Below are 135,081 nucleotides of genomic sequence, written 5' to 3' on the forward strand. Positions count from 1 at the left end.
TCAAAAACAATACAAAGGCCAAATTATTTCCAGAACTTTGAGGAGAATACAAATCCTGTTATCTAATATACGATACAAGAGGTAGAAATAAGCATGGCATCTAACATGGCTTATAGTAATAATATGCCATACTGCATGAGCTTAAAGTGAGGGTGGCCAATATATAGTGCTGTCCAATTTAATAATGTCAGCTGACTAAATTACGAAATGTTCACATGAGCAAATGTACGATAGTTAAAAATAGTAACACAACGAATAAAGGTCATGAAGCAGAAAACTTCTAATTGGTAAGTAGATCTATACCATTTATATATTTGACCCGTACGAGTTTGTCCACAACCTGGTTGTGGATTAAAGATTAGTCACAAATTCCGTACAACTTTACTATTGCAGGCTGACCACACTTAGAGATTATCCACGTGGCGCATAAACCTAATTATAAAAACATGGACTAAACTTGTATATGCCTGTCTTTTGTCATTTTGTCTACAATATACTCGTCAGTGACATTCGAATCAAACACAATACAAAGGCCAAATTAGATTAAACCAATCATGGTATTTAATACATATGTAGATATAAGCATGGCCTCTTTAATAGCTTACCGCAATAATACGCAGACTGCATGAGCTTAAAGTGACGGTGCCACATATATGTATATATATCGTGTTGTCCATTTGATAATGATTCAAGCTGAATAACTTGAGACACGTGGACAAAAGTACAAAAGGTAAAAATAGGAACGTTCAACGAATGAAGTGCATGAAGCAAAAAACAAACTGTTCCTTTCGAAACACTTCAGTCCATCTTCCGTTTTTTTGGTTGTGTTCGCGTTTTTCTTTATCTTCGATTTCTGTATAGTGTTTTGTAACTACTGTTCCTTATTAATCAACAACAAAACGATGGAGCGCATTCTGAACATGTAGGAATCATAATAGATATAGTAAGATGTGGTGTGAGTGCCAATGAGACAACTCTCCATCCAAATAACAATTTATATAAGTAAACCACTGTAGGTCAATAAACGGCCTTCAACACGGAGCCTTGGCTCACACCGAACAACAATATATAAATGGCCCAAATATTACTAGTGTAAAACCATTCAAACGGGAAAACCAACTGTCTAGTCTATATAAAAAAAACGAGAAACGAGAAACACGTATAAATCACATAAACAAACGACAACTACTGGACATCAGATACCTCACTTAGGAAAGGTGCAAACATTTGCAGCGGGATTAAACGTTTTAATGGTACCAAACCTTGTCTTATTTTCTGAAACAATAGCATAACATCACAACATAGAAAAACACACGATAAAATATCAATTGGAAGCCTTAACTCAATCAAAAAACGTAAATTAACACACAATGAACGAATAAATTTGATCTGCGATACCTAAATGAAATTACATAGTTAAGAAAATATTAGGGACAAACATTCAAGGCCAAAAAGCAAACAAACAATTCAAAAAAATAACCATGGCAAGACACTGCACCTCAGAAAATTATCACTTTTAAAAATACCGGTTTTTATAATATATACAGGTAAATGAAAAATAACTTTGTCGTTTTAGGTATACTACTTCTGTGTATATAGAGTAATACGTGGCAAAATCCGTATCATATGCCGTATCATCCCGAGATACCAATATCAGCCAGAACCAGATACTAAATGTATGATCAATGAAATTATCAAATAATAAGGAATACCAAGAAAATTATGTCATGTAAATACCTAATTTAACACTAGATACATATGGGGTGAATATCAACAATATACAATTAGAGCTAGATAAAACTTCTCTGTACAGATTTAAGGAGAATAATCTTGATGTCCATACAAATGTAGTACAAAGAAGTGAAAATTAGAAAATATTCCAAATAATTAAAGATGGTATATAGACAATATCCATATTAAAATAAAATAACAAAAAAGCTTTACAAATAGTATCAACAGGTCAAATTAACAACAAAGTACGATTTGAGAGTACTCGCAGTTACTGACAGCTAGTTAAATGCCAAAAAACAATCAATTATAAAAAATCATGCATCCGAGACTAAAATAAACTAAAATACATCCCAGGGATTTAGTATTTAACATCATGAGCAGTCAGAGAATACAAGACTTGTGCAATGCCAAAAATAAATGTATCGACAGGTAGTAGGATAGAAAGGAGCGACTTCTATAGAGATAAAAATTAACGTGTGTGTCTCTCTATACATCCCGCCTCAAAAGAAGAAACAATTTATTTATAAGCATGTTCATTCACCAATTACCACCTGTCGTTTTACTTATGACACTTATGGTCTTACATTGCCGATGATTTGTCAAAACAATCGAAGTGTTTTTTGTCAAATGAGTCAAAATATTTGTTTTAGTTTCATTCTTTTTTTTTTAATCAATTCTACTACTTAAGGTTACATCATATATGTTTAAGTGGTTGATTATTATTATTTAGAACCCAATATTGATTTCTAAAGCAGTCATGTTTTGATCGTGTTGTGATCATGTTGATCGCCAATTCATATTTTACATGGTCAGCCTTAAAAACATCTTACTATCTATAGTCAAATTGTAACAATCCCGTGTATTAACCATTTTATTCTTCTAATACAAACTTAATTTGTAACATAAAATTAATTCTATGAGCAAACTTTATTTTTTATGGCACACTTCATACAACAGTTAATTACAAAAAAGGTATTGCATCAAATCATCATATTTTATATCAAAGTTATTACCAGAAGATTGATAAATCAAGTACCTTAACAAGCAAATACACATCTATATTTATGTTAAAATTGGGAATGGAAATGGTAAATATGTCAAAGAGACAACAACCCGAACATAGACAAAACAACAGCAGAAGGTCACCAACAGGTCACCAACAGGTCCTCAATGTAGCGAGAAATTCCCGCACCCGGAGGCGACCCCTAAACAAATTTATACTAGTTCAGTGATAATAAACGCCATACTAATTTCCAAATTGGACACAAGAAACTAAAATTAAAATAATACAAGACTACCAAAGGCCAGAGGCTCCTGACTTGGCACAGGCGCAAAAATGCGGCGGGGTTAAACATGTTCATGAGATCTCAACCCTCCCCCAATAACTCTAGCCAATATAGAAAAGTAAACGCATAACAATACGCACATTTAAAATTCAGATCAATAGAAGTCCGAGTCTGATTTCAGAAGATGTAACCAAAGAAAATAAACAAAATGACAGTGATACATAAATAACAACAGACTACTAGCAGTTTACTGACATGCCAGCTCCAGACTTCAATTAAACTGATTGAAAGATTATGATTTTATCATATGAATATCAGGCACAATCCTTCCCTTTAGGGGTTTAGTATCATACCATCATAACATATATGAGAAGAACATAACCCGTGTCATGCCAACAACTGGACTATAAGTGAATCAATATTAACGCCAAAAAAATGCAATCTTTAATGATCTGACAACAGTATCGTAACTATCTCCCTTCTTGATAAGTCTATTTAAGGTAGATCATAAGTATATATTTTTTGAGACAGAATTTTCTTATAATTTGCTAAAAGGAAGATTTTACTATGCTCTTTTCAAAAATTTAATAAAACGTATGGGTCACAGTGCTATTTTTCAAGCTATGAGTCGTTGAAAATTGCCAAAATTTGGTTAGTTTGTTCATGAAACAACACATTAGTGTGCATAAAGAAAATTCTATGAGATAGAATTTTGAAATAAATTGTGGGAAGATAGGTTTCTTAATATGTTTTAAGAAAATAAAAAGAAAACATGGTGTCACCGAACTTGTTTTCTTGCTACAAGTAAAAATAAAAAATGTCCCTATTAGTCCAGTATAAATTTTGTACTAAAAGAGTTATCTCCCCTTAAATGGCTCATTTGAAAAAAATGTTTCTAAAACCAAAAAAAAAATGATATTTGTTAACACATTTTGTATAATACAATTAATTAACAAGTTTTCTTTATGTAGAAAAAACAGTCTAACCATTTAATTGCAAATCTGTCTCCAAATTTGAAGATTTAGGCAAATAACTAGACCGATTTTGTACTGTGATTGTACAATCCAAGATGGCGATATACCATGTATCTACCTTAAAGGTTTTGTAAGTTTCTGAGGTGAATACTGACATTTTTCTGCTTTATAAAGAATATTTCCATAAAAAAAATGGATGTGAAATACCTTAACGTATAAGAAGTCTGCATGTTGAGCTATATTTATGAATGATGTCCTTATACCGATGATAAAATTTAGTAAATGTTTTGACTAGTTTGTGATATCGAAAACCCTGGTGTAATAATTTTTCAGTAATACATAAATTTCTCTCGTTAAAATCTAAAACATTGTTACATACACGAGCGAATCGTACAAGTTGAGATATATAAACACCGTAAGATGGTGACAAGGGAACGTATGTTAGTCTTGTATGATTTTTAATTTAGTTTCTTGTCTATAATTCAGAGTTTAGTGTGACTTCCATTATCATTGAACTAGAATACATATTTGTTTAGGGGCCAGCTGAGGGACTCCTTCGGGTGCGGGAGTTTATCGCTTCATTGAAGACCCATGGATAGCCTTCGGCTGTTGTCTGGTCTTTGGTCAGGTTGTTGTCTCTTTGGCACATTCCCCATATCCATTCTGAAATTTATATATAACACCTCGTTAATATTTTCACAAAAAAATAAAAAAAAATAATGGCATACATAAAAAGGAATATAACTGACGACAGCGTTTAAATGCCATTAACATATTACTATGTACAACTGGCAAGTGTGAAAGCTTGTTTTGCTTTATGAGCTTAGTTCTTTAACTCAGATTCATGAAATGTCCAACAAAAATACATTTAACATCATTAATATTAAATAATTATAGATTAGATTAGCGGTTAGATGAGAGTCGTAGCCCAGTAAGGCAACTCATCTAGGAGATGGTAAACTTGGATAGAATAGATTCATAAGCTCAGGACAGCAGCCTTTCTAGAGAATGGAAACCTTGACTACAAATTCCCTGGCCCTCCAGGTTGGAGTGTTGGGCATGGGGTTAACTCCCCATCCTGTAAAAACAACTACAGGTACAGAAACCTCAACAAATGAAATAAGATTACCCTCTGTTATAGGTTCAACGGTGGCCTCAAACCACAGCGGAATGACATTTCCTAGTGAAAGCCCTATTGTGGAAACTAGGAAAATGAATATGAGTCTTCTAGGGCCTAAAGCACAAATACATAAAGGAGTCTGGAATGTTCGAACCATGTTTGAAACATCAAAGACTGCACAGATCATCAAGGAAATGCAGCACTACAGGTTGGAGATTTTTGGTTTGAGCGAATGTCGTTGGACTGGCTCAGTAAAGACAAGAACAAATAGTGGAAACATCATCCTACACTCTGGAAACATTGACAGACTTATTAATGGTGTAGCAATAATTATATGCAAAGAAAAGGCAAAATCATTACTAGAATGGGAACCAATCAGTGAAAGATTAGTAACAGCAAGATTTAACTCCAACTACTGTTACACACAAACAAATGATGCTGAAGATGAGACCAAGGATGATTTTTATGAACAGCTGCATACTGCCATTTCTTAAGTACCTCAACACGACATGCTGGTAATAAAGGGAGACCTTAATGCTAAAGTAGGATCCGACAACACTGATGCTGAATATGTGATAGGCAGGCATGGTTGCAGGGTGAAAATGAGAATGGTGAATGTGCTATCGATCTCTGTCTTTGCAATAAACTGGTGATAGAAGGGACCATCTTTCCACATAAAAACATCCATAAACTAACATGGAAATCACCTGATGGAAGAACAGTTAACCAGATTTACCACATATTGGTGAACAACAAGTGGCGTAGATCATTAAGAGATGTACGAATACTCAGGGTGCAGATGTAAACCGTGATCACTATCTACTGAAAGCTACCATCAAACTAAAACTAAGAAAGGCACGTTTTGAAAACCAGTGTTGACTTCAATAATTAATTGGTAATGCATGGATAAATGATTACTCACATTAATTACCACAACTTAAAAGACTGTCAACACGTTTAGAGGACTCAGTTTTGTGTAGTTTTCTGTCTTTGTTAAAGGTTTTTCTTTTACATAAAAAACATGTTTTCATATCCAAACTACAAGGAAGAAACTGATCGCGAGATCGTATAAAAGTGTCAGGTTGTGAGGATACATGTCTATCAGTTTGATCACATATATGGATTTCTGTTGTTTCTAATTTAAAGTTCCCCAAGGGTAACTGGGGAAACGAAATATAGTCACATGGTCTTCTCCCGACCGGCAGTAAAACGAAGTTGGGCGTCCGTTTGGCTGTTTGGGATGTATCAAGTTCGCAGTCACGTCCGGTCAGAATGGGGACATTAAATCCGTTGCCTCGTGTAAAGAGAGTGCCACGTTCTTTGCACGTTAAGAACCCTTGCAACAACTCTTTGAGGGGTCCGTAGGTGGCCTGTTGCAATGGAAAATTTCAGTCTCAATCCAATATACCATCATTTTCCAGCGGCAGTCCAAATTTTCCCGACCATCATCCCGAGTGGCCTCTATTATGACAAGACCTACCTATGGTTTTTATTGCTAACTTGTTCTCGTCCTGAACATGCATGAAATATTTGCCACTGGACATTAAGCAACCAACAATCAATCAATCAATCTAATTTAAAGACGCAACAATTTTGCCTTCTAGGTCAAGTCTCATAACATCACTGATGATTCGCCCAAGGAAAGCATAATATCAGGAGAAGTTGGTTTTAGCATCACCTTGTCACACACCAAATCTCTGCGAAACTTCAATTTTAGTTTTTTTTTCCCGACCCCTTGCATGCATATTAATTGCTCTGAGGTTAAACATTGACATACAATGTATTTTCACACAATATCAACCTTAGTCATTATCCGGAAAAACCTCTTATCCGAAGGATTTGGTTAACTTTTATAAAAAGTCAAAATTTTAACACACGGCTGCAAATTGTTTTAAATGATAGAATAATATCTATATTTTAATTTTCGTCAGGTCGTAAAAAGTTTCTATGGTCACATTTTTGTACTTTATTGTACCCCTCAATTTACGGTTTTGGGTAGTTACCTTAAAATCCAAAAATATATTTTTTGGTTAAATTTCCCGCTGTTTTCGTAAATATTTTCTATGCACATATCATCAAGGATCATCGGAATGATGAAGACATAAATATAATACCATCTCCAAGTAAAACTTTCAAACTTAAAGTTGGCTGTTTTTTTTGGATAGAAATTTAACGCGTTTTTCTTTGAAAACGAGAAAACATATGATTCAACAGTATTTGACATTTGAAAGGACAAAACATACTATTGCGATACTGCATGTACATTTTGTTGGGCAAATTCCAAACAATTTTGTCAAAAACTCAAAAATAAAAAAAATATTTGTACCTTTTTTATTTACGGAAATTTCCTATCCGTCAATCAGCTCCACCACTTATTTTTTCCCTCACAATGAATTTGATAGTTTCGATGTGATTATGTAGATTTTGTAGGAAAAGTTAATTTTTTTTGAGTGATTTTAATATATATAGTAGTTCTTTCGTGTATTTTCTGTAAATAAGTTATATTTTTGTTAATAAAATTTTGACTTTTTATAAAAGTTAACCAAATCCTTCGGATAAGAGGTTTTTCCGGATAATGACTAAAGTTGATATTGTGTGAAAATACATTGTATGTCAATGTTTAACCTCAGAGCAATTAATATGCATGCAAGGGGTCGGGAAAAAAACTAAAATTGAAGTTTCGCAGAGATTTGGTGTGTGACAAGGTGATGCTAAAACCAACTTCTCCTGATATTATGCTTTCCTTGGGCGAATCATCAGTGATGTTATGAGACTTGCACCAGAAGGCAAAATTGTTGCGTCTTTAAATTAGATTGATTGATTGATTGATGGTTGCTTAATGCCCAGTGGCAAATATTTCATGCATGTTCAGGACGAGAACAAGTTAACAATAAAAACCATAGGTAGGTCTTGTCATAATAGAGGCCCCTCGGGATGATGGTCGGGAAAATTTGGACTGCCGCTGGAAAATGATGGTATATTGGATTGAGACTGAAATTTTCCATTGCAACAGGCCACCTACGGACCCCTCAAAGAGTTGTTGCAAGGGTTCTTAACGTGCAAAGAACGTGGCACTCTCTTTACACGAGGCAACGGATTTAATGTCCCCATTCTGACCGGACGTGACTGCGAACTTGATACATCCCGCACAGCCAAACGGACGCCCAACTTCGTTTTACTGCCGGTCGGGAGAAGACCAAGTGACTATATTTCGCTTCCCCAGTTACCCTTGGGGAACTTTAAATTAGAAACAACAGAAATCCATATATGTGATCAAACTGATCGACATGTATCCTCACAACCTGACACTTTTATACGATCTCGCGATCAGTTTCTTCCTTGTAGTTTGGATATGAAAACATGTTTTTTATGTAAAAGAAAAACCTTTAACAAAGACAGAAAACTACACAAAACTGAGTCCTCTAAACGTGTTGACAGTCTTTTAAGTTGTGGTAATTAATGTGAGTAATCATTTATCCATGCATTACCAATTAATTATTGAAGTCAACACTGGTTTTCAAAACGTGCCTTTCTTAGTTTTAGTTTGATGGTAGCTTTCAGTAGATAGTGATCACTGTTTACATCTGCACCCTGAGTATTCGTACATCTCTTAATGATCTACGCCACTTGTTGTTCACCAATATGTGGTAAATCTGGTTAACTGTTCTTCCATCAGGTGATTTCCATGTTAGTTTATGGATGTTTTTATGTGGAAAGATGGTCCCTACTATCACCAGTTTATTGCAAAGACAGAGATCGATAGCACATTCACCATTCTCATTTTCACTCTGCAACCATGCCTGCCTATCACATATTCAGCATCAGTGTTGTCGGATGCAGTTACTGACAGCTAGTTCTAAGCCAATAACAACTCATTAAACATCATGTATCTAAGACTAAATTTGCAATCATTACACATCCAAAATCTAATGAATTTAGTGTAAAATCGTCATTCATAGTCATAGAAAAAAAATAATGCAATGACAAGATACAGGTATCGACAGATTGTAGATCCATAATGTAGCAATTAAACTATAACAAATACACATTAGTTTAGTCTTGCAAGTAAGATTTGTGTATTTCGTACCAGTGGAGTGACTATTGTAAGTATGAGTATGGAGTATGGAGTATTTGCTTTAAAGTCAGACATTGTTTGTTCTCACAACCCTTGTCTAAAATGTACTTTAAAAAAACTACTTCAGAGAGTTATCTACTCACAACAGCTAGTCTTGAAGACAATTGGGCCTTCGAAAAGGAACTACGGATTGCTCGTGGAAGATCTTGAAAAGTTAGGATGATTTTAGATTTATTTGTTATATTTAGGAAATCGAGTCAGCAAAAACGGAACCCTTTATTTTTCGTTTTTCTCTTTTTATTATATTATAAAAGTTCATCTCGGCTGATGTTCATCACGAAATCGGGGCTACATAAGAAAAGCCAAGTATAGAGTAGTTACTCGTGCTAACAAAATAAATTCAGAAATTATTGGACAGATGTACTTAATATTGTTACACAATTTAACATAAAAAATAAATTCTATCTAATGAATCATGACAGCTTTTCGAAAATGCATTTCCAATCAATGTATCCAGATACTAGCTATTAAAATTTCTGTTACGTTCGATGCACAATCGTGTGTTCCTTTCATGCATACATTGCATACATGTACGTTAATACAATCACATTTGTTCAGATCTTATCACCAGACTCAAGCTGGCAGCCACTTTCATCGGCCAATCAAGATAGCAGCCACTTTTTTCCAGCAGCCAATTTTGACGATATGTCTAAAAACCAAAAAACTGCGTGATGCTCAAACGTTCCAAAAATCGCGAAATCTTAGTTAAATGCAATCTAACAGCGGAAATCGACAATTTCACGGTTCCTGCTCTCTTCTAAAGCATTTCATTCCGTTTTAAATATGTATGTAAGCGGTCTGTCCTTTATTTGACATTCGATAATTGATATTCAATATCCAACCGACTGCTAGCCGTCGGTTCAATATTTAAATTTAGTTGAAAATCACTATAAAGCCTGAGGGAAAAGATACCATTCTATGACCCCTTCAAGCTGTCATAAATTTTCGTTGTCCTCGAATATAAATCCTGATACAAGTTGTATATTTGTCTTTATGTTATATAGATTTTTATCAATAAAACATTACAGAGGATTCACCAAAGATGTAATTTAATATATAAAATATGAAACAAAATCCAATTACTCCAGAAACATATAGAAATATACATAGAAATACTTATGGAAAGCCAAAAAAGAAAAGAAATTAATAGTGAACACCTACCAGAGACTGCTTAAATGACGATGACCACCCTAAGACGACTTTGGACCTCTGTGGTGGCCAGACGGGCCCGGATCCCAGAAAAATATTTAAGTGGGGAATAGCTTGGGTCAATACCTTTAAAATGAGCTAGGTCCGGTTCGGAACTTTGCCGTTGGTATATGCCGAAAAGTACCGAATGTATGCATATGGTTAATACGGAAAATTACGTTAAGGGACACATTTGAACCTCTGTGTAGGCCAGACGGGCCCGGATCCCAGAAAAATATTTAAGTGGGGAATAGCCTGGATTAATACCTTTGAAATGAGCTAGGTCCGGTTCGGAACTTTGCCGTAGGGATATGTCGAGGAGTATCGAATGTGTGGTTGATATGGAAAATACGTAAATAGGCAACTTTGAACCTCTGTGGTGGCCAGACGGGCCCGGATCCCATAAAAATATTTAACTGGCTAATAGCTTGGATCAATACCTTTGAAATGAGCTCGGTCCGGTTCGGAACTTTGCCGTAGGGATATGTCAAGGAGTATCGAATGCGTGGTTGATATGGAAAATACGTAAATTGGCAACTTTGAACCTCTGTGGTGGCCAGACGGGCCCGGATCCCAGAAAAATATTTAAGTGGGGAATAGCTTGGGTCAATACCTTTAAAATGAGCTAGGTCCGGTTCGGAACTTTGCCGTTGGTATATGCCGAAAAGTACCGAATGTATGCATATGGTTAATACGGAAAATTACGTTAAGGGGCACCTTTGAACCTCTGTGTAGGCCAGACGGGCCCGGATCCTAGAAAAATATTTAAGTGGGGAATAGCTTGGATCAATACCTTTGAAATGAGCTAGGTCCGGTTCGGAACTTTGCCGTAGGGATATGTCGAGGAGTATCGAATGTGTGGTTGATATGGAAAATAAGTAAATTGGCAACTTTGAACCTCTGTGGTGGCCAGACGGGCCCGGATCCCAGAAAAAATATTTAAGTGGGGAATAGCTTGGGTCAATACCTTTAAAATGAGCTAGGTCCGGTTCGGAACTTTGCCGTTGGTATATGCCGAAAAGTACCGAATGTATGCATATGGTTAATACGGAAAATTACGTTAAGGGGCACATTTGAACCTCTGTGTAGGCCAGACGGGCCCGGATCCCAGAAAAATATAAAATGAGCTAGGTCCGGTTCGGAACTTTGCCGTAGGGATATGTCGAGGAGTACCGAATGTGTGGTTGATATGGAAAATACGTAAATAGGCAACTTTGAACCTCTGTGGTGGCCAGACGGGCCCGGATCCCATAAAAATATTTAACTGGCTAATAGCTTGGATCAATACCTTTGAAATGAGCTAGGTCCGGTTCGGAACTTTGCCGTAGGGATATGCCAAGGAGTATCGAATGTGTGGTTGATATGGAAAAAACGTAAATTGGCAACTTTGAACCTCTGTGGTGGCCAGACGGGCCCGGATCCCAGAAAAATATTTAAGTGGGGAATAGCTTGGGTCAATACCTTTAAAATGAGCTAGGTCCGGTTCGGAACTTTGCCGTTGGTATATGCCGAAAAGTACCGAATGTATGCATATGGTTAATACGGAAAATTACGTTAAGGGGCACCTTTGAACCTCTGTGTAGGCCAGACGGGCCCGGATCCCAGAAAAATATTTAAGTGGGGAATAGCTTGGATCAATACCTTTGAAATGAGCTAAGTCCGGTTCGGAACTTTGCCGTAGGGATATGTCGAGGAGTATCGAATGTGTGGTTGATATGGAAAATAAGTAAATTGGCAACTTTGAACCTCTGTGGTGGCCAGACGGGCCCGGATCCCAGAAAAAATATTTAGTTGGGGAATAGCTTGGGTCAATACCTTTAAAATGAGCTAGGTCCGGTTCGGAACTTTGCCGTTGGTATATGCCGAAAAGTACCGAATGTATGCATATGGTTAATACGGAAAATTACGTTAAGGGGCACATTTGAACCTCTGTGTAGGCCAGACGGGCCCGGATCCCAGAAAAATATTTAAGTGGGGAATAGCTTGGATCAATACCTTTAAAATGAGCTAGGTCCGGTTTGGAACTTTGCCGTAGGGATATGTCGAGGAGTACCGAATGTGTGGTTGATATGGAAAATACGTAAATGGGCAACTTTGAACCTCTGTGGTGGCCAGACGGGCCCGGATCCCAGAAAAATATTTAAGTGGGGAATAGCTTGGGTCGATACCTTTAAAATGAGCTAGGTCCGGTTCGGAACTTTGCCGTTGGTATATGCCGAAAAGTACCGAATGTATGCATATGGTTAATACGGAAAATTACGTTAAGGGACACATTTGAACCTCTGTGTAGGCCAGACGGGCCCGGATCCCAAAAAATATTTAAGTGGGGAATAGCTTGGATCAATACCTTTGAAATGAGCTAGGTCCGGTTCGGAACTTTGCCGTAGGGATATGTTGAGGAGTATCGAATGTGTGGTTGATATGGAAAATACGTAAATTGGCAACTTTGAACCTCTGTGGTGGCCAGAAGGGCCCGGATCCCAGAAAAATATTTAAGTGGGGAATATCTTGGGTCAATACCTTTAAAATGAGCTAGGTCCGGTTCGGAACTTTGCCGTTGGTATATGCCGAAAAGTACCGAATGTATGCATATGGTTAATACGGAAAATTACGTTAAGGGGCACATTTGAACCTCTGTGTAGGCCAGACGGGTCCGCATCCCAGAAAAATATTTAAGTGGGGAATAGCTTGGATCAATACCTTTAAAATGAGCTAGGTCCGGTTCGGAACTTTGCCGTAGGGATATGTCGAGGAGTACCGAATATGTGGTTGATATGGAAAATACGTAAATGGGCAACTTTGAACCTCTGTGTAGGCCAGACGGGCCCGGATCCCAGAAAAATATTTAAGTGGGGAATAGCTTGGATCAATACCTTTGAAATGAGCTAGGTCCGGTTCGGAACTTTGCCGTAGGGATATGTCGAGGAGTATCGAATGTGTGGTTGATATGGAAAATACGTAAATTGGCAACTTTGAACCTCTGTGGTGGCCAGACGGGCCCGGATCCCAGAAAAAATATTTAAGTGGGGAATAGCTTGGGTCAATACCTTTAAAATGAGCTAGGTCCGGTTCGGAACTTTGCCTTTGGTATATGCCGAGAAGTACCGAATGTATGCATATGGTTAATACGGAAAATTACGTTAAGGGGCACATTTGAACCTCTGTGTAGGCCAGATGGGCCCGGATCCCAGAAAAATATAAAATGAGCTAGGTCCGGTTCGGAACTTTGCCGTAGGGATATGTCGAGGAGTACCGAATGTGTGGTTGATATGGAAAATACGTAAATAGGCAACTTTGAACCTCTGTGGTGGCCAGACGGGCCCGGATCCCATAAAAATATTTAACTGGCTAATAGCTTGGATCAATACCTTTGAAATGAGCTAGGTCCGGTTCGGAACTTTGCCGTAGGGATATGCCAAGGAGTATCGAATGTGTGGTTGATATGGAAAATACGTAAATTGGCAACTTTGAACCTCTGTGGTGGCCAGACGGGCCCGGATCCCAGAAAAATATTTAAGTGGGGAATAGCTTGGGTCAATACCTTTAAAATGAGCTAGGTCCGGTTCGGAACTTTGCCGTTGGTATATGCCGAAAAGTACCGAATGTATGCATATGGTTAATACGGAAAATTACGTTAAGGGGCACCTTTGAACCTCTGTGTAGGCCAGACGGGCCCGGATCCCAGAAAAATATTTAAGTGGGGAATAGCTTGGATCAATACCTTTGAAATGAGCTAGGTCCGGTTCGGAACTTTGCCGTAGGGATATGTCGAGGAGTATCGAATGTGTGGTTGATATGGAAAATAAGTAAATTGGCAACTTTGAACCTCTGTGGTGGCCAGACGGGCCCGGATCCCAGAAAAAATATTTAGTTGGGGAATAGCTTGGGTCAATACCTTTAAAATGAGCTAGGTCCGGTTCGGAACTTTGCCGTTGGTATATGCCGAAAAGTACCGAATGTATGCATATGGTTAATACGGAAAATTACGTTAAGGGGCACATTTGAACCTCTGTGTAGGCCAGACGGGCCCGGATCCCAGAAAAATATTTAAGTGGGGAATAGCTTGGATCAATACCTTTAAAATGAGCTAGGTCCGGTTCGGAACTTTGCCGTAGGGATATGTCGAGGAGTACCGAATGTGTGGTTGATATGGAAAATACGTAAATGGGCAACTTTGAACCTCTGTGGTGGCCAGACGGGCCCGGATCCCAGAAAAATATTTAAGTGGGGAATAGCTTGGGTCAATACCTTTAAAATGAGCTAGGTCCGGTTCGGAACTTTGCCGTTGGTATATGCCGAAAAGTACCGAATGTATGCATATGGTTAATACGGAAAATTACGTTAAGGGACACATTTGAACCTCTGTGTAGGCCAGACGGGCCCGGATCCCAAAAAATATTTAAGTGGGGAATAGCTTGGATCAATACCTTTGAAATGAGCTAGGTCCGGTTCGGAACTTTGCCGTAGGGATATGTTGAGGAGTATCGAATGTGTGGTTGATATGGAAAATACGTAAATTGGCAACTTTGAACCTCTGTTGTGGCCAGAAGGGCCCGGATCCCAGAAAAATATTTAAGTGGGGAATATCTTGGGTCAATACCTTTAAAATGAGCTAGGTCCGGTTCGGAACTTTGCCGTTGGTATATGCCGAAAAGTACCGAATGTATGCATATGGTTAATACGGAAAATTACGTTAAGGGGCACATTTGAACCTCTGTGTAGGCCAGACGGGTCCGGATCCCAGAAAAATATTTAAGTGGGGAATAGCTTGGATCAATACCTTTAAAATGAGCTAGGTCCGGTTCGGAACTTTGACGTAGGGATATGTCGAGGAGTACCGAATATGTGGTTGATATGGAAAATACGTAAATGGGCATCTTTGAACCTCTGTGGTGGCCAGACGGGCCCGGATCCCAGAAAAATATTTAACTGGCTAATAGCTTGGATCAATACCTTTGAAATGAGCTAGGTCCGATTCGGAACTTTTCCGTAGGGATATGTCGAGGAGTATCGAATGTGTGGTTGATAAGGAAAATACGTAAATTGGCAACTTTGAACCTCTGTGGTGGCCAGACGGGCCCGGATCCCAGAAAAATATTTAAGTGGGGAATAGCTTGGGTCAATACCTTTAAAATGAGCTAGGTCCGGTTCGGAACTTTGCCGTTGGTATATGCCGAAAAGTACCGAATGTATGCATATGGTTAATACGGAAAATTACGTTAAGGGGCACCTTTGAACCTCTGTGTAGGCCAGACGGGCCCGGATCCCAGAAAAATATTTAAGTGGGAAATATCTTGGATCAATACCTTTGAAATGAGCTAGGTCCGGTTCGGATCTTTGCCGTAGGGATATGTCGAGGAGTATCGAATGTGTTGTTGATATGGAAAATACGTAAATGGGCAACTTTGAACCTCTGTGGTGGCCAGACGGGCCCGGATCCCAGAAAAATATTTAACTGGCTAATAGCTTGGATCAATACCTTTGAAATGAGCTAGGTCCGATTCGGAACTTTGCCGTAGGGATATGTCGAGGAGTATCGAATGTGTGGTTGATATGGAAAATACGTAAATTGGCAACTTTGAACCTCTGTGGTGGCCAGACGGGCCCGGATCCCAGAAAAATATTTAAGTGGGGAATAGCTTGGGTCAATACCTTTAAAATGAGCTAGGTCCGGTTCGGAACTTTGCCGTTGGTATATGCCGAAAAGTACCGAATGTATGCATATGGTTAATACGGAAAATTACGTTAAGGGGCACCTTTGAACCTCTGTGTAGGCCAGACGGGCCCGGATCCCAGAAAAATATTTAAGTGGGGAATATCTTGGATCAATACCTTTGAAATGAGCTAGGTCCGGTTCGGAACTTTGCCGTAGGGGTATGTCGAGGAGTATCGAATGTGTTGTTGATATGGAAAATACGTAAATGGGCAACTTTGAACCTCTGTGGTGGCCAGACGGGCCCGGATCCCAGAAAAATATTTAACTGGCTAATAGCTTGGATCAATACCTTTGAAATGAGCTAGGTCCGGTTCGGAACTTTGCCGTAGGGATATGTCGAGGAGTATCGAATGTGTGGTTGATATGGAAAATACGTAAATTGGCAACTTTGAACCTCTGTGGTGGCCAGACGGGCCCGGATCCCAGAAAAATATTTAAGTGGGGAATAGCTTGGGTCAATACCTTTAAAATGAGATAGGTCTGTTTGGAACTTTGCCGTAGAGATAAGCTTAGGATTTCCGAAACATGTGTGGTTAATATGAAAAGTACGTTAAGTTACACTTTTGAATCCATATAATGGCCAATATCTTTCATTAGTACAACACCTCCAAATATAGATAAATTAAGATGGCTTCTTATAATGCTAGTAAAAAAGAACACGAATATAAAGTGTATGGAACTTGTTAGGTAACCTTCTTTCATTGAAACAGGTTAAATTTAAAGTAGGGGACGGACACAGTTTTAAACTTTAAAGAAAAGAATGTTCAAAAAAGTGGACCGAGAAAAGTCTTAACTGGTGTTCAGCCCAAAGGTATCGCATCAAGGATTTTACTGACGAAAAAGTACAAAGTTCTTTTTATGAACCTTAACTTAAAAGACGGTTCAGGATTTGACCCGCATCGGAAAGGTCTTGCGAAAACAAAACAGGTGTGGGTGAAAGAGGTCTTTGTTCCATGAAAAGGGTAACCTAAGTCCTTAAACTCTTGATTCAAACCAACCTTTTAGCAAGTATAGCCTTTGACAATTTGCACAAGATTATAAAGGATACTTTCGTTATGCGAGTATTAATGTGGTGAAGGCTTAAACATCTGGACTACGTCTTTACCAAATAATAAACCACTAACGGATTTTAATCTCCCACCAGCATGTTTCGATAGAATACACATCCTCAGACTCTCTAGATTTTCCTTGTTTTGGTCTTAAGCTTCTATTGACAACTAAAGTTTCAAGAGTTCATCAATGTTTTATGTGTCGAGTTTTTAATCTGATTTACCTCGAGTTCTTGGTGCAGAGTGGTCTTAAACTCATCTACCTTTTTCTCGAGTTCTTTAGTGACTGTATCATATCCTTTCTCTAGTCGTTTTATATCTCTCTTTATCTGGTTACACGCGGATTGTAATTTTAATTCTAACGGTTTCGTATAGTGTTTCAATTGACGCATGACTCGTCGTTTTGTTGCAGCATCCGTATTATTATTCTAAGATTTAATGTTAGTGATAGGATTGTTGTTCATGTTCAATTCTTCAAGCAATTGACTCCTATTTATTTCTCAATTTCCATAAAGTCCAAATTCGTCTGTCTTGGAAACGCAAATTCATCAAGGTTTTCCTTCAGACAACAATTGTGACAAATACAAACAAAAGTGTCCACAGACCACTGGTGCTCTTATCTGAAGTTCATCTGTGATGTAGTAGATCTTAAGTTTCAAGTAATTTACCATTACGTAAGGGGGAATTAAAGTCCGTAAATATCAAAATACGCTTTGCTTGTTGTAGTCTTAAACTAACACGTCCAATGGGTTCCAGGTCTCATAATGGAAGGGTTAAAAGGTCATCAAACACGTCTTGCAATCGTTAAATGTAATGTTCTGTGTATTGACTTCTTTCTTCGTTCCTTTAGCTTTCCTGGTGTGTTGACCATCACCCATTCGATATTAACACATCTTGTAAGAATCCATACATAGTTAGCCATCATTTGACCACCACATGCATATTAATCATTTTTTTGTTGTTGACGTTGGTCGGAATTCGAAAACGGGTTGTCCATACAATAGTTTGATGTGTCAATCTTGTTTTGAATGTGAGATATGTCTTTGTAAAAGTCGTCGGTTTAAATTTAATAGGCTTAACTATCAGTGTCGGTAAACAATTGTCGAACTTTGTTCCCGTTGGTTTACGCACAAAGTCCAAATGAAAGTCGTACATTTAAAATCTTTGAAATGTCTAAGATAATTGCTCCTTAGTTCACAGGCTTGTTAAACTTTAGTTTGGTTTTCTTTATGTTTACTACTACCATGGACTCGTTATACACCACGAATTGGTCACAGTTGGGTGTAGCTATTAGTTTCAACGGTTGCTTATCAGTAGTCATTAATATTATATTCACCCGTTAACGTGTGTTTTCCATGGTATTTTCAAACAATGAGTTGTTCATCAGTTTAAAGGAATACTTTTCAGATACGATGCTGGCTATGATTCTAAGGTTAGTGTTCAGGTCAATGAAAATTTTAAGCCAAATTGATTGTTAAAGTTTTGACACACGATGCACTTTGGTTAATACCAACCATTGGAAACAACACTGTTTCAAATTTCTAAAAACAAAATAGTAAACACATGTAGTACATGAACATAGTCAGCCACACTAATGTGTTTATTATTAAGTCGGTCAGCAGATAGTAGTTGTGTTTTCGTCATGTCGTAATGACCCTTCATGAAATCGTAAGATAAACATTTTATTTTTAATTATTTATCATAAATTCACTATTCTACCTAAATCCCGACTTTCATACCTTAAATTGGTTCAACTTTAAATTCTAAGCTAAATATATAAGGTGTCGGACGAATTTAACATAAACTTACACGAATCAATGAAAAGCATTTCTTACCGGTAATTGACAGTCTAAGTTACATTTTTTTATGTGCTGCACCACGATACTTACCTGTCGAACGCTCGTGATCACGCACTTTGTCTTCACCTAATTCATCATCGCACATGTGACAATCTTAACTCGCTGTAAAACATTGGGATCTTCTTCAGTCATCACCAGGTCTTTTATCAATGTACATGTCTGCAATCGCCTTCATTATCTCTTCCATACACGCCACAAATCTCTGAACAATGTCTTCCAGTAAGTACACTTTTGTTTCTTTATATTCTCTATGAGCATACTGGACACAGTAGTAAAACCAGAAGGTGTATTTTGTTAGTTAACATCCGTGTAAGCTTTTAGTTTGTCAGGTTGGCAAGTGTCTATCTGTTCTGAGCTACATTGAATGTCAGCATAAATAACATAAGGAAATCGCATTTTACGTTGGTACTATGTTGTAAAATATTGTAATGGTATCTTCTTCTGGAATTTCGATTTTCACTATATTCATCTTATCAAAATATATTAAATCTCGTCTAAAAAGTCCTCACTTTAACAATGATTGAAACATCTTCGACAAAAACACTTTACCATTGTGGGATGACACTTGGGGACTTAACAAATGTGATAATAGTTATCAAAGTACCAGGATTATAATTTTGTAAAATTTATAAAAATGACCACAATATTGATATTCATGTCAACACCGAAGTGTTGACTACTGGGCTGGTAATACCCTCGGGGACGAAACGTCCACCAGCAGTGGCATCGACCCAGTGGTGTATATAGTTATCAAAGTACCAGGATTATAATTTTGTACGCCAGACGCGCGTTTCGTCTACTTAAGACTCATCAGTGACGCTCATATCAAAATATTTAAAAAGCCAAACAAGTACAGAGTTGAAGAGCATTTAGGATCCAAAATTCCAAAAAGTTGTGCCAAATACGGCTAAGGTAATCTATTCCTGGGATAAGAAAATCCTTAGTTTTTCGAAAAATTCAGTTTTGTAAACGGGAAATTTATAAAAATGACCACAATATTGATATTCATGTCAACATCGAAGTGTTGACTACTGGGCTGGTAATACCCTCGGGGACGAAACGTCCACCAGCAGTGGCATCGACCCAGTGGTGTAAATAGTTATCAAAGTACCAGAATTATAATTTTGTACGCCAGACGCGCGTTTCGTCTACATAAGACTCATCAGTGACGCTCATATCAAAATATTTATAAAGCCAAACAAGTACAAACTTTGTATCCAACAGTAATGATGTTTAGTAGCATTGGTTAAATACAACGTGTTTGTGTGAGTTCTATTCTTTCTGATGTTTTATGAATTTTTAACGGGTACTTTTTTGTATTTTTTGTATTGACTCACTCGTAAAATGTAATTTTCTGATCCACCTATTCATGATGTGATTGTGAGAATACAGCTTAAGTTAATAATGGCCTTCTTCATGTTCTTCTGTGCTAGTTTTACTGAAAGGTGTAGGTAAGACTCAAACTTCAGGGATACAATTTATTCATATGAAGGTGTACTTCTACAATATGACTAACGTTCAGTAACGCAAGTTGCTATGCTTTCTTTTGCCTTTTCTATCATTACTGTTAGTTCAGTGTTTTAGTTGGTTGATTCAGTAATACTAACTTGCCATGCTTGAGTTGACCTTAAAAGTGGAATCACTGTCACCTGTTGCAAGGTTTTTTTTACCAACTGTACTAGAAGCACCTTCGATGCCTACTTTAAGTTTTCTCTGAAATTTTACGAATCAAATGTATGTAAAGCACTTCGACTTGCCTTAAAAATGAAATAACAAATGGTTCAATAAACACTGTAGTTCTTTTCTACCATCTTTCATCTTAATAACAGGTTTCTTAGCTATGTCTTGTTGCAGTCCTTTTTCCTTTATTTTGATCTATATATAAGGTATACCACGTTTCTTTGCTTTTAGTATTAATTCATTTTTAGTGAACACTTCTGTATGGGGTAACACTTGATGCGTTTTGTCTTCAATAAGCTTTACCAACACGTCTTTTGGGTTTATACTATATCCTTTTAACCCCAAATCCTTTGCCATTCGATGTAATTAGTTTACCGTTATTTGTAAATGACCCGTTGGTATTGTCTTTATAAACCTAGCGCAACCTCTTTATTATGTATAGCATGTATATTAACTGACAATCTAGGCGTACCCGGTATGTTTTTGTTTGTTAATGCCATTGTTTATTTAATACTTACACACATATGTCTTTTATGATTATTTTTTTTTCTTTCAATTTTACACCCCTAACCACCACTTGTAATTATTTTAATCTAATAATTACTAGATGTGAAAAGAAAAATAAGGACACGTACTACTACGCGGTTTATGACTCTCTGTTGTTGTTTTTTATTTGGTCGGGTTGTTGTCTCTTTGACACATTCCCCATTTCCATTTTCAATTTTAATAAGGGTATAGGCAGTCGTACTTCTGATGAACGGTCCTTCCAACGTTCTTTGTTTCGTAATACAACCAACTACAAGCCCACACCTTACTTGTTACCCGTTTTATTGACTTCAAGATTAGTAGGTAAGTATCACAAATTATTTCATCCCCACTTGTAGTGTCAATAATTTGGTTCACCTCACTTGTTGGCAAGTCCTTCCATTTTTGTTTTTCTTTTGTCTCAAAGGTATTCAGATCAATGAAATAATATTGATTATAAGATGCCTTCATAATCCTAATACTTATAAAAATATTCCTATATTCTGTTTTTTTTTCAATTTAAACCCTACCCCGTACTCCTATTCAAATTCTAACCCTAACCACCCTTACCCTAACACACCTTACTCTAAAACCTTAAACACCTTAATGAGCAGTTTTAAATCAGACTACTTTAACTTTTACACCATGATGCTTATTTACCTGTGTAATGTTACGTCATAACTTTTACTTACTAATATGATGTCACTTTTTTCACTGTCACCTTCCTTCTGTTAATTACTAAAATTGAAAGTGTTGCAGCATTCTCTATTCTTCAGCACTGGTATGAACCCAGGCTATTCACTACTTTTTCTTACCCTAACACACCTTACTCTAAAACCTTAAACACCTTAATGAGCAGTTTTAAATCAGACTACTTTAACTTTTACACCATGGTGTTTATTTACCTGTGTAATGTTACGTCATAACTTTTACTTACTAATATGATGTCACTTTTTTTCACTGTCACCTTCCTACTTTCGCGTTCACTGTTAATTACTAACATTGAAAGTGTTGCAGCATTCTCTATTCTTCTGCACTGGTATGAACCCAGGCTATTCACTACTTGTTTTTTTATATAATCCAGAGCCATCTGCATTACAGTGGTTACGAAATTCATATAACGTATTTAACTTACAAACCACATATTCGAAACATCTTAGCATATCCTTACGGCAAAGTTCCGATTTAATATTTTTCTGGGATCATGGCAATCCTGACAACAATTGGGGTTAAAGGTTGTGCCTTAACATATTTTCATAATAATCATGTCAGAAAATATACAAATACAAACATTATGCTATGGTAACGTTGTTACCATAACGCTGTAGTGAGTGACGTTATTGTATTATTCATTAGCTATCATGACGATTAAACGTATATAGAACACACAACGCATTTATTGCGATTTTTTAACATTTATGGTGCCGTGACGGACGTTAAAGGCAATACGTGTCGGCAACAGAGCGGCAGTGACGAAGCTATGGATCAAATTCGAGGAGCTGAAAGAGAATCCTGAAAACGTCAAAATGGAGGAATTCAATGCCATAGACGTAACCCAGAAAAAGAAGATTATTCATGATTTAAACGAGAAGATGATAAAATCCAACACGAGGATCACATTGAACAAGAAATTACATACTCGGATGAGAATATGTTTGATTTAGACAGTAAACTAAAGCAAATACGAAAACTTAAGCAAACAATCAAATAATTCTAATTTAAAAGAAAGTAAACAATGAACGCTAACACTAACACTGAATGCTATATACCTACATCAAACACTATTTATACAAACACATCAGCCGTTTACATGCTAAACACTAGAAAACGAATTCCATCGGAGGAAAATCCTACCGGAAATCAATCAAGCAACTTTATTGGTCCGATTTTACAATCATACAATACTCAGGAAGATTGTTCGTATATACAACCACCAGCCCAACTACCAAATGTATTTAGTAATGTAAATCATAGATTATTTTAATTAGATTAGCCACATTTTGACGGGTATGTTTTGCAGTTGAGCTCATTTTGGGACTTTTACGAATGTACCATACACAAAAATAGTAGCCTTACACCAATACAGAAATTTAGTTATCTGAAAGCCCAGCTTATAAGAACCGCCGCCCAAACCATAGCAGGATTTGCGCTTACGCACACCAATTATGAGATAGCCGTTTGTTTGCTAAGAGAGAGATTTGGAAACTCACACAATTTTTTAATGCTTACATGAAATCACTCATGAGCTTACCCGCACCGACAAATGATGCATTTAGCTTGAGATCTTACGGAGACAAACTTGAATCATATGTGCGAGGATTAGAGTCACTTTGTCAAACACCTGAGATGTATGGTTCGCTTTAGTTTTGGACAAGTTACCGATTGACATGAGAAAATCTATTGCAAGAAAACGCGGGAGATATCACTTGATATTGAAAAATCTACGAATAGCAATAACTAAAGAGATTGAAATACATAAAGCTGGCGAAGGAGTCATGAATTCAGACATATTGTACGCCACTGCAATTTTTTATGGGCACGCAATCACATTCATACAAGAGCGAATTCAAAGACACACGTAAGATGGTAAATACACATACATGTATATTTTGTTTAGCTGAGCACTATCCGGCGGAGTGCCCTGAGGTAACAGACGAAAACATAAGAAATCAAATTGTAAGACAGAAACAGTTATGCTTTAACTGTAAAGGGTCACACTAAGTAGCCGCATGCCACTCTACTGAACGATGCAAAAAGTGTAACGGAATACATCATACTAGCATATGTAAAGGAAAAGAGGTAATTCCAGGTAAACACCGCAGTTGAAACACCAAACGAGACTACAGTAATGTATCCATCACATCAGAGTCACGACATTCACAACTGCACCAGTAATAAATAACGACCAAGAACTAGAAAGTAACATCTTATTTGACGAGGGAGCACAGCCTTCTTCAATTTTATAACTCAGAAATTAACTGATAAATTAGAAATAAATCCTACAGAAAAAGTAAGCATTCATCCGTCTGTGATTTGAAATTTATCCCAGAAGGTTCGCAACTTATACACTGCAACAATACAGTAACAGACCGACACAGGAGAAAAAGTCCATATCGACACACTCATTGTTCCAGAGATTGCGGTTCCGATTTAAAACAAGATTTCACAGACTACAAGGAACTTTACACATTTAAACTTAAGTACAGAACGTTTCAAAATTGACTTACTCATAGGCACCGACTACTAATGGTAAATTATCGAGGACAGAGTTATAAGAGGAAAAGGACCAATCGTTGTACAGTCAAAGTTTGGATGTGTGTTATCAGGACTAATCAATAGAAACATCAACCATCCGACAACATCTATAGCTCTGGTAAACGTCATTGAAGACAAGAACACAGCGAAAAAGGAAAGTCCACGGCAAAGTTGCTATGGAAACATGACCGTTCAGATGATATACCTTCAGGCACGACCGTTGCCAAAAGAAGAGCAGAAGACACATCACAATGGGTCGTACAAAGTAGATCGCACATGAATCCATTTAAGGAAAATTTCAAAGAAAGTAACTTGCTACCTAGACGAACGAACACACTCTCAACTGGTAGAGTCAAGAAGCCAAATAGATACAAGAAAGGAACTTACAACGCATAAAGAAAATTACAGCTGAGTGATGCTACAGTAAGCGGCAGAAGAAAAATCCATGAATGGACTATGAGATAAACTTTAGTTGTGATCAGTTACGGTTAAGGAACTAGATTATTTTATTTGAGATGGACATAAATTTAAATTTCTTTTATCTATATTGTGAACTTACATTTTCTTACAATTTTTCGTTACATACTTCGGAAAATACGCAAGGTACAAACATTAAGCTATGGTAACGTTGTAACTATAACGCTATTGTAAGTGATGTTATTGTATTATTTATTACCTATCACTACATGTAAACGTATATAGAAAACACAACGCATTTATTGAGATTCTTCAACAATCTTACATTCGGAATTCCCAAAAATATCTTTACGGTAATTTTCGAACCTTTCCAAGCCCATTTCAAAGGTATTGACCTAGGCTATTCCTTACTTAAATATTTTTCTGGGATCCGGGCCTGTCTGGCCTACACAGAGGTTCAAAGGTGCCCCTTAACGTAATTTTCCGTATTAACCATATGCATACATTCGGTACTTTTCGGCATATACCAACGGCAAAGTTCCGAACCGGACCTAGCTCATTTTAAAGGTATTGACCCAAGCTATTCCCCACTTAAATATTTTTCTGGGATTCGGGCCCGTCTGGCCACCACAGAGGTTCAAAGTTGCCAATTTACGTATTTTCCATATCAACCACACATTCGATACTCCTCGACATATCCCTACGGCAAAGTTCCGAACCGGACCTAGCTCATTTCAAAGGTATTGATCCAAGCTATTCCCCACTTAAATATTTTTCTGGGATCGGGGCCCGTCTGGCCTACACAGAGGTTCAAAAGTGCCCCTTAACGTAATTTTCCGTATTAACCATATGCATACATTCGGTACTTTTCGGCATATACCAACGGCAAAGTTCCGAACCGGACCTAGCTCATTTTAAAGGTATTGACCCAAGCTATTCCCCACTTAAATATTTTTCTGGGATCCGGGCCCGTCTGGCCACCACAGAGGTCCAAAGTCGTCTTAGGGTGGTCATCGTCATTTAAGCAGTCTCTGGTAGGTGTTCACTATTAATTTCTTTTCTTTTTTGGCTTTCCATAAGTATTTCTATGTATATTTCTATATGTTTCTGGAGTAATTGGATTTTGTTTCATATTTTATATATTAAATTACATCTTTGGTGAATCCTCTGTAATGTTTTATTGATAAAAATCTATATAACATAAAGACAAATATACAACTTGTATCAGGGTTTATATTCGAGGACAACGAAAATTTATGACAGCTTGAAGGGGTCATAGAATGGTATCTTTTCCCTCAGGCTTTATAGTGATTTTCAACTAAATTTAAATATTGAACCGACGGCTAGCAGTCGGTTGGATATTGAATATCAATTATCGAATGTCAAATAAAGGACAGACCGCTTACATACATATTTAAAACGGAATGAAATGCTTTAGAAGATAGCAGGAACCGTGAAATTGTCGATTTCCGCTGTTAGATTGCATTTAACTAAGATTTAGCGATTTTTGGAACGTTTGAGCATCACGCAGTTTTTTGGTTTTTAGACATATCGTCAAAATTGGCTGCTGGAAAAAAGTGGCTGCTATCTTGATTGGCCGATAAAAGTGGCTGCCAGCTTGAGTCTGGTGATCTTATCAGCTTTATCAGAACGTAGGACATGGGTTTTTGTGTTAATGTATTCGTCGTTTTCAAAGAAGAAGCACACCAATCATTAGTTTGATAGTTTGATTCAAAATACGTTTTTTTCAATTTTTGAAGTTTAATCAGACATTCAATTTGAATATCATAATTCAAGTTTGTTGATATCATAATGATAAAAGAATGGATATATATTTTCGGCTGTAAGACACCAAGTCACATATTGTATCAGAAAAATAGAAAAAGGTCTCCCTTATTATAAGTTTACATAAAATATAAAAAAGAAGATGTGGTATGATTGCCAATGAGACAGCTCTCCACATGAGACCAAATGACACAGAAATTAACAACTATAGGTCACCGTACGGCCTTTAACAATGAACTAAGCCCATACCACATAGTCAGCTATAAAAGTATCCGGAATGACAATTTAAAACAATTCCAACGAGAAAACTTACGAACTTATTTATGTACCAAAAATGAACGAAAAACAAAAATATAACACATAAACAAACGACAACCACTTAATTACAGGCTCCTGGTTTGGGACAGGCACATACATACAGAATGTGGCGGGGTTAAACATGTTAGCGGGATCTCATCCCTCACCCTTACCTGGGACAGTGGTGTAACAGTTCAACATAAGAACGAACTATAAAAAATCAGTTGAAAAGGCTTAACTCATCAGATGAATTGAAATACAAATACTACAAATACAAATGAACGTGGCCGGGTACTTGTACATCCCAACAACAAGTAGACACTAAGTGCATATCTGAGAATACTCGCAGTTACCGACAGCTAGTTCAAAGCCACTAAAAAATAATTAAAAAAAGCATACATATAAGACTAAATGCTTAATAAGATCCATTTAGCAATCTCGCAAAAGCGTACAACACCTGCAACAACTGAAAGATCATGTGTTTGATTCTTTAGAAGCATACATTTGTACTGTGACATTATGTTTTATGCCATATGTTGTAATATTATATAATTGCCATAATTCAAAGGCAGCGGATGGGTACAAAATATTTCTGTTGTCTGATGTCATTTAAGGCCATTATATATAAGCACAGCAATGTTAAATCTGCAAATATGCAGAAGCAAGTTTGTGTTCCTTCCTCGCAAATTTTCAGATTTAACATTGTTGTGCTGATATTTAGGGAAAGGAGGAATATAATATGTGTGTTCAGCCGCTTATAACCTTCACTGGTGATCAAAAAGATGAATCTGTCGAAAAGTTGTCACTTGTTTATCTAATTGTAGCGGGCAGGGGCTTGAAATGCTTCGACCAAAGAGTTTTTACTCAAATTTTATGAGTAGTTTGTAAATAACAAAGTCAGTATTACAAGATATGAGCTGGTCAGTATAATATAGGCATTTGCTAAAAGTCACGTAAATAAGTTTCTATCTTTTATTCATTTCAAGAATCATATATTTTCATTTATATTCAAGATAAACAACAATTTTAACTAGTAATATACTTAAACTATAGACTTAGATGATATAACAAGAATCTATTCAGTATAATACATGTAGTAATTTATCTCTACACTCAAGAGATATTTATTAACTTATCTCTAAACTCAAGAGATATTTATTAACTTATCTCTACACTCAAGAGATAATATGTTGGTGTGTCAGAAAAATACATAAAAAGGCTGAGTCCTGCCATCTTAATAAAAAAATAAATTACCTTAGAGAAAATCCTAGCTTTAAGTGAATTTAGTCAGAAGACCTCTTTCTGACATTTTTGTATATAGTTGTAACTGATACATCACCAGTTACATAAAAAAATGTTTATTATTATTAGTTATATTCAGAACCTTAAGTTTCCTGAATAACAACTAACAATGGACTACAGTTTAAAACCTTAAATAAACTGTTTTGTTTATTATAATTTCCAGACCTTTAGGAAATTATCCCTTACTTGTCCAATGTTTTCCTATTTAATCCTATTTATTACAAAAAGACAAACGTTAACAGTAAACATGAACTTCAATGAACAATTTCAATAATCCTAACTTTAAAAGATAAACTAGAAATAAAACTCCAAAGAGTCCGCTAAAATGAAATATTCCTTTTAAACTTTGAAAACGCTAACTTTACTATTTTCCTTTACAATTTAACCTTTAAAAAAAATGAAGTTTGTAAGAAAAATTAACCATTTTGACTGAAATAATTTACGAGCAAATAAAATACTAACTGTAATAACCAAAAGTTTTAGCAGAACTGACGAACAGGCGTCGAAATTACGTCAATGTTGGAAAATTGTTGGATTGTTGGATCGCGCGCTTGCCGTCCAACTAAATATTTGAATTCTCAAATAAATTACAAAAAACCACAATAATATACAATTTTAGTAACCTTTATATATAATAAACAAAGTTTGCATGGTACTTAACAAATTTCTATGGTAACTAAAAATGCAACAAACACTGGACACTTTAAATTTGCAAAACACTCATTTGCAAATCCGCCGCCGCCTCAAACAAGAGCTACAATGTCATGAATATAACCATTCTTCTACAATAACTACGCCCATAGACTACCTCTAAGCACATAATACTAATAAAAACCAAACTAAAGTTCAAATTGAATACCCACACGACAGTGCCATGTGCTGATTTTAATTGCACATTATGATACATAATATCACGTCGACAAAATATAGTCAAGTAATTCATAATTACTACTGAAATCAAAACATTTCATATAACATCAAATAAATTCACATAAGCAAGATAAAAAATTTAACTGAGAAACACGTCTAGTCGAGTCGGCCCTGTCGTGCTGAATGGCTATAACCCATGAAGCGCGGGAAACTAACTAACGGTCTATGGGAGACAACTAGAAGAAATTAATTTCAATCTAATTCAGTTCCTTCAAACGGTTGAAATTACATTTCTTCTACAATAACTACGCCCATAGACTACCTCTAAGCACATAATACTAATAAAAACCAAACTAAAGTTCAAATTGAATACCCACACGACAGTGCCATGTGCTGAAAAAACAAAGAACGGGAAATAAATTTTTTATCTTGCTTATAGAACTTAATTCACTTTGAAAATAAAAAGTCAATACCAGGTTATAAACCTAAATTTTCAGAAACAATTAATCTGTCTTTTAAAGAATCTTTAATGTAACCGTCCTTGGCCGTCTCTGAACGCCATCTGCCATGTCTTTTGAACAATCGATCGGAAATACCTAAATTAGCGCAAGTTGTAGCTCCGCCAGAACGTAAACTGTGCAATTCATATTTCTTAATATCTGACACAAATGGTTGAAAAGCTTCAATAAATAATTCTCTCATACGTGTATAAGACAGTGGTTTATTTTCCTTCCGAAGAACATATCTATCCTTGAATTTTGTTAAATTTCTAAAAATAAATTCTTCTGATTCCGGCGAAATATCAACCCACAACAAATATAACTTTAAATTCTTAACTGGACACATATCTGAATCCATACATGCTATAACTACAGAATTGCCATCACGATAAATATCAGTTTTACTTTTCGGAATAAATATAGATATATAACCTAATTCAAAAATGATATCACATCTCCGTATATTTAATAGCTCGGACACTCTTAAAAAACCTGAGTAAGCTAGTAAACACGCACATATAAAACGCTGTGACATAACATTATATTCCTTAAATGACGAACTATACATTTTAGATAGAATCTCAGGAGTAACTGGTTCCTTTTTCTCAATTCGAGTAGCTAATCGGCGTTTTGCACCTTCTTAAACATTTTTCACAACTAAATTTTCGGTAGGAGACGTTTGACCAATCATATGATGTGCCCATTGTATACTATAAAATGCTGAAATAACCGGACTAGCAGTGTGACTGTTCTGAACTAATGAAGATAAATATAGTGCAACGTGCAAAGATTTTGCCGGTAAAATATCACAACGACTTATACCGTTATGAACAGCCCACTTTTTCCAACGGATAAATCCTGCATGATAAGTTTTAACGGTACTGTCAGCTTTAGATTCGCAAAGTAAATCCATAAGAACATCAACATTGGTATGCAGAGCTGGTGGCAAAAAATTAATCTCAGATTCATAGGCCTGCAAAAATACATGTATAAACAATAATTAAACAATAACAGAATCTTAAATGTAAGAAACTATCAACACAAAAATACTTGTTAGTACATCTCACAAGACTATGTACAATAGTCTTAATGCTGATCATAAGCATTTGTATTTGTTAGTATATTAGTTCTCAACAAGGCCATTTAAAGCCTTAATGCCAAAATCTGAAACCAATTCAGATATGCATTGTAACGTTAGTACACAAACAAGGCACTAATACAGCCTTTAACATATCATCTGTAAAATCCAGATAAGCATTAACAGCTTCATAAAAAAAAATAGGTTTACAACCTTCATACATATCAGTGTTATAATCTGAAATCTAGCCTCAAAGCTAACATCTTAAAAGTAAGATCAGTATTACCAAAAATGGCCTTCTTGCTTTTACCAGGAGTATAAAACTCCTTACCGCTTGGTAATTCTACATATGCAATAACTTGATCTGTGAAATCGCCCCCATTTGGGCATAACATAGGCCAATAACTTGCGGATGGCCAGCAAGGAACAATCAATGTACCTACAGCGTTGCATTGTCTCATGTAATTAATAACACGTGGTATAAGAAATACAGGTGGTACAAAAAGACCGTTAACCCCATACCAATCTACTGTAAACGCATCAATACCAGAAGAATTTTCATTCCAAAATCTTGAATAAAATACCAGTAACTTGAAATTGTGATCAGAAGCAAACCAATCTACTTCATGCGGGCCCCATAAAGATTCTATCAATTGAAAAATGTAATATGATATTCCCCAATCATCATGATCAACGATACGACTCAGAAAATCAGCTTTTTCGTTTAGTGTCCTAGGTATCCAAACTATATCAATGTTGACATTGTACTTCAAACATGCGCTAAATATGTCTAATGCTAAATTCTGTAAAATAGTTTTAGTACTTCCTTTGCTTACAATGCTCACAACATTTTGATTATCTGTAAACCATTTAACCTTTTTTCCGGATATAATGTTTATTAAGGACAGCAAAACTTTCTTTACCGCAGAAAGTTCCTTCCAAGTTGAACTATTACTACGTTCTGATTCAACCCACATACCATGTGCAATGTTTTGTGGTGCTTCTACAATATAACCACCAAAACCTGTATCACTAGCGTCACTGTAGATAATACTATGACATGATTCATCAACACTGAAATGTTTTACATTAACTTCACTTATATACAGTTTCCAGAATTGTAACTGTTCAATACTAGATTCTGAAAGTTTAATATAAGAATACCAAGACGCAGATGTGTTCACGTCTATAGTTAAATGTTTAGTCATTAAATAAACTAAATTTCCAATAACTAAGTATGTAGATATTATCTGACCTACAACAGATGCAACTTTTTTCACAAACACGCTTTTACGCCCAGTCAAACAAGATATAATGTCATCAATAGAATGTATCATCTTATTTATTCTGTTATCTGGTATTTTGTAAAAACCATTTTCTGTATCAATATATGTACCTAACCAAACCAAACGTTTAGTAGGTTCCCACAAAGACTTTTCTGCTTTAGGTACAAAGCCACTTCTAACTAAATCTAGCTTAACTTGTTCTGACACAATCTTGCACATTTCTTGATCTTGTTCTATACCCAAACCATCATCAAGATACATTATAACTTGCTTACCTTCAGATCGCCATTTCTTCACAAGTGGCCTAGTCAGTTTAGTAAAAATAAAACAAGCTGTACTCAAACCAAATGGTAAAACAAGAAATTTGAAAAATGTAGGACAGCCATTAATGATCCATGAAAAACCTAAGTACTCTGTGTGTGGTTCAAAAATGTCAATATGGTGATGAGCTGAATGAATGTCGTACTTAAACATGGAATAATTCAATTTAATATGCTGTTGAGCAGTCCTCATGTCCTCAAATTTAACGCTCTGTTTCCATAAATGTTTATTTACCGCTCTCAAATCAAGTATCAATCTTTTCTTTAAATTAGACTGAACTGATACAGTAAGAGGATTAACAACAAAAGGTCGTTGGTCACACTGAACTATTAAACCTCTATGTAATAAATCTTGAATAGCTGTATGTACAAAATCGGAATTTTTCAAAGCTGATAAATTGTTGAATAAATACGTAAACGGAGGAATGGAATAAAATGGTATCTTATAACCATCTCTTATAGTATCAATTATATAGTCATAAGCACCAATATCTATCCAAAATTGTATATTTTCCTTCAGCCTACCTTTAACAATAATATCAGTACCATCTTGCTCATATTCGTAATAATCATGTGTAAAATTTTGAGCAGACTCATTATCTAAAGAACTAATGTCAAAATTATACTCATCTTTTACAAAGCTAGTTTCTTTTGTTTGATGCTGCTGTCTTGTTGTTTTGGAAGGGGCAGTTAACTCTCCAGTGTTTGTACGACCCACAGTTGAAGCATGGTCCCCGTTGAGATTTTCCAGCGTACTGGTCCTGGGCATACGGGAAACCTCCATACCAAGACGGCTGGCCCCCTCGAAAGGGCTGTTGAGAGTTGAAGCTAGAGCTAGCGGTGGCAGGAATCTGCTGCTGTTTAGCTGCTGGTTTGCTCTTACTCTTTTTCTTCCTAATGGCCCTGTTTTCAGCCCTGATAATCTTGGACTCATCTTCAGAATCACTAGCAATAGGGTTTGCCTCGTACTGGCGAGCTGTATCCCACCCTCCATCAGAAGTATCCGCGATCTTTATAAGCTTATTTCTATGTTTAAGCCTATCTGTACAGGATGCAACAATGTCTCTAGCATAATCAACTTTGCCATTGTCAATAGCCCAAATAGCTTGGGTTAAATCTTCAAGGTTTTCTGTATTGTAATTGAACTGAATTTTGTTACCTTCCGAACGCCATTTGTACTGGGAGTCCGACTTCAGCTTCTTAACTTGAGACTTCATGCTCTGGTTTGTGCCATGGATTTCGTCGCGCAAACTATTTATCTTTTCACTTATCTTAGTGTCAACAAGAACTTCGATATCCTGCTTTTGGCGATTAACTGCGTCTAAAACTGTCCGCAAAGATATTTCTTCATGAGGTGTATCGGAATCCATATTTACTATAACTGAGAAACACGTCTAGTCGAGTCGGCCCTGTCGTGCTGAATGGCTATAACCCATGAAGCGCGGGAAACTAACTAACGGTCTATGGGAGACAACTAGAAGAAATTAATATCAATCTAATTCAGTTCCTTCAAACGGTTGAAATTACATAAATGTGCGGAATTACATGGGATTCAATAATTTCATTGGTTTTCTACTGTTACTATTATATTTATTTTGCTATTTGATTTATAAAAACATGGGATTTTCAATATCCCATGGGACAGGGCAAAATCCCATGGGATTGACCATTATCCCATCGGATTTTGGTTAAATCCCATGGGACTGTAATTATCCCATGGGATTTTTAATATCCCATGGGACAAATTAAAATCCTATGGGATTCAAGTTTTAAATATATAGATATAAATATACAGTAATGTGTATGTTACAATGTATTCTATTTGGTAGTAAATTGTTATTAGATGAATCCTTTTAATTGAATATCTTTTTTCTTTGGAAATGTTAATTCAACATATTGTTCTATAACTGTTCAAAACTAGACTTTTAAACAACATAGCAGATAATGTAAGTATCAATATATGTTTATTCATGAATTATAGAATACTTTCTTGAAACACAATTATTTACCATTTGAAATCAATGAAAAGCTCTATTTTTAGGGTTAACATACTAATAGCTATGTAAGTAAATCTATTTTTTTCACAATATCCCTCCACACAAAACATTAATAGTTTCTTATCATCCAGCATTGTTTGATGGTATCTATATAGTCCACTTTTTGGTCATTCAGCACAGAACTTTGACATTATTGTGGTTTCAATATCTTTTGGTATTTAAAAGAACTACAAATCATTGACTGAGTGATGAAAATAATAACTGATCCAACTTTTGTCTTTGAATTTATTCTGGTCTTGTATCTATGTTTTCTCCATTTATTCTAGGTGATGAATTTCAATCCTTCTGAAAAAGAGAAGTTATGTATTATACAAAATTGTTTGCATACATGTAGCAATAATATGATTTTCAGTAAAAATAGCTATGCGGTATGGATTTAACTGAATGTTAAAGGTTATCCAGTGTCATCAGTTGCTAACCTCCTACATCCTTTGGTCTCTGATGGAGAGTTGTCAAATTAGCAATATACCACATCTTCCTTTTCTTATATTATATAACAATCAATTAATTTATTGTTCTTTATAACATTTGGGTATTTTCCCAAGTTATATATATAATATATATATAAAGATCAATTTTAAAACTTTAGGCAACTATAATAACATTCCATTATTCACAAGAATTTGCAATATATTATACAAAATGCAGACAACAGAAACAATATTTCTTTACGCTTTTAAAGTTCTGACAGATTTCAACTTGTGTTTTATTTCAATCAAAAAATACCTTTGGATATATTGGAAATTATAACATTGATACAAAAATTCATATTGTTTTATCCTTATTTTTTGTGTTGTTTGGCTTGCTGTCTCATTTTAATATACATTTAAACATACATCAATAATCTTCTTCTTTATCAAATGTAAAAATGGGATATTTTTGATTTTGATAATCTCAAAACATTATAGTTCTTTGAATAACTTATTACCAAGTTAAAAAAAAAACAATGTGTTTGATATTAATTTTAAGACATGTATAAATGTTCCAGATCATATCAGTTTTTGGACCGTACGTTTACGGTCCAGAACATAAAAGTATACACTTACAGTCCCACCATATGCATACAGTCACACCATTTGAGTATACTTGTAGTATAAAAAAGAAGATGTGGTATGATTGCCAATGAGACAACTATCCACAAAAGACCAAAATGACACAGACATTAACAACTATAGGTCACCGTATGGCCTTCAACAATGAGCAAAGCCCATATCGCATAGTCAGCTATAATAGGCCCCGATAAGACAATGTAAAACAATTCAAACGAGAAAACTAACGGCCTTATTTATGTAAAAAAAGTGTCTAGTACCAGCTCAACCAAACATGTGTTTTTATTTCAACTGCCAACTTTTTGTATTAATCTATTAAAGATTTCAGTTATGTTGATCTGTTCTGTACATTTGTTTCTAATAAACTTGACATTGGGCAGACTGTACGCGTACAGTCCAAATACTCATATGTTCTGGAACATAAACATGATTAACAAGCATTTTCCAGGATGTCATGCTAGAATCTCATTAATATTAGTACTAAATTAATTTTGAGTATAAACATGTAAATCCACAAGTTACTTACTGAAATTCATTGTGAACACTCACCAAAAACTTAAAGAGGATACAATTTAGAGGAAAGACTGGACAGATGAATGCACTAACACTATTAAAACAGGAGCATAAAACTTACCGAAAACAAGATGTTTTACATTTATCCTTCGGGAGCAGGATAATTGAAAAGTTTTTTTTTTCTTTCTCTGCCATCCATCATATAAACTTTAAATTCATTCATGCAAAATATGAAAATCTGCAAAGGTATGACCTTTCAAGAACCTCAGCTTATCCACATTTTGAATTTTGAACTGCAATATTTGTCCTTTTCATCTTGCTGACAACCTAAACATAAAAAAAATGATAAAAAAATAATTCTAGATTAACTTTGTGTTTTTATTTTTGTTGGTACAAACAATTGCGTACAATGGGAGGCAACTCTCATTGTACCTAATTGATAACGCCGTGTACTAGATTTGCCTCCCCTTGTTGCGTCATCCGATGCTTAGTTAGCATGTGGTTTTAGCAAAGAGCATGTTCCAGCCACGTTTTATTATGTATTTGATAATTTTTTGTATTTGATGACAATGCGATGGAAAATAAGAGAACTAGGAAACCTCCAGCTTATCTAAAGGATTTCACTTTACCTTCTTTTGATATGCAGAACGAGTTTGCATCAGTTTACGAAGTTGGAGATTTAACCTCTCAACACGTGGTTCAACATGAGACTTTTGCACCAAAATCAGATAATGCAAGTGTTAGCGTTCATCCAAAAATTCTTACGTCTACAAACACGGTGAATGAACTGGATAAAACAATTGAAGAATTAACAATTCAGAACAAAATATTGGAACGGGATCTGTTGTTGGCTGAACAAAACGCGCACCTTGTGGCTAAGAAAACTTTCGGTGTCGATAAAAGAACTTCATGTGATAAATCAGATAATGATAGGAATAATTGCCAAGCGAAAATTAAAGGTAAAGATTTTCCATATCTATTGTTCAAAGACAAACAAAAACGTAAAGCAGTTTCGGGTGAAGCAAGGGCCGCTAAGGATCGGGTAAAATACGATGTGCCATGGCCACATGAACATGCCCAAACCAAATCATTGAGTTATTCTGATGAAGACTTCGGATTCGTACAGTTAGTTAGAGGTGAACTATTTATTATGCACAACATAGAAGAACAAGCCATTTCAATGCTAAGACAAAAGCATTTAATTAATCTGTTATATCTTGCCGAAAAATATCCTTTTACCGAGATTAAGGATTTTCATGCCGAAGTTTTGCGTTCGTTGGAAAGGGGTCACAAACATTGGTCTCATACGTTTTCAGAAGAACAAGGCCGCACTCTCGTCTCAATTTGGAGACTATTGAGATGACAAATTATTGCATATATCGCTAATATTATAATTTTTTAAATTTTTTATAATACATATTAATGATGATATTGTGAAACCTTCTGCTATGTCAGGTGTGATGCTTCCCCTGTTTTTTTTTTTTTTTCAGGTGTGTACTATATTTATGAGTAACAACTCAAATATTTTGATATTATTTTTAAACCCCCTGCAGTGTCAGGTGTGTTTGCTTCCCCTGTTTTTTTCAGGTGTGTACTATACTTATGAGTAACAACTCAAATATTATGATATTATTTTTAAATCCCCTGCTATGCCAGGTGTGATTGCTTCACCTGTTTTTTTTTTCAGGTGTGTACTATATTTATGAGTAACAACTCGAAATATTATGATATTATTTTTAACCCCCTGCAGTGTCAGGTGTGATTACTTCCCCTGAATATTCAGGTGTGTTCTATATTTTAAGAGAGAGATCATATTCCCCTGCTAATGCGGTCGTGTTTTTGTGTGATAACTCCGAATATCATAATTTTGCAAAACTCTTGCAGTGACAGGTGTGATTGCTTCCCCTGTTTTTCAGGTGTGTACTATATGATATAAAAGAGATAATATTCTCCTGCAGATGCGGGCGTGTTACTGTGTATGATTATCCGCAAGTTCGTTTAGAATATCTTTGAGGCAGATATGTTTAGTAATATTATTATTTTTTATTTTTTTTGTTCCTTGCATTATAAGCGAGTTATAAGTTCACCTAGACTAAGTAGTGTTTAATAGTGTGATCACTAGTGCCATGATTGTGTAGAGTAGAAGTCCCCCCTTTCCCTCCGCTGTATTTACAAGGGTGTCTATTTATGACTGAAATTATCCATATTTTTTTTTTAATGCCTTTATTATGCATGATGTAGCACTGATTTTGACACTGTTGTCAAAGATAATAATTGCATGAATTACACATGAATTACAATGTTGTTGATGAAATTTTAGTTTTACATTTTTGTCATTTGCTTGATTAACGAAATTATTATCATGTACAATGTCAAGCTGTATGAAGGGTATCCTTCTTCTCTTTTTTTTCTTTTTTTTTCTTTCCTGTTTGGCGACTTCGTTTGGGTTAAGGTGCTTCATATTCACACTTGTTCATTGTTGCTTATTGATACCATGTTTGGTATAATTGTATATTATTGCATTATTATAATAAAGCACCTTTCGCCAAACACTATTAGTTGTCAATTATCCCAACTTAAAAACAAAAACATCATCACAAAAAAGGAGGTCATAATAACCTCCGAAATATTTAAACAAACCGAAATTATTGCTTGATTAAGATCTTGTCATAAATTCATAGCATTGATATTCTTATTTTTGAAGACCATATATGTCTTTTGCATACTTATATTCCTTTGTACAAGAGTATGGATATTAAGATTGATTCCAAGGACTTTAATGTTAAATAAGCATGATTAGTTTTACAGTTTCTCAGCTCTATGTGTACATTTTGAGAGAATCTTGCAATACTGTTAATTCTGATATTCAGAACTTATTGTGAGGTTTTTATTAATGCAACTGAGAGCTGTATCTCAGTCTCATTTAGGATACATATTAATGAGCTGAAGACCAGTGCCGAAATTTTCTCATTGCATTGAAGACCCATAGGTGACCTTTGGCCGTTGTCTGCTCTTTGGTTGGGTTGTTTTCTCTTTGTCAAATTCCCAGTCTCGTCTCTATAACATGCATGCAGATTTTTCTTATCATACAATTTTCAATCATGCAATTTTGTCCATTATTAATATAAATATACCTAGACCAGAGAGAATATGTACTTTATGTCATAAATTTATTGGTGATGAATTTCATGTTTTATTTGTATGTCAACATGATTCTATTGTTAATTATAGAAACAAATACTTACCTAAATATTATACTATTAATCCTCAATATATTAAAATGGAAGGATTATTGTCCATATGTAATATGGAGGTCTACAAACGATTGTCATATTTTATTAAGAAAATTGCTTGTTTATTCTAAAATATTTACCATTATTATTGTATTTCTATGTGTTTAGATAGTACTGCATGCTCATTTCGTCATTCAATTGTTTATGTATTATACTTTGACCTCATGTTACACATTTATGTGTCTGAGCGTTATCAATAAATCTTGAAATCTTGAAATCTATTGAAAATAAGCAAAAAATAAATGCACAAAAAATTTAACATTGTTATTAAAGGCTTTTTTAAAATTCAAAACAGTTGCCTGCAGTGTTAATTTCCTTGTTTGATTTATTTCATATTTATAAAGCCTTTATAGCTAGCTAGATGGTATGCCAGGCGGATCCCAACCCAAGACAAAGGGGATGATCCCATATTCATTTGATTTGTTTTGTTGTCTCATACAAGAAATTATATACGGTTTAAGGGTGGAGATCAGGGATCCGGAAATTTTTTCAACTAACCATTGGGGATCTCAACCATTTAAAAGTTTTTCAAACATAGGGGGTGGGGTGACCCCCATGGACTCTCCCTATATTTCATTTGATGTGTTTTTTGTTCCATACAAGAATATATATATATGGTTTCGGGGTGGGGATCTTGACCGTTTACAAGTTTTCAAACTAGAGGGGGTGGGGTGACCCTCTAGGGACTTCCCTTTTATTTCATTTCATTAATTTTATTGTCCCCTACAAGAATATATATGGTTTAGGGGTGGGGATCTTGATCGTTTACAAGATAATAGCACATTCTCAAATTGAACAGGGTGGGGTAACACCAAGGGACCTCCCTTTCATTTCATTTGATTTGTTTTATCGTCCCATTCAAGAATATATATGGTTTAGGGGTGGAGATCTGGACCGTTTACAAGATAATAGCATATTCTCAAATTGAGGGGGTTGGGATTACCTCCCATGGACTCACCTTCCCTTCTTTCTTCCCCCAAAAATACCCTTTAATAGACCCCAATGCAAAGATAATTTACATTAATTTGCCTTGATTTACACTTTAGAATATTACAGGTGTAAAGCTTTTAAGATAATACAACTGAAGACCACGCCCACCGACTGCCTAAGAGGGGCTTGTATATATTTTCCAAAAAGGGGGCCCTGAACTCCTAATCAGTCCCGACACCCCGCCCCCCCCCCTTTTTTCCTCATTTCAATCACCCTGATATAAATTTAGTTTTTTTTCACTTACAATAGGAATGGTTTGAATTCCCCAATAATTTTAATATACCATTAATATCAACATATTTCATTTTTAAATCTGATAAATGAAGGGCAAAAGTTTTCTATGGGTAGAAATGGATAGTTAAAGTACTAATTTGGGAAGCTTTCAAATTCACACCATGCCGGTGGCTGTGTTCAAAGTGCTAGGTTTTATCAGCCTCGTTGTTTGTGGACTAACGATTTAGGCCTGTGGTGGATAATAGTGTGCGTGTATTATTTTTCTATACCTTCTTAATCAATATTTTCATATACTGACGTCAAGTGTTGTACATAATTACCGTATCACCATGGTGATACGGTCTGATTAGTCAGAGGCTAAACGTCAGGTTCGGGTAAATCTGTTAACGGTATTTCTGTTATTTAATTGGTTATAAATACTATCTAATGGCTGCTTCGTGGCTGTTTCCGGAATGATTATGGGGGAAATGAAGGTCATTTTAACGTCTGATTGGCTATTAATAAGTGGCATGCATTATATGTTCAACGCGTCCGTAAGTGGGGTCGGATTGAAATCATGATACTAGGGAAAACGGTAGTATTTAATTTTCCCAGCATTAGGTTGGCCTTTTGTGTACCCAAGGCAGGTGAAGGAAGTCAAATTAGGAGTGCTGTGATTGGATGTAAGGGTACAATATATTTTTTTATTTATCTATGAATAACTGCAGTGTGTATATTTACAATATAAATTTTAAAACCTATTGAAATATTTTCTAGAGAATTATTCGAAAAGACTTGCAAAATTTCATAAATTTGGTGCAAAATGACGGTGGGCATGGATAACATAAAAAAGCTCCGTTGGAAGTTGGTCATGATACTATTTGGCTTTAATTTTTAAAACAGAGTAATAAAGTACTAACACAACATATAACTGTTTTATCCAGGTTTTTATCTTAAAAAGTGGTAAATTTAGAAAATGTTAACATTGTCGCCAATGGCAGAATAAATAGTACCGTTTTCCCACTAGGTTATAGGTACATAGTATGATAAAGTGTTCATTTGCTATAGTGATTAGTTATGATGATAACTCACCACAAACTGTCAATTTGGTACAGATTATATAATCATGTGACAATGTGATGATTTAATCTTGAAATTATGTTGCTATTTTGGTAAGAAACTGTACATTTATGTATTATTGCTATTCTCTAAAAATAGAACAGTAATGTGTATAATTTACACTTTAAACTGCGTATTAAAACGGTTAAATGATTGAGATACTTTTGTACATTAGATTTCTTCGTTTAAAGCTTAGATTTTAAATAGTTAATACACAAAACGTATGCTCTATTTATAAAAATAATAACCATTCATTTTTCATTGCTTGGACATATTGATTAGAAAATATTAAAATCACGGAATTTACCGAAGATGTAATTTCGTTTCCAGCACTTTCATCGCTTCATTGATTTCTGGTGTAAATAAACAAACCCGACGATACTGATTAGAAGAATACAAGAATTACGAGGTGAGCAATATGGTTTCTTATGTGCAAAGTGCACGGTATTGTTATTGGCAAGGGTTTCAGTGCACTATAGGATACTATAGTGTCAGCTGTTGCAAATTATATAATTTAGCTTTTTACAATGCACAGCTCTATATTTGACAATGACCCCAAAGGCAATCATTTTATACGATCCTTCGAACCCAAAAACTTGCAACACAAAGAACTTCCAAAAAGATGTTTGCATGTGGGGTAGACAGTTTGATGATCTTTGATGTACTCGTAGCTTTCGGGTCGATCCGGCCCCACGTCGATCCGGCCCAAGTCGATCCGGCCCAAGTCGATCCGTCCCACGTCGATCCGGCCACACGTCGATCCGGCCCATATGTAAAGTCGATCCGGCCCCAATAAAAAGAAATATTTCTAAGGAATAAAAATAAATATATATTAATTGTAATTCATAAATGTTTATTTTTTTTTTATTATAATGTTAAAGGTGTAACGTTACGGTAAAAAAAAGGAAAAAGGCCTTTGAAAAACATTTTCTTTAGATGAGTATAAAACAACTAGGTTGATTATGTCTTTATTACAAGTTTTCAAGATTATTGGGTATAATTATATTAAAACGTATATAAAAGAATTCAGACATCAACATTAATCAGCAGTAATTAGCATTTTCTTTCAATTGACTGTGATCCTAACAAGTCTTTCATCTTTTGTAACATATAATAACAAATAGTTACATACATGAACGGTACAAGCCGGTATCTGGTCGTTCCGTATTGAGCAACATTTCTCAATTTTAGAAATTTTAAGCTGATACATATAAACTTTGTTTTTCTTTTTAAGTTCTTAAAATTTCTAAAATTGAGAAATGTTGTTTGGTTTGCCGAATCCTTTCTATAAAAGAGTGCTGATATTATATTTTAGAGAGTGAAAACGTGCATTCAATGTCATTGTTTTGTTGTTTTCTTGCAATAAAGAATAATGGATATCATATGACTTTTTTTTTATCTACACACTTGTCAAAATAAGAAAAATATATTGACTATATCCGATGTTACAAAAAAAAAGTGTTATAGAATAGAATATTTTTATATGTTATAGAAGCCTATGAAGTAACCTGAAAAAACATACAAATAATTATTATAATATACACCAACCAGAAGATCAAACTAGAAAGACCTTGTTGAAAAACAAATTACGTATCTTTAATTAATCTGAGTGAGTATTGGATTGAATTAAGTGATTACGAGTGGCATTACCTTAGATCACAATCATCAGACAACTGTTGAATAAACAAACCAATTATAGACTAATGATTTGATTAAATAAGTCATTATTATGCGTTAAATTTTATAGGTCCATTGGACTGTAAATATTCATTTAGCTATTCTGTGTGTGAACTAAATAAAAGAAAAATCGCCATGAAATTCAAAGTAAAAGTTATCATGGAAAATAACTTCATAATTTAAAAATGTAGAAACTGCGATACAAACAGACACAATAACACTAATTTTCGTATGGATTTAAAATAGTTCGTTAACTGGTACTCCAATACTTCACTGACCTGTTGTCATCCATCATCGATCGGACACTTTTTTCAAATTCCATTTATACTGTTAAAGTTTGTGACAAATTCCACCAAAATCTAGTTAATTCATATTTTATTATGGGGCCGGATCGACTTGGGGACGGATCGACGTGGGCCGGATCGACTTGGGCCGGATCGACTTTGGGCCGGATTGACTTGGGGCCGGATCGGTTTGGGGCCGGAACGACCGGATACCGTACTCGTACATGATGATTTATTCTTTGGAGTTGTCAGGAGGCTGATTTAGAAGGGGGCCAGGGGGCTTGCCATCCTTTTCTGTGAAATTTTGTGGGCCTGCACTTATGAAAATTTCTGGATCCGCCACTGGTTGTTGGACCATAATAGTCCCAGTATGGACACAGTGGTGATCAGCAGTCATTATAAAAAAGAAGATGTGGTATGATTGCCAATGAGACTGTCTACAAGAGACCAAAATGACACAGACATTAACAACTATAGGTCACCGTACAGCCTTCAACAATGATCAAAGCCTATACAACACAGACAGCTATAAAAGGCCCTGATATGACATGTATAACAATTCAAACCAGAAAACCAAGGCCTTATTTATATACAAAAATGAAGGAAAAACAAATATGTAACACATAAACAAACGACAACCACTGAATTACAGGCTCCTGACTTGGGACAGAAACATACATAAATAATGTGGCGGGGTAAAACATGTTAGCGGTATTCCGATCCTCCCCCTAACCTTGGACAGTGGTACATGTACATGTATAACAGTACAACATAAGAACAAACTATAAAAATCAGTCAAAAAAGGCTTAACTCATCAGATTGCCCATTGATATATCAAAAGCACAGAAAACTTCATTTGATATGTCTGATTTCAATTTATTCACATCATCAGGTCTTACACTTAGTATATTTTTTCGTGATGAACATTACTATTTGGTTGATTATGTAGGAAATCACTGAAGCATGACTGGAGAAGTCCCCCCTCCCCCAGCCTCCCCCCTTATTGTCCTAGCTGACCTGAGAATCTGTACCATTTTAACCATTAACGTCATACAACAATTACTTTTCCATATGGCATCATATATTTTGTATTAAAATATCAAAATTTTACATGGAATATATGTGATGTACATGCATGTACAGTTTGTAATGGCAGACATATACATATTGTAGCAATAAGGTATATCCAAAGCAAAATAATTAATAATAAATCAACTCAATGGATAGAAGCATACTGGTAAGTCAATTTTTTTTTTCACACAGCATCTGCATAGAGTGATGAGATATAAATCAGGAGATCAATCACTGGTTTTAGAAGTCAAGAATTTTTATATTTTACTTATTTGGGTAGATACATGTACATGTAACACAACATTTATCTTGTCATAATACCTGTACGCTCAGTGTTCTTCATGAAAACTATCACACTGATTTTAAATCATTATAGGAAAGCACAGTGTATAAGCAAACATTTCAGGAGGCAAATAGTCTATTATAGGCTGACTGCAATAGTCTGTATATTATCTGAAAAAGCTTAGTTCTTGTCAACTTTCTTATTATTTCAAACATTTAAATAGATGTCTCCCAAATTTGGTGTATTTTTATTAGCTTTTTTTAAAGTCATTTTCATTTATTTTTCAACCCGTCCCAGAAATATGTTTAATATAGCTGATTTAGAGAAAGGCGACCTGGGTCACCTCTAACAAAGGCTATATTTATTGTCACTGCAAACATTTTACCTGTTCAACACCAAATGCTGTCAAGTTTGGGGCCCATGGCCATGGCTCTTTTTTTTCATAATTCATCCTACATGTACATCTCCTTTGAATTTGTTTGCTTATTTGTTCTATGGTCTATCTATGCATATCTATCTATATACCACATTTTCATGGTCCCACAAAAATGTTTAAAATGTATACATTTTACTTTTTTCTAGCTTCTCTCATGTGATAGCCATACCTTTTTGGTCACTATTTATGTGTTGCATTTAAATATGAATTGTAACACTTTACAGTGACTGAACAGGTAAAACAAATACTTCTCAAGAAACAGAAAAAAGAAGACTACTTGGAACAGCACCAGACTACATGTATGTACATGTATGAATAAAAACTCAGATCGGAATAGCATGGAGGATATGATATGTCCTTGTGAATAAGCAAGGAAAGCTTTTAGGCAGCAACCATTTGATTTTCTGGGGGGGGGGGGGCTATGTTTTTTTTTGGAAAAAAAATTTGTTTCCAGTTTTTGGAGAAAAAAATAATTTGTTTTTGATTCTGAGAAAAAAAAATTGTTCGTTTCACCCTCAGCTGCCACTATAATATGTAATGCTAAAATTGAAAGAAAAAAATTGTTTTCGAAAAAAAAAATTTGTCCAGAAAAAAAAACCATAGCCCCCCCCCCCCCAGAAAATCAAATGGTTGCTGCCTTAATAATAGTGCCTATTTTTTAATTTACTAGATTTTTCATTCATTATCTGTGCAAATTTCAACATAACTTGTCATTAATCCTTATCTAACTTTACTCAAACTTTCAGTGGTGGATCCAGAAATTTTCATAAGCGGGAGCCCACTGACTGCCTAAGAAGGGGCCAACTCCAGTCATGCTTCAGTGATTCCCTATAAAAACAACAAAATTTTTCCTAAAAAAGGGGTGGCCCAGGCCCCCCGAAAAACCCTCTAACTCCACCTCTGACTTTAATTTAATATGACAAGTGTTTCATTCACCAAAATACTGGTGCGTTTCTGTGATAAATATCATGCACAATTTTATAAATGAGAGGGGAAAGAAGATCCACATGTGGTGTACTGCACATGACAATTGTAAACTGCCCCATTTTTCTTATCACAACCAATCAACTGATCATGCTGATACTGACATTACCAGAGAGTACACATCAAATGAAAAATCACAAATAACTGATACATATTATCAGATATTACAGAATTAAATATGTTTTAAATTTATTACCAAAAAATGTGTTCTCAATCTTGTAGATAGATATTACTGGATCTCATATACATGTAAGTACCAAAGACAACTGTCTATCCAAGTCACAATTTATAAAAGTAAACTATTAAATGTTGTAGTTTGGTCTTCAACGCAAAGCTTGGTTCACACCAAACAGCAATTTTATATAGTCCATATCAATCATGACAATGGCGTCTGGGGTTAAACATGTTTTCGTAGGTACATGTAAATAATATTGCCATGGAACTTTTTTCATGAGAGTGTTATAGTCTATAGAGTATTACTTCCTGTTTGGTGGAATAGTGAAATAGAAGTCAATACGTTCTTGCTCAATCCTATGTCGCTTTGAAGGTGTCATGATTGTAATCCTCAGCTAAAGCAATGTGTTACTGTAATTTGAATTTCAAAATGACTGAGCGACGTTTTTCGAAGCACTGGTCAACTCCACCATAGCGAATCACATGACTTTGACAATCAGTAAATTCCAGCGAAAAATATCTCTATATAAAGTAAAGAATTGTCGGATAAAAATTAAATAATAGAGTACACAGGAAATGGCAAAGTTCACATAATACGTATGATTAATCATTTAAAAAAAGAAAACGAGCAAAAGGGGGGGATGGGGCGTACACACTTTACGTCCCCCTCTTGATCTGCCACTGCCTTCTGTTGTTGTCCATTTTGTCAAGTAGTAATCCTCAAAAGTATGTGTAGGTTATATGCTATTTTTATCAAGTTGATTATAGACACAGAATACATTTTATTATAATATCATTCCCCATTTCCATTCTCAATTTTATTAAGTCTCCTTCCATTATAACACGGGTCCACCAATAATACAACAAAAATGACAAATTAGTAGAAAAAAGCCCCATGTATTCATATTGCTTCAAGTGCAACTCCAATAAAAATAAACTACTCACAAACCACTGATCTCAATATAATCAGCTAAAATACGGCAAGCTTTTTAGAAAAGCTATTACTTGTGTATCAATATCTTATTTGAGACCAACGTGCTATTTACATGTGCGATCGAGAAGGGGAAGGAAACTTGTCAATTATGACCATGTTTATCTTTAACCCAAAATAAAATAAGTTGCCGTAAAATTAACCTTGGGTAATCCTCAAATTGATGCAAAAGGGTTACGGGCTGTCTATGTCTCAAACTAAATCGGCAGTGTCAAATAACAGTTGAGGTAAGGATCGTCTCGGGGGAAGGGGGGGGGGGGTCTTTTTTCTGTCTTCTTTTTTTTAGCTATATTTTTAATAACTTACACTTTTTCCCATTATTCTCTTAAAGCTTTTTTTGTCCGTTATTCTATATTCTGTTCAGTGGCGGATCCAGAAATTTTCATAAGTGGGGGCCCACTGACTGCCTAAGAGGGGGCCCGCTCCAGTCACGCTTCAGTGATTCCCAATATAAGCAACCAATTTTTTCAAAAAAAGGGGGCCCGGGCCCCTCCCCCCCCTAAATCCGCCTCTGCTGTTAATTCACATCCATACCCTCTTATGTGGACTTAAGGTGGCTTATTTTTTAGTTCTGGCGCCGCAGAGACAAAAGATACAATATATATGTCTCTGGTTCTGGTATTATGCGATTCAGTAGTAGTCTTTCTCATGCAGTTTCATGAAATAATCGTTTCATGCATATCAGCCAAGATTGTGCGTGAAATTTTAATAATCAATTCAACACTATATATATATATACACGTTTATTAAAATCGATGATGAACATGAATTTGACAGCTAGTGCCCCTTAAACAGGTAAAGTTCAATTAACAAATTCTGATCTACTGGCATTCAACACCAAATTACTTACTTGCTGTATATTGATAAATGTAATTGTGTATTGTCAATACCTTAACATCGTGAATACGTCATATGAGGTGTTGGCTATGTTTAATACGGGGTCACCGGTGGCGGTTTCGAAACAGAAAAAAAACTCCAGGTAAAAAGTGTAGAAATTTGTTGTTGAAAATTTGAGTTGTAAGTTCCTTAAAAAGTACTTAATTCCGTTCAACTATTAACATGTAAGTTCGATACGAAAATAGGATAAAATGCATACGGAAAATTTGTGATCAGTAATTATTATTCGAGCTCTTCATCTATTATGGGTATAAACAAAAACTGAACAAAAAAAGTATTAGTAAACAGACAGAAAGTCGTTGAATTTATTAATTATTTTACAATTGTTTAAATATATAAGAGAATGTTTTAGGCGAATTTTCTTTAATTACAGATAAATGTATTTTATAGTTCAGGAAATGATTTATTCTTCTGGCGACTTCAAATATTTTTTTTATCAATAACTTATACACAAGGAGACATTTTTGACTTTTGACAGTATGAACCCCAGTTAATTAGCAAACACAAATTAAGAAACAAAATCGTTTACAATTAAATTTTAAAACAGACAAAAAGGGGGGGGGGGGGGGGGGGGTAATAAACAAATTTTATTTACGCTCACATACTTCTAAAAAGATTTGCATATGTAAGCTGTCTATAGATAATGTTAAATTATTTCAGGAGTTTTGAAAAAAGAATATATATACAGTTTAATTTCGACGTCTACTGCTACAAAAAAAAATTGTGATTCTTTTTATAGATTTGGTACCTCAGTTTCGACTCAACATTTCTTTTTGAATTGTTAGATGGCAAACTATTTAGGAGAAGATTGTATTTGTTCTTTATGTAATTATGGTGATATTGGCAACGAGATGCATTTATATTATAACAAGGCCTTGTACAAATCCTTGATTATAGAATGTTTAGCAATATAAAAAGACGAAAGTAGACAACCCCTAATTAAGCGGGGTTTCACAAGTTGATCTCCAAGCGGGCCACATTGTACATCGAATAAGATCTATATTTCTCAAAATTTTCAAACTGAAATAACTTTAATTGAAAATTTCCCATTTAGTGAAAATTTTTGTTATTTCTAAACGCCTTCAATTATTACATACGAAAGAAAAAATTATTTAACATATTCATATATTTTTATAATTTTTTCCAAGGAAACTTTTTTTTTGCAAAGTTTACTTCTATGTGTTTATAACCATCACCAGAGACTTATTCTCTGCCATCACCAATCAGTCCTAATCATTAAAGATCAATTGACCAAATTCAAAGGATGATTGGTATATTGAATATGATCAGATCGGTCATCCGTGACGTATCCCAATATACAATATATACAGCGCCACCGGAAGTCACAATACGTAAACAACATTGCGAAAAGTTATGTGTGTCACCGGCGGACCAAAATGTTAAATATCAAGGAAAGTGAGCATTAACATCTGCAAAACATTGAAGACGTTGACTACAAATACTAAAAGGAATTACAAGAAGTATATGAAAACAGTTGCCAACACGTAAAAATAGTGTTTTTATTGAACAATCGTCCCAAGTGACACATGGGTTCTACTGCGCATGTCAATACATTTCATTCATAAATTCAAGCAAGGTGCGTGGAATTTACTACGATCTACTACAGTTGCTACAATTGGAGCATCGACATACAGTTGGATTATTAAGTGGATTATTACTATGAACTGGTAAATTATTACATGAACTTCAACTGGTTTATCAAATATACAAATGACAGTAATTCAATATTTCCAGAAAACTCGTAACATTGTAATTGTTCTTACTATACTTATCAAATGTTAATTAAAACTTAATAATATTTGCTTCAATTATCATCGATCATATGTTCCAGACTACAAGCATTACAAGTAGTATAATACAAGTTATTTCACACAGTTACTGTTTCCTACATAATAACTTTCATAACAAATACAGAATATTAAACAGTATGCTTTATCAATACCAATTTAAAACATACATCAACAATATCTCACATGTCTAGAACACGTCACAATAAAATACATGTACCCTAGTCGTCGTACTCTATATAATGTCTAAATTTTATATAGATATATTCAATATTTTGCTACACAAACTAGCTTGACCAGGCGTGTGCATATATCAAAGTGTAACCGGATGCATGACAAAAACATAAAAACACAACATAGAAATCTAAAGACTGGGCAACACAAATCCAAGCACAAAACAAGGGGTGATATCATGTGCTCCGAAAGGGTAACAGATTTGGTTCCACATGTTGCACCTGTGGTTCAATTCATTCCATTTAAATGCAAAGGGGCATTAGCTGTCAAAATCATATTCACTAATTCGACTCAAAATCTCATTTTAGATTTATAACATACTAAAACACAAATTATGATATGTTTTAAATACAAAGTTAACAATATACATAATGTACTAGATGATATTTATCAGAATTTCATGTGTATTTCAGATTAGACGCAATCTAATTAAAAATATTTACAAACCTGCTCGTGCATTTTGCATTGTTATTCAACGCAAAATAATTATCTAAGAAACCTGGGACGATCTCATTTCACAAAGGATTTCTATTGTCTACTCATTGTACCTCGAACTTATTTACCCGATGTAGGTCTTTAAGTTGAGGTTCAATTTACTTAAATTTAATCGGGCATGACTAATTAGATACGCCCTCTTAAAATCAGGGGGTCCGAAATAGGATCGGGAAAAAACACCCAGCAAAATACCTTAATTTACAATTTAAGAATTTGTTTGATTCAAAGTGCTTTTTGGTTGCTTAAATATCTCAGATCAATAATCAGGCGGTATTTTGCGGATATAAATAACCTGTACCGAACCGGGAGATGTTGGCTTCAATAGAAATTTATTTATAAAAAAAAAGTCCATATCTCATTTACTTATAGTGGCCGTTAGTGATTGTAAATTCATGATGTTTTGTTTATGGCATTTGTCTATCGTGCAGAAAAAAGAGGGAAGGAGGGCTAATAGCTTAACTAACGATTTCGATCATTATGGTTCAAATCTATTCTATTACGGCATGCGTTTTACCTCTAGCGAACGCTCTGCCTTATTGAAAAAAGTGCACTCTAAATTTGTAAGCATTTGCTTCAGATTGATCCACTTTGCATCTAGTCGTGAATATGCATGACATTTTTGCCACTGGACACAAAGGAGCAATACATTAATCATTGTTCTCAGTTGATTATAGTCTCAAACAGTTTTCCAATTTTTATATGTTTCATTATTATTTACATTTGAATTTTTATGCGTAAATCTTAGCATTTCTTCCATCATTTTTTCTTTGCATTTAATCTTTTTTTTAAACATTAAAAGCCGTTGTCGTAGTACACATCAGGGCCTACATTGTATGATTTCCAGCAAAACTAATAGGGGAGGGGACTAGAACAGAAAAAAAAATCTTTATTGAGTGGCAATAACTCATATATTGAAGCGTACAATGACGGCTGTCTCGTCTAGGTGACAACATTTGGTTTTTCAAGTTTATTTATATCTCAGACTGGTATAATAGTTGTCATAAAAGCAAACAAAATGATAAAAAAAGGTTGACAACATTTTATAAAAAGATTCAACTTATTTTGGGCGTTTCATATTTTTTATATTGTCTTGCTGATCGGTTTTGTTATAATTTTTTTTCAACTACTATTGTTCTAGCAAAAGTCACAAAAAATGTTAAAATCAGCCATGCGACTTATTTGAAGAGATTTAGCTAATCTTTCTTGTTGTTTACACATTTCAATCATTCAACTCGTTCGTAGATCGTCTTTCCCTCTAATGTTTTTTAAGATAGAGATAGCGTGAAATTCTCACTGCACCAGGCATCGGATATACATTCCTATATATATATTCCTAATAAATTATATTTTGATCGGACAAAGCTGCGTATATATCCAATAAGCCAAACGAACGCACCCATTTAGCAAGGGTATACTGTGGGACGGGAGAGGTCCAGAGATGTCAATATTTCTACACCCAAGCGAATCATTTGGTTTTGAATTAAAGGAGATAAAGGTATACATTAATGCGACAGCAACCCAAAGACACAGATAAATTAATAAAAATATTTAGAGTCAACATTCGGTCTTTTTTTTTTTATAGAAAGATGCGTATACAGAATAATTAGCTCAAAACCGACCCATGACAAATAATAGTTAAACGGAGTTAATTCAATAATATTTACCGTCAAATATTATATATCCGAAAAGGCACATTTGATTTAATATTATTTACCGTCAAAGATATCCCAACAATCACAAGTGTTTGGTTGAAAAAAATCTCTTGCCCTATTTTAATTTTGATCGGTGAAAATTAAGTTGTAATATAAACCAGCAAAAGAAAAACACTTCACTGTATAATATAACGGTGAAATAATTAATGATAATGGATGACGACCAGCGCGGCAAATAAAATTAATATTCAGGACGATAACAAGTAAATATAATAAGAGTATTAACCCCGTTTTTTACTAGACTGACAATCTGAGTCGGGTTTTTTTTTTATCTTGCAAGTTCACAAGATATTAGTTCGCAGGAGGAAAAGTCACCCGACCCGGACACATTTCCGACTCTGAGCCGGCCAGTCTGTGCTCTTACTCTATGATGACACGTGTTTAGCGTTGAAATAGAATACCAATTTAATTAACGTCTTTGTTTGACCCGTTCGGAATTCGAACAAATGACCTCCCGCTCTCGAGGCAAACATCCCCACACGAGACCAACCAGGAGAGCGATAGTGATCGGTAGTACATAATATCATACCAAAAACTAAAGTACAATACATAATACAGTTTCACAGAATTCTCACAGTTACTAAAGCGAGCTAAAAGTATCTAACCTAAAAATAATGATATTGTAAACTACACGTAAACATGGATGATCGACTTCAGGGTAGATTTCATGGATCAACGCTCTCGGCAAATTAAAAACTCTTGCACCTATTATTTGAGTGGTCCGAATGTTGCCAGCTGTTTCAAGTCTAAATGTCTGTCCTTATTCAATATACCCTCATTTTCCAGTGGTATTTTAAAGTTTCACGTCCAACCTCACTGTCGACCTCCTAATGTCCGACCTACCTATTGTATTTAAAATTCATGTGTTATAGTCATGAACATGCATGAAATATTTGCTACTGGGCGTAAAGCAAACAACAATCAATCAATTTAATTGAATTCTCTTTACTAGTACTTAGCACACAAAGACAAGATCTTGTAAAATGCTATTATTAACAATTTCCATTTAATTTTTTTAATTTTTTTTGGGGGGGAGATTCTCTTCAGTTTATCACATAACTGACTGCTTATTAAAAACTAAAAGGATAAAACTAAGAAAGATAAAAGTTTTTTCCGGTGTTTTTGCTTCATTTAGACATGAAAAGGGAATAACGGACAACTGAATTAAAGAGTTTGTTTTCATATAATGCACTGAACTTACGAATATATCTCACCTCACACGTTTTGATCGGGCCAGTGAAACCTAGTTTAAGGATGTACTTAGGTGAGGGTTTGGAATTAGTGTCAAATGTTAGGACTCCTTGGTGTTTTTCCATACGATACAAGGTAAAATATTTTGCCCCATAACACTTATTCATTTTTCAACATAAATACTTAATAGCTCATAAAAGGTCATTTGAAAAAATTTAAGCAGATTCTTGATTTTCTTTCTTTTGATTTGAGACCCAAATAATACCAATGCAAATATAAGGTAAAGGTCCGAGTCAGTATTTTCCCGCCATATTTTATAAATCAAATATCATGGAAAAGGAGCTCCTTATCAATATTTTAGCTTATTTTGATTCTTAACTAATGCTCTTCCAGCTTATAGTATCAATTTTGATTTATTGATTTATTTAATTTTACCTTAGATCACCTAAGTACATCCTTAATACGGGTTCATTCATTGAAGTTTGCATGCATAGTTTTTACAAATAAAGCAAGATCTATTGATTAAATGGACTGAATAGACAAAAAAATTATTTTGCATTCGCATGTAACGTAATGTAGGAAAATTACCAAATCAGATACAAAAGGAACATTTACCGGATGAATATTGTGAAGGACCTTATGCACCTAGGTCTGTCCGCTTAGAAGTTCTGAAACAAGCTGTTTAAAAAGCTAATTGTTGGAAGAGTTTACTTACTGTTTTCTAAGGTCTGATCTTTACAAATCTATTTCATGATTACTGACAGATCAAAAACATCAAGTATATATAGCAAGAAGTTGTTGGGCATTATACCCATTGGTCAGTTATAAATGAGATCTGTATGGGGTTCTGATTGCCTGATTTATTAAATAAGAAATCGTTATTTTGAAAAGTTGGCTAAAAAATATAAATTTACCCCCTAATTTGTAAAACTATCATTTGGTGTTATTAAGATGCTATTTTCTTCTTATCATACATAAATAATTATATGATGTAATGCCATTAAATCGGTCCGTTTTCATTTCAATTTGGTAACTGTTAATTGTATATATCAGTCTGAATACTGTTTAACTATCATTTAAGCTGAACATATTTAGACTCGTCCAGTGCAGGGGAATAAGGTTTCTGCGAGTGCTTTTTATGTACTTTTCTTATATTTTTGACGGTTTGTAAGTCAGTAAAACTTCAATGATTAAGTTAATATTGTCATTAAAAGATCTCCTCACAAAAAGGGCTGTTCAAATCTGAACACCCCTTTTTGTTAGGAGGTCTTTTAAAATCAATATTAACTTATCATTGAACTTTTACTATTACACAAACGACAGAAATTACATAATAAATCCACAGTGTGCATTTGACTTTATCTTAATATATTTGTTAGTACATGGAGAAAAGGTCCGTTTCAAATGTTATTCAAAGATTAGGAGCGACGATTCAATTTCTATTTGTTTATTGTTTTTGTCGTGGTTGAAACGGCACCAGGAACATATCAGGATAGAGAACATAAGTCTGTAAGTATCTATTTTATGTATTTATATATAACATAGATATTATAAGCCTTTCATGTCTTCTGTTGGCAAATTTTCATAACTATGCACTGTTTAAGTAGACCACAGATGTCCTTTTCGAACTAAAAGAACCTACCTGAAAAGACACACCTCAGTCGAATCTTTCTTCTCAAATGAATGCCTGAATGGTCATCAAATTAATACTTGTTATGGGCAAAAAAGTCTCACTTCCGATAAAATCTAAAATGGTGGACATCATACTTAAATCAGCCCAGTATCAGAGGCTAGTGTGTAAATAGGTGTTTTTATCATGCTGCTATAATAATATTTGGTACAAACCTTTGATATGTACTACTTTTGGATATATTATATCAAGGATTTGTATAGTCTAACTATACAAATTTTTGATTATATAGCTTAGATGTCTTTAAAAACCCTACTTCCGGTAAAATCCAACATGGCGGACATTGTACTAAAATAAGCTTATTTTTTAGGGAGGGTGATTAAATGTGTTTTTTTCCGTATTGCTACTATCATTTAATTGTGCAGGAACCTTTCTTAGATGCTGCTTATGGATATAATGTACTAATGATAGTAGCAATACGTTTAAACACATTTCTATTTTTTAAAGTGAACAGGTATATTCACGAAGATCCTATTAAGTGGACTATTTTGTACAGCATGCATCATTACCAATTTTAAATTGAAATTTTCCATGTCAAATGTGCCAATACAAATAATTCAAATACTACTAAAACTGTGGTGGCTAGACGGGCCCGGATCCCAGAAAAATATTTCTGTGGCGAATAGCCTCGGTCAAAACCATTGAAATGAGCTAGGTCTGGTTCGGAACTTTGCCGTAGAGATACGACGATAACTACCGAATGTGTGGTTAATATGGAAAATACGCTATAAGGGCAACTTTGAACCTCTGTGGTGGATAGACGGGCCCGGATCCCAGAAAAATATTTAAGTGGGGAATAACCTAGGTCAATACCTTTAAAATGAGGTAGGTCCATTTCGGAACTTTGCCGTAGGTATATGCTGAAAAGAACCGAATGTGTGGTTAATATGGAAAATACATAAACGGGCAACTTTGAACCTCTGTGGTGGCTAGACGGGCCCGGATCCCAGAAAAATATTTAAGTGGGGAGTAGCCTGGGTCAATACCTTTAAAATGAGCTAGGTCCAGTTTGGAACTTTGCCGTAGGTATATGCTGAAAAGTACCGAATGTGTGGTTTATATGGAAAATACATAAATGAGCAACTTTGAACCTCTGTGGTGGCTAGACGGGGCAGGATCCCAGAAAAATATTTAAGTGGGGAGTAGCCTGGGTCAATACCTTTGAAATGACAGGGCCGTAGCGTAATGGAGGCAAATGAGGCAAATGCCTCACTTTTGAAACGACGACCAAACTTTTAAAGTGTCATTTTTTTTTAATTATAGATTTTACATTATCAATATGCAAGTTTCGCGTTTCAAATTATCTACCAGCACACTACTACATCCAATATGTTCAATCTGCAGCAGCGATTGCAGCTTTTACCATAGCGAATCGATGACGGTAAAAAAATAAGTGTTCCGAATACAAATCAAAATAAAAAAAATTGAAACAAATCTTAATGTCGTTACAAAACTGGTTGAAGATGGGTATTTTAAAGAGTTCGAACCGCGGTAGGTCAAACCAATGACTTAAAAAATGATAGAATAATGTGTCCAAGTAAAGGTCTTCCATCAGAATAATGTGTTCAGATAGGTCTTCCTGTAGCGGAATGTTACAGATAACTTGTGATCACTTGTGACATTAGAACGTCAAAAATCCGGTTATAAGTAACAATGTTGGTCTATTTTTCTCTGTACCTATTCTTATGGTTAATGATTATGTATAATAAATATATTCTTATTGATGCTCGTCTTATAGAAGCTTATAACTTGATGTTGGACATACATATATATATATATATATATATACATAAGTCAAGAACGTGTGTTGAAGCAGTACAGGTCACAGGAGAAAAGGAAAGTTTTAGTTGACCAACAGAGATTAACTTTAATATTGAAACTTGATTTGTTACTTACTAGGCTAGTTAATACAAAAAACCGCATTTCTGTTATATTTTTTAATTTTTTATTATAGATGGTAATGCTGGAAAAAGCTTCTCCCGTACATGTCAGGCACCCGAACCACCCTAAAAAAAAGCCCAAAAATTTTTCGCCTCGCCCCGCTCGGCGACTGGCCTCACTTTAAACAGACCTGCCCTACGGCCTTGAATGAGCTACGTCCAGTTCGGAACTTTGCCGTAGGTATATGCTGAAAAGAACTGAATGTATGATTAATATGGAAAATACGCTATAAGGGCAACTTTCAACCTCTGTGGTGGCTAGACTTGCCCGGATCCCAGAAAAATATTTAAGTGGGGAATAACCTGGGTCAATACCTTTAAAATGTGGTAGGTCCAGTTCGGAACTTTGCCGTAGGTATATGCTGAAAAGAACCGAATGTGTGGTTAATATGGAAAATACATAAATGGGCAACTTTGAACCTCTGTGGTGGCTAGACGGGCCCGGATCCCAGAAAAATATTTAAGTAGGGAGTAGCCTGGGTTAATACCTTTAAAATGAGCTAGGTCCAGGTTGGAACTTTGCCGTAGGTATATGCTGAAAAGTACCGAATGTGTGGTTAATATGGAAAATACGCTATAAGGGCAACTTTGAACCTCATTGGTGGCTAGACGGGCAAGGATCCCAGAAAAACATTTCAGTGGGGAGTAGCCTGGATCAATACCTTTGAAATGAGCCAAGTCCAGTTCGGAACTTTGCCGTAGGTATATGCTGAAAAGAACCGAATGTCTGGTTAATATGGAAAATACGATATAAGGGCAACTTTGAACCTCATTGGTGGCTAGACGGGCAAGGATCCCAGAAAAATATTTCAGTGGGGAGTAGCCTGGGTCAATACCTTTGAAATGAGCCAAGTCCAGTTCGGAACTTTGCCGTAGGTATATGCTGAAAAGAACTGAATGTGTGGTTTATATGGAAAATACATAAATGAGCAACTTTGAACCTCTGTGGTGGCTAGACGGGGCAGGATCCCAGAAAAATATTTAAGTGGGGAGTAGCCTGGGTCAATACCTTTAAATTGAGCTAGGTCCAGTTCGGAACTTTGCCGTAGGTATATGCTGAAAAGTACCAAATGTGTGGTTAATATGGAAAATACGCTATGAGGGTAACTTTGAACCTCTGTGGTGGCTAGACGGGCCCGGATCCCAGAAAAATATTTAAGTGGGGAGTAGCTTGGGTCAATACCTTTGAAATGAGCTAAGTCCAGTTTGGAACTTTGCCGTAGGTATATGCTGAAAAGAACCGAATGTGTGGTTAATATCTAAAATACGCTATAAGGGCAACTTTCAACCTCTGTGGTGGCTAGACGGGTCAGGATCCCAGAAAAATATTTAAGTGGGAATAACCTGGGTCAATACCTTTAAAATGAGGTAGGTCCATTTCGGAACGTTGCCGTAGGTATATGCTGAAAAGAACCGAATGTGTGGTTAGTATGGAAAATACGTAAATGGGCAACTTTGAACCTCTTTGGTGGCTAGACGGATCCCAGAAAAATATTTAAGTGGGGAGTAGCCTGGGTCAATACCTTTAAAATGAGCTAGGTCCAGTTCGGAACTTTGCTGTAGGTATATATATGCTGAAAAGTACCGAATTTGTGGTTAATATGGAAAATACGCTATAAGGGCAACTTTGAACCTCTGTGGTGGCTAGACGGGCCCGGATCCCAGAAAAATATTTAAGTGGGGAGTAGCCTGGGTCAATACCTTTAAAATGAGCTAGGTCCAGGTCGGAACTTTGCGGTAGGTATATGCTGAAAAGTACCGAATGTGTGGTTACTATGGAAAATACGATATAAGGGCAACTTTGAACCTCTGTTGTGGATAGACGGGCCCGGATCCCAGAAAAATATTTAAGTAGGGATAACCTGGTTCAATACCTTTAAAATGAGCTAGGTCCAGTTCGGAACTTTGCCGTAGGTATATGCTGAAAAGAACCGAATGTGTGGTTAATATGGAAAATACATAAATGGGCAACTTTGAACCTCTGTGGTGGCTAGACGGGCCCGGATCCCAGAAAAATATTTAAGCTGAGAGTAGCTTGGGTCAATACCTTTGAAATGAGATAAAAGGTATAGACAACTTTCGAGTTCGATGCATTTCCGTCAAAAACTCTGGTTTTAGTGAAAGTCATTTGTGCGTTTAGGGGCGTCGTCACTTCCATTCCAATGTTGAGCGACTGGTTGGAAAACTTGAATTCTATGTTGTACGAATTATACGGCAAATTGAATTATAAAAAATTGGCAATCAGCACTGCTGTCATTAGAGAATTGTCATTAAGTACCTTGTTATGATATTGTAATTGTTGTGTTTGTTTATGTTGGCATGATTTGTGTTGTGTGGCCTGATAGTTGTTTACAGAATAATCTTAGAACTGTGCAGTTTAGAAATCACTGGAACAATTACAGAATGATTGGAATTTTCCAGAATGATCCTAATAAAAGATACGTTATATAAACTTCTACATTTTACTAGAAACTTCTGTTGTAACTTTCTAGGATGTTCCATTATAGACTGTTCTAGAATCTTCCATGACAACTATATATATATACAGACACTAAAGTTAAACTCTCACTCTTGGACTTGGACTTAGACATCGATAGACATTAGCATTCACAGCATTTGGATTGACACTTTTATTCTACAAACAACATCATACTGGATTGTGACCTTAGTAGTGAACGTAATATTCAGATTGGATTCCGAAAGATATTCGGATACAGATAAAGATAAAAGATTGGACTCATATTTTGACAGTTAAGTTGACAGTAATATTTGTGTAATACTTCTTGTAAACTTTTGTATAATAAATATTGTTAAATTTTATTATTGATTTTGTGTCTTTTGTTGGCTACAATTTGAAGGCGATTTCTGGCCGTAACAACCTACAGAACAACCATTATTTCTAGTTTATCCTGCACAATGACGATCACTAAGACGCTTGATGAACGTAACTAGTGCAGGGATACAGGCGATCCCCTCTATCTGATAAATGAATTCATAAAGACGTGCATAATTGACGAGTTTTTTTCCGGTGAAACTTATCTAATCAAGAACCCATGAAGGGTATTATCATATTTACATCGCGATGACCGTGAGGGCATTCCGATGTATTGCTGTCGCCTAGATTTCCATTGCGTAACTTTCGTGTTGCCATGGGTTTGTAATCTGTCTATAAACATGATATATACGTGGACATTAAAGAGTGCAAAATAACATTCCTTATCGTTTGTTATAAATACATTTCTTCAAACCATTTTTGTATTAACGCATGCAGAAGAATATCTCAAGAACGTTTTGAGGCAATCTCCAATGCAGAATTACCGGTCCTTGATATCGCTCAGAGCAAGGACTGAGGTAGCAATACACAGTTAGGAAAAAAACTTAAAATTGACACTCATAATTTTTAAACACCCTCTTTCCCCTCCTGTCTAACAAAGAAGGCTTTATATGTGTGTTATGCATGTATATACTTGTAGAAAGAAAATCTTTCATAGATTTGATTTCTAATGGTCATAAGGGTGAAATATAATCCCTTTTGGGTGTAACCATGGCAACATTCTGCATATCTTAGATACAAAATATAGCAAAAAAGGGGGGTGAACATGTCACAAAAGTCTCCAAAATTTGGTCTAAAGGAAAATTTCAATGAATTACAGTGGTACCTTTCCTGAATCCATAGGTTTATATCTATCAAGTGGTCCAAAAAAAATCATATGCTTTCCTGCTCGTTTTTCCATAAAATTGAATTGAAAAGATCGAGCGCAAAATCTTTGTTGATAAACACTACAATAATTTATGGACCTATGAACGGTACGGATAGGAAAATACGGACTGTCAATCATAGAAATGGCCTATAAAACATGTTAAAATCAATCTAAATGTTCATATAAACCCACTAAGAAGGCTATATTATTCTTCAATTATCTAAAAATCAATTTTATTGTACAAAAACTTTCATATTTAAAAAATTCACAGGGGCCATAATGCGAAACCAAACTTCTAACTGTGTATTGCTACCTTAAGGATTAACATTTTTTTCCCCAATTCCACTTTAAATGGATTTCTGTTTTCTACTAGTTAAAACGAGCATTTTCGCCTGCTTGTTTTGAAAATCGGTTCAGAAATAAATATGTTATGAAGGTTAGCAGTTGACACTGAAATGCAACAAAAAAGTGATTTTATGAAACATGCCATGTCAAAGTGCATTTTCTCCTTTTTTAGTCAATTTTCTAAAACTATACCTTCTAACCCTGTCTTTTCTTGTTTAAAAACTTAAATTAACCTTAAGAGTAGACAACTTTTACAAGTTAAAGCTATTTTAAAGCTCTAGAATGTAAATTTTGTTGTGAATTACCATACCAAAGCCTTGGTTAAAATTTAGTAAATACTGAATTTATTTATAACAGCGGGAAAAAGATTAGGCTTAATTCATGCTAAATTGTGACTTTATACTTGCTAAAATAATAAATTTTATTTAGTCGCATGAAAAAATATAAAGCGTTCCCTTCTAAGGTTTCTACATAACGCGCAATCTTCTTTTCCAAGGGGTAGCCAATAAAGTATCAATTTATAACGGAACCAAGTCTTTGTGTCAAAATGTCTATATTGGTTGCTAAGGACAATAAACAACAAAACTAACATATATTGTCATACTAAAGGTTGTTTCTCCCTTAGAATTGTATCTATAACATAAATATCAATAGTTTCGTGGTATGTTTGTCTAAAAAAACAGCAATTATTTGCTTTGTCAAATGCCATAAGGATTAACATTTTTTTCCCCAATTCCACTTTAAATGGATTTCTGTTTTCTACTAGTTAAAACGAGCATTTTCGCCTGCTTGTTTTGAAAATCGGTTCAGAAATAAATATGTTATGAAGGTTAGCAGTTGACACTGAAATGCAACAAAAAAGTGATTTTATGAAACATGCCATGTCAAAGTGCATTTTCTCCTTTTTTAGTCAATTTTCTAAAACTATACCTTCTAACCCTGTCTTTTCTTGTTTAAAAACTTAAATTAACCTTAAGAGTAGACAACTTTTACAAGTTAAAGCTATTTTAAAGCTCTAGAATGTAAATTTTGTTGTGAATTACCATACCAAAGCCTTGGTTAAAATTTAGTAAATACTGAATTTATTTATAACAGCGGGAAAAAGATTAGGCTTAATTCATGCTAAATTGTGACTTTATACTTGCTAAAATAATAAATTTTATTTAGTCGCATGAAAAAATATAAAGCGTTCCCTTCTAAGGTTTCTACATAACGCGCAATCTTCTTTTCCAAGGGGTAGCCAATAAAGTATCAATTTATAACGGAACCAAGTCTTTGTGTCAAAATGTCTATATTGGTTGCTAAGGACAATAAACAACAAAACTAACATATATTGTCATACTAAAGGTTGTTTCTCCCTTAGAATTGTATCTATAACATAAATATCAATAGTTTCGTGGTATGTTTGTCTAAAAAAACAGCAATTATTTGCTTTGTCAAATGCCATAAGGTAGCAATACACAGTTAGGAAAAAAACTTAAAATTGACACTCATAATTTTTAAACACCCTCTTTCCCCTCCTGTCTAACAAAGAAGGCTTTATATGTGTGTTATGCATGTATATACTTGTAGAAAGAAAATCTTTCATAGATTTGATTTCTAATGGTCATAAGGGTGAAATATAATCCCTTTTGGGTGTAACCATGGCAACATTCTGCATATCTTAGATACAAAATATAGCAAAAAAGGGGGGTGAACATGTCACAAAAGTCTCCAAAATTTGGTCTAAAGGAAAATTTCAATGAATTACAGTGGTACCTTTCCTGAATCCATAGGTTTATATCTATCAAGTGGTCCAAAAAAAATCATATGCTTTCCTGCTCGTTTTTCCATAAAATTGAATTGAAAAGATCGAGCGCAAAATCTTTTTTGATAAACACTACAATAATTTATGGACCTATGAACGGTACGGATAGGAAAATACGGACTGTCAATCATAGAAATGGCCTATAAAACATGTTAAAATCAATCTAAATGTTCATATAAACCCACTAAGAAGGCTATATTATTCTTCAATTATCTAAAAATCAATTTTATTGTACAAAAACTTTCATATTTAAAAAATTCACAGGGGCCATAATGCGAAACCAAACTTCTAACTGTGTATTGCTACCTTAAGGATTAACATTTTTTTCCCCAATTCCACTTTAAATGGATTTCTGTTTTCTACTAGTTAAAACGAGCATTTTCGCCTGCTTGTTTTGAAAATCGGTTCAGAAATAAATATGTTATGAAGGTTAGCAGTTGACACTGAAATGCAACAAAAAAGTGATTTTATGAAACATGCCATGTCAAAGTGCATTTTCTCCTTTTTTAGTCAATTTTCTAAAACTATACCTTCTAACCCTGTCTTTTCTTGTTTAAAAACTTAAATTAACCTTAAGAGTAGACAACTTTTACAAGTTAAAGCTATTTTAAAGCTCTAGAATGTAAATTTTGTTGTGAATTACCATACCAAAGCCTTGGTTAAAATTTAGTAAATACTGAATTTATTTATAACAGCGGGAAAAAGATTAGGCTTAATTCATGCTAAATTGTGACTTTATACTTGCTAAAATAATAAATTTTATTTAGTCGCATGAAAAAATATAAAGCGTTCCCTTCTAAGGTTTCTACATAACGCGCAATCTTCTTTTCCAAGGGGTAGCCAATAAAGTATCAATTTATAACGGAACCAAGTCTTTGTGTCAAAATGTCTATATTGGTTGCTAAGGACAATAAACAACAAAACTAACATATATTGTCATACTAAAGGTTGTTTCTCCCTTAGAATTGTATCTATAACATAAATATCAATAGTTTCGTGGTATGTTTGTCTAAAAAAACAGCAATTATTTGCTTTGTCAAATGCCATAAGGATTAACATTTTTTTCCCCAATTCCACTTTAAATGGATTTCTGTTTTCTACTAGTTAAAACGAGCATTTTCGCCTGCTTGTTTTGAAAATCGGTTCAGAAATAAATATTTTATGAAGGTTAGCAGTTGACACTGAAATGCAACAAAAAAGTGATTTTATGAAACATGCCATGTCAAAGTGCATTTTCTCCTTTTTTAGTCAATTTTCTAAAACTATACCTTCTAACCCTGTCTTTTCTTGTTTAAAAACTTAAATTAACCTTAAGAGTAGACAACTTTTACAAGTTAAAGCTATTTTAAAGCTCTAGAATGTAAATTTTGTTGTGAATTACCATACCAAAGCCTTGGTTAAAATTTAGTAAATACTGAATTTATTTATAACAGCGGGAAAAAGATTAGGCTTAATTCATGCTAAATTGTGACTTTATACTTGCTAAAATAATAAATTTTATTTAGTCGCATGAAAAAATATAAAGCGTTCCCTTCTAAGGTTTCTACATAACGCGCAATCTTCTTTTCCAAGGGGTAGCCAATAAAGTATCAATTTATAACGGAACCAAGTCTTTGTGTCAAAATGTCTATATTGGTTGCTAAGGACAATAAACAACAAAACTAACATATATTGTCATACTAAAGGTTGTTTCTCCCTTAGAATTGTATCTATAACATAAATATCAATAGTTTCGTGGTATGTTTGTCTAAAAAAACAGCAATTTTTTGCTTTGTCAAATGCCATAAGGTAGCAATACACAGTTAGGAAAAAAACTTAAAATTGACACTCATAATTTTTAAACACCCTCTTTCCCCTCCTGTCTAACAAAGAAGGCTTTATATGTGTGTTATGCATGTATATACTTGTAGAAAGAAAATCTTTCATAGATTTGATTTCTAATGGTCATAAGGGTGAAATATAATCCCTTTTGGGTGTAACCATGGCAACATTCTGCATATCTTAGATACAAAATATAGCAAAAAAGGGGGGTGAACATGTCACAAAAGTCTACAAAATTTGGTCTAAAGGAAAATTTCAATGAATTACAGTGGTACCTTTCCTGAATCCATAGGTTTATATCTATCAAGTGGTCCAAAAAAAATCATATGCTTTCCTGCTCGTTTTTCCATAAAATTGAATTGAAAAGATCGAGCGCAAAATCTTTGTTGATAAACACTACAATAATTTATGGACCTATGAACGGTACGGATAGGAAAATACGGACTGTCAATCATAGAAATGGCCTATAAAACATGTTAAAATCAATCTAAATGTTCATATAAACCCACTAAGAAGGCTATATTATTCTTCAATTATCTAAAAATCAATTTTATTGTACAAAAACTTTCATATTTAAAAAATTCACAGGGGCCATAATGCGAAACCAAACTTCTAACTGTGTATTGCTACCTTAAGGATTAACATTTTTTTCCCCAATTCCACTTTAAATGGATTTCTGTTTTCTACTAGTTAAAACGAGCATTTTCGCCTGCTTGTTTTGAAAATCGGTTCAGAAATAAATATGTTATGAAGGTTAGCAGTTGACACTGAAATGCAACAAAAAAGTGATTTTATGAAACATGCCATGTCAAAGTGCATTTTCTCCTTTTTTAGTCAATTTTCTAAAACTATACCTTCTAACCCTGTCTTTTCTTGTTTAAAAACTTAAATTAACCTTAAGAGTAGACAACTTTTACAAGTTAAAGCTATTTTAAAGCTCTAGAATGTAAATTTTGTTGTGAATTACCATACCAAAGCCTTGGTTAAAATTTAGTAAATACTGAATTTATTTATAACAGCGGGAAAAAGATTAGGCTTAATTCATGCTAAATTGTGACTTTATACTTGCTAAAATAATAAATTTTATTTAGTCGCATGAAAAAATATAAAGCGTTCCCTTCTAAGGTTTCTACATAACGCGCAATCTTCTTTTCCAAGGGGTAGCCAATAAAGTATCAATTTATAACGGAACCAAGTCTTTGTGTCAAAATGTCTATATTGGTTGCTAAGGACAATAAACAACAAAACTAACATATATTGTCATACTAAAGGTTGTTTCTCCCTTAGAATTGTATCTATAACATAAATATCAATAGTTTCGTGGTATGTTTGTCTAAAAAAACAGCAATTTTTTGCTTTGTCAAATGCCATAAGGTAGCAATACACAGTTAGGAAAAAAACTTAAAATTGACACTCATAATTTTTAAACACCCTCTTTCCCCTCCTGTCTAACAAAGAAGGCTTTATATGTGTGTTATGCATGTATATACTTGTAGAAAGAAAATCTTTCATAGATTTGATTTCTAATGGTCATAAGGGTGAAATATAATCCCTTTTGGGTGTAACCATGGCAACATTCTGCATATCTTAGATACAAAATATAGCAAAAAAGGGGGGTGAACATGTCACAAAAGTCTACAAAATTTGGTCTAAAGGAAAATTTCAATGAATTACAGTGGTACCTTTCCTGAATCCATAGGTTTATATCTATCAAGTGGTCCAAAAAAAATCATATGCTTTCCTGCTCGTTTTTCCATAAAATTGAATTGAAAAGATCGAGCGCAAAATCTTTGTTGATAAACACTACAATAATTTATGGACCTATGAACGGTACGGATAGGAAAATACGGACTGTCAATCATAGAAATGGCCTATAAAACATGTTAAAATCAATCTAAATGTTCATATAAACCCACTAAGAAGGCTATATTATTCTTCAATTATCTAAAAATCAATTTTATTGTACAAAAACTTTCATATTTAAAAAATTCACAGGGGCCATAATGCGAAACCAAACTTCTAACTGTGTATTGCTACCTTAAGGATTAACATTTTTTTCCCCAATTCCACTTTAAATGGATTTCTGTTTTCTACTAGTTAAAACGAGCATTTTCGCCTGCTTGTTTTGAAAATCGGTTCAGAAATAAATATGTTATGAAGGTTAGCAGTTGACACTGAAATGCAACAAAAAAGTGATTTTATGAAACATGCCATGTCAAAGTGCATTTTCTCCTTTTTTAGTCAATTTTCTAAAACTATACCTTCTAACCCTGTCTTTTCTTGTTTAAAAACTTAAATTAACCTTAAGAGTAGACAACTTTTACAAGTTAAAGCTATTTTAAAGCTCTAGAATGTAAATTTTGTTGTGAATTACCATACCAAAGCCTTGGTTAAAATTTAGTAAATACTGAATTTATTTATAACAGCGGGAAAAAGATTAGGCTTAATTCATGCTAAATTGTGACTTTATACTTGCTAAAATAATAAATTTTATTTAGTCGCATGAAAAAATATAAAGCGTTCCCTTCTAAGGTTTCTACATAACGCGCAATCTTCTTTTCCAAGGGGTAGCCAATAAAGTATCAATTTATAACGGAACCAAGTCTTTGTGTCAAAATGTCTATATTGGTTGCTAAGGACAATAAACAACAAAACTAACATATATTGTCATACTAAAGGTTGTTTCTCCCTTAGAATTGTATCTATAACATAAATATCAATAGTTTCGTGGTATGTTTGTCTAAAAAAACAGCAATTATTTGCTTTGTCAAATGCCATAAGGTAGCAATACACAGTTAGGAAAAAAACTTAAAATTGACACTCATAATTTTTAAACACCCTCTTTCCCCTCCTGTCTAACAAAGAAGGCTTTATATGTGTGTTATGCATGTATATACTTGTAGAAAGAAAATCTTTCATAGATTTGATTTCTAATGGTCATAAGGGTGAAATATAATCCCTTTTGGGTGTAACCATGGCAACATTCTGCATATCTTAGATACAAAATATAGCAAAAAAGGGGGGTGAACATGTCACAAAAGTCTACAAAATTTGGTCTAAAGGAAAATTTCAATGAATTACAGTGGTACCTTTCCTGAATCCATAGGTTTATATCTATCAAGTGGTCCAAAAAAAATCATATGCTTTCCTGCTCGTTTTTCCATAAAATTGAATTGAAAAGATCGAGCGCAAAATCTTTGTTGATAAACACTACAATAATTTATGGACCTATGAACGGTACGGATAGGAAAATACGGACTGTCAATCATAGAAATGGCCTATAAAACATGTTAAAATCAATCTAAATGTTCATATAAACCCACTAAGAAGGCTATATTATTCTTCAATTATCTAAAAATCAATTTTATTGTACAAAAACTTTCATATTTAAAAAATTCACAGGGGCCATAATGCGAAACCAAACTTCTAACTGTGTATTGCTACCTTAAGGATTAACATTTTTTTCCCCAATTCCACTTTAAATGGATTTCTGTTTTCTACTAGTTAAAACGAGCATTTTCGCCTGCTTGTTTTGAAAATCGGTTCAGAAATAAATATGTTATGAAGGTTAGCAGTTGACACTGAAATGCAACAAAAAAGTGATTTTATGAAACATGCCATGTCAAAGTGCATTTTCTCCTTTTTTAGTCAATTTTCTAAAACTATACCTTCTAACCCTGTCTTTTCTTGTTTAAAAACTTAAATTAACCTTAAGAGTAGACAACTTTTACAAGTTAAAGCTATTTTAAAGCTCTAGAATGTAAATTTTGTTGTGAATTACCATACCAAAGCCTTGGTTAAAATTTAGTAAATACTGAATTTATTTATAACAGCGGGAAAAAGATTAGGCTTAATTCATGCTAAATTGTGACTTTATACTTGCTAAAATAATAAATTTTATTTAGTCGCATGAAAAAATATAAAGCGTTCCCTTCTAAGGTTTCTACATAACGCGCAATCTTCTTTTCCAAGGGGTAGCCAATAAAGTATCAATTTATAACGGAACCAAGTCTTTGTGTCAAAATGTCTATATTGGTTGCTAAGGACAATAAACAACAAAACTAACATATATTGTCATACTAAAGGTTGTTTCTCCCTTAGAATTGTATCTATAACATAAATATCAATAGTTTCGTGGTATGTTTGTCTAAAAAAACAGCAATTATTTGCTTTGTCAAATGCCATAAGGTAGCAATACACAGTTAGGAAAAAAACTTAAAATTGACACTCATAATTTTTAAACACCCTCTTTCCCCTCCTGTCTAACAAAGAAGGCTTTATATGTGTGTTATGCATGTATATACTTGTAGAAAGAAAATCTTTCATAGATTTGATTTCTAATGGTCATAAGGGTGAAATTTAATCCCTTTTGGGTGTAACCATGGCAACATTCTGCATATCTTAGATACAAAATATAGCAAAAAAGGGGGTGAACATGTCACAAAAGTCTCCAAAATTTGGTCTAAAGGAAAATTTCAATGAATTACAGTGGTACCTTTCCTGAATCCATAGGTTTATATCTATCAAGTGGTCCAAAAAAAATCATATGCTTTCCTGCTCGTTTTTCCATAAAATTGAATTGAAAAGATCGAGCGCAAAATCTTTGTTGATAAACACTACAATAATTTATGGACCTATGAACGGTACGGATAGGAAAATACGGACTGTCAATCATAGAAATGGCCTATAAAACATGTTAAAATCAATCTAAATGTTCATATAAACCCACTAAGAAGGCTATATTATTCTTCAATTATCTAAAAATCAATTTTATTGTACAAAAACTTTCATATTTAAAAAATTCACAGGGGCCATAATGCGAAACCAAACTTCTAACTGTGTATTGCTACCTTAAGGATTAACATTTTTTTCCCCAATTCCACTTTAAATGGATTTCTGTTTTCTACTAGTTAAAACGAGCATTTTCGCCTGCTTGTTTTGAAAATCGGTTCAGAAATAAATATGTTATGAAGGTTAGCAGTTGACACTGAAATGCAACAAAAAAGTGATTTTATGAAACATGCCATGTCAAAGTGCATTTTCTCCTTTGTTAGTCAATTTTCTAAAACTATACCTTCTAACCCTGTCTTTTCTTGTTTAAAAACTTAAATTAACCTTAAGAGTAGACAACTTTTACAAGTTAAAGCTATTTTAAAGCTCTAGAATGTAAATTTTGTTGTGAATTACCATACCAAAGCCTTGGTTAAAATTTAGTAAATACTGAATTTATTTATAACAGCGGGAAAAAGATTAGGCTTAATTCATGCTAAATTGTGACTTTATACTTGCTAAAATAATAAATTTTATTTAGTCGCATGAAAAAATATAAAGCGTTCCCTTCTAAGGTTTCTACATAACGCGCAATCTTCTTTTCCAAGGGGTAGCCAATAAAGTATCAATTTATAACGGAACCAAGTCTTTGTGTCAAAATGTCTATATTGGTTGCTAAGGACAATAAACAACAAAACTAACATATATTGTCATACTAAAGGTTGTTTCTCCCTTAGAATTGTATCTATAACATAAATATCAATAGTTTCGTGGTATGTTTGTCTAAAAAAACAGCAATTATTTGCTTTGTCAAATGCCATAAGGTAGCAATACACAGTTAGGAAAAAAACTTAAAATTGACACTCATAATTTTTAAACACCCTCTTTCCCCTCCTGTCTAACAAAGAAGGCTTTATATGTGTGTTATGCATGTATATACTTGTAGAAAGAAAATCTTTCATAGATTTGATTTCTAATGGTCATAAGGGTGAAATATAATCCCTTTTGGGTGTAACCATGGCAACATTCTGCATATCTTAGATACAAAATATAGCAAAAAAGGGGGGTGAACATGTCACAAAAGTCTCCAAAATTTGGTCTAAAGGAAAATTTCAATGAATTACAGTGGTACCTTTCCTGAATCCATAGGTTTATATCTATCAAGTGGTCCAAAAAAAATCATATGCTTTCCTGCTCGTTTTTCCATAAAATTGAATTGAAAAGATCGAGCGCAAAATCTTTGTTGATAAACACTACAATAATTTATGGACCTATGAACGGTACGGATAGGAAAATACGGACTGTCAATCATAGAAATGGCCTATAAAACATGTTAAAATCAATCTAAATGTTCATATAAACCAACTAAGAAGGCTATATTATTCTTCAATTATCTAAAAATCAATTTTATTGTACAAAAACTTTCATATTTAAAAAATTCACAGGGGCCATAATGCGAAACCAAACTTCTAACTGTGTATTGCTACCTTAAGGATTAACATTTTTTTCCCCAATTCCACTTTAAATGGATTTCTGTTTTCTACTAGTTAAAACGAGCATTTTCGCCTGCTTGTTTTGAAAATCGGTTCAGAAATAAATATGTTATGAAGGTTAGCAGTTGACACTGAAATGCAACAAAAAAGTGATTTTATGAAACATGCCATGTCAAAGTGCATTTTCTCCTTTTTTAGTCAATTTTCTAAAACTATACCTTCTAACCCTGTCTTTTCTTGTTTAAAAACTTAAATTAACCTTAAGAGTAGACAACTTTTACAAGTTAAAGCTATTTTAAAGCTCTAGAATGTAAATTTTGTTGTGAATTACCATACCAAAGCCTTGGTTAAAATTTAGTAAATACTGAATTTATTTATAACAGCGGGAAAAAGATTAGGCTTAATTCATGCTAAATTGTGACTTTATACTTGCTAAAATAATAAATTTTATTTAGTCGCATGAAAAAATATAAAGCGTTCCCTTCTAAGGTTTCTACATAACGCGCAATCTTCTTTTCCAAGGGGTAGCCAATAAAGTATCAATTTATAACGGAACCAAGTCTTTGTGTCAAAATGTCTATATTGGTTGCTAAGGACAATAAACAACAAAACTAACATATATTGTCATACTAAAGGTTGTTTCTCCCTTAGAATTGTATCTATAACATAAATATCAATAGTTTCGTGGTATGTTTGTCTAAAAAAACAGCAATTATTTGCTTTGTCAAATGCCATAAGGTAGCAATACACAGTTAGGAAAAAAACTTAAAATTGACACTCATAATTTTTAAACACCCTCTTTCCCCTCCTGTCTAACAAAGAAGGCTTTATATGTGTGTTATGCATGTATATACTTGTAGAAAGAAAATCTTTCATAGATTTGATTTCTAATGGTCATAAGGGTGAAATTTAATCCCTTTTGGGTGTAACCATGGCAACATTCTGCATATCTTAGATACAAAATATAGCAAAAAAGGGGGTGAACATGTCACAAAAGTCTCCAAAATTTGGTCTAAAGGAAAATTTCAATGAATTACAGTGGTACCTTTCCTGAATCCATAGGTTTATATCTATCAAGTGGTCCAAAAAAAATCATATGCTTTCCTGCTCGTTTTTCCATAAAATTGAATTGAAAAGATCGAGCGCAAAATCTTTGTTGATAAACACTACAATAATTTATGGACCTATGAACGGTACGGATAGGAAAATACGGACTGTCAATCATAGAAATGGCCTATAAAACATGTTAAAATCAATCTAAATGTTCATATAAACCCACTAAGAAGGCTATATTATTCTTCAATTATCTAAAAATCAATTTTATTGTACAAAAACTTTCATATTTAAAAAATTCACAGGGGCCATAATGCGAAACCAAACTTCTAACTGTGTATTGCTACCTTAAGGATTAACATTTTTTTCCCCAATTCCACTTTAAATGGATTTCTGTTTTCTACTAGTTAAAACGAGCATTTTCGCCTGCTTGTTTTGAAAATCGGTTCAGAAATAAATATGTTATGAAGGTTAGCAGTTGACACTGAAATGCAACAAAAAAGTGATTTTATGAAACATGCCATGTCAAAGTGCATTTTCTCCTTTGTTAGTCAATTTTCTAAAACTATACCTTCTAACCCTGTCTTTTCTTGTTTAAAAACTTAAATTAACCTTAAGAGTAGACAACTTTTACAAGTTAAAGCTATTTTAAAGCTCTAGAATGTAAATTTTGTTGTGAATTACCATACCAAAGCCTTGGTTAAAATTTAGTAAATACTGAATTTATTTATAACAGCGGGAAAAAGATTAGGCTTAATTCATGCTAAATTGTGACTTTATACTTGCTAAAATAATAAATTTTATTTAGTCGCATGAAAAAATATAAAGCGTTCCCTTCTAAGGTTTCTACATAACGCGCAATCTTCTTTTCCAAGGGGTAGCCAATAAAGTATCAATTTATAACGGAACCAAGTCTTTGTGTCAAAATGTCTATATTGGTTGCTAAGGACAATAAACAACAAAACTAACATATATTGTCATACTAAAGGTTGTTTCTCCCTTAGAATTGTATCTATAACATAAATATCAATAGTTTCGTGGTATGTTTGTCTAAAAAAACAGCAATTATTTGCTTTGTCAAATGCCATAAGGTAGCAATACACAGTTAGGAAAAAAACTTAAAATTGACACTCATAATTTTTAAACACCCTCTTTCCCCTCCTGTCTAACAAAGAAGGCTTTATATGTGTGTTATGCATGTATATACTTGTAGAAAGAAAATCTTTCATAGATTTGATTTCTAATGGTCATAAGGGTGAAATATAATCCCTTTTGGGTGTAACCATGGCAACATTCTGCATATCTTAGATACAAAATATAGCAAAAAAGGGGGGTGAACATGTCACAAAAGTCTCCAAAATTTGGTCTAAAGGAAAATTTCAATGAATTACAGTGGTACCTTTCCTGAATCCATAGGTTTATATCTATCAAGTGGTCCAAAAAAAATCATATGCTTTCCTGCTCGTTTTTCCATAAAATTGAATTGAAAAGATCGAGCGCAAAATCTTTGTTGATAAACACTACAATAATTTATGGACCTATGAACGGTACGGATAGGAAAATACGGACTGTCAATCATAGAAATGGCCTATAAAACATGTTAAAATCAATCTAAATGTTCATATAAACCAACTAAGAAGGCTATATTATTCTTCAATTATCTAAAAATCAATTTTATTGTACAAAAACTTTCATATTTAAAAAATTCACAGGGGCCATAATGCGAAACCAAACTTCTAACTGTGTATTGCTACCTGATGACTCTGAATGGAAGATTGGTGTTGCGAGGAAATATGAATGCCGACTCAAATCTAATCGATTATAAGAAACGAATTTTTACTGTACTATTATAAGAAAATTAGACCAGAATGATATAAAAATGGATGAAAATTATATATGCATGTATATGTTATATTAATATAATATATAACAACAAACCAGTGTATAGGCCTACTGATTTGTATCACTACAATATAATAGTTATATATTACGGTGAGGATTGAATTTCCTGTCATTTATTCATCATCCACGCACGAACTTGTCCAAGAAAAAAACATATCTCTGTACATAAACCTCCTCAGTTTCAGGTATTCTGAGACAAGTGCTTGTTACAATCCACAAGAACTTTCGGTCCTTCGATGTTCAGTACTTCAGTACTTTGATACAGCAATATTATGCACAATAAGATTGAGCCAAGAACCTAATATTATACTCTCATGTTAAGGACATGATCTGAGCCTATTCAACATGTCATGTGTCTTTCTTATTGGGACCGTTCAATATTTATCAGGTGGATGGGCCGGTGCATTCTTAATATTGATCCATTAAAAAAGTTAATGCCCATCCTTTTAAATTCTGAAAAAAAAGTCCTCGCCCATCTAAAAAAATCTATAAAAAAAGTCCTTGCCCCTCTAAAGCTTAAAACAATCAAAACATATTAAAGTTCTTTTTCTATTTGAAAGATTGCAAGTTTATGCCTTGAAATCAAAGAATAGACTTTGGTGTAAATACAAAATTTAATATGTGCTAGTTAATTCCATTTATATATAAATATTTATGTGTGTATTAGAACCATACATTTTATTGTTTTTAAAACCAGTATGAATATACATGTATATATTTGATTTTATATTTGCAGCCTCAGATACAATATTGATTTAAAATAAAGGAAATAATTTAAACTAAGGGACAATAACTCTTGGACTAGTAGAAATATTATCATATGCTGAATTACTAATCATTGTCTTAATCAAACAGCATGGTAAATATAGTTCAAATACCAATGTCCCTTTGTCTAATCTTTTCAAAAAAGAAATTATGGTCTTTTTAAGCAATTTAGGCAGACATATTTTTGACTTTGATGCACCCTTTTTCACCTATTAATTAGTTCCGTACATTTAAAAGTAAAACACCAAACAACCTGGCATTCTGTAAGATTAATATATAAATGAGATAGCTGTAGAGTTATATGAAGATCTAAATTGATTTGAAAAAGTTATAAAAAAGTTTAAAGATGACTATCCAATGATTTGGCCTAAACTGAAAATTTAAGCTTTTTTTAACCTTTTTATTAAATCCATAAGAATGACAGCAACACACCAAACTACCAAACAACTAGGCATTCTATAAGATCAATATATAAATGAAATAGCTATAGAGTTTTATGGAAATCCATGTTAATTTGAAAAAGTTATAAAAAAAATTAAAGATGACTTTCTGGATTTAGCCTAAACTGAAAATTTTAGCTTTTTTAACCTATTTATTAAATCCATAGAATGACAGCAATTCACCAAACTACCAAACAACCTGGTATTCTGTAAGATCAATATATAAATGAAATAATTGTAGAGTTTTATGAAATCCATGTTGATTTGAAAAAGTTATAAAAAAATTTAAAGATGACTATCTGGATTTGGCCTAAACTGAAAATTATTGTTGAGACCATGTCCCTTATGTTTTTTGTGCCTGCAAAAGGAATTTCCTACACACTGATAAAATTGATAGCAATTTTTTTTTCAAATAAAATAAGTTCTAGCCCATCCACTATATACATTAAAAAAAGTTCTCGCCCATCCAAATATTTCCACAAAAAAAGTGCTTGTCCCGCCCCATTTTGCACCGGCCCATCCATCTGATAAATATTGAAGGACCCTAACTATTACATCATATTTCATAATAATCAATTATTATTTCATATATTTTGTTTACACCTGTACACTGACATGTATTGCCAACAATATCCGTGCTCGTTGTTCTTATTTTCGAAGTAATTATAGAGCATCATGATTACAAATGTAAGGTTTTCCGAAAATGTCTAATTTTTTTTTACAGTATAAGATCGAACATATATTGTTGTCAATGCAAACACCGTCACGGTGTTGCATGGAGCCGCTTTATAAAAATTAAAATAATATACATAATATAACTAGTATCTATTCATTTCAATTGGTAACCTATATGCTGTGTTTATTTCAAATGTCATGGGATTTTATTAAACTGCTGCATGATCTCAGGGTTCGGCAATCAGTATAGAAGACAAATAATTAAATAAAAGTAATGTACCAGCGGCCTTATCAAGCAAAGGTGGGTTTTTAAAGGTTTTAATTATTATCTCCCTTTACCTGTGTAAACAGAGGTAAACAGTGTAGCTTAACCAACCACATTTGGAAATAAAACAAACAAGGAAGTTAATTGTCAATGATGATCAACGCTTAAAAAGATGGATGAAATTTGTTGCGAGTGCTACCACCAATTAGTATTTTCACCGAATTTAACTTTTAAAACATGTCTCAAATGTCATAAGTCGGTATGTATAATTTGTCAAACCAAACATGAGAATACAAAGGATCATTCTTTTGGATTTTACCATTTCCCACACCTGTCAAATTTCTGTTTGGAACACAAAAGAGAACTACTAAAAAAATATTGTGTAAATTGCCGTACGGCAGTATGTAGTAGTTGCTATCGCAAGTGGCATGAGGGCCACAAAACTGTGTCGCTTTCTGAAGTTGCAACTGATAGTAAACACAATCTAAAAAAGGAGAAAGACAGTATTCAACGGGAACTGAGGAAAGTAATTCAAGAGACGGAAAAAGGACAGGAAATTTACACGGATTTTGCTCTGAAGTTGAAATATATTTATCAAGATGTTGATCGTATCTTATATGAAATAAGGCAAAGACAAGCAGAAATACTGAACTATGCAAGTTATGGAATAAATAAAGATATAGATTTCTTTCTTAATGAAATGCTATCACTAGCAATTCGTCAACGAGTGGGATATGAACGCTACAGAATATTAACAAAGATTGAAAAGGAAAAAGACTCTTATAAATATCTTTCATTTTATCAATATTATCAATCATGGTTACAACAGTGTGTTGTAATTCCCAAAGCGGATTCACCTCAATTGCAAGCTTTAAATGTTCGGCACAGAAAACCGTCAGTCGAAGAAGTAAAAAATCTACTACTAAATATTGAAATAGGGTATGTAGTTTTAAACAATGAAATACCAAAAAAATTAAATCATCAAAGTGAAATCTTTAAATGATAAAATGCTAAGTTGAATCTGCGTTGTGTTGACTTACAACTTCAAGTGTTAATGTTGTGAAAGCATCGTGTTAAACTACGGCGTTATGATTATAATGCCTAAAACACGTAACGTTCAAATTGAAACTACATATTGTTAAGTTGACATTACAGTAACACGATGTTAACTTGATACTGGATAATGCTTAGACGTACTCTTCGATTGTGAGGATAACAAATGAAACGATAAGTTGAACTTCATGATGTTGACTTATTATTAATAAATGTAAAGTTTAGATATCACAACGTTATATCATTATAATGTCACGATAGGTTGATCATACTGTATGTAGACCGCACGATATAAACTTGCATAATATTATATTACTATAATGTCACGATAAGCTAACCATACAATATGCTCACTAGAAATTACACAACGTAAAGTTAAAAGTACGTGTTGTTGAGCTAGGATTGCTCAATGTTATATCATTATAATGTTACTATATTAAGCTTACCATACAATATATGCTCACTAGAAATTACACTTAACGTGCAGTTTTTGATTATTTCCCTTTTTAAGGTCTTTCCTCTCCGCGAGGAAAGACCTTATTGTTAAGGTCTTTCCTCTACGCGAGGAAAGACCTTATTGTTTTTCTAATGTTTTTCTTTCTTTTTTTTCTTCCAACATTTTTTTGACATGCCCGCCCTTTCTTTCTGTTAAAGTTACCAAGACCAAATATGGACCATTGATAGACATCATCATGCAGTATTACCAAATGACCTTGTTAAGGATTTCATCATCCTCTTTAGAAGTTATCTCCCTTTTATTGTTTTTTTTTCAACACGGAACCCCCTCGTTGTTTTTAAAGATATCATGACATTATTTGGACAATAGGTAGATCTCATCATGATGTATTACCATATGAGGTTGAATAGGATTTCATTGTCCCCTATGAGAGTTATATCCCCTTGAAACAATTTCTTTCCTTTGCATTTTTCTCAAAAAGTATTCAAGATAGAATCCATTTGAAAACGGCAACATGTACAAGACCAGATGACAATGTTAATTAACATATACAATCAACAAATGGAAGTTTTTAACGACCTTGACTGGCTATACAGCCCTTGCACGGTCGGTATATACAATCATTTTGTTGTTAACCCTTATAAGGAGTTATTTCCCTTGAAAAAATATACACAATTTTTGAAAAATTGTATCTCGAGAACCGGAAGTCGTAAAGACTTGGGACCTACACCAATAATCTTAAGTTCATGTGACCTTTAATTTGCACCCAAGGTCAAAGGTCATCGAGTGCAAAAAAAAATTACGCTGCAATTTCAAGCTTTCATATTAAGAAAACGATAAGAGTTTGCTGCATACTTACAGCGTATAAAATGTTCCTCTCGACGAGCTCTACATTTTATACACTGAGCTCAAAAGCGTCCGACTGTCTGTTCAAAAGTTACGACGGGATGATCTTAAAAGTATAGTATTGTGTGTATATCTTTTTAAAGGTAACATATATCAACCTACTATAAACTGCAAAGATGATCAGTAGTTCAAGACCTTCAATTTGAGGTCAATGTCAGGTCATGATGAAATTTCACCATGACCTTTACATTATACTATGACCTTGACCATGTGATATTTGAAAGGTCAAGTGGTCCTGAGTTGAATGGTGATAGTCCCATGTCTCTACGACTTCCGGTTCTCAAGTTTTGTATTGCATCATATATTTGATGATTAATTGTGACCTTGGTGAACTTTGAAATTGTCCCCATTCTTTTTCTATAACGTTGTCCTTCAACTGTAGATCATTTATCATTTAACAGATTTAAGATATCTATTGTCGTTTTAGAGATAATGCAGTTTGAAGTTTTGCGAGCGGAGGCATGTATTTCTGAATCATCAAGAGCTTACCACTTAAAATGTTTTAGAAATTGAAGAGGTTGACATAGTTATATGTTTGACCAAATACCAAAAACATTCCATGGAAAAAAAACACCAAAAAATCAATTTGAAATTTTCAAGTTTTGCATTGACTTTGTAAGTTTCATAACTTCTATTTATATAGTTGATATTGCATCATTATTTGCACTTTGTCAAATGGGGTCATCTGATATATCAAATTGAAGGTCTTAATAAACTCTACTTAAAAATGAAAATTTTAAACCCCCTTTTCATCCCAGGGGGACGGGTGGGGTCATTTAGTGCAAACATTCAAATTTCTCAGATGGTAAGGTTGTCGCATATCAAATGAAAGAAGATAAAGCGTACATTTCAAATTTCAAACTGACATCTCCCAAAAATGGGTTGGATAGGGTCATTGAGTGCAAAAAATAAATGTCCTTTTAAGGTAGGGTTGTTGTATATCAAATGAAAGGTCATGATGTGTACATTTGAAATATCAAATTCCAACCCTCCAAAAATTAGTTGGATAGGGTAATTAAGTGCAAAAATCAAACTTTCTAGAACATGGTGTTGTCGCATATCAAATGAAAGCTTATCTACTTTGTTCCATATATCATAATTCCGATCTCAAAAATGTAGGCGGATGAGGTCATTAAGTGTTAAAAGCGAAAAGTTTCAGAAGGTATGCTTGTCGTATATCAAACGAAAGGTCGTACAAAGTCCAATACGAAAACATCACTTTTACAGGAAAGACCTTTCAATTACAAACAATTGAGATACTAGTTTTTCTCCTGTTTTTTTTTTTTTTTTTTTTCATCCAGCATTTGTTTGACATGGCCTCCCCTCGTTTCTATTGGAGTTATCAAGACCAAATATGGACCATCGGTAGACCTCATCATGAAGTATTACCAGATGAGGCTGTGTAGGATTTCATCATCCCTTTTAGAAGTTATCTCCCTTTTATTGGTTTTTTTCAACATGCCCCCCCTCGTTGTTTTTAAAGATATCATGACCTTATTTGGACAAAAGTTAGATCTCATCATGATGTGTTACCATATGAGGTTGCTAAGGATTTCATCATTCCCTATGAGAGTTACGTCCCCTTGAAGCAATTTCTTTCTTTTACATTTTTCTCAAAAAGTATTCAAGATAGAATCGATTTGAAAACGGCAACATGTACAAGACCAGATGGCAATGATAATAAACATATACAATCATTTTGTTGTTAACCCTTATAAGGAGTTATTTCCCTTGAAAAAATATACACAATGTTTGAAAAATTGTATCTCGAGAACCGGAAGTCGTAAAGACTTTGGACCTACACCAATAATCTTAAGTTCATGTGACCTTTAATTTGCACCCAAGGTCAAAGGTCACCAAGTGCAAAAAAACATTACGCTGCAATTTCAAGCTTGCATATTAAGAAAACGATAAGAGTTTGCTGCATACATACAGCATATAAAATGTTCCTTTCGACGAGCTCTACATTTTATACACTGAGCTCAAAAGTGTCCGACTGTCTTTTCAAAAGTTACAACGGAATGATTCTTAAAAGTATAGTATTGTGTGTATATCTTTTTAAAGGTAACAGATATTAACCTACTATAAACTGCAAAGATGATCAGTAATTCAAGACCGTGTCGACATTTCACCTTGACCTTCACATTATACTATGACGTTGACCTTGTGATATTTGAAAGGTCAAGTGGTCCTGAGTTGAATGGTGATAGTCCCATGTCTCTACGACTTCCGGTTCTCAAGTTTGGTATTGCATCATATATTTGATGATTAATTGTGATCTTGGTGAACTTTGAAATTGTCCAAATTCTTTTTCTATAATGTTGTCCTTTAACTGTAGATCATTTATCATTTAACAGATTTGAGATATCTTATGTCGTTTTAGAGATAATGCAGTTTGAAATTTTGCGAGCGGCGGCATGTATTTCTGAATCAACAACAGCTTACCACTTAAAATGTTTAAGAAATTGAATAAGTTAACATAGTTATATGTTTGACCAAATACCAAAAAAATTCCTTTGAAAAAAACACCAAAAAATCATTTTGAAATTTTCATGTTTTCCATTGACTTTATAAGTTTCATAACTTCTATTTATATAGTTGATATTGCATCATTTTTGGCACTTTGTCAAATGGGGTCATCTGATATATCAAATTGACGGTCTCAATAAACTCTACTTAAAAATGAAAATTTTAAATCTCTTTTTCATCCCAGGTGGAAGGGTGGGGTCATTTAGTGCAAAAATTCAAATTTCTCAGATGGTAAGGTTGTCGCATATCAAATGAAAGAACATAAAGCGTACATTTCAAATTTCAAATTGACGTCCCCCAAAAATTGGTTGAATGGGGTCATTGAGTGCAAAAAATAAATTTTCTTTTACGATAGGGTTGTTGTATATCAAATGAAAGGTCATGATGCGTACATTTGAAATATCAAATTCCAACCCTCCAAAAATTGGTTGGATGGGGTTATTTAGTGCAAAAATCAAACTTTTTAGAACATGGCGTTGTCGCATATCAAATGAAAGCTCATCTACCCTGTGTTACATATATCATACTTCCAATCTCAAAAATGTAGGCGGATGAGGTCATTAAGTATAAAAAGCAAAAATTTTCAAAAGGTATGCTTGTCGTATATCAAACGAAAGGTCGTACAAAGAACATTAAGAAAACATCACTTTTACAGGAAAGACCTTTCAATTGTTTTACAAACAATTGAGATACTAGTTGAAAGTTTAATTTTTTAAAGTTTTTGATGAAAATATCAAAATTTGAAACGGGGCGAAAAGACGGGTACATGTACATGTACCTGTAAACTGCGAAACGGAATAAAAGCCGCACGAAACGAAACAAAATGAAATGCACATCTACGGTTACTTTAAAGCTAATGTACAAAATAAGTCAAAAGGAAGGTAGTTGTAAGCGGTGAAAAATTGGATAACAAAATAGATATTTCTCAAAAAGCGGATAATTCGTGTTAAAATAAGAAGCACGGCTCTGATAAAGATCATTCTTAGCTAAGAATAAAACGCACGAAATATATCAAATAAATTTCAATTGCAAAATAAATGATTAAGAGAAGAAGTGTTTTTTTTTTAAATTTCTGACCGTACGTATTTCCCGTTGTGTAGAACGTTTTGCATCGCTTGTTCACATCGTAAAGGGTGCTTTCGTACACGCCCGCGTTCCAAGGTCGTCAAAGCTATTTTAGAGAAGACCCCTTAAAGTGACCGTTTCCAAGGCACTCTTTTTAAGAAACATGCGTTAAAATATGCACACTGTTAAAGGGCCGAGCCACCTTTTAATATGGTCAGCTTATCATGACATTATAATGATATAACATTGTGCAATCCTAGTTTAACAACAATCGAAGAGTATGTCTAAGCATTATCTAGTATCAAGTTAACATCGTGTAATGCCAACTTAACAATATGTAGTAACATCTCAACGTTAAGTGTTATAAACATATCATCATAACGCTAAGGCTTACCACGATGCTTTCACAACATCAACACTTGAAGTTGCAAGTCAACACAACGCAGATTCAACTTAGCATTTTATTAGTTAAAGATTTCATTTTAATGATTTAATTCATCATCACGCTGTATTAACTTTACATTGGAAGCTTCAGCATAACGTTATGTAAATCTCTAATATATGACAGCTGAGGATTTCCATATTTAACAAATCAGGTTGGGGTGGAGTGTGCCCATATGTCAATCAGTATCCACGCCTTTCATTGAGGTTCTTATTAACCGGTGGTTTGTAATGGAGGAAACTCAGTCGACTTTAAAATCTAGGGTAACTTCAATAATTCAGATGCAGGAATCAAATTTTGTTTTCAAGAGTTGAGAAATTCGGGTTTTAAACATGAAAAATATGGCTAATTTGATGAACACACTCAATCAGTATCTGATGTTTCAACAAAAGTGGCTAACATTCGATTCAGATATCTGATCTAATCTCTATACTGTCATTATGTGTGGCACCAAACTTCAATTGAATAGACATAAGAACATGAGTGTCAATTAATAAGACAAATGTCCATCCAAGTCACAATTTATAAAAGTAAACCATATTAGGTCAAAGTATGGTCTTCCACACAGAGCATTGGCTCTCACCGAACAGCAAGCGATAAAGGGCCTCAAAAATTACTAGTGTGAAACCATTAAAACGGGATAACTAACGGTCTAATCTTTATAAAAAAAACGAGAGATGAATGTTATTGTTTGTTTCATGTGAGTCATGACCATCTTCTGTTTGTATGTTTGTTCGACACGAAGATGATTAAGACTATACCTGTTAGTGAAGCACGACATCGTGCATGTATTTGTATTTATTAAGAATAAAAGTATTTGCCAATTACCAGTCCCTAAAGCCCCAGTCCCACTAGACCACGATCGCACCACGCTCACCGCGATCTAAAATAAATTTAGATCGTGGTGAGGTCGCGGTATGAACGGCATGAAAATGTAAATTCTCGTTGCTTTCACGTTGCTACTACGTCTTCATTACGCTTCTACAACGATCCCGCTACGATTATACCACGTTGTCACCGCGCTTATTCTGCGACCTTACTGCGCTTATCAAGATCTTTCTACGCTCACCACGTTCTCACTACGACCATACCACGAGTTATCCGATTGCAACACGATCTTACCACGCTTTTACTGCGATTATAGTACGTTCTTACCACGATTATACTACGTTCATACCGCGATCTTACTAATTACATCGTGTTCCATATCAATAAAATTCCATTCCTTCTATTTCTGATTAATACGTAGATTTCTCGCAAACAATACAGTCATGCTACCAAAATCTTCTAGAACACGTGGGCGTGGTGGCAGGGGTTGATGTAGAGGCAGAGGGAGCTCTGATAGTAACGAATCCTGATCAAGAAGAGATTTCGAACCGACCAATCCAACCTAAATAACAACCTTTTGCTGGTCCATAAAGCACAAATGACGATACTTTAGTGAACGATAGCAGCGATGACACAGATGTGTCAATAGATATAGGAAGATGTGATATGAGTGCCATTGAGACAACTCTCCATCGATGTAACAATTTATAAAAGAAAACCATTATAGGCTAAGTACGACCTTCAACACGGAGTCCTGGCTCCCACCGAACAGCAAGCTATAAAGGGCCCCAAAAATTACTAGTGTAAAACCATTCAAACGGGAAAACCAACGGTCTAACTTATATAATCGAGAAGCATGGTTGAGCCGTTAGAGTAAATAGACAAGAACTACATACAGACAAAGAAAACCGGGAGAAATATAATATATTTTATGTGAAAATGACAATGAGAATGATGGTCGTAGTATGAACGTAGTCAGGTCGTAATCTTCTCTCTCGTCCAAAACATCTTCTGGGAAAATATGGTTGATTATTTAGAGAATCAGTGAAGCTCGACGGGAGTGGACCCCCAATTATGAAAAATTCTAGATCCGCCTCTGCATAGATTGTTTAGTCGTTTACACTTACGTCTGTTTACTCACAATCATTTGCCAGTACGCTATACTCTCAAAATATTTTTTTTGTGACTACATCGACTCGGTGATTAGTTGAAAAGACAGAAAGAGAAGGAGAGAAGCGAAAAAGAGAAACTTTGGTAAAATTCTGTTGTGTAGCGTGAGCTGTATGTTTTTTATGTATTGTTTCTAAATTTATTTGCAGAAGGAAATTTAAAGAGAAATCTAAATCTAGCGGCGACAATAATGAAGAGGAAAAAACTAAAAAGTTACAAGCCCTTTATGCAAAAGATAAAATCGTAGCAGATCACCAGAAGGAAATACAAAAAAGAGACGACGAAATAAGGTAATAATTATTTTACATGTGTTATTTGTCTTTTCTACAAAATAGGACTAGTCAGCTTTTCCCAATTTTTTTCTTGAAAGCTGTTGTTCAAGATTCTTTCATCTACCTGAATTTAATTTTCATTGTATAATTAAAAGTTCGATGGGAAATTTTGCTTTGACACTCAGGGCTGTCCTCGACTACTTTTTTTGAATTTATGAATGATACTTTTACAGATGTTCGAGGAAAGCAATGCAATTCATGAATGAAAACTTAATGAGGTCCAAGATATCCAATGCCTCCATGAAAATGAAGATGCTAGAAAATATAAGCGATTACCCGCAAGTGATGGAGACTATTTTAGAGTTTCAACGCAACATGGAAGACATCAAACACCATATGAACAAACAGGATATGTTGTAAGTAGTTACAAAACATTTACCATGAAATGTAAGATTATACATCATATTCTAATTTTATCGTATAACTGCCATATTAAGTTTTCCAAGAATTCAATTGGTTGTGTGACGTCTTGTGTAAACCAGGTTTATTCAATACGCAGTGTTTGCAAGAGTTATCATCTATGACACTGCATAATATCGTATCTGAATATTACTAGAAATGTATTAAAATTAAAATTGCTGGATTATACTTTTCCGAGGTAGTGTGCGCGCCACGTTCACAACTAGGTGCGCGTGAAAACTGCATTAAAACTGTATTACATTTAAAGGCATATGCAAAGAGTGAGACATGTCTTAAAATTTTAAAGTTATCCGAGTTATTGAACAAATGCATGCATTTGCCTATTTATCAAGTCACGGATTCTATGTCCTTTTGTGCAAACAAACGTAAATGTAGTTGTAATTACAATACCTTCGTTAAATGTTAAAAGTCATGTTTCGTTGCAAGTATCAAGTAGTCTGTAGGATATATCAATACACAGGCATAAAATGATAAATTAGACCTTTCTGTCGATAACAAAAGCTCTGACTGTAGAGCATTTATACGACATACACATACGGTATATGATAATAACAAGACATCAAACTTATAAAACAGTGAGCACATCATACAAGGCATAAATATTGGTATCAAGCACAGTAAAGTATAGCAAAATCAAAGCATATAAAGCAAGCATAACATGCAGACAAGTTATCATTCATACAATAGCTACATTGTATGTATGAAGCTCTAAAAGTAATTACAGCATTTAAAACACACAAAAAAGGTATGCAACAAATATAAAAGCCAGACTATAGAAGATAAATAAGTGATCTATACAGCTCACTGAGTTCTGCAGACGGAACACCGTTAATTACGTTTAGATCATTTTCCTTTCCTCTTTTTAGAATGAAACTCATCTACAAAATGTTATGCTCTTGCCTTTGAATTCAAAGTGTATTTGATGTAAAGTTGTATTTGAAAACGTCGCAATATTCAAAGGTTATGTCAAACCATTGCCCTTTAGCGAAAGGACCATTGCACTTCAGCGAAAGGACCATTGCACTTCAGCGTTCCCATCGGATCTCCGAATCCTATGTGACGACATTGGCCTCGTCTCTCAACTTTAGTTTGACAGATTGACCCTTCTCTGTTAACGATATCAAAAAAAATACCTCTACCCTACGTAATCATGATGCTGTATTTTGATTGGATGAGAGAATAAATGCACTGATTCAAAGTTGAACTAGACTTAAGTCATTCCAATTGATATTTAATAGTGTGTCTCTCTATGTTTTGATGTTATACTACTGTTTTATAAAAAGGAGAAGGTTTTGTACCATTAAAACGTTTAATCCCACTGCAATTGTTTGCACCTGTCCTTAGTCAGGAATCTGTTGTTCAGTGGTTGTCGTTTCTCGTTTCTCGTTTTTCGTTTTTCTATAGATTAGACCGTTGGTTTTCCCGTTTGAATGGTTTTACACTAGTAATTTTTGGGGCCCTTGATTGCTTGCTGTTCGGTGTGAGCCTAGGCTCCGTGTTGGAGACCGTAGATCTTAAGCTATCAAGGTTTACTTTTATAAATTGTGATTTGGATGGAGAGTTGCCTCATTGTCACTCATGCCACATCTTCCTATATCTATTTGATCTTTAACAGAAAGTAAATCCCGAATCGAATTTAAATAATCTGCCATTATAGCATATGTCTTTTGTTTATATAATGTTCATTTAACTATTGAAATTTTCGTACATATATAAACCGCTTCTAAGTCTAGTTCAACTTTGAATCATACTAATGAGTACATGTATTCTAACTTGTTCGACAATTATGATAGATACATGTAAGTATATATAAAGCAATGTAATTCTTTTGACATAACGTCGCAGGCCAGCGCATGCGTATTCGAAACGAGTAATCACAATTTATCATGAATTCAATAGTAGGGGTTAAGTTGAACTGGGTACAAGTATTAATGCTGGATAGGTGAAAAGGTTATTTTATATTCTCCACCTACGTACCCCAGTAGTTGTCTCATCGTTAGTTGAAAAAATAAATATATGAGGTGTCAGATTTTATCTCTCAATTTAGAAAAAACGAGGCTGCGTATTTATCCACCTCGAACAACCAATGAAAATATTAGACACCCATTCACAAATTTGTATTACCGCGTCAAAACAAATGACCATGTCAGTTAGTGTATTTTAAGCGAGTCTGTATTTCAGTTACAGGAAATAAATGTATGGGAATACATGAACATGAGTACATGTACTAGTACACGTACATGTAGCTGCTATTATGAATTTTTTATATACTAGTAAAAGCTTAAGAACCTAAAAGGATTATGTTGATTTTATCTCCTTATATGGATTCCTATTTGAATTGATGTCTGTATTGTCTCCCCGCGTAACGCGTTGCGAGGGACAAATAAATACTGGGCGTCCGTCCGGTCTTGTCAGCGCTCTCATTTGTAAAATTCCTGCCAGATTTACAGAAAAATTATACTGTACTTTTTTTTAAAACAGTTATGCCTCTTGGAAATATTAAATTTATGGAAAATAGTCTCGTTAGAGCTCTCACGGGTACACTTCTTACCAGATTTTTTATAAAACTTAAACTATAGGTTAATATCAGCTATTACTCAAGTTATTTCACTTGACTGGGCGGAGTCTAGCCGGTTCGCTCATAATAAGCCAGTCCATCTTAACATAGGTGTTTTAGGATAAACTCATCAATAAAGTGTGCCATCATTATTTTGTAAATTCATTTGATGACACTGATAGGTGATTAGAAATCAGTAATAATTATAACGGCAATCATCCTTATCACACACATCTTCAAATAGACTGTCCTTATGCAAATTAAAACATAAACTCCGCCCGATCAGTTGAAATAACATTGGTAATATCATACATGTATTTCGAACAAGTTCCATAATGGTGGAGATCAACTTTTTGTTAAAAGAGTTATGCCCTTTGGAAATATCAAATTACCTCGCTAGCCTTCTCACGGGTACATTTATTTATACCCTTGAAGGTCTGTTTGATATATATTACTAGGTGCAACGCGGGGGGCATTGGAACTCTGTTCTTTTGTTGAACTTGATAAGCTTTTTAAGAGGAACAGACCAACTTAAGGACACTCTAAAACAAATTAAAAAAACACTTGTATGTTACATACACAACATTTTTTTTAATTACCTTAACTTATCAGAAAAACAGAAGAGATAAACTTTAGAATTATCTATTTCGTCATTCAAAAAAAGCATTTTACAAATTAAATTATTCTCCCAAGCTTCCATCACTTTCTCATGATTTTAAACCGGACATGTATTATTCTTATAACACATAAAACCTAAACAAGACTTACTATTTTAACAGGATTGAAATATTGTATACTGGACATGCGTTTCGTCTATAAAAAAAAACCATAAAAAGCCAAATAAAGTACGAAGTTGAGAGTATTGATGACCAAAATTCCAAAAATTGTAGCTAAATACAGCTAAGGTACATGTAATATATTCCTGAAGTAGAAAAGCCTTAGCATTTTAAAATTCAAAGTGGTCTGTCTTTTCAGGAGTCGAGAAAAAAAGTAACATCTAGCAAGTTTATGCATTTAGTTAAAAAAAAAAAATTCTATACAAATAAGTAGTTGTGGTATGATTTGCAATGTGACAACTATCCAAAGATCAAATGAAGTGGATGTAAGCATGTATAGGCAACCGAACGTCAATGTGAAAACTTAATGCGCACACAATATGGTCGACTCCAACATGGAAAATATGAAGCAATTCAATTGTGAAAACTAACAGCCTAATAAATAGCAAATAATTTACGAAAAATAAATATGACAGATATGAACCAACGACAACCATTAAATTGCAGACTCCTGACTTCCGACAGGTACATAAAGGAATGCGGCAGGGTTAAACATGTATGTGAGCCCCCGACCCCTCTTTTTTACCGGGGACTGGGATGTAACAATCAAACATAGAACAAACAACAAACTAGAAAAGGCTTAACTCATCAGATGAATACAAATAGAAGTACTATATACACAGAGTGGACGTCTCGCAAAAACACAGAGTAGACGTAGGGATACTTACACGTCTTGGTATTAGATAGGAATTGAAAAGGGTTATATTAATCTTTTATATACATGTACGTATAATTTTCCTTAGAATTAACCAACTAGAAAAAGAGATAGACGGTTTTGAGCATGCATCAAAACAAGGAGTTCCAGGTGGCAATAAAAAAAGGTAAGTATACTTTTCAAACTCCAAAAACCCTACAATGTAAGATAGAATAAATATATAGTAAATTTACATCTTTTTTTAAATGTAGAAATGAGTAACTTTTCTTTCATCTTCTGAAAGCACATCATGTTCAAATGTACTTTAATCATTCTAATCATTTTCTGTGCTTTATTTTGTAATTCATTTGATTGTATAGCTCAAATTTTGGGCACCATGATTGGTTAATAAAATTATCTATCTATCTATCATCAAATTTTAAATTAATCGTTGTGTATGTTTATGTTTGGTCTTCGACAGACAAGAAGTTGCAATCAGAGTAGAGGAACAGTCTGAACTGAACAATAAATTAGAAGATTTGGAAAACATGTGAGTATTGAAAAATTGTTATCTGGATGGAGAGTTGTCTCATTGACACTCATACCACATCTTCCTATATCTAAGTATTGAAAAAAACTTTCATATACAAAGTACTGTACTAAGTATTTGAAGATTAATGAAATTAATGTACTTTAACAACTCATTTAAATATTTTTGATAAGTGTTTTCAGTGTAGCGTCGTGTACATATGTCTTATTACCTAAATAAAATTGATTGGACACAAGAAAAGCATACGCGAGTAACCCTCTCCAGTTTGCCATTGGACCGTAAAATATTTAAATGAGCATGATATATATACCAAACTAGAATTTCTCAACAAGTGTAGAAGGTGAGCAGATTAAAGTATAATGTATAAATTATTGATGAGAAAGATTTGCATGCACTTCTAATAACCTATTCAATATATAATAACAAGAAATATTTTAGATCCTATGCATGATGAAATGAATTTCACTTTTTAATTAATAAAGAGAGCTATTTGTTTTATTTATACACGCGGTTTGATTTAACAAAATTTAAGTACAGTTCTTTCACTGTGTCTAAACCACACCGGCAAAATTTGCTCGGACTCGATGCTATCTAACATCCGGCACAATGACGGAACACCAATAGACAAAAGAAAGGTAGGTTTCTCCTTATTGTTTTATTCTTTTTATGATATCGAAGAATATATATACATATACAACTATTTTCTATTGTGAGATGCAATATTTTCTACAACCGTTCTCTATTAACGGAGAATTAAGTCAAAATGCATGTCAAAATGACGAATTGAGTGAACCTTGCCTCGAAATTGTTTAATTTCTCGTTAAATTGTTCACATTGTACGGAAAGAAAGGTACGGGAAGATAGATATTGACACGGAGATTGCAAATTTAGTTATTATGAGCATCTCAATAATTGTAACTCTGTGTGTGGAACGAAAGAAATGGGTCATGTCAAAATCGAACTGGCCGGTTTCGTCAATGTATACAACCCGGTTTCGTCATAGATTTCAAAATGCATAACCCGGTTTGGTCAAATAAAAAAAATCATAATCGCATTACATTAGAATTGATTGTTTAACTTCAGCGTCCAGAAGGAGTTTTGTGGGTCGTTCGAAAACAATTTCGCTCACCGAACAGCGGCTTATTATTTATATGAGTCTCAGATTCAAATAAATAATAAGCAAATTCATACTCTTATAGCCGACACATATATTTTAGTTTTACTTTGCATTCCGAAATTTTTTAACAGCATATTGAGATTAAAGCTCTCTAAATATGTCTTTTCTATATGAGTTATGGGAAAATATGTTGAACAATTTTAAACTTGAAATTAAAGTTTACGGTCTAAAAAATCGAAACACAATTGATATGTGATTTTCTCGCACAAAAGAATGGACACCTTTATAAGTAATCTAATCATTCCATGTATGTAATCTTTTCTACCATCGTTAAAAATAAATCTTCTTAAGGATAAACGTTGATAATAAGACAAATGTATATGCATGCATAATCGGCATAGAAAATGAATGTAGGGTTACAACTACCATGCATTAAAATAAAATGTATTTATCACTATACTGCTATGTACAAATTAGTATAATAGTCTCAGGTCATCGATACAATTCAATAATAATTATTTTGTTAACATTATTAAAAAAACCGAGTCTGCACTGTCGCCATTGTGTTATGATGATCGTACACTGATGTTGATCAATATATTTTGACAATATATACGGACAGACGAATTCAGTTTATTTCAAAGTGGGCGTATTTCGAACAACTTTTACATACCGCCGAGCGTAGCGAGTCGAACAATATTTTTATTATTTTTTGCTTTACAAAATCTTTAAATACAGGAATCAATAAAGTTTTGGCAACCAAAGGTGGGGTCGGGGCGTGCAACATATACGTCATCTCGATTCGCCACTTATCTTATAAAGTGTATACCGAATTAAAATATTGTAAGAAATGAGAAAACAGGGACACCTGGGAAATCGGATTATGTCAGTTGGATTATGTTTTTCATAATAAATGCCGAATATCAAGTTCTTTTTATCGATTTCTATACATTTTTTTTCAAATATATATAAAAGTTATATAGGAAAATGATAAGGCAGACAAATAAACAAATAAATCGACTTGGCCGATATCCTAATAAAAATTATTGACCTTTAATTACGATTTTTTTCTCCATTTCTTCGCGTTTTTACACGCCCGTCCCAATTTTGACAGGCCGTATTATTGTATACATCCGTCTAACTGTCCGTCCTTCCATCCGTCCGTTCCTCCATCTATCAGTCATTCTGTCCGTCCGTCCGTCCGTCTATCTATCCGTCTGTCCACCATAAACATGTCGCACCGTAACTTCAGGACAGCTTATCTTATTTTCTTAAAATTTAACATGATCTGTAAACCTTTTAGTGAAAATCAAATTAAATCTTTTTGAGTTACAGAACATGTAAGTGAAACAGGAATGTGTTTTTTTTTAACATGTCGCGCCACATCTCAAAAACGAAGTATTATAACTGCATCAAACTTTATACACTTCTTAGTTATATAAATACTATAAACTTCTGTTTACTTTTTGGTGATGTTTAAAATTTTGGTTTAGAGGGATTGAATTTTTTTTTGTGAAACAAAAACAAAAATAGGGGGGGGGGGCATTTAAACATGAAAAATTCATACAAATTCCAAGCGACAACAACCCGACCATAGAGCAGAAAACAGCCGAAGGCCACAATGGGTCTTCAATGAAGCGAGAAACTCCCGCATCCGGTGGTGTCCTTTAGCTGGCCCCTTAATGAATATGTATACTAGTTCAGTGATAGTGGATTTCATAGTAAACTGCGAATACATGTATATTTATCATATTTAATGGATAATTTGAACTATGATACAAGTTTTGGCACAAATCGCGAATTTACTATAAAGGCTCTGTCATAGGACGAGTTAAGGTTTATTCATCATTTTTTATTATTTGTACTTTTGTTGTACTGTTTGTGTCAGCGACAACACTTTGACTCAGTCCATTTCCCGAGTCACAGGCTTGTAATTCTATGGTTGTCTTTGGTTGATTTATACCATATGTGTTTTGAACATAAAATAGGCAGGTAGTTTTTTTGTTTGAATTGTTTTACATTTATAATTTAGGGCCCTGTTATAGCTTGCTTTCATGCGGTTTGTGTGTTTTTCTCATTGTTTAAGGCATACGGTGACCTAAACTTGATTAATTCAACATCATTTTTGTGTCTAAAAGAAAGTTGTCTCATTGTCAATGTGTATGGGATAAGTGGTTACCGTCACTTCTTCTAAATAAGACCTAGATATAAATGACGGTCATGTTTTGCAAACCAACACTTTTATTCACAGTGAAAATACAATACTGTCAGATATTGTTTTCGAAAGTTATCTTGAAGTTTCAATTGAATTCGAACTGTAAAAAAGATGAATTTGAAATGTAAAAAAAAATCAATTTGAACTGTAAAAATAATGTGAAAAGCATGCCTATAGGAAAATAAATGTGCCTACCAGAAACGGGGAGAAAGTTACAAATCTCATTGCTATGTTATGGATGCTTAAGTGTGAAAACTTGCTTTAGTGCGCAAGGAACACAGTATATATAGTACCAGAAAATCTGGCAGGACTGCATGCATGATAAACTTGTGAAGAACAGTATAGACTATAGTCGGTTTGGGACTGTTCGTCAATGATTGAATGCATAGTGTATATAATTTAGTATAGTAAATTAAAATTATGGCACAATCAAAACACATACTTTTATTTTTCATCTTTACACACTTCTATTATAAACAAAGAAAATATAATAATGTTACAAAAGCATTAGATACCAGTGCTATTGAGTATTTATATTCCAACACGTCAGAAATCGTTTATGAATAAACCCTGGTTTAACCGAGAATGTAAATTTGCGAGACAAAATTATCGTAAATTTAGACGAAAATTTAAAAAAAATCGAACTACAGTAAATAGATCCAATTTGGCTGGATCTGAAAACATATACAAGAAAACTCTTGACAAAAATCATAGATTATACCGGCAAAATCTTTCAAAAAAATTGAAAGAATTGAGAACCAAAAATTCTAGAGACTATTGGAAAGTACTTAACCAGGGAAAGCGTAAAAAAACAACCGGATATCCCAATAGAGAAATTATTTGATTTATTTAAGGATCTAAATGCTTCTCCGACGGATGATAATGGAGCTGATTTATCACCTATCGATGAAGACCAGGTAAATCAACTTAATTATGATTTGAATTTGTATATAGAAAAAGGAGAAATTTTGAAATGTATTAAAAATTTGAAAAACGATAAGTCTGGTGGTGAAGATGCTGTTATAAATGAATACATAAAAGCAACTTCAAACCAGTTTATCGATATTTATGAAACATTATTTAATTTGATATTTGATACCGGATTTGTACCAGAGAGTTGGTTAGTTGGTAATATCATACCAATATTCAAGAATAAAGGAGACCGAAATAATCCTAAAAATTTTCGGCCAATTACCATTGTCAGTTGTTTGGATAAACTGTTTACGGCTGTTCTAACCGCGCGTTTGAACAAATATTCTGACGATTTCCTAATTTTACATGAAACACAATGTGGCTTTAGGCAAGGCTATAGCACTATGGATAATTTATTTATATTACATTCTTTGTTTGAACTTCTGAAGAAAAGAAAGAAAAAACTTTATTGTGCATTTATAGACTTTGAAAAGGCTTTTGACAAAATTTGGAGGGATGGACTTTGGCATAAACTATTGTTAAACAATGTAAATGGGAAAATGTTAAATGTGATTCAAAGTATGTACAAAAATATTAAATCAAATATTATTTTTAATAACAGCAAGTCTGATTATTTTCCGTGTAATAATGGGGTAAGACAAGGGGAAAATATGTCCCCTTTTTTGTTTGCAGTTTTTTTAAATGACTTGGAAATTTTTTTTAAAACAAAAAACTGTAAGGGCCTTTTCACAGTTACAGAAGAATTAGAACATGAACTTGATGTATTTCTCAATATCATTTTATTACTATATGCTGATGATACTGTTTTGATGTCTGAAACACCACAAGATCTTCAAATACAGTTAGATTTTTTTAATGAATACTGTAACTACTGGAAATTAAAAGTAAATGTATCCAAAACCAAAATATTATGTTTTTCATATGGAAGATTACCGGACAATTTACACTTTGTTTTAGATGAACAAGAAATAGAAATCGTTCAAGAGTTTGGTTATTTGGGTATCTTATTGACAAAAACGGGAAATTATAAAAAGGCGATTAAATCACAAGTTGAAAAAGGGACAAAAGCGATGTATGAGATACTAAAAAGGTGGAAATTTCATAGCCTATCAGTTTCTTGTCAGTTAGATCTTTTTGATAGAGTAGTAAAACCTGTTCTTTTATATGGATCAGAAATATGGGGATTCAGCAACTGTGATATTGTCGAAAAGGTTCATCTAAAATTTTGTAAGTTGCTCCTAAATCTGAAATCTTCCACTCCAAACTGTATGATATACGGTGAGCTAGGACGTTTTCCACTCTCTATTGATGTAAAATTAAGGATGATATCCTACTGGTCTAAACTAATCATGGGAAAGCAGTCAAAGTATTCATGTATTATTTATAAGCTACTGTACCACTTGTATTGTACTAAACACATAGATTTTAAATGGTTAATAAGTGTTAAAAATATATTCGATGAATGTGGATTTTCTTGTATCTGGAACACACAGCTCTTTTTAAATGATGTATGGTTGAAATATAATATCAAAGTAAGATTGTGTGATCAATTCAAACAAACATGGAACGAGACTATTCAAAACTGTTCCAAAGCCTTGAATTATCATATTTTTAAGAATTTATTGTGTTTTGAAGAATATTTTAATATTTTAGACGAAAAAGATTTTTTGACATTATGTAAATTTAGAATATGTAACCATAAACTTCCAGTCGAACTTGGAAGATGGTACAATATAGAAAGGGAAAAAAGAAAGTGTAATTTATGTAAGCTAGATATTGGAGATGAATTTCATTACATTATTAATTGTTCACATTTTACAGATGAGAGAAAAAAATTTATAAATCGAAATTTTAGTATAAGGCCAAATATTATAGTATTTACTGAAATTATGTCGTCTACAAATAGGACAGATCTCATTAATTTATGTAAGTTTATACGAATTATAAACAAGCGAGTGTGTCCTCCTGAATAAGTTCTTTTTGTCTTTGTTGTAGTTGTTGTATATATTGTATATTTATGTTTATGTAGTTAATATATTGTATTATACATGCATGTCTTCTCTGTACCTATGTATTTGGTGATGAGAATAAAGATATATATATATATTTAAAATTAGTTTGAAGTTAAGTGAAATAAGGGATACGCCTTTCATTAGGAAAATGTGTATTATCATAATTAACTATGTCCAAAAGTACCTGTTTAAAATAGATTTTAACACGCCAAGTTTACCTTACAATAATTACATTTGATGTATGTTTCATTATAATACTTTAGTTTGATTGGCTAACTGCACATCACGTGTTATTCCGTAAGCAATTGCATCAGTCAATAAAACTTTTCATTCATGATAACACGTGGTCCCACAATAAAGTGCACTGGTAAATAAAATACAAAAATTATAAAATTCGTATTTTCGTGATCATAGGGAAAAAAATGTAATTATAAGTATTGAATGCTTCTTTTTGTAACTTTATAGGGTTGTAAAAGCGTTGACCGTGCGCACATTTTTAGTATGAAGCGCTTCCGCGCATCATACAAAATGTACTTCGGTCAACGCTTTTACACCCCAATAAATTTACAAAAAGAAGCATTCAATTCTTAAATAAATATATATTTAAATTCTCGAAATACAATGTTCAGATCCGTGCAAAAGTTGCTTTTTATAAATTGTTTGTTAAAAAAAAAACCCAAACCGGGTGATATATATAGACGAAACCGGGTGATTGTGTAGTAACAACATTGACGAAACCGGTTTATTTTAATTTGACATGACCCTTTTCTTTCGTTCCATACACATAGATACAATTAATGAGATGCTCATAATAACTAAATTTGCAATCTCCGTGTCAATATCTATCTTCCCGTACCTTTCTTTCCGTACAATGTGAACAATTTAACGAGAAATTAAACAATTTCGAGGCAAGGTTCACTCAATTCGTCATTTTGACATGCATTTTGACTTAATTCTCCGTTAATAGAGAACGGTTGTAGAAAATATTGCATCTCACAATAGAAAATAGTTGTATATGTATATATATTCTTCGATATCATAAAAAGAATAAAACAATAAGGAGAAACCTACCTTTCTTTTGTCTATTGGTGTTCCGTCATTGTGCCGGATGTTAGATAGCATCGAGTCCGAGCAAATTTTGCCGGTGTGGTTTAGACACAGTGTCTTTGTAAGAACCAGGCAGAGTGCGATAAATAACTTTTAAGTGTGCAGTCAATATGAGGTAAACAAGGTGTCACATATGAGTATGTAGTAGCATATCCCGTTTTAATTTTTAAACAGTATACAATAACTAAGATGTTGTGTACATTCTACTCTTTTAATGAAAAAGGTTCGAAAAGAGTCAGATATTTCATTTACTTTAAACAAATCACACTGCTAAGACGAAGAGCATCATTACTGAGTAAGAACAATGCTACTAGGTTTTTCTCGTTCTAAAAACGTACTTATAACAAGAACTTTACGACATTATTAATAAAATAACCCTATTCAATAGGATTCTGAAATGGAAGATCTTTTCTAAATGATAGGTCAGTATTGTTGATTATACCAAGAAATATATTGTGAACGTGATAATCTACAATCATGTACAAATACATGTACGTATAGGAAAAATGAAATTGTCAAATTTAACATGTTTAAGTATATAATTTATAATACTTAAAATTTGACCATTTCATTTTTCCTAGACATATTTGTTGAGTACTTTGGAAAGGGTGAAATAAGTTAACATAAATAGTCCAAAGTTCAGCTGACATAATTATATTACATGTATTCATGAGACAGTATGATAATTTATATTTTCGTCTTTCCAGTCAGCAAAAGATTCCCCGTTTTTATACACAATTTCAGTACCTTAAAAAAAATAACCGATAACTATGGTAGCATCTCCTTGAAACCTTAAATTTTTGCAGTATACTAGTATTCCCAGTTGTCATAATCTTAAACTGCACGTTTCCTACAAAGTCGTTACATGCAAGGGTCTAATTATTATGCGATATGATATGTAAAGTTACTTTCGATTTGACAACCTTTGCGACCTATCCAACGGTTGATGATAGAAATTATTGGCAACAAAATTGCAGAATCTCAGATGGACGTTTCTTAAATATCTGGAATTAGTTCAATGTTTTATTTTAAGCTTTTAACTAGACGAAAGTTTTAACATTAAGAATAAATATTACTTTTGAAGAGTTGCCATCCTCAATTTGGAATGTGACTGTCGCAAGTATCTGTTTTAATGCCTCCCCTCCGTGTCGCCAAAAAAAGCATCGCAACCATCATTTTTCAACCAGTACTTATTCTTTAAATAATCGGAATTTATTAAACTCATACAGAAGGAGAGCAGATGCGTTTACATGGTAAGTATAACAACGTTTCTCGTCCTTAACAAACATCGCCCATCATATGATCATCAAGTCATATCAAATGGCATATGTCATTTTAACGTGTACGCCTTAACCTCGACGAGGGGTCGTAGGACCCCTATTTGGTCCAAGTCAAAGCAACAGCTGGTAGTGGGTTAGAGGCGGCGAACCCCCCGAAAGCTTAAAAGTTATCGAGAATGAGATACCATTCCTGACATCAAAAACTCATCAATAGTTATACACTGTAGAATCTAAACCTAGGGGCATTTTGTTTTTTTCGGTCTGTGCGTCCGTCGGTTCATTCGTCCTTCTGTCCCACTTCAGGTTAAAAGTTTTGGTCAAGGTAGTTATTGCAAAAGTTAAAGTCCAATAAACTTGAAAGTAAGTACACATGTTCCCTTAGATATTGTCCTTCTTATTTTAATGCCAAATAAGAGTTTTGTCCCCAATTAAACGGTCCACTGAACATAGAAAATGATAGTGCGAGTTGGACATCCGTGTACTATGGAAACATTCCTGTTTACGTTTAGTTTATTTGTTGTGTTAATTTTGATTTTAATGATCATTAGTTATGGAAAAAGTCCAAACCAGCTCCTCTAAAATATGTTTTAAAGAAGCCGTGGGTTAAAGGAATCAAACGACAAAAACACCTTTTTATGTGCAAATTTCGTTAATGAACATGAAAAGATTAATTTTAAAGATGTTCAGGTGCAATATTAATATTCATAAAGGGTTCTGTGGAATCCTGGTTCTCGCCTAGATTCTCCGTAGATTTTCCCGAAAACTTACTCACATATATTGAACTAAATATTGACGCCGCCGACGAAATTTAGGATCGCTATGTCACAGGTTCGACAAAAATACAAACCACATGTTGAATCTCAGCAAATAATGAAATACTTAAAACAAAAGGAAAGAGAGGAGAATTCACAGTAGATTAAGACTTTGACAGAACAAATACTTATATACTATGATACCATTTGGTTGAAAAGTAAATTTCGTCACTTTTATTCGCAATTACAAGCTTTGAAGAAAGAGTTACTTGGCCGATGTGCTTTAAATCAGTTCTTTTTATTTAATTTAGATTATTTTTTTTTATCAAAATTTAAGTGTACGCCCGGGCGTTTTGACATAAACGTAGCTACGCGCCTGTGGGGCACAACACGGAGGCTTGCTATAAAGGGCCCCAACATAACTAGACAGTGTAAAACCATTCAAACGAGAAATCCAACATTCAAATCTATATTAAAGAAAACAAGAAACGAGAAAAAAACACTTATGAACCAGATCAACAAACGACAACCACCGAACATCAGATTCCTGACTTAGGACAGGTAAAAAAATGCAGCGGACTTAAAACGATTTAATAGGCTCCAATCTTCAAACAGTGTACAATCACAACATATATATAGAAAGACCACATTATTAAATAGCAATTGAAATGGCTTTACTGAAGTATACTAAAGATAGTTTTAGGCCGACATAGATATATGACTTGTTCGTTCTCTTTGGAATTTGTTTTAAAGGAAAAACATTGAGTGCATAACATGAAGTTGTCAAAAAGATTTCATTTGTTGTAATTATTAGTCCATATCAATAAATTTTACTTATAAGTTTTTTATAGCGGCGACAAGCACGCAGTGATCATTCATTTTAACCGGATTTTTGTGTCAAAAATGTCGGTTATTGATTTGGGGATGTACGGCGGGCGGGCGGTCGGTCGGGTGGGCGGGCGGCAACCAAATGTTGTCCGTGCATTTACTCATGAAGCGTTCAACTAAACCTTTTAAAATTTTGATATGTTGTTACTGACAACAAAATGGAGGTCAAGTTCAATAATGACGATTTTGACTTTTACCGTTCAGGAGTTACGGTTCTTGAAAGTTTAAAAAATGTTGTGTCCGTGCATTTACTCATGAACCGTTCAACCAAACCTTTTAAAATTTTAATATGTTGTTACTGACAACATAATGGAGGTCAAGTTCAATAATGACGATTTTGACTTTTACCGTTCAGGAGTTACGGTTCTTGAAAGTTTAAAAAATGTTGTGTCCGTGCATTTACTCGTGAACCGTTCAACCAAACCTTTTAAAATTTCCTATTAGGAGTTTTGGTCCTTGTAATATTGATAAATGCCAGAACACAAATAAATGTTAAAGAATCCGGTTTACTGTCATTTTGACAGCTCTTGTTTATAAACTGTCTAAATACGCTCAATAACAAAGTGTGTATCAGTTTGCGAACGCAAACACAAATAAGTTTATTAAAACTAAAACTGTTATAAAAATAGCAAAAAAAAAAAGAACCACACAAAATATAAGGAAAAGTTTAACCTTCTTTTAGTAAAGTAACATACTTCAGACACTGTCAAATTACATTAAAATTTTAAAATTCTAAAGTAGTCATTGAAGCATTTACATTGACTAATGGGAAGATGATTTTTTCCGTAAATTCAAACACTTTTGGGGATCATTCAAATTGATGTTAACCTATCTGCTTTATTCTCCAACCTATATAGTCTGCAATTGACAAATAAAGAAAACGAACAGCTTCGACACAACGCAGAAAAATCAGAATACAGAATTGAAGAATTGCAAGCAAGGTATATTTACATTGGTATAATGTTAATCCGTCTGCTACTTATCATTTTGGTAATACATCTGCATGTAATATTAATTTCCTACTTTTGTTAACGTCACAAGGAACAGGATGCATTTCCAATCGAATGTTTACAATTAATGCAGGACTTAAATTGGATTTTTTTTTATCATTTTAGGCTGATGAAATATTAAAATGTCATTCTTCATGTGTCTTAGACAATTATAAATTAAACAGACTGATATCTTTGAAATTAAAAATAACTGTTTTCAAATGATTGGTACCAGTTATAAAGCAAGCTGTCAAGTTGGAAGATAAATTGACTGACAGTTTGGTACCAGCAATATATACTACACATATTTTTTATATTGTATAAAATTGATAAAGATTTATTTATATTAAATTTCCATTGTTTAACGCAAGCGTACATTTTAGATAAATAAATTGAATGAAAACTACGGTTCCTTATTTGTGCATTGTGATTAAAAATTCGTATGTATCATTATGTATCATTACTTTCATTTGTTTACAACTCTGTCTTGTATTGTTCTGGTCGTGCTATTGCAAATATTAAATTTCATGACTGTATCATGTGTTTCCATCAGTTTCTATCACATTGTTAGGTTTTAAATTAATGGTAACCCCTAGTTTTTAGTGCTCACCGTTTTAATTTATTGACATAACTGCACGACTCGATATTCAATTGGTAGTGGTAAGATAATCGTTGCAAAGAATCCTGTTAAACTTTTGTGAAAGACGGTTTTAATTTTCTGTTTCTGTCTCTGACCTAGGTTTTCTGTATTTGGCAGGTGTAGTGCATCATGACATAAGACATTGTTACGTGTACCATGATGAATTTATATTAAATTAGTTTATAATTTTGATGAAAAATATCCAAAAGTGTAAAATAAGTTTATGGTATAGAGATATATCACAATAGTTTCTACTGTATATTCAAATGATTTGATAAATCACATTCACCACGGCATTTTTCATTTGTGTGATATATATTTCTACATTTTGAAAGTACTTTCCTTTTTAGCTCACCTGGCCCGAAGGGCCAAGTGAGCTTTTCCCATCACTTGGCGTCCGGCGTCCGTCGTCGTCGTCGTCCGTCCGTCGTCCGTTGTCCGTCGTCGTTAACTTTTACAAAAATCTTCTCCTCTGAAACTACTGGGCCAAATTAAACCAAACTTGGCCATAATCATAATTGGGGTATCTAGTTTTAAAAATGTGTGGCGTGACCCGGCCAACCAACTAAGATGGCCGCCATGGCTAAAAATAGCACATAGGGGTAAAATGCAGTTTTTGGCTTATAACTCAAAAACCAAAACATTTAGAGCAAATCTGACATGGGGTAAAATTGTTTATCATGTCAAGATCTATCTGCCCTCAAATTTTCAGATGAATCCGACAACCCGTTATTTGGTTGCTGTCCCTGAATTGGTAATTTTAAGGAAATTTTGCTGTTTTTGGCTATTATCTTGAATATTATTATAGATAGAGATAAACTGTAAACAGCAATAATGTTCAGCAAAGTAAGATTTACAAATAAGTCGACATGACCAAAATGGTCAGTTGACCCCTTTAGGAGTAATTGACCTTTATAGTCAATTTTTAACCATTTTTCGTAAATCTTAGTAATCTTTTACAAAAATCTTCTCCTATGAAACTACTGGGCCAAATTAATCCAAACTTGGCCACAATCATCTTTGGGATATCTAGTTTAAAAAAATGTGTAGCGTGACCCGGCCAACCAACCGAGATGGCCGCCATGGCTAAAAATAGAACATGGGGTAAAATGCAGTTTTTGGCTTATAACTCAAAAACCAAAGCATTTAGAGCAAATCTGACAGCGGTAAAAGTGTTTATCAGGTCAAGATTTATCTGTCCTGAAATTTTCAGATGAATCGGACAACCTGTTGTTGGGTTGCTGCCCCTGAATTGGTAATTTTAAGGAAATTTTGCTGTTTTTGGTTATTATCTTGAATATTATTATAGATAGAGATAAACTGTGAACAGCAATAATGTTCAAGAAAGTAAGATTTACAAATAAGTCAGCATGACCAAAATGGTCAGTTGACCCCTGAAGGAGTTATTGCCCTTTATAGTCAATTTTTAACCATTTTTTCGTAAATCTTAGTAATCTTACAAAAATCGTCTTCTCTGAAACTACTGGGCCAAATTAAACTTAACTTGGCCACAATCATCATTGGGGTAACTTGTTTAAAAAATGTGTGGCGTGACCTGGCCAATCAACCAAAATGGCTGCCACAGCTAATAATAGAACATAGAGGTAAAATGCAGTTTTTGGCTTATAACTCAAAAACCGAAGCATTAAGAGAAAATCTGACAGGGTTTAATTGTTTATCAGGTCAAGATCTATCTGCCCTGATGTTTTCACATGGATCGGACAACCCGTTGTTAGGTTACTGTCCTGAATTGGTAATTTTAAGGAAATTTTGCCGTTTTTTGTTATTATCTTGAATATTATTATAGATAGAGATAAACTGTATACAGCAGTAATGTTCAGCAAAATAAGATCTACAAATAAGTTTACATGACCAAAATAGTCAATTGACCCCTTAAGGAGTTATTGCCCTTTATAGTTAATTTTTAACATTTTTCATAATTTTTTGTAAATTTTTAGAAAATATTTTCCACTGTAATTACTGGGCCAAGTTCATTATAGATAGAGATAATTGTAGCAACAAGAATGTTCAGTAAAGTAAGATCTACAAACACATCACTATCACCAAAACACAATTATGTCATGAATTTATCCGTGTCCATTGTTTAATATGCACAAGACCAAGGTGAGCGACACAGGCTCTTTAGAGCCTCTAGTTCTTTTGAATACTGGTCTGGGTTCAAAAATGTTATTATTTAAAAAAAATATTTTGGTTTTCTAATATTTTAATGCTCCTACCGCAAGGAGAGGAGGATACTACCTGAACATTTGTACCTTTGATCGTCTGTTATTCTGGCCATCCTTTTTTTGTCCGTCTTTTCGTCTGGTCATTCGTGTAATATGAAACATTCTTCTTTTATTAAAACTTAAAATGAGTACAAATGTCTTCAACAATTACCAGAGTGTTGCGAAGACTTCCGTTGGAAGATAGATTGATTCACTCTCCTGTTATAAATGTACATGTATTAAAATATTCAAGTAAATAATTTTAAAAATTGAGTTAAACATGACATGCGATATTTAATGTTACATTGGTGTGTTTAAACAATTATCTTACCATTACTGTGATTCAAATATTATCCTGATGTCATTGTTCAAATCGACATCAAGGAATTATAACTTAATTACAAGCACTTGAATTTAATAACTGTTTTCTGTGTGAATTCTAAATGATTTGTTTGCTGGTCTTGGAGTATAATTCATATTTAGTCTTTAATTACAATATTCGACATAATTTAATGTTACGGTCTCCTAGCCTAGTATTTTGTATACATGTATTTATTATAAAAAGAATGTGTTAGTTTTCACAGGCATTTGCAACGGTATATCGTGATGTCGTTTCATAACTTAAATTATAGTTAAGCAAAACGAACCCTACCCAAAACTGAAGTTGACCTCATGGGCTCCGTCAGAGAAAGCAAATTGCTCCACACGTGGCACCTGTAGTGTTACTCATGTTAGTACAATCCCGGTAGTAAGTATAATTCTGTAGGTCACATTCGGGAAAAGGGGATAGCATTGTAGTTACCAAATTGGGAACATACATGTATCCGCTGTCATATATGTTACGGATATTCCATAACGGTCAACCACCTGGTGATGGCGTTCGTAACACATACAACTTCACCACTTTGAACTCGTGTTTTAATAGCTTCCCTGTGAGCAGCAACCCTCTATCATATAAATGTAAAGCAGTTTATAATGAAAATATGTATTTTTTCTTGTCTCATGACCTAAATACAAAGAACTCATGAATTTAATTGCAGCTATGACAAACTTCATAAGCAGCATTTGATTGTTAAACAGAACCTAGACATGACCAACAGAGAATCTGAAGATCTCAAAACCAGGTATCTAAATTGTTAAATTTTAAAACATCAAGTTTTACCACTGTCTTATGTAATAGAAAAGTTCTAGTAAATACAACTAAAATATACGTTTTATGAGGTGGAAACATTCTTATACCAAGAAATTCAATTTTAGAATCCTGCACATTTGTAAATGTACCAGTCTTCATGTTGGCTGAATTTGGAGCTGTTTTAGAAAGAAATGTTTATATTTTAGGCTCAGTCAGGTTGCTGGGGCAAAACTTGTGGCAGGGAACTCATGTATAGCAGATTTAGGCGATAAGTATAGACCTACAAAAGTTTCAGAAATGTTTTCTGAATTGTATGACACAGAGTGGACAGATGCTATAGATAAACTCATGTCATCAAACAAAGACTGGTCAGAAGATTTAGCTGTTCGACATCTTTTTATTGTCTTACAGGTATTGTTTGTACAATGAACATGTATTTACAAATGACGGTTAAACATAAGCCCCTATCGAAGAACCCATATGGGGTGTCAGTTGCATGGATATTTGGTACTGCGTTCACTCTATGGAGTAACAGATTAAGCTTGTATTCCGGTTTCTCTTAAGATATACTTGCGGTTTTTGTGTTCTTTGTATACCGAACATGACTTGATACTGTGTTGTTCCCCCTTTCTATTTCAAATTCCCAGATTTATTGACAATGTATTAATTTAGTTAAATTGACTTCTATTATGTGGTTACATCTCAATTTTGAATTTCGTCTGTTTGACCAAATTTTATGTTCCATTTTATTTTTTATTAAAAAAAATAAAGTTTTTTTTATGATTCTATGTGGACAATGCTAAAACAAACATTCAAAACGAATGATTAAAACAAATTCTTAGCCATTCCAAATTTGTATGGATAATATTGTTTACAACCTCATGAATTCACGTTTTTTCATGAAACAACAGGCATTCTTTTAATGCATTCATATTCCAATTTGATGTAAAGACTATAAATGAATTTAAATTCGTTGCCTTTTTTTTTTAATATTTTCGTAGTGAAATCCATAAGCTATTTTTATAAATATGAGTTGAACATGATATTATGTAAACAAACGTTAGACAGCAACACAAAAACTCAAATAGATAAATATTAATAAGACTTGATTATACGATTGATGTTACAACGTGTCTTTCATTTGCTAAATTCTAAAGAAGGAAAGAAAAACTTGGGGAATCTTAAAATCATAAAATTAAAATTAATCAAAGAGTTGTTTGATGTAAAAAAAAATCATTGTACAGATCAAACATATGCTTTGTTCCAAGGAAACAAAGTTGAAGTTAATTTTAAACAGTATGATAACCTTAATATTTCGGCAAAGAATGACCTTTATCTTTTTCATTTTATATATCTTTATATAACAACAAAAAAGTAAAACATCAATTTGAAATATATAATTTTCACGTAATATTATTCCTCATTTTTTTGTTTGATTCTTTGTTTGTATTTCATTGTGTTTACATTTTAGGTTTGCTTTAGAACTTGCAGTGATTTGGCAAAGCGACAGTTAAATTCAATTTGTAAGATTCTATTCCTGGACATCCCTTCAGAGCAGGTATTACTATATAAACTGAGTGCCAATGGAAACGAAACAGTTGGTTTTTCAAAAATATTTTTTTTATTTGAAATGATTAATCTTTCAAAGTAAATTATTTTTGAAAATTAACAATTTTAACAATAGATCGATATCAAACAAAAAATGTTTCGGGCGCAATAGGTAAACGAAACATCCAATGTCGAATCATCAACTCACAGTCCTAACAAAAAAATGTTACAACCTCGTGGTGCAGCGCAATCTCGACGGTGCCGTAGAATTGATCATCCTGCACGATTAATGTGATCCCGAGGAATCTTATTCCGCTTGTCCCGCAAAGCAAACTCAAGCTGACTTTATGATATTGGTGGTGGTTTTCATTATCTAAACCATGCAAAATCTGATGTAAAATTTGCTCCATCGGACTAAAATCCGGCGAAAAGCATGACTTTTGGCCAAGACGGATGCCAAATGTCTACATGTATGTAACCACCACTGACGTTTTTTGGTACATAATTATGGAACGCCATGACTGCCTTATGTTAATGATCAGCATTATATGCAGTGCTCACAACATTATATGCAGTGCTCACACCATTATATGCAGTGCTCACATTATATGCAGTGCTCACAACATTATATTAAGTGCTCACAACATTAAATTAAGTGCTCACAACATTATACGCAGAGGTCCAAACATTATATGCAGTGGTCACAACATTATATCAAGTGGTCACAGCATTAAATTAAGTGCTCACAACATTATATTAAGTGCTCACAACATTATATTAAGAGCTCACAACATTATACGCAGTGGTCCAAACATTATATGCAGTGGTCACAACATTATATGAAGTGGTCACAACATTATTTTAAGTGCTCACAACAATATACGCAGTGGTCCAAACATGATATGAAGTAGTCACAACATAATATGAAGTGTTCACAACGTTTTTTGTTGATAAAGATGATCATGATCGGTGATGGTGATGATGATGTTTGATGTATGATGAGATTGATGTATGAAGAGATCATTCGGTAAACTTCGTTTGTTAGCGGAAATTACCGAATCCATAATTGGTAATGCCCAGCTAACAATTAAAGTCATGTTATCATTAAAGTAGTATACAATATTTAAAACTAATTGAAATAAGTAAGGAAAAGATGAAACTAAGAGGTGAATGAATGAACTAGTTATGTTCGTCATAAGAAATGCGAATGGCAAAATGTAACGGTTAAATAAGAAAAAGTTTATTTAATGAAATATCGAAGGAAAATGTGTATGATATATAATTCCTCGAGTTCATTTCCTACTGAAGAACTTTAACAAGGTGCCACTTTATATAATAGTCCGTACTCAGTTTTGAAAAGCTTAATTACCTTTTAAATAAAATAGTCAGCTTTCTATAACACCCAAGTGCCATATTACGCTAGTTTATATATGTCATGATAGTCATTTTTGGCATCGATTTTCAGAATTTGGCATTTTTACATGAATAAGTATCTAACAGATATGGAAATTGCAGTTGAAATTTGTTTAAAGCATTTCATTGTAGGTGTGTAACATAACTTTACATCAATTATTCCAATTTTTTTACAAGCTTTTTAGCACGCCAAGTAGTTTGTCTTCTAAATATGATCAGCAGTCTTATATAGAGATACAAACTTTCATAAGAAAAATTTACCCTTTCAAGACCCAGTTTAACATTTTCATTTTAAGTTATCATCTCTTATGAAAACTGAGTTTGTGGGGGTGAATAAAACGTTTATTACGTTTGTTCGTCAGTCTGCACGGTTAATATATATAAAAAAGTGGTATGCTTGCCAATGAAACAACTTTACACAAGAGACAAAATGACACCACAGAAATTAACAACTTAACGACCACAGTACGGCCTTCAACATGAGCAAAGATCATCCCGCTTAGTCAGCTATAGAAGGCCCCGAAATGATAAACGTAAAACATTCCTAATTTATGTACAAACAAACGACCGAAAAACGAACTTGTATATAACAAATTGACAAACGACAACCACTGAAATAAAGGCTCCCCTGACTTGGAATAGACTCATATATACAGAATGTGGCGGGTTTTAACATGGTAACGGGATACCAAACCCTTCCTCCAACCTGGGACAGTGGCGTAACAGAACAACATAAGAACGAACTATGAAAATCTGTTGTAAAAGGCTTAACTGATCAGATGGATACAAATATAAATACATCTAACAAAAAAATAGAGTGAACGTGGGCGGGTACTTGTATATCCCAACAACAAAAAGACACTATAAGTACTGATCTGAGAGTACTCGCAGTTACTGACAGCTAGTTCAAAGCCACTAACAACTAATAAAAAAAACATGCATCGAAGTTTTGCATTTAGGTAAAGATTGAAACAAACTGTGAGTAAAAAAGATTGATTTACTATTATTGGATAGTAACGATTGTCCATGAAAAGAAGAGTCATCTTGACCTAAATTAATTCTGGTTAAGGTACATTAACATACAAAATCTATCAACTACAAGTCATAGAAGAATAATATCTTTTAGATCGCACTTCTTTGATAACAATGGACCTTGAAAAAATATTCAAATTTGTGTTAAGGTCCAGATGATAGCAACAACACATTAAACAGGAACGCTATATGTTACTGAGCAATTCTTTGATTTTATTTGAAGTCCACACAAATTATTTTTCTGTAACAAAAGCACACAAAAAAACCGATACTCGTTATTATGTCAATATATAATTGTAATATTATAATTGCATTAATGGAGAACTACTAGTATTGTTTTAATGTAAATCCTTCTCGTTGTTGTTATTGGCGTTCTAATTCTTCTCACACACAAGCTTGTCTATAGTCTGGGGATTTCTGATATTTTTGTTAACAATTTTTTTCCATATCCCATGTTAGGATCAATGTAAAAGGTGGAAGTTTTCATATCTGAATTATTTTTTACATTATCTGGAAAGTTACTTTTGACGACGGATCTTGATTGTTTCTGTGGGCTTCTTTCTCGTGGATATGAATCACTCACGGGGAAAAAAACGGAAAATTGTCGAAACTAATTTGACCTTTATGTATAGCATAGTCCGAATTATATTCTTAAAAGAATTAAATTCACAAACTAGTTACTAGTATTTTGCACCAAACATTGCTGACCTGTGACATGCGTTTTAAAAATATGATTGAAAATCGTAAATGTTTAAGTAAAATTCTATTTGCAATTGATGACCAACATTAATAATAAAAAAAAAATGCAATGAATGGTACTACTTCTGATAGATATTTGGTTCTCCTTGAAAAATACTGGGTCATAACATATCTTAATTACAGTCCCGAGTTATCTGAATATATATATTCAGAAATGCACAATATAAGTGTATAAATCTACATGTTTTAATACGACTGCAAGAAAATAAAAAAAAATGCATCACTTTCGAAACGTTGGCGTACAGTGTACAATATGAATTCATTGTTGTCATCCGGGTGTTTTTCATTATCAAGGTCATTTGTTTAGGGGTTCACAATAGGGAACCCAGGATTTCGAAATCACGATGTGAATTTCTTACTCCGCGATTTAAATTTGTTTATCCAAGTTAAAACGTAAGTTCAATCCGAGATCTATTCGGTGTGTCTTTTCGTTTAATTGACACGTTTATAATGTTTTAATAAATAACACAGCTCACTACTGTACGATTGTAGGTTCACAGTTTGACACCTGACTAATTGATTATCACGAAAAGTCATGTTGTATAAACAAATATGTTTTGATTGCATATCGATCATTGAAATTAATTAGACAAACCGGTTTTGACAGGTAATAATTAATGTAATTAAGAGTATTGGGACTTCATAATTAGACCGGAATTCGGAATACACAGGGTCCGGTTTACAAAGGGTATTTTAACAAAGACTTTGAATAGAAAAATATTGGACTTTCAATTTCGGTCGGAATGGACAGGAAACCGGTTTAATCAGGTTTGACTGTATATTGCTAGCGTCGCCGAAGACAGATGGTTTCCTGATAATAACTTTTGTATAAGTAAAAAGAAATCAATTAAATTTTTAACACAAGGTCTATAACCACTAAAAAAAGGGTGGGATTGATTTGGGGGGGGGGGGGGGACACAACATAAAAATGTAACAAAAATGTAACAAAAAAAACCCCGACACAACATAAAAATGTAACACACACAGCAACGGACTAAGCATTAGACAAAATCCGATGAGAATAACCAATATAACATCAAAACCAAATACATGAATTTGGGATAGAAAAGTACCGTGACACGTCTTATAGTAATGTGAATTCACACTCAAATATAGAAGAAAACAAACGACACAACGGAAACACAACGTAAAAATGTTACACACACAGAAACGAACTATGATATAACAATGGCCATTTTCCTGACTTGGTACAGGACATTTTTAAAGAAAAAAATGGTGGGTTGAACCTGTCTTGTGGCATGCCAAACCTCGCACTTTGATGGCATTGTTAAATATAACATTAAAATGACAACATAATAATACAGGACTACAATACTTAAGGGGGTCCAAATAAACATTTTTGTAGTTTCCAGTCATTAAGTGTATGAATCTCTCTGAAATTATACCACAAGTTTCCAAACCACAAAGGGATGGTTATGATTTGCTCGGAGGGGTAGGTTGGGGAGGTGTTATGGCTCAAACCGTTTAGGAATTAGAGGCAAAAAAGAGGGAAAACCAAGGGTTTCTTGGTTAATGGTCAATTAAGACAATTTGAAACCAGTGTAAGGAAGGTAATCCAAATATATTGAGGTAATCCAGGCATGTTTGATTACACTGCTTTAAAATTATGTGTAAAGAATTTTTTTCCCCATATCAGATTTCAGAAATTAAAAAGAAAAAAGTAGGGGATACATTTTTCTTTTCATCTTCGGGTTGGGGTCAGTATTTATATATATTATAAATTTGTGGTAAATTGATCATACTTCTTAATTTACTTATATCAGTTTTAAATATTGTATACTGCCTTAATGATAACATGACTTTAATTACTGTTTAAATTTGTTTGCTGGGCATTACCAATTATGGATTGGGTAATTTCCGCTAAAAAACGAAGTTTACCGAACGATCTCATCATACATCAAACATCACCATCACCGATCATCACCTTCATCAACAAAAAACGTATAATGTTGTGATCACTTCATATTATGTTGTGAGCACTTCATATAATGTTCTGACCACTTCATATAATGTTGTGACCACTGCATATAATGTTTGGACCACTGCATATAATGTTGTAAGCACTTAATATAATGTTGTGAGCACTTAATTTCATGTTGTGAGCACTGCATATAATGGTGTGAGCACTGCATACAATGGTGTGAGCACTGCATATAATGTTGTGAGCACTGCTTATAATGCTGATCATTAACATAAGGCAGTCATGGCGTTCCATACATAATGGATGATTTTTGGTCTACAGAATTCGATGTTTATGCCAGACAGCCGTGTAGATGTTGCTAAGGAAAGATTGTTGTGCTCTTAAACAAATTTCTGCGCAAATGGTGCTTTACCGAAATTGCTCCAAAGGTTCTACCGTGACCACCATTAAAATCTCGTGACCTTTGGACAGCCATCATAGTCGATATAGGATATGTTTAAAACCAAATGTATCGGTCTTGCTGAGCGTTTCTTGCTTTTGATTATTGTAGAGGCTACAATTTTATTAAAGAAAGTAGAATGAATAAGTGTTACTGTTTTGTTTTTGATAAATTCGTTGGGTTTTTTTTTCCAAACGAACGAAGACCACAGCATGTGTTAATATACTTACGTCTATCATTATCAATCAATACAAATATTCATTAGTTTTCTTCGTATATAACACGTATTATCAATTGTTGGTAAAATTTGGTTTCATTATAAATATCACACAAAGGTCAGTTAGTGGGCCCCCTTTATAAAAAGTTCAGAATCCGCCACCAGCTGATTGGTAAAGAGATACAAACATCATATGATAACCCACAACTTTACAGATCTAACATTGTTGGTTTGATGTTTAGTTTGTAAGACGAGTTATATAATAAGTACGTCTGAGTCAGTGACAACTCTACAACAGATTTATCCATCTGATCACCAGCAATGATGGTGATACATGGCTGTGTACATAATGTACATACAACTCGTCTAAACATCAACCCAACAATGTTAGATCTGTAAATTTGCTTTCGCAAATGTTTTGTTCTTCCCTCGACGGGATCCGAACCCATGCTACCGAAATATCGTGACATCTGAGTCAGTGACAACTCTACAACACATTTTTCCATCGGATCATCAAAAAAAAATTTGCGAAAGCAAATTTACAGATCTAACATTGTTGTATATATATATATATATATATATGCATACATTCGAAATGTATTCATGTGATACGGTATCGTAATCTCATGCAGTATAAATAATGATCATGAATGTATATAAAGATACAATTACAGATGCATTGATTTTTCTAGATGACAGAAAAGCTTGCTAGGCACATCACAGAAGTAAAACAAATTAGAGATGCAAGAAAAGGATTGGCTAGAGATGTGTCACAGTTTCTCATCAGGGTAAAATATTCTTTTTTATCAACGTTCCTAATAAAGCATGTTGTAATAAGAACTATTCATCAAATTGTAAAATTTTTAAAACCAAATTCTCGTTCATTATAATGGGTATTTAAAACTTAGCTGGTTGTAATTTTTCTGACTTGTATGGAACACCTGAAAAAATGTCACTTTAATTGCAACTGATAACAATAACTGGATTCAGCATTGAACGTCCTGGAAAATACGAATAACCTACAAACTGAGTTTAACACTGGACAAAACAGTCATTCATCGGTTTTGAATGCTACGTATTCTCGACGTGCATGTAAGCTGATGATTTATTTTAATCATACTCAGTGACGTTGGTCATACATAACAAGGTCAATAAGTATTTTTCCTTATTGTTGCAATAAAATATATTTCATTTTTTTTCATTCAAACAAGCCTAGGCTGTAACTATAATGTATTGTCCTTGTAATTCGTTTGGCCAATATAATCGGTTTGTTTTATAAATCAAAAGATTTCTAGAGTTTACATAAAAGTTCAGCATGATAATTGATTTACCAATTTGTGTGGTTTGAAGGTTTTTACGACAATATCCTGAGACACGACTTGATATGAAACTGTACCCGACGTATTTCTTCTGAATTAGCATTACATTTACCTTTTTTTCTGATTTGATGAAATATACTGTTTGTAATGAAGTTAGTGCTTTTCGTCAATTAATATTTTGTTAAGATAAATTGATGACTCAGCAATTCAAAGATTTAGGTCTGTTATTTGATTCGAAACTGAAGTTCCACTTGCTTAGTCAACATGAACCTTATTCAGTGAAAGATAATATAGGAAACATGAAAGGGTAGGAAGCCTATTTAAATGTCAGAGGTCTAGGTAACATCTGCTTAAACAGACTGAAATAACAAAATAAGTATAAAACGTATCGGTATTAGGTTATTTTGACAATCGTCGAGGTCATATAATAGTTCCATAGGATTTATATTCATAGTATGATTTTTTTCTCCTGTTTCTATATTCCTCAAGGCTAACAAGAGTTGTCTCTCGCCATTTCCTTTCACTGCATGCACTCAAAAATGGGTTTACAAAATGTATGTTCGTTTGGCCAATATAATCGGTTTGTTTTATAAATCAAAAGATTTCTACAGTTACATAAAAGTTCAGCATGATAATTGATTTACCAATTTGTGTGGTTTGAAGGTTTTTACGACAATATCCTGAGACACGACTTGATATGAAACTGTACCCGACGTATTTCTTCTGAATTAGCATTACATTTACCTTTTTTTTCTGATTTGATGAAATATACTGTTTGTAATGAAGTTAGTGCTTTTCGTCAATTAATATTTTGTTAAGATAAATTGATGACTCAGCAATTCAAAGATTTAGGTCTGTTATTAGATTCGAAACTGAAGTTTCACTTGCTTAGTCAACATGAACCTTATTCAGTGAAAGATAATATCGGAAACATGAAAGGGTAGGAAGCCTATTTAAATGTTAGAGGTCTAGGTAACATCTGCTAAAACAGACTGAAATAACAAAATAAGTATAAAACGTATCGGTATTAGGTTATTTTGACAATCGTCGAGGTCATATAATAGTTCCATAGGATTTATATTCATAGTATGATTTTTTTTCTCCTGTTTCTATATTCCTCAAGGCTAACAAGAGTTGTCTCTCGCCATTTCCTTTCACTGCATGCACTCAAAAATGGGTTTACAAAATGTATGTACTGATAATTAGTGTCTTTTATTTGAAAATTGAGTTATACCGTTTTCTTCATAAAAGAGGAACGAAAGATACCAAAGGGTCAAACTCATAAATCTAAAATAAACTGACAACGCCATGGCTAGACATGAAAAATAGCCAACAGACAAACAATACTACACAGGACACAATATAGAAAACTAAAGAATAAACAACACGAACCCCATCAAAAACTAGGGGTGATATCAGGTGCTCCGGAAGGGTAAGCAGATCCTGCTCCACATGTGGCACCCGTCATGTTGCTTATTTGATAACAAATCCGGTAAATAGTCTAATTCGGTATGTCACATTTATGAAAGGGAAAGGGATTGTAGTTACGACGTAAGGAACATATCCGATATAATTTGTGAAACGGTTATTCCATAACGGTCAACCAACTCGTGATGGCGTCCGTAAAATGTACGAAGGGATGATTTCAACTTCACCATTTGAAACTCTTGGACTAAAAGCTTCCTTGTGAGCAGCAACCCTCTATCAAGAAAATCATGATACGAAATGAAAGCACGGGAATACCGTATCAATTGGGAGATATATACCCCGTATGCAGGTGCTGCTGGAATGTTGCTGCTTAGAAATGGAAAGTTCATAATTGGAAAGCTGAAATCATCTCCTTTGTCGTAAAGTTTTGTTTTCAACCGACCCTCATTGTCAATTTCTAGACGTAAGTCAAGATATGAGGCAGACTTAACTGTATCTGTAGTATCCTTTATCTCTAGTTCGATGGGATAGATGCGTTCCACATAGTCACCAAATTTTGAATTATTTAGTGAAAGAACATCATTTATATCTAGCGGAAAGTAGAGTTTAAGGATATTGTTAACTTCTTATCTTTCTTCCTAAGAAGTTCTTGCATGAAGTCAGCCTCATATTAATCAAAAAACAAAGCATAGTTTGTTTCCATTGGAATGCCGACATAATTTACTTTATTTTTGATGACCATGGAGAAAGTAAATATTCAAATATGTCGTGTGGATAAATTTGCCTCCGTTAATAATTAAAGATCACAGTCGTTTATTAACCAGTTTAACTAGATCTTCGCCTCGGCGATATATGAGTTGAATGAATGATTGAGTTTGTGTACACGCTAAGTATATAAAATGTCATTCATAAAAGGAGATAAAAAACCTAGGTGCTAATCAGAACCCGAAAGTTATTTACTTTATATTATAAAACTAATTAAAAGATGAACAGGTGAACCATGTGTATAGACAAATCGTAATCACTGACACGTTCAAGCAAATCAAAGTATTACTAAAAAGTAAAATCACAAAAATACTGAACTCCGAGGAATTCAATCGTAAAGTCTCTAATGAAATGACAAAACACATTAAACGAATGGACAACAACTGTTATATTCCTGACTTGTACAAATATTTTCAAATGTAGAACCTGGTTTTATAGCGGTAAACCTCTCACTTATAATATGACAATCGCATTAAATTCCGTTATACTGACAGCGATGCGTGAACAAAACAGACATAATAAATAAAGTCAAAATATTGGTACAGCAGTCATCACTGTGTTACAACCTCAAAACATACAATCATTTACAAAAAATCACAAAAGCATCTATTTGAAATTTAAAAAAAAATCATTGCGTCGCGTGTCTGACGTCAGAAAATTGTAAACGTCACATAGGAAGACATTTTGTTGTTCAATGTTTATGCAAAACAATCATAATTTCATATCTAGCGGAATTGAGAATGGTGGTATACAGGGTTATAAAATCTAAATGTTGGTCGTTGTTTTTAATTTAGCCGAGAGTCGTATTATATTCAGGGGGAAGGTTTATTATGATCACTGAATTATAATGCACTAAATAACTGTATCTAGTAATCAAATAAATGCAAATATTATCACAAATAACATTTGTTACTTGTCATATATTTTTAGGAAATATTTGGGTACGACCAGTTCAAAAAGGAGTGTAAAAAGTACAAAGAATTAGACCAAGAGCTCCTCTTTCATATACGCAAAACAGAATTTACAGAAAAATGTGTTATGGTTTGTTGGCTTATGGTCGTTCAAGATCCAGAGATGTTTATCGATGAAGACATGAGTCCTGGTGAACGATTCAACAAGGATATTTATAGAGAGTACACACAAAGTGGAACAAAGATTGCATTCAGCGTATGGCCTGCTTTATACCTGAAAAAAGGTGGACCTCTTCTCTCGAAAGGAGTGGTCCAGGTTACAAACTGAAACATAAATGATGCCTTGTATCAATTAACTCGCTTTGATTCTAAAGTATGGTTTTTATCCATGGATTGTTTTGGATTTTTTAAATTGTATATCTATATGGGTTATGAAATACTAGTAAATTAGTAACATATTAGATTGTAAATAAATATAAGCTTTTTAGATGGTTGAGGACCTTGATTTGGTTTTATCATTTCGATTGTATCTTGTCTCTATGAATGTAGAATAAAAACATTGCAGTCGAGATTCTATATTTACTTCAACACATGCATATTTCGAGAAATGATGTATCTTCGTTTACTTTTAAATCTAACCATGCCAAACTCTGAAGAACTCATTAAATCGAAGGGAAAAAAACAGTATCTATAAGCCCAGACAAAGAATCAAAACAAAACAAGATGTATCACAATCAAATGAGACGTAAGGTTAGAGTTTGCAGACGTCGTCTTGTGATTCATTAGATGCGTCGATGATGCTGGCTGACAGTTTTTTTTTAACACAATGTTAAAACCAGGGCACCTGGACTTGAACCCCGCTTTCTGGAGCCTAAGTTTTTGAGTACATTTAATTTCTTTAAAATTTCAACTTCTATGACAGTGTGTTCTTGCTCTTGTTCATATACGACTATTCTGTAACGGGATTTTGTTTTGGCTTTATTTCTCATTTTCACGGTTTTTGCAATCGCTCATGCTTTTTTACACATGCGAAAAAATAGTTATTGATTTTGAAGAAAATATTTTGACTCTTATAGGAAATAAAATTCCCATATATTCAAATACTTGTTTGATATGTCAAATGTGTAATAACTTATTTGTTTTGTGACATTTTAACACTCCCCTATACCTCTAGACAATGTAGAATAAACAAACATATACCTCAAAAACTAACAAAACCTTTGAATAGACTTATTAAGAAGGGATATAGTTACGATACTGTTGTCAAGTCATTAAAGATTGCATATTTTGGCGTTAATATTATTCACTTATAGGGTCTTTGCATCGGAACTAAACACATTTATTAAAAAACCAGTTGTTGGCATGACACGGGTTATGTTCTTCTCATATATGTTATGATGGTATGATACTAAACCCCTAACGGGAAGGATTGTGTCTGATGTTCATATGATGAAATCATAATCTTTCAGTCAGTTTAATTGAAGTCTGGAGCTGGCATGTCAGTTAACTGCTAGTAGTCTGTTGTTATTTATGTATTATTGTCATTTTGTTTATTTTCTTTGGTTACATCTTCTGACATCAGACTCGGACTTCTCTTGAACTGAATTTTAATGTGCGTATTGTTATGCGTTTACTTTTCTACATTGGCTAGAGGTATAGGGGGAGGGTTGAGATCTCACAAACATGTTAACCCCGCCGCATATTTGCGACTTTCCCAAGTCAGGAGCCTCTGGCCTTTGTTAGTCTTGTATTATTTTAATTTTAGTTTCTTGTGTACAATTAGGAAATTAGTATGGCGTTCATTGTCACTGAACTAGACGTGTATATTTGTTTAGGGGCCAGCTGAAGGACGCCTCCGGGTGCGGGAATTTCTCGCTACATTGAAGACCTGTTGGTGACCTTCTGCTGTTGTTTTTTTTTTCTATGGTCGGGTTGTTGTCTCTTTGGCACATTTCCATTCTCAATTTTATAGAGCAGTATGCAAAATAAAACTTATAATAATATGTAACAGAAGAAACTATTAAGCAAAATGACAATGATACATAAATTAACAAAGGACTACCAGTACTAGGAGTTACTAATATGCCATCTCCAGACCTATTTTAATTGATTAAAATATTATGTGTCTATCATATGAAAATCAAGCACAATTCCTTCAGACTTCAGTTAGTGGTTTAGTATCATACCATCATAAAATATATAAGAGGAACAAAACCCGTATAAAGCTAACACCTCAGTTTTAACCCAAAACAATTGTATTTCTGATGCAAATATGAAAAAGAAGATACGATGTGGTATGATTCCAAATGAGACAAGTCTCCACAAGAGACCAAAATGACACAGAAACTAGCAACTTTAGGTCACCGTACGACCTTCAACAATGATCAAGGTCCATATCGGATAGTCAGCTATAAAAGGCCACTAAATGACAATGTAAAATAATTTAAATGAGAAAACTAGCGGCCTAACTTATGTATAAAAAATGAACAAAAAACAAATATGTAACACATAAAAAAAACGACTACCACAAAATTATAGACTTGGGACAGGCACATACATACAGAATGTGGTGGGGCTAAACATTTCAACGGGATTCCAACCCTTCCCCTAACCTGGGACAGTGGTGTAACAGACAACATAATAACGAACTAAAGAAATCAGTTGAAAAAGACTACTTATCAGACGGATAAAATACACAGACTACACGGAATGAACGTAGTCGGGTATATCCCAACAACCAGAAGACACTAAGTACATATCTGTTGATACAGTCTGTTTAAAATAACTTTTCAAAACCTCTACTGTCTTATGAAAGGGTAAATTGCTTTCCCTATTGCAGAATGATAATTAATGTTTGTATTTAGACACATTTTACAGTGACCTCGCTGTAGTACATCAAAATGTTAATCGACTCATCCAATGATCTGTCTAAATATTAAAACAAAATGATGCATAAGATTTGCATTCTCATCAGTAATGCACAAGGTCGAAAATGATCTGAAGGATTTATCCAATTTCAGAAACATCGATCACATATATCCTTGTGTGATTGGACAAAATCCATACAAAACATTGTTTGGTTCGGAGGAAAGGAAGGATTGTGTTCATGTTTGGTTGCTAGAAATCTTTTTCAAGTACAAAAAAAATGGTTTCTAAAATTCATGTATATGAAAATGTAGTATTTTTGTATTTATGCATGCTGTTAAAAAGCACCTTTTTGTGCTAAATTATTGTTTTTTATTATTTGATAAATTTCAAACGTACATGTATATGCTGTTGTATTTAAATTTATTCTCATTTTTGTACAGGTTAAAACCATTTTTAAGCACAATTTTGTAAATTTTATAACAAGTACGAGGTACTTTTGTACATGATTTAACTTGTATTTTTGCATTGTTCGTGTAATAACCTGTACAAAATCGCAACTTGTACACGACATATATACTATAGTCCAAAAAAGAAACGTTATATTAATTTTAATTTGAAATATTTTCAAGATTAAAACTAGTAACCTTTATGATTTAGATCAAATTTACTCATTTGTAAAATATCGGAAATGATGTGATCTCTCTGATTTCAAACAAATACCTGTATAGAAATAAAATCGAGCTGTCCTTTTAGTCATTAATTGTGTTGGACACGTTTGTCAACAGAAGGTCACATTAATTTTTTTTTTTTAATTATACGTAAGTCAATGCCCCGTCTACAACAAAATGAGAGTGAAACTGCTTTGAGATGTTGGTAGCAGGAATGACCCAAGGGCAGGTTACACATCATTTTAATGTCTCTAGAATGACTATTGCAAGGCTTAAGACTCGACTAAATAAACTCATCATAGATTCCAGGACTAAAGATACTGGCACGATCATCGCCCTCGTAGTCGCATACCACGCGAAACGACGTTACGTCAAGTCAGGCACATTTGCTTTATTCATCTCCTTAGTTGGTTTGTAAATGCGGCACAAACTGCACGACAAACCCACGGAAGACATGGCAACATAATAGTTGCTCAAACAGTTCTTTACCGCTTGAACCAAGTTGGTCTAAGAGCTCGTCGACCGTTGAAGGGATCTATTCTAACGCAGCGTTACTGGATGGCACGACTTCAATGGACTCGGGTACGGATTCGATGGAATAGGCAAACATGGAGACATGCAGGTTCTTTTTACCGATGAATCTAAATTCAACTTGAAATTTAGCAACGGCAGAGCCAGGATCTACCGGAGGCTCAATGCATCATTTTCTGATGCGTGCGTTCAGGAAACAGATCGGTTTGATGGTGGCAGGCATTATGATATGGGACGGAATAGCCTACCATGAATGCACAGAGCTCAAAATGATCGTTGGTAACCTAAATACAACAAGGTATAGGTATGACAAAAATGCAGTTTAGGCATAAGACAATATTTGTTTATCAATGTTGAATTGTAATCTATAATAAATTAAACGTGTTAGCGAAAACTACATGGAAAATCATCCTTTTATACTTGGTTGTAATGAGCACGTTTGTTGCTAAGGGGCTCTCTTCGAGGTCCGCGCTTTTAATATGTATATAAAAACACCGACTCATTTGCCGACCGTGCAAGGGCTGTATAGCCAGTCAACATGGTCAAGGTCGTTACAAACTTCCATTTGTTGTAGTGTGAGAGTTCCCTCATTTGTCATTTGGCTGTTGATGGTTAAGCATCGGAAAGTAAATACGTGTGGTCAGCAAATAAAGAAGTTATAATTGAGAAATTTGTAAACCTAGTTTGATTTGAAAGTTTGCGGTTTTTAAGCAAGCGCTTAAAAAGTCTTTACGATTGTTGCAAGCTACCGGGTTGTTCCGTAACTGTTATTTCTCTCTGGAATGTCGCAGTGCCTCGAACAGGTGGCTTGTAGTAGTCTGGTGACTTTGGTGCTTCGGAGACTGAGTATTTTACGATTATTGGAGGCTACCGGGTTGTTAAGAAACTGTAATTTCCCTCGGGAATGGTCGCAGTCCCTAGAACAGGTAGCTTCTAATAATCTGGTGGCTTCGGTGCTCCGGACACTAGGTGTTTCAAAACAAAGTGTCTCGGAGACAAAGTGTCTCAGAACTAGGTGTCTAAAGAACATATGTTTTTGAAGCTTATTCATATTTAATGTTTTTGAACGGTTATAATCAGAACCTTGACTTTGGTAGAGACCGCAATATACTCCAAATTTCTAAAGTTGGGAAAGGGGCTAAGTCAAAAGTTATGTCACAGCCTGGAATAACAGATAACAGACAAAATTTCACCAAACTTGTCAGGTCTCTTAAAGAAAGATCTTCGCCTGCCAATCAAACCAAATTGTACCGAACACAACTATAGGAGCGTCGTCAAAAAGCTTCGGAATGCCTTCCTGAATTAGGTCAGGCCGTAAAACGCTTGGCGAACCTTTCATATCCGACAAACCCGAATAAGTCAGAGAAACTCTCGCTAAATACAAATTGTCAACGGACTCGTGTGTGTAGATATGAGGCTAAGAATAAAACAAGCTAGACCTTCTGACTTGAACGACGCGATTCGACACGCTGTTGAACTAGAAGCTTTTAATAATGCTGAATGAAATAAAGCGCGAGGAAGGGAAATGTTATTTAAGAGCCACAAATACAAATGCAGACACAAGTGACACTACCGATAACTACATGGAAAATCATTCTTTTATCCTTTTGTTGCCATTGCCAGCAATGTCTCGAGATTTAGCGCCAATTTAACATCTTTGGGACAGAAATTACCAAAATTCACTGGAAACTCTCGCCCAGCTCCGAAAAGCTCTTTTCAGGGAATGGAAAAACACCCCTCAAGACTTTTTCCACGTCTTATTGATTCAAAGCGACGGATGTGTCAGGCTGTCATAAATGCAAGAGGTGGTCATACAGGGTATTGCCATGTTAACATGACTGTATTGAATTCTGTACTCGTCCTTTTACAATTGTCCGAAAATATGCAATATTGTTTTAAATACTAGTATAGACAACTTGTTATTATAATCTATAAAATAATATTAGCTAACTATTCCATTAACTTATTGTTATCATTTTTCCGTTAAAAAAGATTAGACCATTGATTGTCCGTTTGAATTGTTTGACATCAGTCATGTTGGGGTTCTTTATAGCTTGCTGTTCAGCCTTGGGCAAAGGATCAGTGTTGTAAGCCGTACGTTGACCTATAATAATTGTTAATATCTTAACTTGATTGTAACTTGGATGGAGTGTTGTCTCATTATCACTTATACCACATCTTATTTATATATCCATATTGACTAAAAGACATAACTGAAATGAGAACATAACAACGACTGAGACACAGACAACCAACATATAACACACATAAAGTAAGAAGAGCAGACATCAACGAACAGCAAGAACCCATAAAACCTGAGGTTTTACTCATGTTTTTCGGAAGAATGAACAGATCCTGCTTTTAAGACACCCGTCGTATTGCCTACATAAGTAATTCCTGGTGAGTTAGGATAGACATCTACATAGGCGGATCCCAGACCCCCTTTTTATGGGAATAAAATTAGTTGATTATATAGGGAACACTAAAGCATGACTGGAGCGAGCAACCCTTTGGTCAGTCAGTCAGCACCCTCTCCCCTTTTTTTAAACTTCGGGATACGCCACTGATCTATGATTATTCAGAGGAGATAATTTCAGGCAGTTGAAATAATTATTCAATCAAGATCTGTGTCCTCAGAAAATAGCAGTAATAAAAGAATTCAAAAATATGCTGCAAGCTGCAATTAAAAGTGGGCACTACAAATGTACATGTCTAGGTGAACAGGGGGACAACACACTTCAGCAGTTGATTAATTAAACATAATGATCGAGTTCCAGTGGTAAAATCAAGTTTCGTACCATTTATTTTTATCAATATTGTCAAAACCTATGATTTTATGTTCACACAAAAAAAATCGCTCTCCTTGACTTTAAAAGCTTTGCCGCAAAAATTGGCAAATAGACATATTGGCACTCACACTACATCTTCATATGTCTATATCTTTTATTAGGAGTTTCAAATCACTCGCGTATCCCAATTTCTGGTGTGAAAAATCCGTAGAACATGAAATTAAATTGGTATGGCCTAAATATCCTATAACGATTTTTATTGGTACCAAAATATATATAAAAAAATATAACCCAACAGTTAACCAGCGTTGTAATATAAGAATTAAATATTTTTTTTGTAAAGATGTATTTCTATCAAGTCACCAGACTAATATACATGTATAATAAAAGAGTCGGAAAATACCCTTTATTTGAATGTTTTATTATCTATATCTTTGCCATCAACAGCAGTATTTATAACAGAAAGTCATGATAGATGATTCCAAAATAATTCATGACCAGTCAGAGGCAGCGGGACAATCGCACTTCAGCGTCCCCTTACCCCGTCCGTGTCCCAAATATGTTTTCCTAGTGTTATCTTGTGAGGAATTCGAAATCACATTAAAGATTGTTAATTTGACTCAATCCAACAAACCAACGAATTTTATAACGTTGCTAAAGTTGTGGTGGTGAGTTTACTTTCATATTTCAAGAGAAAAACTAACTCTATCCAAAATCAAAACATTAAAAAAAACGTTCCTATAATGTATCTACCGTGTCTACTCAAGAGCATGAAAAGAAATTCGAACGAAATTAAAGAATGCAATGCAAGAGGGTGTCAAGAGGGTTTTATTGGAGTTTCCTCAGTTCTGTAATTCTGTAAAATTTTAGGTTATTTTATGACCCATATATGTAAGCCCCCTCAGATATATCCGAGTTACGGGTAAGTCAGTTGTGGATCAAGGATTTCGTAAAAGGGTAGAAGTATTTCGGGCGCGGAATCCCAAGATAAAGTTAATGCTGGGAGTGAACATATCTTTTGAGTTTTCTTTTTCTTTTTTTCTTTTTTCTGACACATTGACGTTTACAACTCATTTTATAATAAAGAACCGGTATAAAGGATTGTATTCTTTATTTTATACGTAAATCATTAATAATCTTACAGTTGACCTTTTCATTTGTAATGACTATCAATGAGACGATCGGCATAGTATCAATGATGTTTTCCATTCTATTGTTTCGTTCATTATAGAGAATGAAATATTTCGTTTTTTTAGCTCACCTGGCCCAAAGGGCCAAGTGAGCTTTTCTCATCACTTGGCGTCCGTCGTCCGTCGTCCGTCGTCCGTCGTCCGTCGTCGTCGTCCGTCGTTAGCTTTTACAAAAATATTCTCCTCTGAAACTACTGGGCCAATTTTTACCAAACTTGGCCACAATCATTATTAGGGTATCTAGTTTAAAAATTGTGTCCGGTAACCCGGCCAACCAACCAAGATGGCCGCCATGGCTAAAAATAGAACATAGGGGTAAAATGCAGTTTTTGGCTTATAACTCAAAAACCAAAGCATTAAGGGCAAATCTGACAGGGGTAATATTGTTTATCAGGTCAAGATCTATCTGCCCTGAAATTTTCAGATGAATCTGACAACCTGTTGTTGGGTTGCTGCCCCTGAATTGGTAATTTTAAGGACATTTTGCTGTTTTTGGTTATTATCTTGAATATTATTATAGATAGATTAAACTGTAAACATCAATAATGTTAAGCAAAGTAAGATTTACAAATAAGTCAACATGAAGGAAATGGTCAATTGACCCCTAAGGAGTTATTGTCCTTTATAGTCAATTTTTAACAATTTTCATAAAATTTGTAAATTTTAACTAACATTTTCCACTGAAACTACTGGGCCAAGTTCATTATAGATAGAGATAATTGTAAGTAGCAAGAATGTTCAGTAAAGTAAGATGTACAAACACATCACCATCACCAAAACACAATTTTGTTATGAATCTATCTGCTTCCTTTGTTTAATATTCACATAGACCAAGGTGAGCGACACAGGCTCTTTAGAGCCTCTAGTTTTCTTTCTTATTTGCACTTACATTATAATAATATATAATATATATAAACATTGTACATAAGATTGTTTACCTTAAAATACAGGGGCCAATTTCACAAAACATCGTAAGTCTAAGATTACACTTACGTCAAGTCTTAAGTCAAAAACCAATTTCACAAAAGAACTTACGTCAAAACTTACGACCAACTTTGATCGTAAACTTAAGAGTGCCTCTATCCACACTTAAACAATTCATCAAAGTTGTATGAAAATTGGTGAAAGCATCTTAGAGTTAGCGTACGAAAACTGGAAAACCCCCCTTTTTAATGAATAAAACCCCATATCTCGGAATCGTAAAATCGAAAATCTATAAAATTATAAAGGGAGCTTACATCAATCGATATGAACAATGCACTAAAGTTTCATGAAAACTGCCTAAAGCACTTATTGAGTTATTGTCCGAAAACTTTTTTTAATAGTGAAACCCTATAACTCGGAAACATAAAATCTAAAATTCATAAAAGACGAAAGGAAGCTCACGCCAATAGATACAAAAAACTCACCAAAGTTGTATGCCAATTGGTTGAAGCGTCCGACATGTTGACGATGGACGGACGGACGGACAGACGGACAACGGTATACCACAATACATGTACGTCCCGTAAACGGGTGTATAAAAATTTAACACGTACTAAACATTTGGCTTTAAAAGTCTCCATCAAGAGAAATATTCAACACACACACACATGTATTTATGTAGAGTTACATGTCTCACAGAGTACTGATTAACTGTAACCAACACATTAATGGTCCGTCTGGTGGAGGAATATTCCACTCATATAGACAAAAGTTTTGTGCTGGTGATCATGTAATATTTGCCACTGAAAATTTTGCAAAATTCATGAAAACAATGAAAAAAATCTAGAAATGCTAGTTCAAATCACACAATGTGATCACTTGCCTGTCGACAGTGATACAGTCAGATTGTCGGATTCCGAATACCCTGAAAAAATGTTATTATATTTTGTAGTGAAAAGGTTTAGTTCAACCCAAAAGTTCCAAGCATTGCAAGAAATGCTCCTATACTAGCAACGTCGTTCTATAACGTTAGTTATAGTTCCCGCTAAAAATCGATAATAAGATTGTTTCCGTTTTAGCGGATTTAAAACATCGGTGACCCCCCATTTTTATTTATGGTTTTAAAATCTCCCCTGAAGCTGCAACTTATGCAGAAGTTTGAAGGAAAAAACATTAGTAGGAAACTGAGAAAAATAAATGTGTATAAGGTAAAAGTTACAATTGACTGTTTTAGTTTTACCAGTAAAACATCGTTTTTCAATAATTTTGCCTTCAATTAGCAATTTAGAGCGCTATTTCTATATTTCGGTATAACGCGATTCTTTACTTTTTGATGACGTCATATCTCGAATATAACATCGGTGACCCCAATTTTTTTTTCGCCTAAAATATTGTAATAAGTGTGATATGTCTACATGCAAAATTTCAATGATTTATTATTAGTAGTATAAATAGTGTGATTTCCCTTTAAGTGTCTAAGAAATACTTACGACCACTCTTCAGCGTTGCCAATTTTTTTCTTTATACGCCACTTGCGTAGAGAAAGCATATGTAGAGACCGTACGACCCCACTAGATATGTATACAGATGCCGAGATAATAAACCGCTACCGTTTTCCAATTCAAGGGCCAACGCATACACATATTAGCACCTTAATGTATATCAAGAAAATAAATCTACAATTTGCATCATATATATTGTGGATTTCATAATGAAGATTAAACAGTAAACATGCTTTAAAGAGAGACGCATAGTGGTCACTCAATGTCCAGTGGCTAATATGTCATGAAATTCAGGATTAACGTAATTATACGATAAAATAACGGTTCCATAGGAGACTCTAACTCCGGTGTATGGACACATTACAAGATGACAATGAATATTACCCAGGGAGAGGCGGTAATTCACAAGCTATTTAACGAGCACCAGCATATGGCATAGTATGAAGCAGGGATGGGGTAATCGTAATTTGTAATCATAATCGATTGTAATTGATTACATTTTTTCAAGTAATCGACAGTAATCTGCAATTGACCATATTTTCGATTACATGTAATCGTAATTTAATCGATTACAGCAAAAATTAGGATGTTATCATCGATTACTTTCGATTACATTTCGATTACTTTAGTAAAATAGTTTGATAACATAAAACCTATAATTTAAATGAGAATAGAAAATTCATTAGTTTATAGTATTGACGAAATAAAGTGTATCATTATTACTTGAGAGTTTATCATATACCTTAGATCTCCATTTGGATTAACCAGATCTCCTTACAAATTTTACTATATTTCCAGCTTTTGAAATAAGCAATTTAAATGTTTGTCAATACTTCAAGACCTTTTATATAATACACAAAAATGTTCAAAATAAGAAAATAGATTCAAAATAGGAAAATACATGTAGTCCGCATTTAAGTTATGTACTACATTGAAGTAGTAAGCGTAATTGTAATATAATTCCTTAAAGCTTGATTTTCAATTAGAGTTCCAATTTATCTTAGAATAGATAACCATTGATTCGTCCTAATGGTATGACATCAAATAAGGAAATAATACAAAATTCACTTGATTTGGAAAGTTGGAATAAGTAAGAAAATTAATAAAATCATATTCATATATACTCGGCGTATGCAACATACTACCATTTCATCAACAGACCACAGCTCATGTGGGGCATTTGCATCATGGCTTAATCTACTTTCAACACTAACAATTTGAACCAAAAGGGTTCTCCTTGTTTAGTGAAGTATGAGTTTTGCTAATTTTTTAGGGCTTCATAGCTACATGTAGTTTAGAATGAAGAACAGCAATCGAAGTGTTGTAATACTTTTATAAAATTGAGAATGGAAATGGGGAATGTGTCAAAGAGACAACAACCCAACCATAGAACAGACAACAGCAGAAAGTCACCAATAGGTCTTCAATGCAGCGTGAAACTCCCGCAACCGGAGGGTATCCTTCAGCTGGCCCCTAAACAAATATATAAACTAGTTCAGTGATAATGGATGTCATACTAAACTCCAAATTATACACAAGAAACTAAAATCAAAAATCCTAACAGACTAACCAAGGCCAGAGGCACGTGACTTGGGACAGGCGCAAAAATGCATAGCTATGTGTCAAGTTTTTACTCATAATCGTTATTTTTCATATTTCCCTTCTTATATTCATAAGACGGTTATATTCATAAGACGAAGTACCTGTGCGCTAACCCTGAGGAGATACGATCATAGGACTCATAATAGCTGCCTAAAATAAGTGCTTTTGCTTATCTCTAACAATTCTACTAATTTTCATTGATAGTTTTGTATTTTAATGTCTATAACCTACTCGGTATTCAAACAAAGTGCACCATGCCAAGAAATCCTCGCTAAAAACTCCATTGGACCTCCTACGGCACCCATTAGTAGATACAGATTTTGTTTCATTCAACAAAATAATTTATGACCTGCATGCACGTGTCGCTTAGAACACGACAATGTACCAAATAGTCAATATTTATCATCCGTGTAATTTGCTCTATGGGATATTTGCAAACTTTCAACGGAGGCAATTTCATGGCATGGGAGAAACAAAGAAGACCATTCACTGTGACATTAAGTCTAACTTTTTTTTTTTTTTTTTTAAATATTTAGAGTTCATAAGATACAAATATTCCGTTTGGAACACATCCTTTTGCTCCCTCCATTTTCATCCCTTGAATGAGACTTTCCAATTTAATATTGCTTTCTAATCGATTAATCCATGTACAGGACGGGCAACTCTCTTTATTTAAAAATACAATATACACTGTCGTTAATTACACATGCTGTTGTCTGCTTGGAGTCCCCGCCTTAAAATAAGAAATTGCCTAACTCTATACTATATTCCTGCATTACATGATTTGTACCACGTTGGACCAACATTTATAGAATTATTCAATAAATACCAAATATAGAAAGTTGACCTACAATTCAAAACATAAAGTTCGAAGAAAAAAGAAGATTTATTTTTGGCTAAGGATGCCGGTTGTACCTCTCTGCGTTTGAAATAAACATGAATATTTGCCACTTTACCTTTTCTGTTTTATAAATCCTAACCCTGAGCTTTCTATTATTTGCCAAGAAATCCTCGCTCATAATTACTCTGGCGGACCTTCTACGACACCAATCAATAGATGAATATTTGACCTGCATACATGTACGTGTCGCTTATGCAATCAGGGGCGTTTCCAGGATATTTGAAAAAGGGGGCGTCGAATACAATCTGAAAAAAATTGGACCTTTTTTGGGTAAAAAAATAAAATAATTGGGAAGTGCACTAATGTAACGGTTCCTGACTTGGAGCATGTATATTTAATAGTTAAAGTATCAGGGTTGATGCCGAATTCTCTCGATTAATTGTCTACGGTACATTAAAATGAGTGGGTTGATCCAACCAGCAAAAAACCAATAACGAGAAATTCCAAATTCTAGGGTATAAGGCGTTACTTTAAATTTCAATAGTCATAGGCCAGGATTTTAAGAACGGGAGGCACAATTCTCGTTGCCCTTGTATAGGGTCCATGGGGAAGGTCAGAAGCTCCTGGTTTTCAACAATTTAGCATCAAATCATGAAGTATTATAACAGCCTCCAGTGGCGGATCCAGAAATTTTCATAAGTGGGGGCCCACTGACTGACCTTAGAGGGGGCCCGCTCCAGTCACGCTTCAATGATTCCCTATATAAGCAACCAATTTTTTCCCAAAAAAGGGGGGTCGGGCCCCCTGCCCCCCCCCCCCCCCCCCTAAATCCGCCTCTGGCCTCCATGATAGACAAATTTGTCAAAATAGTCTGCCTTCGGATCATTCAATTTATGTATTGATTAACATGTGGATATCAAATCTTTGGTAGAAGTTTTAAATTCAGTTAAAAGGATATATGAAATGTGCATGACAAATGAAAAATAAATAAAAAAAAGTTTTAATATAGAAATTAGTGACGAAAAGTGGAAAAATATTTATTCACTAGCTTTTAAATGTACTATACAAAGCAAACTGCAAGCTTTCCAATATAAATTGTTACACAGAATAGTCTCACATAATTATCTTCTTGAAAAATATAAACTTTCATTAACCAATGAATGTGCCAGTTGTAAAGAAATAGAAACTATAGAGCATAAATTTTTTGAATGTACAGAAATAAAACGATTTTGGAGAGAATTTTCTAATTGGTGGTATTTAGTATTTGGAGTAAAAATATTTTTAAATAAAGACAGTGTAATTTTCGGTGCATTAAATTCTGATAACATAGTTTTAAATTATTGTATTCTACAGGCAAAGTATTACATCAACTGTGCTAAGAACACACAATTAGACAGACTGTTAAAATCTGTGCAAGCGTTTCTTAAATTTTTGAAAAGAAGGCTGGATATATTAGAATATTTATATCTTTCTAAAGACAAATACGAGTCATTTGTCGACAGATGGGGAGGATTTATGGAAGTTATTTAATTAAATTTAATTTTTGATATGATCATATATATTTAATGTATTCCAAAGTATCCTTAAGAGGTATCATATACTGAGTATTCACATCATTTACTTGTAATTTTTTTTACTATGTCTTATTCGTAAAATATCAATAGTATAACAATGCCATAAAAATATCATGTTATTCACTTATGTATTGTAAAAATGTATGTATGCACTGTAGTTTGAACACCAAAAAGATCAATAAAAAAAAAAAAGAAAAATAAATCTTTAACGATAGCCTTTTCTGAACAATACCCGTTTTGATAAGATATACCTTTTCACAGTTTTAGTCATTTTTTGGGAAAATGTTGTGTGTGCTGTATTTAGACCCCTTTACCATGAAATTTGTTTTGCATGCACACGTATAAAAAATGCGGTTTTTATCCAACGTAATCATAGGTTTAAAACGTTGTTTTCAATTTAGTAGATATAAAAAGATGTGGTATGAGTGCCGCAATGAGACAACTCTCCATCCAAGTCACAATTTATAAAAGTAAACCATTACAGGTCAAAGTACGGTCTTTAACACGGAGTCTTGGCTCACACCGAACAGCAAGATATAAAGTGCCCCAAAAATTACTAGTGTAAAACCACTCAAACGGGAAAACCAGCGGTCTAATCTATATAGAAACGAGAAACACTTATGAACCACATCAACAAACGACAACAAATGAACACCAGATTCCTGACTTTGGACAGGTGCAAATAATTGCAGCGGGTTTAAACGTACCAAACATTCACCCTTATGAAACAATAGGGTAACATTGTATTTATAATACCTCGTTATAGATAGTCAAATCTGACCCCTTCAAATGCAAGGAGAAAAAAACATATTAACCCAATTTCAAACAATTTAGCTGAAAATATAACCCCGTGTGTCGGAACATACCCGCCCCAGTATCATATATATAGTGAGTATCCCCCGGGTAGATGTAGAATGGCCATTGGGGAAGTGTCACACAAAACAATCATTTCATGTATAGATTTACTACTTACCATTTTGGTTGTTTAAAAAAGGTGTCCCAGTCACCCATCGGATAGGGGAATCAGTATAAAAAGAAATCATAGTATGTGTTTAATGAATGAATATGATAAATTGCCATATTCAATACAATTTACATGTAAGTAAATGACGATAGTTTTTTTTTTTGCAAAAGGGGGGGGGTGTACGCCCATTACGCCCTTAAGTGGACCCACCCCTGTGCAATGTACCAAATGATCAACATTAGTTAATTCAACGGCCGAAGCAATTTCTTTGCATGTATAAATGCATAAATAAGTAATTGCACTTTTTCACTAGAATGAAGGGTAGACCATTTTTTCTCCTAATTTTGCCATACGTTACATGGGCAATGAAAAAAAACCCAGTTTTGTACCTTTCAGGATGCAGAATGGTTGCTGTATTTGTTTTAATCAATTCAACATAAAATGTCGTGTAAATACATACAAAATAAGAATATTATATGACAGAGACATATATTTATTTATTTATTTGGTTGATATATATTCTGAAGCTATAGTCAAGACAGTATATAACCGCTAATCCAATATGTTACCTATTGATAATCATGATGGTTTTTGTCTTTGAGACGACCCATCCATTTTACCTGTAAACTGTAGGTGTCATTAGTCGGTGTCGAGAGATGTTGAAAAGGTCTAATAGAGCTTTCTTACAAATTGACGAAAGGTACGAACGAATGTAAAGGGAGCACGTATTTCATTTCCACAATAACAGTTAAAAGAGTCTTTGTTTTATCCAGTAAAACAGCATTCTTTTCTAAATCAAGTTTATTTTTCAAAAATAATAATATTGCAAATAATACACGATTTTAATATAATCAAACAGAGAAAAATAGTGTCAAATACACTTACGTCCGATACGTTACTTCCGTAAACCACGAGTACACACATTTCAGCGGGAATTTTTTAAGCACGAGTTTCACGATTAACTTTTCAATGGCATTATTGAAGTACATTAGTCTAAATTTAAAGACAAGATTCACATTTATTTTTATTTTGTATAGTCACTTTCAGCAAATTGTCAAAGTGGAATATCGAGATTTGATTAAAAAAAATGATGCTTCAATGTTTTTAAAAAGTAATGTTGAATAAATCTAGAAAAAACAGATTTTGTATATCAAGAAAATAAATCTACAATTTTGCACCATATACATTGTGGATTTTAATATAATGACGATTTAACAGTACACATGTTAGGAAGATAGACGCAGTTGTCACTTATCGTCCAGTGGCTAATATTTCATGAATGTTCAGGACTATAGGCAAAACGCAATTATACGCTAAAATATTCGTTCCATTGCTGCGGTGTATCATATATACACATTTAGGGGGGTGAATATTACCAGAGGAGAGACGATGATTCAAAAGTTATTAAACGAGCACCAGCATATGGCAAAGTATGAAGATAATCTTTTTTATTCATTTTCATTTTATTATTTTGAGCGTTGAAAATTTTGAATCAAGGAAGTATTTGTGTTTTAATTTTTTCTTATTTTTCTGTAAGGGAAGAAGACAATGTATTTGCTTTGACATTTTCTGAGGTTAAACAGTGCAACATTGTAATATTGAAGAGTAGATGAGGGATCGGTTTTTAGTCTTTTAGGGATATTTTATTCGTGTGACTACTAGATGTATTTAGGATATTTTGTAGTGTTGCCTCCTCCGACCCGGTGGTATCATTTTTTAACCTATCGTACGTCCCGAAATTCTAAAATTTTAATATATCTCAAGAAAAGTCCAATTTAATAAGTGTCGTTGCATGTAGGATTATAATTGTCCGAAATTTCGTCAATTTGTAAGAAAGCTCTAATATAAGACTTAAGATTTAATCGTAAGAGTGGTCCTAACCCAGGTAGCACAAAAACATTTTATTGATATTTTTAAAATATATTGCAAAATATCACCAAAATATCATTCAAAAACATGTTTTTGACGTGATATGTCTGGTTGTACTCATGTGAATAGCATATTTTCTGGAAATATTTGTTCTGAATGTTTAAAGAGCATTATTTTTAAATATCTTGATTTTATATTGAAATAACATAATTTTGATATAATTCAGTTTCAATTGAAAATATCCAGACAACATCTTTCAAACATCTGGACAAAACAACATCTGATAAACAAATTTAATAATACTTTTAGATATTTGGATGATATTTTGGCTCTCAATAATGACGACTTCAGTATGTATATTAATGAAATTTATCCTGTTGAACTTACATTAAATAAAGCTAATACT

General features: G+C 33.9%; 4 protein-coding genes across 4 annotated transcripts; 2 read left to right on the forward strand and 2 right to left on the reverse strand.

The window, feature by feature from the left end:
• Positions 1 to 4,999: 4,999 nt before the first annotated feature.
• Positions 5,000 to 5,605, forward strand: LOC139483997 (craniofacial development protein 2-like). The gene has a single exon (XM_071267717.1). It carries the CDS (start codon positions 5,000 to 5,002, stop codon positions 5,603 to 5,605), a length of 606 nt encoding a protein of 201 aa, XP_071123818.1.
• A 23,490-nt stretch (positions 5,606 to 29,095) lies between these two features.
• LOC139485065 (integrase/recombinase xerD homolog) lies at positions 29,096 to 30,257 on the reverse strand. The gene has a single exon (XM_071269182.1). It carries the CDS (start codon positions 30,255 to 30,257, stop codon positions 29,667 to 29,669), a length of 591 nt encoding a protein of 196 aa, XP_071125283.1. The 3' UTR covers positions 29,096 to 29,666.
• Positions 30,258 to 30,325: 68 nt separating this feature from the next.
• Positions 30,326 to 33,788, reverse strand: LOC139485064 (uncharacterized). Its single transcript, XM_071269181.1, has one exon. It carries the CDS (start codon positions 33,365 to 33,367, stop codon positions 30,998 to 31,000), a length of 2,370 nt encoding a protein of 789 aa, XP_071125282.1. The 5' UTR covers positions 33,368 to 33,788; the 3' UTR covers positions 30,326 to 30,997.
• A 2,778-nt stretch (positions 33,789 to 36,566) lies between these two features.
• LOC139483998 (interaptin-like) lies at positions 36,567 to 117,920 on the forward strand. The gene is made up of 11 exons (XM_071267719.1): positions 36,567 to 37,117; positions 85,111 to 85,251; positions 85,467 to 85,649; positions 89,850 to 89,927; positions 90,222 to 90,290; positions 101,452 to 101,535; positions 105,489 to 105,572; positions 105,787 to 105,991; positions 107,052 to 107,138; positions 113,623 to 113,718; positions 117,373 to 117,920. Exons 1-11 carry the CDS (start codon positions 36,567 to 36,569, stop codon positions 117,679 to 117,681), a joined length of 1,887 nt encoding a protein of 628 aa, XP_071123820.1. The 3' UTR covers positions 117,682 to 117,920.
• The last annotated feature ends 17,161 nt before the right edge of the window (positions 117,921 to 135,081 follow it).

The sequence above is a fragment of the Mytilus edulis genome, chromosome 8 (assembly GCF_963676685.1).
Source record: "Mytilus edulis chromosome 8, xbMytEdul2.2, whole genome shotgun sequence".
Lineage (NCBI taxonomy): Eukaryota > Metazoa > Mollusca > Bivalvia > Mytilida > Mytilidae > Mytilus > Mytilus edulis.

What these genes read in the sequence shown, in the direction of transcription:
- LOC139483998 (XM_071267719.1), top strand. Translation starts at nt 36,567, where the DNA reads ATGGAAAATAAGAGAACTAGGAAACCTCCAGCTTATCTAAAGGATTTC. An exon ending in TTAGAAGATTTGGAAAACAT is followed by an intron (nt 90,291 to 101,451) that starts GTGAGTATTGAA and finishes CAACCTATATAG; the next exon opens with TCTGCAATTGACAAATAAAG. An exon ending in TGTCACAGTTTCTCATCAGG is followed by an intron (nt 113,719 to 117,372) that starts GTAAAATATTCT and finishes ATATATTTTTAG; the next exon opens with GAAATATTTGGGTACGACCA.
- LOC139485065 (XM_071269182.1), bottom strand. Translation starts at nt 30,257, where the DNA reads ATGTATAGTTCGTCATTTAAGGAATATAATGTTATGTCACAGCGTTTT.
- LOC139485064 (XM_071269181.1), bottom strand. Translation starts at nt 33,367, where the DNA reads ATGGAGGGTGGGATACAGCTCGCCAGTACGAGGCAAACCCTATTGCTA.
- LOC139483997 (XM_071267717.1), top strand. Translation starts at nt 5,000, where the DNA reads ATGGAAACCTTGACTACAAATTCCCTGGCCCTCCAGGTTGGAGTGTTG.